This window comes from Garra rufa, chromosome 2, assembly GCF_049309525.1.
Source record: "Garra rufa chromosome 2, GarRuf1.0, whole genome shotgun sequence".
In the NCBI taxonomy this organism is placed as follows: domain Eukaryota; kingdom Metazoa; phylum Chordata; class Actinopteri; order Cypriniformes; family Cyprinidae; genus Garra; species Garra rufa.
Genome location: NC_133362.1, coordinates 45,186,007 through 45,330,185, shown reverse-complemented (window position 1 = coordinate 45,330,185; position 144,179 = coordinate 45,186,007). Strand labels below are relative to the sequence as shown.

The 144,179-nt window shown below is 36.3% G+C and overlaps 5 protein-coding genes across 5 annotated transcripts in view; 3 read left to right on the top strand and 2 right to left on the bottom strand.

Annotated features, from left to right (window-relative positions):
• Positions 1 to 25,911: 25,911 nt before the first annotated feature.
• Positions 25,912 to 89,846, bottom strand: lrrc1 (leucine rich repeat containing 1). The gene is made up of 14 exons (XM_073835228.1): positions 89,324 to 89,846; positions 71,462 to 71,579; positions 69,186 to 69,264; positions 64,588 to 64,677; positions 53,731 to 53,787; positions 53,555 to 53,618; positions 51,146 to 51,220; positions 50,445 to 50,589; positions 50,072 to 50,190; positions 49,541 to 49,624; positions 37,936 to 38,051; positions 32,940 to 33,112; positions 28,177 to 28,319; positions 25,912 to 26,450 (listed from the first exon to the last, which is right to left on the bottom strand). Exons 1-14 carry the CDS (start codon positions 89,480 to 89,482, stop codon positions 26,292 to 26,294), a joined length of 1,581 nt encoding a protein of 526 aa, XP_073691329.1. The 5' UTR covers positions 89,483 to 89,846; the 3' UTR covers positions 25,912 to 26,291.
• A 3,254-nt stretch (positions 89,847 to 93,100) lies between these two features.
• eloal (elongin A, like) lies at positions 93,101 to 104,706 on the bottom strand. Its single transcript, XM_073834679.1, has 11 exons — positions 104,635 to 104,706; positions 102,126 to 102,182; positions 101,928 to 102,040; positions 100,838 to 101,525; positions 100,419 to 100,521; positions 100,184 to 100,345; positions 100,011 to 100,108; positions 98,749 to 98,929; positions 95,688 to 95,811; positions 93,676 to 93,779; positions 93,101 to 93,398 (listed from the first exon to the last, which is right to left on the bottom strand). The coding sequence occupies exons 1-11, from the start codon at positions 104,704 to 104,706 to the stop codon at positions 93,337 to 93,339; spliced, it is 1,764 nt and encodes a 587-aa protein (XP_073690780.1). The 3' UTR covers positions 93,101 to 93,336.
• A 1,389-nt stretch (positions 104,707 to 106,095) lies between these two features.
• Positions 106,096 to 110,737, top strand: klhl31 (kelch-like family member 31). Its single transcript, XM_073834272.1, has 3 exons — positions 106,096 to 106,227; positions 107,483 to 108,685; positions 108,764 to 110,737. The coding sequence occupies exons 2-3, from the start codon at positions 107,511 to 107,513 to the stop codon at positions 109,494 to 109,496; spliced, it is 1,908 nt and encodes a 635-aa protein (XP_073690373.1). The 5' UTR covers positions 106,096 to 106,227; positions 107,483 to 107,510; the 3' UTR covers positions 109,497 to 110,737.
• A 4,015-nt stretch (positions 110,738 to 114,752) lies between these two features.
• On the top strand, positions 114,753 to 138,061 carry gclc (glutamate-cysteine ligase, catalytic subunit). Its single transcript, XM_073834271.1, has 16 exons — positions 114,753 to 115,220; positions 116,832 to 116,944; positions 118,568 to 118,750; positions 122,303 to 122,416; positions 126,270 to 126,328; positions 127,279 to 127,415; positions 127,534 to 127,608; positions 129,502 to 129,618; positions 132,208 to 132,346; positions 132,634 to 132,746; positions 132,877 to 132,969; positions 134,850 to 134,954; positions 135,138 to 135,219; positions 135,361 to 135,473; positions 135,605 to 135,725; positions 137,138 to 138,061. Exons 1-16 carry the CDS (start codon positions 115,071 to 115,073, stop codon positions 137,317 to 137,319), a joined length of 1,896 nt encoding a protein of 631 aa, XP_073690372.1. The 5' UTR covers positions 114,753 to 115,070; the 3' UTR covers positions 137,320 to 138,061.
• A 3,396-nt stretch (positions 138,062 to 141,457) lies between these two features.
• Positions 141,458 to 144,179, top strand: part of elovl5 (ELOVL fatty acid elongase 5) — a 17,329-nt gene continuing 14,607 nt past the window's right edge. Inside the window, exons 1-3 of the mRNA XM_073834270.1 lie at positions 141,458 to 141,780; positions 143,007 to 143,071; positions 143,447 to 143,634. Of these exons, the coding sequence (XP_073690371.1) occupies positions 143,014 to 143,071; positions 143,447 to 143,634 (246 nt within the window). The 5' untranslated portion in view covers positions 141,458 to 141,780; positions 143,007 to 143,013. The remainder of the gene's footprint in view (positions 141,781 to 143,006; positions 143,072 to 143,446; positions 143,635 to 144,179) is intronic.

Here is a 144,179-nt window from a genome sequence, read left to right as displayed (position 1 = left end):
CTGGGAAAAAAGTCAAGGTTTTACAAGTTTTGTACGAGAGGAAAACTTATATTTAAATGCTTTTGCAGTCTCTAACAAAAGTATTGAAGCATTTTGAAATACAAGTTTTTCCTCATACATTATCTCCACCACCAGTTTTGTAAGTTTCTCAGAGGAATACTAAAGTTTTGTGAGTGAACACAAAAGCATTGAAATATATTTTTCTATAAAAATAGATTCAAGTTATCTGCAAAAAAAAAAAAAAGTCATAATAAGCATAATAATTTTGTAATTCATTTTGATCCATAAAAGAACTAAATATCCTTAAAATCACCATGAAATCAAAATGGACACTTCTGATTGTATACATTGCATTATTATAAATGGTTGACCTGTGCTCATCATTATTTTCATGTGGCCTTCCCTCCAGCAACCTGTCACTTGCATCTCAGCAAATGACAACAGTCCAGCAATCCAATCAATTCCCAATGGACAAAATCAAGTCCTGCCCTACATTTTTCTTATTTGAGAAGCCGTATCACTTGGCTATATGCCATGATGGGGGAAAAAAAATAAATCTGTTTAATGCCAACTTTTAAACAATATAAAATCAGAAAAGCACAACTGCAATTGTTCTGGAAAACAAGATGAAATCTCACCTCTTACCAGGGAAATACTCAAATTAATTTCCTCTCTGTATACATAACTGTAGATAACACATTTAGCTCATTGTTAGGTAGGACAACGTTTGTTTAGAATTCTGTTTCTGTATTGATATTTTTTTTCTTTCTGAGAGAGTCTATTGTAACACGCTTTAGAGGTACATTTCTTCACCAAGACTTAGAAAAGGACAACAGGAGAGGAATGTTTTCCAGGAATGTTTTGTAAAGAGGTATGCATTGCCTTAGAATGAAGGACAGAACACTGATTAAAGCATTCCTGAGATTTCATTGTTAAAACACACACATTCACACAGAAACACATTCTATCCTCCACACGTACCGCCATGGTATTTTTAACAAGCTGTAGGGCATTGTTTTTGAAGATCTCTGTGTCTTTCCTCGGCCGTAAGTCCTGTACTGGATCATTCTGACAAAATAACATGAAAAGTGAAAAATAAATATACTAAAATGCATTTGAAAAACATTTACTTCATGCTAAGTATACTTCAAATACATTTACATATTTATGTACTTAATAAAATGTATATTCAGTATACTAAACTGGTATACTTAAAGTCTGCTAAATTGGAACTTATTTTGTACTTAAGGGGAGACACTGCAGGCAAAAACACATTTTTTTCATGCACCTGTCAAGTTTGAGATTTTGGGCTTTTTGGTTTTTCATAAAGTGATTTTTCAGACTAAGAAAACATCCAAAAGACACTGCTAAGTGTTTCTTTTTTGGCACTTTATCTATTTGTGTCAATAGATTTCAATTGCAATACATATTTTTAAAGGCTGTTTTCTCAAAATGAGTTTTTTCTCCTACACTGAGCCATACACACACCAGACTTTACATTTTTATTCCTGTCTATATCCTGAAGGTTTTTACAGAGGTTTATATATATATATTGTTTTCTCTGTTTATTCTGAATTATGGGGTGACAATATGAGATACCCAAAATTCCCTCTGTAAAGATACATTTGACTCTAATGTCAAAAAAATTAAACAAGAATTTTGAAATTGACATTTCATCCAGTTTTTAGATTTTTGTGCTAGAAATGTATGCAAATAAGCACAAATTTAATTAAATAATGCCTCATTTGAATATTTAAACCTAACATTTTAGAAAACTTGTAATACAAAATTACAATTATCAATGTAATCCATTAGCTAAGTAAGGTCATAGCTATTAGTTTTTTTTTTTTTTTTTTACCTTATTCACCTGCAGTGTCTCGCAAAGTAGTGCTGAAGTCCAACTAATGATATACTAAAGTATATGTGATGTGCAAAAGTGGAACTATTGCAAGTATATTTCAGGTTCACTTTTAATATCTTGCATTTAAAAACCAATATTATTCAAATGTCATACAATCCTCATCAAAAGTGACATTATATTACATTTTAGGTTTAATATTAAGAAATGTACATTGTGCACAAGTAGTACTCCAAATCAATTTTAATTCTAATTTGGTAAAACTTTATTTTAAGGATCAGGAATTAGACAGTAATTAATGACTAATAACTGCATTTGTAAGTGACTAGTTATGGACTTGTATGCCATTACAAGCTATTTATAAGGCCTTTATTGGTTGTTGTCTTATTTTTGTCTTATAGACCCTTTATACTTGTTTCTGTCCTAACAGTGTATTAATTAGATAAACATAAAATAAACTAATAAGCTTGTATTGTGCGAATTACACACTTTATAAGTTCTCAATACACTATGTGAATGTGTAGCTTATAAGTATAAAATAAATACAGAATAGGCATTTCATCACAGACATTTCAATTAACAGAAAAACACTTTTACACAAAAGCAGTCTTTCTAGCAGTTGTTCCATACTAACAAATGATTTATAAATTAAATATTCTCCATTCCCTGATTTTATTAATAGCTAACAAGCAAATTTCTCACTAATACATTCAATATTACTTCAGATTATGTTCCCTATTCTAAAGTAGAAAAGCGACATGAAAGTGTGTCTCATCTGTAGTTTGTTCTCTTGTTGAACCATCAAACAATAAAGACAGAATTCTTCACTGTAATCTTTCATGTCTCTTTTCTACTTTAGAATAGGGAACATAATCTGAAGTAATACAGCATGTATTAGTGAGAAATGTGCTTGTTAGCTGTTAATAAATTAAGAGAATGGGGAATATTTTGTTTATTAATCATTTATTAGTATGGAACAACTCCTAGAAGACTGCTTTTGTGTAACTGTTTTTCAGCTAATTTAAATGTCTGATGAAATGCCTATTCTATATTTATTTCATAGTTATAAGCTACACATTCGCATAGTGTACTGAGAACTTATAAAGTTTGTAATTCGCACAATACAAGCTATTAGTTTGTTTCATGTTTAGATAATTAGTACACTGTTTGGACAGAAACAAATATAAAGGGTCTTTAAGACCAACATAAGACAACAGCCAATAAAGGCCTTATAAATAGCTTATAATGGCATACAAGTCCATAACTAGTCATTTACAAATGCAGTTATTAGTGATTAATTACTGTCTAATTACTGATCCTTAAAATAAAGTGTTACCTATCATTTTTATATCAGTAAGTCTTGAGCGATATCAAAGTCCCTTTAATGTAAGTCATTTCACTCGGCGGCCATCTTTGAAACGCCTCTCGGGCATGCAAGTGCAGCTTCTATCTCTTTGAATGGGGAAACTTAAAACAATCCAACGCTCTCTATAGGCCTATGTCACGCAACAATTGAACGTCTCTGAGTGGGGTGACGGCAGTTCCGGTTAGCTTTTTAGGGACGTTCTAAAACGCCTAACGTGGCTTAATGTACGTAAAAAACTACCAGGAAACCCCACATTTCTGTCAAACCTTACTTGGAACAAACAGTAACTACTATCTAAAGAACGAGTCCTTATTCGACAGGTAAAGTGAATAATATCACGTTAAGCGTTTTCTCCCTCATAGAAGCCCGTTATACGGAAACAGCGTAACGTGGTTTAACGTATCTCAACGACTAGGGAAAACAAACTTCTGTTAAATTTCAGTTATAATAAATACTTGCTGCTGTCAAACGAATGAAATATCATTCAGCATATAAAGTGAATAATATCACGTTAATCGTTTTATCCCTATATAACTCCATTAAGGAAAAAGCATAACATGGTTTGTTATAATGGACTTCTATGGGGGGCGATCACTTTATATGCTGAATAAGAGCTCGTTCTTTTGACAGCAGCAAGAATTTATTATAAGTAAAATTGAACAGAAGTTCGGTCTTTCCTGATCGCTGTTGAGGTACGTTAAACCACGTTAAGTTGTTTCCTTATTATGGGCTTCTATGAGGGAGAAAACGCTTAACGTGATATTATTGAATGTCAAAGTCAAGTGTATTTATATAGCAGAGATAAGAGTAATTCATGTGTCAGATAAAACATCCTTTTTAATTAATCGAATTTTGTTTTATTTACAATCATTGGTGGGAATACATAGATGGGGTGTAGTATTTTAAGTTTCTTCCGACCACTTTGCGAGACGTAGATGCTCTCCTTGTTGAAATGCAAACTGCAAACGAAAGTGCTGCCCCGGAGAATATTAAAAGAAGGCCCCTCATCTCTCTTTATTAATCTCACCCAAGACTTGCGTAGTGTTTCGTCGTAAAGCAACCTGGTACGCTTCAAGAACAACTGCTGCCATTGTTTTTATCGTTGCAGTAGCGTTACTAGCAATGACCGGAAGTTCTATTACCCTACTCCGCGTTCCGGAAGCAGGAAGTGAGACATAGGCCTATTGACTTTGTATTGTGGGAAGCTGACTCCTGGTCATTTCTGACTTGAAACAAAATTCAGAACAATGTCTAAAAGCTGCTATAAGGTGTAGAGTAAACAAGCTAAAAAAACACAGAACTATGTTTTTATAAGCTGTCGACCCAAAAAAACGAGTGCTTAAGGACACAAATAGTTGTAGATGTCAGGTTATTTCACTTTGGGCCATTCAGTTGGATCATTTCTCCAACAAAAGGAAGGTAAGGAAAATGTGCACTGATATAGACCAATACAATTCAGTTTCTCAATATATCTCCTCCTTTCAGGGTGGTGAAATAATTAGGGCCGGGACTTTAACGCGTTAATTTAGATTAATTAATTACACAAAATTAACGCGTTAAATTTTTTTAACGCATTTTAATCGCACTTAATTTTGCACCGCGGAACGTTTCTCACTGGATGAGTTTCAGCGGATCGATTATACTGGAGCACCAACTAGCGTTTAGACCAAAGCGACCAAATGAATGCGCATATCACCGCAGCACATCGAGCCTCAAGTATCACCTCAATGCTTTTACAGAAGGTCTACCTACCTATAGGGTACCTGAATTTCTGAAATGTAGGCTACTATATTTCTAAATATCCCAGTGTTTCCCCTACCATTATCTTAGGGGGGCGCGTTTACAATGTCTCCTCCAAGAAAACACGGACTGGATCGCGGACTCCATTCATAAAAACCGAATTTACTATAGCGTGGAATGCCACGTAAATTCGTCGATTTTTGGATTGATAAATCAAAAGTTCGTCTGTCACTTAATTCAAATCGCGATATGGACTAGTGTCTGTGAAAACTGAAATGCAAAAAGACCGTTTTAATATGAATCCTGCATGTCCCGTTTGCCTCTGTATGTTAGAATGGCAGAGACGCCTTTTTTTTTTTTTTTTACTGCACGCGTGATGCTCCCGTTAATTTTTTGCATTTGCATCTCACATGAACAGATAGACTCAATCTCCAAAGCTACTGTCAGTGTCACATTTACCGTTTCATTTGAGAAAACTAGCATCATATCATACTTTACACACAGAAACTTCACGGCAACCTGTCAAAATAAAAGTACGGTTTAACATGAAACAGAACAATATTCCTATTTAAATAATAATTGACAAAAAACAATATATATGATAAAAAATAAATATAACAACAAGATTAACCACTTAATTGTAGAAAAAAATACTACGATTATTATTTAAATGTTAAATTATTATTATTTATTGATTTTAAAAGCAAACCTCTGTTTGTTTGCCAAAAATTAAAAAGGTTTATTTTTTCGTTTGATTAAAAATAAATAAATGTTTATGCTTTCATTTGATTATGAGAAAAATTAAAACACAAGAATTTCTTAAAAAAAAAAAAAAAGCAAAAGATTGTAAAGCCCTATTGTTCAAAATGTTAAAATAGAGAGTTTTGGGTTTATTTTTTCACTGAAATAAATGTTTTCGTTATTACACAAAGTAGGGTAAAGTACAGAGAAAAAAAGAATGGAAACCTAGGGGAAACACTGTATCCTATTGCTACACTTAATGGCAATATTGCACTGGTCTGTTGGACTTGGTTGAACAAAAATAAACAATATTTTGTTGCTTAAGTTTATGTATTCAGTCATTATTCAATGGTATACTAAAAATCCATATGAAAAAACTTACTTCTCACTGTTCTCAGGTCAAATATTTATATGTGATTAAAATGCGATTAATTTCGATTAATTAATTACAAAGCCTCTAATTAATTAGATTAATTTTTTTAATCGAGTCCCGGCCCTAGAAATAATCCTTTGACATGGTTAAATAATGAATGTTTACTGTTGCCGTTAAATTTCCCTCCAGCGGGCGTAGTTCTCAGAGTAATATGGCACGCTGCGTTCTACTTTTGTGTCCTTAAACACTCGTTTTTTGGGTCGACAACTTATAAAAATGTAGTTTTGTGTTTTTTAGCTTGTTTACTGGACGCCTTGTCACATAGCAGCTTTTAGGCATTGTTCTGATTTTTTTTATAAGTCAGAAATGACAAGGAAGCAGCTTCCCACAATACAAAGTAAATGGAGAGCATTGGATTGTTTTTCCCCCTGGTGGGCGTGGTTTTTAGATTATGACGCATGTCGCTTTGTCTCTATTCATAAGTCTTTGGTGATATGTCAGTAAATATGTATAAAATAAGCAATTACAAAATTGTTTGCATTGATTGTAATAATTAAAAGTAATGCATTAAAATGGGTGTAGCAGATTCTGTCATTTCTGATCATTTCATTACCATCTCATATAATAGAACCACCTTTTTTGTCTCTCTCTCTCTCTTTATAATCTCAACACTCTTGAACCAGAGCCTACCGGTCCATTTCCATTGCAGATGGCAGCTTCTATCCTGTTGGTCATTGGGCTGCAGTCCAGCGTGGGATCAATGGAGGATTGTGGACCACTTGATCTGTTATTGCTCATGGTAACATCCCACTCTTGGCTAACCTGGGGGTCTGCTGTCTCCATGGTGTCAGACCTCTCATGCACCCTCGGCTCCATGGGCACACATCTCTCCCGTAGCACTTTCATTTTTATGCAGCTCCCAGCATTCCTCAGGACGCTGACAGCATCATGGTGGCTGACCTCTAGCATGTCTTGGCCATTGACCTGGTGGCACAAATAAAAAATGAGCTGCGGTGATTTGAGGGAAAGAGGCAGAAAGGTGACAACAAGACCACGAAACCCAATGAGAAAATTCTAACCATTTTTATGAGGAAATGACCTGGGATCTCCAGGGGGAAAGATGTCATTTCCACACCATGAGTGTAACCAAACAAAATTGCAGAGAAAATTACTGTTTTCAAACAGGTTTTCCAAAGATTCGTTCATCTGACATTTGTAGAAAAAAAACAGGCTGTCCTAGTGGGTCAAGGGTTTGCTGGTTAGTCTGCCAGTGACATATAAATTCCCCCCAAAAACTCCTTCTATTATACTAGGTGTTCTACCAGTGCTTCATTTTTAGTGAGCCCTAAACAGCATGAAATAGACTTATGCCTATTTTCATTTCCTTGTCTGGTGCCTTTGATGTCACAGCTCAGGATAGTCACTAGACTCACCGCTGAATGGTTTGGGATTGTGTGTTGAAAGCACCACAGAGCCACAGCTTAACACTTTTATGGGAAATAAACCTATGAATGGCTTTTGACTTATAGCTGTCACTGCATATAAACAGGATAAACAGAAATACCTCAAACTGACACATAACAAACTTCTTTTGTGAAACATTTTGTTTGAAAAAATGCGCTTGTGCTGTCTTTCTTTAATGCAATAACATCAATACAATTGTAAGTGTGACTTGCATGTCCAAGTCCAAGGCTGCCTGTTGCTTTAAGGCTCATGGGGTCACAATAAACTCTTCATCAGCATCTGTGTGATGACGCCCTCCAATGGCCGTCAGAGAAACAACTACATCCAATCATGATAAGGTCAAACAGTAGGAGGAATACATCTGCGATACATTGCTTAAATTCATGTGTAATTTGGTAGAATCTAACCAAATAATGTACATAACAGCTCTGTCTACAGTGATTAACATGGTCTTCTTTCACATTTTATTGCACTTGAATAAATAAAAGTCTCTCCATGCCATAAAAATGCATGAAAAGACAAATCTTCACGATGGAGATACCAAAAATTTTGGTAACACTTTCTATGAAGCCCCTGTTTATAATACATTAAGGGTATTTCTAAGGCATTATAATGAATGCATGAATTATAATACTTCAGTATTTGAGGTTATAACTTTTAAGATTATGATTATTTATAACACACAAAGGTCACCATATTAAATCTACTTCATTTATAATGGACTATATCATATTACATTTATTTTTTACATTATATTACATTTTATTTTGATGTCTATAGTCTATCAACTATAAGCAACTTTCCAACTACATGTCAACTAACACTCCTTAAAGTAGACTTAGGTTAGGGTTAGGCTAGGTAGAAGGTTCACTTACTTGCAAAATTACTTACAATCAGTTTGTCTTTTGGGAAACCATCAAAACACAGCATATATTTAGCATCCTACTAATAATAATTACTGCTAGTTGACATGCAGTTGCAGAATTACTTATCAAAAGCTGTCTAAAGCTGATCAAAATAATGAAACTGATAATACAAATGTTACACATTCATCTGATACCTGATCTTATCGCTCTTTGAGAAAAAATATATTATTAAGTAGTAGTATTATTACTTATAAGTGGTCTTTTTATGCTTTAAGTAAAGAGACATGAATAACTTGGCAAGATATGGGACTTATACGTTATAACTATGAGGAGGTAATAAGTAAAAAATTATAATACATTAAAACTGTTCTTATGAATACTCATGAGATGATACAACATATTATTTTATATGCAAGCTTTTTTATAATGCATTATGCATTCATTATAATGCCTTAAGAATACCCTTATAATGTATTATAAATATGGGCTTCATAGAAAGTGTTACCAAATTTCTACCACCTGTTAAAGAAACTACTGAAATTCAAGAGAGATTTAAAAACCAAATAAACATTTATTTTCAAAATGTCATTTTCTATGTACATTTTGTCTTCATAACATGGGGAATAACAGGACACACAGGCAAACACACACAAAATCAACAGTTATTAATTGTATCTCCGAAGACAAGTATTCCCAAGTTGTACCCAATTAGTCATTAAATCAATGTATTGATAAACAGCACATGTACATTACGATCCCTGATATTACCTCCAACACTCTGTCCCCAACGTGAACCCCGGCCTTCTCCGCCGGTCCGCCTTTAGACACTCTGGAGATGAAAATACCCTGACATGAAGAAAACAAATCAATCAGTGCCCAGGAGGAAATTACTAGTTATGGGGGAAGGAAATCAGGCACACTCATATCATCAGTCGAATTGCTGGCTGGATGCATGTTAGTATTCCAGTCCATGTGTATATTTTATTGTAAATAGACCCACAGGAGTATGATAGTAATAGTGTGTAATGAGATTCAGGCGGTGGAGCTACAGGGAAGATAAGGCCTACCTCATCATTCTCTTTGTATGGCAAGGAGCCTTTCCCTCCTGCAATACAAATTCCCAGTCCTCCTCTCTGGCCGTTTACTTTGATCTGTAGCTGGAGGGACAGAAAACACCTTCACACAAAGAGTCAAACTCCAGTATGACTGTTTTACAGAATGACTTGGGGCAGAATCACCTACCTCACCTTATACTAATACAATAACAAATACAGTCCAGTGTAAATCAGACAAAGTTTAAGGGGAGACACTGCAGGCAAAAACATTGTTTTTTCATGAACCTGTCAATTTTGAGATTTTGGCCTTTTTTATATGTTTTTATATGTTTTTCATAAAGTGTTTTCAGACTAGCTGAAAGAAAACATCCAAAAGACATTTTTGGGTGTTTCTTTTATAGCACTTTATCTATTTGTGTCAATAGATTTCAATTGCAATTCATATTTTTAAAGGCCGTTTTCTCAAAATGAGTTTTTTCTCCAACACTGAGCCATAAATCTCCACTTCAGTAGCACTTACACACACCGAACTTGACATTTTTTATTCCTGTCTATATCCTGAAGGTTTTTACAGAGGGATTTGTTCATATATAATTTGCTTGATTTGATACATTTTATTATTATATATATATATATATTGTTTTCTGTCTGTTTATTCTGTATTATGGAGTGATAAAATGAGATACCCACAATCCCCTCTTTAAAACCGTTTGGGGAACACTTTATAATAACTACACACTATGAATCATTAAGTATTGGTAAATAGTTAATTAATCATTTATAAAGTAGACATTTGTAAGCAGTTCATAAATACAGCAATAAATGCTTTATTCTTGTTTTATAAGTATCTGTATAATATGCTTAATAATTGTATTTTCAGGATCAGTTAATCATTTCTAAATTAAGCATTACATTATTTACAAACCGGTTAGTTAGTAGTTGTAAGTGGTTCAGGAGATAATTTAGAAAGTGTTAGTAAATGATTAATAAACTATATGAATGCACATGTATACATCTTATTATTCAGACATATAGCAACAGTTAGTCAGTGTGTTAATAAATGCTTTAATAACACACATTCCTACTGTAACTCATAATTAATTCAGGCAGTTATAAAACGTTTACTATCTGTCAGTTAATGGTTTTTGTGAGCTCATCTAAAGTGAGGACTATTTATGCCTTGTAAAGCATTTACAAATGAGATTTAAAGGCTCATTTATCTTCTAAACAGAAAAAGGAAAACACAACTTATGTTATGATTTCTGGAGGTGTGCAGGAATTATATTTTTTATGGCACTGCAGATATTTTATATCAGTTCTTTTTATTTTCATTTATATGTTCAGTTGTAGCGTTTCATTTTTGCAGAGGTTTATTTTTCATATTATATCAAATTGTTTTATATCCATGTACAGTTTTCACTACGACTTTTCCCTCAATAAATTCCTAATTTGCTGCTTATTAATAGTTAGTAAAGTAGTTGTTAGGTTTAGGTATTGGGTAGGATTAGGGATGTAGAATAAGGTCATGTAGAATAAAGCATTAATATGTGCTTAATTAGTACTAATAAATGGCCAATATTCTAGTAATATGCATGCTAATTGTCACGTATCTGGTCTATCCTGTCATCATGAACTCTTGCACCACACTTCATGGACTTCATTCCCCACAAGCCACTGCTCTAATCACTGCATTCACCTGCTCTCACTTTACTGATTACTGCTCACAGCTGCACCTCATCACACTGTCTGCATTTAAGCCACTCACACACACAACCTTGCGAAGTCTTATTGTTCCTATGGTCGTAATTCTAAGCGTTTATCTCTGTGTTGGATTCTCTGTGTATGACTCTGGACTGTGTACCCCGTTGACGATTCCTGCTACCTGCCATTGCGACCATTGCCTGAGTATCGAACTGTTTACTGGATTATCCTCGTTGTTATTGTTTGCTGGTGTTTGACCCTGTCTGCTTGACCACGTCTTCAAATAAATACTGCAAATGGATCCGCACGTCTCTGACCCCTCTTTGTGACACTAATAAGTCGTAGTTAATAGGTGTTACCTATTCTAAAGTGTTACCATATATTTCTATGGTCTGTTTCCCTCTGTGTTGTGTGTTGTGTTTTCCCTTTTCTCTTTAGAAGATAAATGAGCCTTTAAATCTCATTTGTAAATGCTTTACAAGGCATAAATAGTCCTCACTTTAGATGAGCTCACAAAACAGTTAACTGACAGCTAGTAAATGTTTTATAACTGCCTGAATTAATTATGAGTTACAGTAGGAATATGTGTGTTATTACAGCATTTATTACCACACTGACTAACTGTTAATATATGTCTGAATAATAAGATGTATAAATGTGCATTCAAATGCATTCTAGAAAACTTGTAATACAAAAAATGTTTGCATTTATCAATGTAATCAATCAACTGGGTAAGTAAGGTGATAACTATTACTTGATTTTTTTACTGTATTAACCTCCAGTGTCTCGCCTTAAAAGTTCATTAATTAGCAAGAACCTCAGAACTCTTAAATACATTATGTGCAATTTGAAGCTGCTCTTTCTGCTTGCTTTTAGAAGAGATAAGAGACAAAGGACACTAAATTAACAGCCAGGCAAGCATTTCAGTCAAATATTTTGAGTATAATATGAGTTTTTAATATTTATGAATTCATACAAATTAAATATGCTACTCTGTAACAAAAAGTTTGAAAGTTAAGTTCAGGAGGAGTCTAATAATTCAGTCCTGTCAATCCCGCCGCCTCCCCGTCTGCATCTCTCTCCCATTCTTTCTCATTCTTTTGTGATACTGTCATCTGGGGGGGTTAGCCTAATATCCAGCCAAGTCTTGGGATTCTGATCCTATCTTTATTATTAATGCAGAGCAGACAGAAATAGTTGGAATGTCAAATGAAACCATTGTGTTAAATTTAACAGCATACATATTTAATCCATCCACCAAGTTGATATTAACTTGTTGCTCACATTCACCACAAAGTCTTTGGAGTGACATTTTAATGTAAATTATACTTCTGTGTGTGCAGAACAGATAAAAAGCATGTCTGTTCAGTAGAATACAGGAGAAATTAGGTAAGCAGCTTGTTAAGGTAAGAGACTGACTGTCAGAAAACAAACCTTGGATGTTTGATTAATCTTGAATATGAATGATAATGCTACTAAAATCTCTAAATGAATAAAACGGGTTTAGGGATTCATCGTTTTATTTATGTGGATGATACCCATTTCAACATCTTGTTTGGTTGCCAAAATGCTTCAGATGCCACATAGGATAATTAATAATAAGAGCTAATTTAATACTTATTTTTCAGGGGTTAATGTAAGACATTGTTTTAATATTAGACAGAGTATTATAGATTTTACACTTTTAATAGAGGTCTTTCGAATAGCATGAGTGGAATAAGTTGCCTCTCGATATCAAGTTTTCTAACAAATATTACTGGCTTTAGGTAAAAGATTGCTCTTAGACAAGCCACTCTTTAAAATTATTAGTTCTCCAATGTTGTCACCTTTTGGTGAAATCTGAAGCCAAGTCTTGTCATTTAGCCTTTGTGATTCATAAAGAGTTTGAGCACAGTGGATGGAGATCTTCATCCAAAATGTTACAATATATTAATGTCAACACAACCCTAGTAAAAAACTAATCGATTTTAAAAAATGCATTAATTTTATACTAAGTATAGTTCAAGTCTATTAACATATTAACTGACATATCGTTTGAGACTTACTGATATAAACATTTTATTTAAACTTGTGCACAATGCACATTTCTTAAAATTAAGCCTAAAATAGGTTTTAATGTCACTATTGATGATGATTGTATGATTTTTAAATAATATCAGTCTTTAAATGCAAAATATTTAAAGTGTACTTGCAATAGTTTCACTTAAGCACAATAAAATATATTTAAGTATATCTTTAGTGGGACTTCAGCAGTTCTTTCGTACAATTAAAGTGCATAAAGTACAAAATTATTTGTTCCAATTTAGCAAACTTTAAATATACCAGCTTAGTATACTAAAAGTAAAACTGCAGTATATTTTTATTAATACATAATATGTAAATGTATTGGTAGTATACTTAGTATGAAATAAATGTATTTTAAATACATTTTAGTACATTTATTTTTTACTAGGGAACACTGAAGGGTTTTGGCATTTAATATGTCTTAATATGTGAACATACAGCCATTATTGTAAAAATAGCTGGCAACAAAAGTGAGTACACTAAGTGATAACAGCAGTATGTTGTTTAACCATGCAAAGCCACATGTCCTATCCATCATGTTTATGTTTTTGTCTGCTTGACAGGACCATACAAAGTTGTGTATCTTGTATTAGAGCAGTTAAAATTAGGTGCTTTAAGTACAATTCTCTCATCCTGACCACTGGATGTTCAACATTGCATCTCATGGCAAAGAACTCTCTGAGGATTTGAGAATTTGAATTGTTGCTCTCCACAAAGATGGCCAAGACTATTAGAGCTTCAGGGTTTCATTTGGAACCTTGTTTCAAAAAACAGATGCATGAGTGCTGCCAGCATTGCTTTAAAGGTTGCAGAAGTAGGTCAGCTTGTCAGTGCTCAGACCATACGCTGCACACTGCAACAAGTCAGTTTGCATAGGCGTCGTCCCAGAAGGAAGCCTCATCTGAAGCTGGCTCACAAGAAAGCCCACAAACAGTTTGCTGAAGACAACCTGTCCAAGAGCATGAACTACTGGAAGCATGTCCTGTGGTCTGATGAGACTAGAAGATAAACTTGTTTGGCTCAGATGGTGTCCAGAATGTGTGGTGATGCACTGGTGAGGAGTACCAAGAAAATTGTGTCTTGTCTACAGTCAAGTATGGTGGTGGTAGCATCATGGTCTGGGGCTGCATGAGTGCTGCTGGTTCTGGGGAGCTGCAGTTCATTGAGGGAAACATGGATTCCATTATGTACTGTACAATTTGAAGCAAAACATGATGCCTTCCCTCCAGAAACTAGGCAGAATGGCAGTTTTCCAACATGATAACGATTCCAAACACACCACCAAGATGACAACTGCCTTGCTGAGGAAGCTGAAGGTGAAGGTGATGGGGTGACCAAGTATGTCTCCAGACCTGAGCCCTATTAAGCACCTGTGGGGCATCCTCAAGTGGAACGTGGAGAAGCACCATGTGTCTAACGTCCAGAGGATCCCAGCAACAACCTGTGCAGCTTTGGTCAGTTTCATGCCCAGGATGATTAAGGCAGTGCCAGATAACAATGGTGCTAACACAATATATTGACACTTTGGACAAGTTCACTTAGGGTGTACTCACTTTTGTTGCCAGCTATTTTAACAATAATGGCAGTATGCTGAGTAATTTTCAGAGGACAGTAAATCTATGCTGCTATACTAGCTGCACATTGACTACTCTAAAATATATCCAAGTTTCATTTCTATAGTATTGTCTCTTGAGAAGATATACTAAAATGGTTGCTGAAATGTGAGGGATGTACTCATTTTTGTGAGATACTGTATATTCATTTAAATGTCTGTTTTTTGTGAAAATTATGCACTGTAAAATCTGTTTCAAAGATACAGTGCGTTAAGGTGCAGCTGAGCTTTTTGTTGTGTCCAAGTATGTTATATTTATGATTATTAGATACAAAATATGTGCCAGACTGATTTGATGCAGGATTCATTCTTAAGAATCTAGAATTGGCTTTAATAATGTATGCGCTAACTTTGGTTCAAATTTATGTAATTGGTTTTGATGACACTGCAGTAAATTAAAGTCACTATTCTATAAATTAATGCGGGGTGATTCAGTGGTTCATTATAAACCGTCTTATATCAGGATTTGAACTCGGCCCTATGCGTACTATACAATTACATCACTATCATGACTCACAAAAGAAGTGACAACTGTCTCTGATGCCACCTCAAAATCTGTAGATGCATGATGCCTTTGCGGCTGATTAGCTGTCTGGACTCTTACTCTTAATGGCACATGTGAAATGACCGGTTTGTGGGGACAGGGCCGTTCGGTAACAGGCGGATGGCTGAGCCTCTCTGAGGTGGTGTGGCACTCTGGGTCGTGGGCAGTGTCTCGGTGGAAATGGGTCACCAGGCGCTGAGTTTTGTATCTCTGAAGCTTTCTGTCATGGCCGTTTTCTCCCCACTGAGGTTTAGGTCTGCGTCCTGCTCCCTCACTCCCTGAGAAATGACCTACGCTGTACTGATGGAAAAACAGTGTTTTCAAGTTATATGTTATTGCAACATTTTTTCGTTGATACCATGTGAATACCATTGTAAATGAACATGGTATTCACCCAGTATCATTATATATATCAAAGTACCATGGCATTACTGTAAGACGCCACTGTGCTTGTTTGTGAGAGCGGTGTCTAGCCAGTGTCTATTGTACCCATTATATTTTTTGGGAAAATGTCAGAGATAGAGAAAATAACAGCGTAATGGCGTGTAATGACATGAGGAGGAGTGAATAATGATACAATTTTCATTTGCTGAAGCCAAAGATGGTAGAGCATATCTCTGAAACAGATATAAACATGTTGGTCTTACATCACCAGACGGCTTTTCCATCTCTTCAGCGTCTTTCTCCGGGTTGGAGCTGTGGCCATATCCACCAGCAGTGAGAGGAAACAAGTTGAGTCCTGACAGACGGTCCTTTCCTGTGACCCAGCGCAGTCCGGGAATAGGCCAGCCGTGGCTGCTGTTATTCGCTGAGGTTTTAGCAGCTCTGCACCCCTATAGATGAGGCAGGAACAGAAGTGATGAAATACACTCAGCTGTTTGCTCTTCAAATATGTCACCTTTACACAAACTGTAAGATTGAAACTGAAGGGTACATATCTCATTAACGCAAAAACTGAAGGGTTTTTTTTTTTTTTTTTTTTTTTTTCTCCACAACACAAAGCTGAGTTTGCTTTTACAATATGCTAAACAACACCAATGTTTAACTAGATGTGTAAAGTTTAAGGACAAACTTTTGGCATGCTGGCTTGACAAAGACTGACCGGAAAGTATGATAGAAAGTGACCTCAATAAACAATGAAGACCCAAGAGATCATAATATCTGAGAGCAATGATGGCTTTCTTTAGCCTGTTGCTAATATGTTTCTAGCATGTTTTAACACTTTGCTAACACAGATAGACAGATAGATTGGTAATTGCTGTATACACTGTATTAAACCTCTGGTATTGTTCATTTGGGGGTCACACTTGTGTTGTTCGCGGTCCAAAGTGACTGAACACCTGATTTTCAGTAAAATCAATTTAATATATTTTTGTTCCATAATATTTGTTCCTTTTTATTTTGTAATTTGAGAGAATTTCATGGTACTAATTGATATTTATGCAATAATTATGATGCATTTTTTACCATTAATACAAAAAAATGATTTTTATATTATTTCTTTTATTTTGGCAGCATTTCATGTTAAAATAGAGAAAATACCTTTAAAATCAAATTTTTGAAGTCCAATTAGTGCCATCTGGTGGGAGTAAAAAAAAAAAAAAAGAAAAACATCTTCAATTTCATTCAATTCTCTAGTGGTTTTTAGACATAAAGATATTTCTGTTAAGTTGTGGATTTAGATATATATTTAGACATTCTCAAAAACAACTTTTTGAAAAGGTTTAGATTTAGATTTTTTTTGTTGTTGTTTAAAATTTTGGTTTGAAATGTTAGTTCTTGCATTAATTTTACTACAGTCATTTTGTTACACATTACAAAATTCAACAAAAATGTAACAGAAATGAACAGGAATGCTTTATCAGAGGTTAATCAATCTGATTTCAATCTCTTAGTTGAGTCTTCTGGCTCAATTTTACCATATTGTTACAGCCACACCAGTTCATTTATGTCTATACAAAGTGTGTTGTGTGTTTAAGTTTGTGTGTGAGTTTTGTACTCTTGATGTTTTAGTGTGTCTGTGTTATTACTGCTTTGTAACACTAGTTGATATATGTGTGTCTATGGGAGGCTGGGGGGTGGGTGAAGTGTGTCTAGTTCGCACTCTTGATATTTTAGTGTCACCCCTTCATTGCTGTGCACCTTTTTTCTACATCGTGAAAGATTTGTAGATTGTACACACAAAAAATTCTCTGTATTTTAGTATTTTTGCTGTCATTTTTGACCACGAACAACACAAGTGTGACTTTTTTTTTACGACCATTTAACTTTTTCGAAACAAGTCCACATTTATATATATAAGTCACTGGATTTCATTACTATTCCGATGAAGTATCGTTTTTTTTTTTTATTCTAAACATTTTTTCTTTATTAAATGACCAAACAATACCAGAAGCTTTACAGTTTACAGGTTTACAGCCAATTCTGATTAATAACTTGTTTCTTATTTGCATGCATATTAGGATAGTGGCTGTTTATTACAGTTTTTCTCAATTGCTTAAACACATTTCTTGAAATTATGCCTCTTATTTGCGAAACTCTAAACACAAATCCACAACTCCTAACTCATTTCCCCAAACTTCCTATATTGAGGTCAAAATGAAGCTCTCCACTCAAAACAATTCAATCTTGCTGAAAAACCAAACTTTGCTTTCAGACATGACACACAAATCCTCAAAAACAAACACACTACAACACAGTTTTACACACTGATGAGATAAATTCAAAACAATACTACAAAAACAATACAAATAAAAAACTTTTCACATGATGAACACAACAAATCTATGCCTTTGCAAGTGTTTTATTCCTTAATTTAATGTACTGTAGAGTACAGTACAAAACAGCAAAAAACAACAAAATAATTATTCTGCCCAGCATCCTGTCTTTGGTCTGGGACAGGCCAAAGAACCTCTTCAGCATCACAGGCTAAATTAGCCCTGGCCAGGCAGCAGGGGTAATATCCTATTGCATGCCTGATCCAACCCTGGCACTCATCAACTAAAATATACGAGACTGCTTGTCTTCTTGCCCTTGCCCTTCCTCTGTCTCTTCCATGTTGTTGTCGTCATCGTCCTCCTTCTCCTCCTCCTCTTCCTCTTTCACCTCCTACTCTTCCTCTTCAAAATTACACATTACTGTGTGTAGGATATTGATTGAAAACTGGATAGGATTCACAGTTACACTTGTACTAGTGGTCTGACAAAAAATAAATAAATAAATAAAAGCACACAGCGTCATTGTGAAACAGAAAAAAAAAGAAAAGAAATATGGGCACAAAGGTGAAAATAAAAATAAGAAAGTCCACTGTCAGAATTTGTAACTCCTGTGTTGTCCTCTGTCTATATGCTTTCCAATGGAAGGTTCATGAGATGTACCTTTGATCTATTTCAGAGAACTGCTTTATCATTGGTTGATCTATATTATCTTCATTAGTGAAAGTCAAGATTCACTTGAATAATTCATGGCAAATTTACAAAAAGTCTAATAGAAATGTGTAGAATATATGATTGACAGTTAAGGACAACTAGATCCAAAATTTTGCATTTAGGTGATTTATACGATGAGCTAATGACTTGATGTTTTGAGGGGTAAGACTATTGAACAGAGAACTACAGTATATAATACATTTTGAGCAACATGACAATAGCAACTGATAATATAGGAAACTGCAGACAAATGTATATTTCATTTCTGATCTGAGAAATGCACCAAAGTGACTGAGAAAAACTTTTATCCTTTTATCTCCATCGAAGGTTCTGATGGGTGTGTGCTAAATTTTGACTCCTAGTGTTTCCAGTTGGGTAATTGTGTGCTAATTGAGCTCAAACTTCGCAGACTTGAGTGAACAATATTGAATGCTTGTGCTTTCTAAATGACCTCATGGTGTAAGCACTGAGAAATGTAGGGATTTGTGTGTAGAGTTTTGAAGTAACAGTTCACCAAATATAACTCATGTGTCAAAGCAGGAAATAGTGTTTATAGTTTAGGGAAATGGGTGTGCTTTTTCAAAAATGGCGTTATAGTTTTGAAATTTTAGTTCAAAAGACTGGTTATAGTGTTTTAGCAATTGAGAAAAACTGTAGTATAATGCACGTATTATGCCTTATTCTGCATGACCTAAACTTAACAACTACTTTGTAATGTGTCTCTGTAAAGTCATATATTGTTAATTCTGACATTTTAACAGTCAATTTTGACCATTTAGACCTGTTTACTGTTTTTTAATTTTTTAACTAGTCATTTGTACCTGCAAACATGTAGGTGTAATTAATTATTAGTTGAGAATATATGGAACCTGCAACAGTTAAAAACCAACATTCTGCTAGTATGTTTTTAGTACATATCTAGTACAGCATGCTGCTAGCATAAAAAGTTTCAGCACATTGCGAGCATGTCATAAGGCAGTAGAAGAATAACCAACATATTGAACAGTTAAATGTTTCAGTAATAGCAATTCAGTTTGAATTCAGTTCACTACAGAGACCTTTCTGAGTCCCTCTGCTTTTGAATATATGTGACCCAGGACCACAAAACCAGTCATAAGGTTAAATTTTACAAAACAGGGGTGTATACGTCATATGAACGCTCAATAAATAAGCTTTTTTATTGATGTATGGTTTGTTAGGATAGGACAATATTTGGCCGAGATACATCTATTTGAAAATCTGGAATCTGAGGGGGCAAAAAAATCAAAATACTGAGAAAATCACCTTTAAAGTTCTCCAAATTAAGTTCTTAACAATGCATATTACTAATAAAAAACTACATTTTGATATATTTATAGTAGGAATTTTACAAAAAAAATCTTCATGGAACATGATCTTTACTTAATTTCCTAATGATTTTTGGCATAAAAGAAAAATCAATAATTTTGACCCATACAATGTATTTTTGGCTATTGCTACAAATATACCCCAGCGACTGAAGACTGGTTTTGTGGTCCAGGGTCACATATTTCAGATCATTATCATTCATAAACAAAACTAATTAAATGTGGTGTCTTTTATCATATTGCCATTGCCTTAAAATCACCATAGGCTAATGTCCAGTCTTGAGGGGCCTTTTGATTTATTTAATTTCCTTTCTAAGAAACATCACTCGTTTCTGTCTACAGTCCAAATGATCAGGTTACCTTAGTGACCAGAAAGCACTCAATCTCCATCATTACTTGCCAATTAAGCTCTATTGAGACCGCAGCTGCCTCACTAATTAAGTGGATGAAGAAGCATGACAAGCACAATTGTCTGAGCACTCAAACAGGCTCGCTAGGTTTTGTGCTTTTGTGAAATTTCTAATTGAGTGCATGTAGCTAGGATACATGTTTTGGTACATGTTACAGTTGAGTCTTTAGCATGTTCATGCATTTCTGAAAGGTCTCATAAACAGAATGATTAATTTCTTAAAATATATCAGGCATCCAATTGCAACAATAGTAATTAGTTTTAAAAAAGATATCCATAGCCAATTTAACACTTTGTACCTTTAGTTCGTTTTTACGTTCTTGTTTGTTTCCAGATAGGTAGTGTAGGATTGATTTCAAATACAGTGGTTCTGCAGGGGTGCAAAAAAGGCAGCAGACTACTATCATCTGGTATGGGATGCTGAAACTTTAGACTGACTTCACCACTAAGATCCAGACACCTGTATTATTAGAGAAAAAAAAATTGAATGCCCCATTATGACACTCTTCTCCATCGTTTGTTCAGTGCTGAGTGATTGTGATTTTGTAGAAATTGCAGTCTCAACTTGTCTTTAGAGGCCAAACTGCTCAATGCTAAATAAAACACTTTTATGCTGATATGCCTGGGGTCTTAAAGATTTTCAAAATCCTCCATTTTTAGTTTTCTTCCTGACCATAGATGACTAAATGTAATCTCAATCTCATTTATCTTAAACATTCATCTCTAAACTATTTTAATGTAATAATTATTATAATTCAGAGATTCAAATATATTCATTCATTATAATGTCAACTGGAATCTTTTAATCATATTATGACATCCCATCAATTCAGGAAAAGTTAAATCAATTCATAGAGCAATTCATTAGTGTAATTCAGACCAGATTTTTGTTATTTAATATGGCTGTATTTATCTAATTATTAACAAAAGTGTCTATACTCCTGGCAAAAATGATGGAATCGCTACTCTTAGAAGATTTACTTCATAACAAAAAAAAAAAAAAAAAACAATCACAGATATGGCACAAAAATGTTTTGTTAATTATTCAATACTCTGGTTATGTGAAACATACCTCAAACTAATAAAATTAAAATAGTTGAATTAATGGAAAATTATTTTCCATATCAAGTACAGCAAAAAAAATATGGAATCATTCAATGTTGAGGGGAAAAAAAACACAGAATCAGCTTGTAATTTTTATTTCTAAAAACAAATATCTAAACATATCTAAAATGCTAATTAGCCAGCAGTTAAAAGAGAGTACTTTCAGACCTTAACAAGCTGTTGAACGTGGCCAATTGTAAGGAAACATGGCCCCAACAAGAAATCTGTCAGTTGAAATGATGGAAAGGATTATAAAACTCAGTCAAGATGGAAATCCATCATGGAGTGTGGCAAAAAAAAAGTTGGGTTTTCCCAATCAATTCCGAAAACATACAGGCAGACCAAGGAAGACATCTAAGCATCAAGATAGAAAATGCACAACAAAACAAATGAATAACAAATGAGTCGATGTGTGAGACAGAACTGTAAGAAACCGGCTGAATGAAATGAGATTTGCATATAGAAAAATTAAATGAAAACCAGCTAAACAAAAGAAAACAAGATTAGTGGGCTGAAGAGAAGTCATGGAGTGTGGATGATTGGATGAAAGTGATATTCAGTGATGAATCACAAATCTGCAATGGACAAGGAGATGATGCTGGAACTTTTGTCTTGTGCCATTCTAATGAAATGTATAAAGATGACTGCCTGAAGAAAACGATCAAATTTTCCAACTCATTTCTAATATGGGGTTGTCATGCATGTCAGGTAAAAGACCAGGAGAAATGGCTATACTTACAGCAACAGTCAATTCACAGGTTTACACTGAAACTTTGGACACTTTTCTCATTCCATCAATAGAAAAGAAGTTAAATTAAGAGTTTAATTTCATTTGTTTGAGGTATGTTTCACATTACCAGAGTGTTGGATTATTAAACAAAAATAGTTTTGTGTCATATCTGTGCTTCTTTTGTTTGCTATGAAGTAAAAAATTTAGGTGAACAACAAAGTGTGGTGATTCTATAATTTTTGCCAGGGGTTGTAGAATATTTTATATTATTTAAAAAAATAAATAAAGACTTAAAGGGATAGTTCAACCAAAAATTTAAATTTGATGTTAATGTGCTTAACCCCAGGGCATACAAGATGTAGGTGACTTTGTTTCTGCAGTAGAACACAAACGAAGATTTTTAACTCAAACTGCTGCAGTCTGTCAGTCATATAATGGCAGTCAATGGTTACCAAATCTTTAAGACTAAAAAAACATACACAGACAAAACCAAATTAAACCCTGCAGCTCGTGACGATACATTGAGGACGCATAACGATCGGTCTGCGCAAGAAACTGAACAGTATTTATATCATTATTCGCCTTTGATCCACTGGAACGTTCAACTGTTCTGAGCGCGTTTCACAACAGGCGGCACATGATGCATCAACGTGATCTGCCATAGTAGATGCACACACGGAAGCGATTTGTCGCACGCATACGTCACTCATTGTTTACACATTGGCCTCTCAAAATTGTAATTACTTGTGCTTACCCTGATTCTGGCAACAGATTAAAAAAAACCTAAAAAATATGTTTCCATGTGCGAACTTATCTGGGAGCGTTGACTTTTTACAGACTACATTGCCAAAGCACGTTGAAGCATCACGCGCCACATGGTTTTGTCGGTGTATGTTTTTATATCGTTTAAGTCTTAAAGATTTGGTAACCATTGACTGCCATTATATGACTGACAGACTGCAACGGTTTGAGTTAAAAATCTTTGTTTGTGTTCTACTGAAGAAACAAAGTCACCTACATCTCGGATGCCCTGGGGGTAAGCAGATAAACATCAAATTTTCATTTTCAGGTGAATGATCCCTTTAATTAAAATAACATTAAATATTCATATTGTTTCCATTCATTTCTTATTTTATTAATTACCCTCTACCTTCTAAAGTTGATCTGTAAATACATAATTAAGCAGTAAATTCAAATGGTTCTGAAAGAGGGCATCTTATTCTATTTGTGTGACTATTTGGTTTTTTTTTTTCTAGAAATTCATCAGTCAGTGTTTTTTTTTTTTAGAGAGAGAGAGAGAGACACAGAGAGAGAATTATTACCTATTCCATGCAGTTCTGTTTTGGAAAAAGTCAAATAAAATCATGCACCCTACTGCACATCAAGAGGACAAGCACATCACAGTCTCTACAGACTGTAGCTCAGCTAGAACTGAGCAGTAAACACCAGTTTCAACTCTAATGGTGAAGAGAAAACTGCATTTGGCTTTTAGACAGTTTCAAAGAATTGCTGCTACGCTGTTAAATAAGATGACAAGAGTAGAATGGGCAAAAGAACTTGGACATCAGACAACAAATGATTATCAAAACAGTATTACGGATGGATGAATCTTCAGCTGTGAGAAATGTCCTGCAATCGCACCTTTGGACGGAGTTACACAAAAGATGTGATGAAACCTCTCCTGAATATCATTATTATAGTAATTGTAAGTTCGACACAACTGTCATTGTGTGTGTGTGTGTGTGTGTGTGTGTGTGTGTGTGTGTGTGTGTGTGTGTGTGTGTGTGTGTGTGTGTGTGTGAGGTTTCTAGCATGGACTAGAACAGATCATTTATTTGAAAGAGAAGTAATCTGTAACATTCTCAATGTCCTAATAGTAAATTGAATGCATCCTTCTGAACAGAAGTTTCCATTAATATGGAAATGTGGATATGGAATCACAAAATGAGCACCAGTAACCAATGTCATTTTCAATGGGTAAAATTATAGACCAACTTCCAAATCTTGTTCCATACACTCTTAAAAATAAAGGTGCTTCACGATAGAAGAACCTTTTCTGTCTAAATGGTTTCATAAAGAACCTTTAACATCTGAGGAACCTTTCCGTTTCACTAAAGTGTGCTTTTCTTTGTGTCAAAGAAGGTTCTTCAGATTATAAAAAAGAAAGAACCCTTTAAAGCACCTTTATTTTTAAGAGTGTATGTAGTGCTATTAATCTCTATTTATATACAGTAATGTCTCATGAAATAATACAGAAAAAAAGCAGATGCAAGCAGAGGAAATAGTGAGGCAACTGGGAGAAAACAAGCAAGGGTGGACAAACAGCAGACTGAAGCTTCAGATAATAAATCGATGATTAAAAAAAGACTAAGAATCATATAAAAATAAAATAAAAAGATAACAGCATAAAGGTTAGAAATTGCACGAGGGTGATTAAATAATGACAGAACTTTCATTTTAGGCCGAGTTATTCTTTTAACATTAATCCAAAAAGAACAAAAGCAGTGGCAGGACATCTGTAGGCTTTCTGTTTAATATTAAATCTATGTATAAATAATGAATCATAACCTTTGCTTTCATGTAATCATTTTATTTCAGTGGTTAAAGTCATAAACGTACTGGCCCAGAAACAGCGCCTGCTTAAGATTGTTTTCTGTGCAGCTTCATTTACAAGAAATAATTACAAGATAAAAATCAACATTAAAAACCAAGTCTTTCTTAGAATACAAATGAAAACATACAATGTAAAATGAAGTCCATAGTGTACCATATATATATATATATATATATATAGTTAAAAAAAAAAAAAAAAAAAAAGCATTGATAGCATTTCTTGTAAAAGTGCTTTCTGGCACTTGGAGGGAAAACTGCTCACCTAAACCAAAGCAAAATATAAAAACTAACTACCCTTACCTTAATTACAAACGAGTTTTATTGTACCTGCTTTTAACAAAAAGCTGGAAGCACATTAGAACTGCAGCAGAAGTTGGCTTACTAAAGTAATATTAGCGTGGTAAAGCACAGTGCTGGTCTGTCGGACAGCCTTCGCCCTCTTCGGTCCACACGTCGGAGTGTTTCAGGTCACGTTCCTGAACAGCATTAGCCCTTTCATTAACTTCTAGTACAAAAAAACGGTCTTTACACACATGGGTTATGAAGGAAAAACCTGACAAAGAAATACAAAGCTGCCCCCTCATGTTCAGATAAGAATTAATGACATAAAAAATTTGCCACTTTGTTCGAATGCTTTTGAATTCTGCAATTAAGTCCAAGCGATGGGAAAGTTCATTGATTAAGAAACTGGCTACACACTTTTTTTGTGTTTCTAAAATTTACACCACCTGAGCTGCCACACGTATATAAAAGTTTCAATATTCACAAGCAACTATACAATAATTTTTAAAATCAGTAGGTCCAAAAATGCCTGGGCTCCATGTGTCACCAAAAGAAAGAAAGAAAAAAAAAAAAAAAAAGAAATGCACCCAGTGTTCGAAAATTAAAAAAATAGAGCATATATATATATATATATAAATTTCATATTTCTATATTAAAGATTCTGACATATTTATTCTAAGACTTGTAGTGCAACTACCTATTTTGTACGTCAAAGAAAACCAAAAGAAAAGCACTGGATTTGAAGAGTAAAAATGTGCATTCCTTTGCAGGTTATTGCTCTGGAGGTCTTTAGAAAAGAAGGCACCTTGTTGTGAGACTCATCCCTGACACGGGGCGGGAGCGGATGCAGTTATTAGCAGGGCTGGAAAAAGGGCTCTGGTGGTCCCAGGAGAGCAAAGGGGTGGTCAGCCCCTGGGAGAAAACAGTGAGGAATGGCTCTGCGGGGGCTTCGGGGAGAGACACATTGGGTAAGAGACATCTCGGAGTTAAAGCGGTCACACAGACGTGGTCACTCGGTCCACAGCATTATTGACCTCGTTTTTGTTGGAATCCAGGCCTTTGGCGGCGTTCATGTCCTTTCGGATGCTCTCAGCCACCTTCTTCATGTTCTTCAGCTCGCCGGGGTGTGGCGTAGCTCGGCGCAACAGTGTTCTCTGAGAAACAGAAAGAAAAAGAACAATGGAGTAGGCCATTTAATGCACCTTTTCATGTTATGACACTCTTCAAAGCATTTTAAGACCTCACGAAATGTACTTTTGATTGAAAAGATGGTTGAGGTGGGACACACTAAAGAGCTTTACCTTCGCCTGGTGGTGAGAAGGCAACATACTACCATAAACTCTTGCTATTTCTAAAGTTTGCTTACATGTTCTTGACTCATTTGATCAAGCTTCCAACAGTTGTTTAATTTTCAAGATGATGGAAAGCATGATGAGCTCACGCCACACAACACAGCATACTGTGTTTGAAATGTGGGCCTGTCCCAATACAGGAAGTAAACATGCGAAACAGAAAAATGCCAACGCACACTAGTGTATTCAGGAAGTCAAGGAAAACTTTACAGTGCAAGTTAAATATTACAGATAATTTGGTAGTATCATTTTTGTCCACATTGTAAATGTTTGCAAAAAATGTCAATGTCTGTTTTTTAATCACTTAATTAGCCCATTTAATCCCACCGGTCACAATTTTGACCGTAAAAAAAGATCAGCTCTAAGCACTTTACTGACTGATGTTTTAGTGCACTTCCTACAAATATGAAAAAAATAAAGGGACTCAATTAAATATATGCAGTTTCACATGGTTAGTGCACATTGTCACATGAGCAGAGCGGTTTATTTCCTGTTTGCAACATGAGATGATGATGCATCAAAGCTCCAAAACATCAAGGCTAGAAAAGTATGTTAACAAAGATTTTTGGTACACATTATCTCTAAGGTGTCTAGTATTAATATATAAATTCACATATATTCAGTTGTGTTGAGTGTGGTCATAGGATGAGTAGACATGTTGACGGTCACAATTGTGAGCGGTGGGATAACAGTGAACTTAGGCATACAATATAAATACAATGCAGTTGTTAGTGAAGATTGCACTAAAATGTTGCAATAAAATCTTGTACTAAATCAAAAGTTCTAATGTTACAAATTAGTTACAATATTGATGTTGCAATACTAATATAACAATTTGATGATATATGTTACAATAAAGTAACAATTTTGAAATACATTGATGATTATATTTTTTGTCTTTTATGCATAATAGTAACCCCTAGAATGTGATCAAACAGTTTAAAATAGCTGGGCCAAGATATATAACCTTTTTTTTCATGACTGCAGAAATATGTTAATTTAGTATACACCTTATTCCACCGGTCACAATAGTGACCGACTATAATACGCCATTTTTCCAAAACAATTTTCAAAAAAGAATTATTGATAATTTACTAATAAGTTTGATAAGTTACTAATGGCACATGATTTGGATATTTTCATGTCTGGGAAAAATTTGGGATTAAACGGTAGAAGCACCACAGTTGTATCGCGTTACATACAGACTACTGTACAGACATTTAGAAGTTTATTTTTTAACAACAAAGTACTGAACTAATTCAAGAACTAATTGAACTATGGCCTAGTCCTGGCTTAGTCTAAGCCCTATTATTTAAAGACAGCATGTTAATTCCAGTTCTAATTTTATTAGGGAGAAAAAATGTACATGCCCCTGCAAACAAGGTGTATATCTGTTAAAGGTCAGTTTGAGGTCATCTATAGATCTACAGATGTGGAATATAAACCAAAACACCACTAAAAAGGCACCCAGTACATCACTTTTACAAAACTCATATAATACACTTAGCAGAGCCTCCTTCTTCCTCACCTCTTCGTCATCCTCATCATCATCGTCCTCCAAGAAACGAATGGTGCTCATTCTGTTTGTGGCTTTGTCATCCCAGGTGTCATCCAGCATGCCGCCCTCCACCAGACTCTCCAGAGCACCACAGCGGGCAAGGTTATCGGAACCTAAACAGCATAAATATACATTCATTTTTTACATACGTGCGTTAAACATATTCCCTTATCTATTAGCAGTTCAGAAAAAAAATTATTGCATTTACTGTAGTTTCCATAGAAGCACACTGGGGAGTTAAGTAAAAGAGTGCTGTGAGATCACACTTTCAAATCCAGTCTTAGTCACGGGATTACTGAGAAACAATCTCCCCTCTGTCTCTCCCTCCCTTATCCACCCTGTCCCGCCCAGCATGACCTGACCTCCAACACATCCAAACACATCAGCTCTGTGAAGTGATGACTAAACAAAGACTTCAAGAGTCCAAATAAGTAATGTTACAATATATGCTGATTTAGTGCTCAATTATTTATTACTAATGCTCAGTAATGGTTGTTATTATCATCAATGTTAAAACAGTTCTACTGCATAATATTTTTGTGGAAACAATATCTTGAATAGAATGTAGGGCTGCCCCTAAATAGTCGATGAGAAGAGGCTTGGTCAACCAAAATTGTATTAGCCGCTTAGTCGCAGAAAAAAAAACATCTGTGACGAACAGATGTCACTTGCACTGAAAATACTCTTTCATTTTTAGTCATACAGATAAAGAAAAAGACATCTCTCGAATCTGTAAAGACTCTATGGTTATTTATGTGAACTCAAAACAACAACGAAACGTTGTGCTTTTGTAAAATAATTAGAGCAAACAGGATGCGCTTTCTACCGTCTCGGTCTCAGTGAACTTGAGTGCGAAACGTTGAAACTCTGTGTATAGTTGCCTTACAGACATGAGAAATATATTTATAGAGAGCGAAATATCTACTTTCAAATGAACCAATTCAAATAGAAAATAAATACTCTCAGGTTATGTAATCTGCATGAAACATAGTTTCCTTGCTGTTTTCCCCTGACACATTCATAATTATATCTGCCGGCAAGCTGTTTTTGAGTGCGCTTAAGTGCTTATTAGGCTATGCAGGCAATTAAAGACTTAAAGACAATTATTTAGATTTATATGGTTTATTAACAAACTTGCGACTAATAGTCGACTAATGCTCAAAACGAACGACTACTAGTCGACCAGAAACATCTTTAGTCAAGGGCAGCCCTAATAGAATGTTCAACGAACAGCATTTATTTGAAATAGAATTTTTGTTGTTGTTTTTTTAAATAAATGTCTTCACTGTCACTTTTGATCAATTTAATAAATCCTTGCTGTATATTATTTTCATTAATTTGTTTAGAATCTTAATAATCTAGTAGTGTATCACAATGTCCTGTTTTCAGTCAACACTGATAATAATAATTATGAAATAAGGTTTTTCTTAATATAAATCTTGATAAATGTTTCTGATGATATAAATGTTTCTTAAGCAGCAAATCAGCATATTAGAATGATTTTTGAAGGATCATGTGACACTAAAGGCTGGCATAAGGATGCAGAAAATTCAGCAATTCCACTGCATGAATAAATGCTATCACTAAAATAGAAAACTGTTTTTCATCAAAAATGTGCATAGAAGACTCTCTCTCACACATACATATATAGTAAAACAAGTTTAACAAAGAAACTGAACTGTAACTCCTGTCATGGAATATGGCACATACAAAACTTCACAGTGACCCCTAGTTACATCAATGAAAGAGAAATTCAAGACTTCACAAAATAAAAGCTTCAATTGCTTTTAGGATAAGACACGGCTGTGGGAGGAGGCCGTGTGTGGCAACATCTAAGGCCGAGCTGAGCTCAGAGGAGATAAGCCTCTTTAGCCGTCCAATCCGCTGGCGGTATGTAGAAAGCAGCACATGAGTGTGAAGAAAGGCCAGAGGAAGCTCAGTGATATCAAGACCTCATCTGTACAGATGCCCTGCTACACCTATACGTTCTCTCAACTCAATATACACATCAGAGTCTGATCGAATCATACGGGCGTGTTGAGCCGCAGATAAATCCCACAGGACCGCCGCAAGATTAAGGCAGAGCAGATACCGGATGTTATCAGAATATTACACTAAAAAAAAAAAGTCTGATTATGCCCAGAATCTCCTTGCAGATAAACTCTGCAGAATCATGACACAAGTGTGCACTGCCTATCCATGCCTCGAAAGTGATATAGCGCTGGTTAGGACGGGAAAAAATCCATTTAGTTCTTAAAACCTTGATCTCCCTATAATACAGTTAAAATTGTATGTGCTATCATATTACGATTAGCTAACCTCTGCATGCATACTAAGTTCACACTATTATTTACTAGACTGATAAAAATGATTTTGTGGTGCAGTAAATAATACAGAAAAACATGTCATTTCTACATTAAATAATTGAGTTCAGGCAAGAATAAAAAAAAAGAAATAAAAAAAGAGTTAATATTAGTACTCAATTTAAGCTTGTAGAATTTAAAATTTGAACTTAAGTATATTTTAGTTGGAATTGTTTGTTATTTTTACAAAGATTGTTTAAGTAAATATCAAAGTCATGATCCCATTGTTCCCTTCATGCACTTGGGCATTACTAATTAATCTTGTTTTTTTTTTTTGTTTTTTTGCTGTTTTCAAGATGTATTTACACTGTTTTATGGTTGCTTTTGTTGTTAGGTTAAGTAACTTGCTGATTAGTAACATCTAGAGTTCATTTTCTACTTAAAATGACCCATTCATACTCAAAAACTATTCACTGATTGTTAACGTCATTGTGTATCATGTGCAAAGTCTTTGTGTTAATTTGGTTAGTAACTACACTCAGTCTACTTATAACCTTAAAAAAAATAAGGAGCTGTCTACTTGCTTACGTACATGTTTGTAAGTGAACCACATGCCTTAATGGCATTTTTTTTCGTGCTATGATGTTTGAGTAAAGTTTACAAACCGTGGCTGAGTGAATTGTACTTGAGGACTGCAGAGTAAACTTAAAATAATTAAGTAAAAATAACTCTAACTACACGTTAAATTTACTTATTTCATTTGCTAATTTTACTTAACCTAGTTAAGCAGACTTTACTTTTAAAAAAATGTGCGTGCAAAAACTTGCCAAAAAAAAATTAAGGAAATGTACTTGTTTTTTTTCAGCGTATAGCCGATATGATCTCTCAAGCATCATGTGACAATGTCAAGTCAAGTCTACTGTAATGACTACTGAAAATTCAGCTTTGCATCACAGGAATAACATACACTGCCACTCAAGTTGGGGATCAGTAAGACTTGTAATGTTAAAAGAAGTCTCTTATGCTCATCAAGGCTGTATTTATTTGATCAAAAATACAGAAAAAAAAAAAGCTTTAAAATATAATTTATTCCTAACTTATTATCAGCTATTACTCTAGTCGTAAGTGTCACATGATCGTTCAGAAATCATTCTAATATGCTGATTTATTACTAGAATTATCAATGTTGGATATAGTTGTGCTGCCAAATATTTTTTTTAGAACCTGTGATTCTTTTATTCAAGACTCTTTGATGAATAAAAAGTTAAAAAGAACAGCATTTATTCAAAATATAACTCTTTTCCAACAATGTAAATCTATGGTAACACTCTCTTTAAACAGTACTGTATATTGTTAGAAAACCGTTCTATCTTAAATAAATGCTGTTCTTTTTAACCTTTTATTGATCAAAGAATTCTGAAAAAAAATTATCACAGGTTCCAAAAAATTTTTTAATTACCAGCACTAATAATAAATCAGCAATTTGGAATGATTTTAAGGATTAGTGTAGTAGTGATTCTGAAAGTTCAACTTTAATTACAAATATAAATTAAATTACACAATAATTTTTTTGATCAAATGAACACAGCCTTGATAAGCATAAGAAACTTCTTTAAATAACAGTAAAAATCTTACTGATCCCAAACTTTTGAGCAGCAGTGTAAATAATGTAGACGTTATTAAAAGCATTTAAAAGCGTTCTTTTTCATGCTGACAAGTACACACTGCAAATTTTTAAGTGTGACAACCATACTAAAATGTGGGACTGAATCTGAAATTGTGATGTTTGACATTGTGATAACATTAAATCTTGCAGTATAAGCGCACCTGTCACTTGTTTTGTTACCCGCAATGTGTTTCTTTGGTTTTTTATTATTTTCATTAGATTTTTTTTAATGCAATGTTTACATAATTGAAAAATATTTGAAGGATACATGCTAATGTTTTAACATATTATTTACTTATAATCCCCCCCCCATAGTTCAATAAAAACATATATAATAATAATAATAATAAATAAATAAATAAAATGATGATATTAAATAATAAAATAACAATTTTACTGGTACTACTTTTGGTTTTGTGACAACACTAGTACACAACATATCAAATTCTTTTATCCCCCCCAAAAAATATTCTTAAGCTTATCCTACATTGGTCTAGAAGCAGTTTTATGCTAAACTTCTGCCACATTTGACCCTCTCTACCGAACCCCCACTCGCCAAAAACAGAAACCCCAAAGCCCAGAACGTCTGACAGGAAGAGAGCACCAGGTCCTCTGATGTCCTGAAATCAGATTCGTCAGGCTGCCACAGAGACTGTTTGCTCTCTCAGCACACATTCACATATTTCAGGTAGAAGTGACATTTCCTGAACACTATTTCATGAAAAACAGCTAACAGGATCTTTTAAGTGTCATCAGAGCTTTACCTTTGTTTTCTGATTCACAGGGCTGCTGAGGCAACAGTACACAGGTCAGAACCTTTTCTCCAGACTCGGGGTCCACGTCCGTCTGGAAGGTGAGCAGAGGTTGAGACTGGTTCTCTGACAGCCAGAGAGCTTTGAGTCGTAGAGTGGTCAGGGTCATGGGCAAGTACAGCAGCCTTCACAGAAACAGACAGAATATCATTTACAAGACGGCCTTCTGCCTCTCTTTAATGTTGTTACTGTACACTCTCAAAGCAGGACTTTTTTTGCATGTTCTCCCACTAGTACTAAAATATGGCAACTTTGTGTGTTTGACAGGCTTAATAAATAACAGGTTTACTAAATAATTTAAATAAAATTTGTTTATCATCTACCATTCTGACAATTTCCAAGTGAAAAAGTGTATTCAACAAAAAAAGGGGGGCATTGATGATTTTTATCAATCTAAAATTCACCAGTTTTTGAAAAAGAGTGTTACATGCCATAATGGAGACTGGTAGTTCAAAAGTAAGTGTGATTTGTGAAACTACTGACAAATGAGCATTATATAAGAGAAAGACAAAATACGATCACAATATGGCATTTTTTCCATATAAAAAAACTATATAATAATATATATATACAGTAGTCAACATTCGAAGTGGATCAAAACCTTTCATCAAACTTGTCCTGAAACCAAAAAGAATACCCGTTCTTATCTTAGAACAACTTTTGATAAACTTTTTCGATCCACTTCGAATGTTGACTACTGTATATATATATATATATATATATTTTATGGTCATGCACATGAATTATGCACAATACAATGTGATTAGTTGAGACATTGTTGTATTAAAATAATAATAATAATAATAATAATAATAATAATAATAATAATAATAATAATAATAATAATAATTAGTTCAGTACAGTGGTTTTGTTCTGCAAATCACATTCACACTAATTCAGATATAATTAAAGTCTATGGAGCAAGTGCACTAGAGAATTTTAAACCAGAAATACAGTATCTCACAAAAGTGAGTACACCCCTCACATTTCAGCAACCATTTTAGTATATCTTCTCAAGGGACAATACTATAGAAATGAAACTTGGATATATTTTAGAGTAGTCAATGTGCAGCTAGTATAGCAGTATAGATTTACTGTCCTCTGAAAATTACTCAACATACAGCCATTATTGTCAACATAGCTGGCAACAAAACAGAGTAAGTGATAACAGCAGTACGTCGTTTAACCATGCAAAGCCACATGTCCTATTCATCATGTTTATGTTTTTGTCTGCTTGACAGCAACATACAAAGTTGTGTATCTTGTATTACAGCAGTTCAGATTTGGTGCTTTGAGTACAATTCTCTCATACTGACCACTGGATGTTCAACATGGCATCTCATGGCAAAGAACTCTCTGAGGATTTGAGAATTACAATTGTTGCTCTCCACAAAGATGGCCAAGGCTATTAGAGGTTCAGTAACACCCTGAAACCCAGTTACACTACAGTGGTCAGGGTCATACAGAGGTTTTACAAGATGGGTTCCATTCAGAACAGGCCTTGCAAGAGTCAATCAACAAAGTCGAGCACTCATTCTGTGCGTCAGGTGCAGAACCTAGCTTCAAAAAACAGATGCATGAGTGCTGCCAGCATTGCTTTAAAAGTTGCAGAAGTAGAAGGTCAGCTCGTCAGTGCTCAGACCATACGCCACACACTGCTACAAGTTAGTGTTGGGCGATATGCTCAATTTTCATATCATCCTATCGTCAGCCTGTGAGATCGCCGATACACGATACTATCGTGCTAATTTATTTAATAATATGTAAATGTGTCAATATGTAATAAATTCCTTATTCGTTTTGTAAGGGTAGTGCATGTGACTTGTGAAACAGTTGTGCGTGTACAGAGACGGTAGTTCTGTCGGAGAGGATCAAGTTTACTTTCGGTTTCATTCTCTGCTATCTTCAGGGAGCGGTAAATGTGCTTGAATGCAAATGAATGTATCTTTCTTTACTCGTCATATTGCGATAATGTTACCGCTGTATGTCTGATCTTTGTCATCAGTTCATGTTATAGTTCAGTTCATATTGAATGTGGAGAAGCTATGTGCGTGTAATTCACGTGCTTATGTTTAGCGCCATTTTATCGCATCGTAAATCTAATGAACACATACAGATGTTACTGAGGTGAATGTTTATGTTTACTACATACAGACGGATTCTGATATATCGTATTTAACTCAGCCTAAACCACATTTTACTACCTCTGTTATCCTAATGACTGTCTACACTTAATCTATGTACACTGTATGATGAATAAATCTACACATTTTCACTGCACACATCTGCGGCGCGGCGCAGCCACTCTATGCTTGTGTTTATGCCGCGGCAACTTTCTGAAGCATCCTAGAACTGACTCTCCGCGCTGCATCGCTAAAGTTAGGTGCCTTTTTGACGGATAATAATAATAATCGTTTTACTATCGCCAAAGGCATCAGCAACAGGCGATATCGCTGACTATCGTCGATACAGGACATGGGCGTCGGAACCATTGAACGTGGGTGGGACAGGACCCACCCACTTTTGAAGACCAATGATATTGGACCCACCCACTTTTACCGTCTCTATTATTCAGAGAGTATGTCTTTGCACTTTTCGTCAGACACAGTCAAATCCATTGTATGAAGTTTGCCTTAATAAATTAAACTCCATTTAGATAAAGACTTAAATTACATGCTGTGGTTTCCTCAAATTTATTCCACTTGGCTTTCAGAGTCCATATCAATTAAACTCATTCCGGGTTTTCACTAGTTGGTCACTCCCGAGACACAGCAAAGTAAAACAGTTGCTCAGAAACACGGTACACCTAACCCTAGTTGATACTTTATTTCAACTTATCAATTATTTAATTAATTTACAAATAAACAAATGCCTCTCTGATGTGATAAGTGAAAAGGGAGACTATTTAAAAAATGATTTCACCAAAAGGCGGACGCGAACTCGGGTCTCCCGTGTCAAAAACGATATGTTACTGGTTTTATCACTTGCGCCACTGAAAATGTTGCTCATTAGCCGTCTTTTGTAATATTTGTAAATATGGCCTATTTGTATTGTGTAAAAATACATTAAATAAAAGGCACCAGACTACAGAAAATGGCATATACTAGGCTATAGTATTTCTGTATACTGTATAGTATTTTTTTCTGGGGGAGGACCCACCCACATTTATTTTGCTTCCGACGCCCATGATACAGGATAGTAACGTATATCGGCACAACCCTACTACAAGTTGGTTTGCATAGGCGTCATCCCAGTAGGAAGCCTCATCTGAAGCTGGCTCACAAGAAAGCCTGCAAACAGTTTGCTGAAGACAACCTGTCCAAGAGCATTAATTACTGGAAGCATGTCCTGTGGTCTGATGAGACTAGAAGATAAACTTGTTTGGCTCTGATGATGTTCAGCATGTGTGGTGATGCACTGGTGAGGAGTACCAAGAAAATTGTGTCTTGTCTACAGTCAAGTATGGTGGTGGTAGCATCATGGTCTGGGGCTGCATGAGTGCTGCTGGTTCTGGGGAGCTGCAGTTCATTGAGGGAAACATGGATTCCATTATGTACTGTACAATTTGAAGCAGAACATGATGCCTTCTCTCTAGACACTAGGCCAAACGGTAGTTTACCAACATTATAACAACCCCACACACACACCACAAAGATGCTGAGAAAGCTGAAAGTGAAGGTGATGGGGTGGCCAAGTATGTCTCCAGACCTGAATCCTATTAAGCACCTGTGGGGCATCCTCAAGTGAAAGGTGGAGAAGCACCATGTGTCTAACATCCAGCAGCTCCGTGATGTCATTATAGTGGGGTGGAAGAGGATCCCAGCAATAACCTGTGCAGCTCTGGTCAATTCCATTCCCAGGATGATTAAGGCAGTGCCAGATAACAAAGGTGCTAACACGATATATTGACACTTTGGACAAGTTCACTTAGGGTGTACTCACGTTTGTTGCCAGCTATTTTAACAATAATGGCTGTATGTTGAGTTATTTTCAGAGGACAGTAAATCTATACTGCTATACAAGCTGCACATTGACTACTCTAAAATATATCAAAGTTTCATTTCTATAGTATTGTCCCTTGAGAAGATATACTAAAATGGTTGCTGAAATGTGAGGGGTGTACTCACATACTGTATATTAATACTACATTCAACAGCATAATATTTGAGCTGTAAAGTTCTGTGTACAAGGTGAATTAATTTCTGTATGCACTACTGACTGTGGGTAGAATTAAGCCCATCCCTCTCTTTTATCACTGTATGTACTATGCAAAAGTCCTACGGAGCTGATGTATTAAACATTGCAAACAAAGCTAGCAAATTAGCAAGTAAATGTTAAAGGGATTTCACATAAATAAAAATTCTATTCACACAAATGAATATTATAGGATGATTTGTGTGTGTGTGTCTTTTTAACTGAAAATGATTTTGCATGGAAAAAGGAAAGCAATGAAAACAAATCCTTTTCACCAAAACACTGACCCTTCAGTTAGTTCATAATGCGCAATTATATTTAATCCAAATCTCAAACATACTTTTGCAAAACCTCAATGGTGCTAATTGTAGTTTGAGCTTGTTTACCATACTTGATGTGCTCTATGTTTGCTGATCAATGTTTAAAGTTAAATCGGTTCATCATATAAAGCAATGATGTCTCTTTTGAAAATTTAAATTAAACCGCTGTAAACATACAACAACAACCAAAAAAAACTTGTTTTGAAGATGAATGAAAGTCTTATAAATTTAGAATGACATGAGGAAGGTTTGCAAACTGAGGGAGGAAGTTGTTTTCTGTTGTAATTGACAGATGTATTGAAGCAGGATCACTCCTTTACCCCATCAATGAGGCTGACTGTCACAAAAATTTGAGTGATAAACACTCACTGATGTGTTTGATGTCTCATTCTACATCACAAATCCCCTGATGAGAAAACCTGGTTCAGACAAACCTGTTTCCAGACACGTCGAGCACGTGCAGCTCCGTAGCCTGCGAGAGCTCAGGAGGGATGCGTGTCAGACGGTTCTCTCTCACACACAGAACATTTAGACTGCAGCAGCCGCCGATCTGAGAAAAATGATAAAACAACATGAGCAAATTCCCCTGTGACCACTCCGGAAATCAGCACATTACCCTGCCACAGGAGAGCACAACATTAGTTCCACCAGCATATGAATATTTGCAAGAAAATTAATGAGAAGACAGAAAGTACTGAACAAAATGAACTGAACGCAGCTGCACTAAACAGCAAGTCAACCTTTCCTAAATAAGCAGTTTCAGGCCAACAGGGCTAAAATTAGAAGCAATTAGAGGTGGTCTAAAGTAGAGTTAATGGGCAGCTAAAAGGCAATGAAAGCTCTCAAATGTAAGGGACTTTGGATTCCCATGGAGCGGACACAAAATATTTTACTTCAAGGTCTATCAATTTTATAAAATACTAATGAAGAGGTATTAAACTGACTCCAGAGAGCAATTATTATTTTTATTTTGTTAAAAATAAGGCTGTACAGTAAATCACATTTTAATCACTTTTGCTTCTCTTGATTAATTACGCATAATCATCTGCAGTTTTGGCCAGCTGGTTATTCATCCTGATTATCGTTATTATTTTTGGGCACTTCTGTTGCAACGGGGTTATATTTTCCTATTAAAGGATATATTTTCTGCCCAGTGTTTTACTTAATTTTCCCAACTTGGGAAAACCATACACACACGCAGGTGCAATGAAAACCAGCAACAACATACTTGATAATGATGCTCAAACGAAAGCAAATACAGCCAGATTGTACTCCTTTACAAGGCCAATGTGCTACACTCTTAAAAATAAAGGAGCTTCACAATGCCATGGAAGAACCTTTTTTGTCTAAATGGTTCCATAAGGAACCTTTAACATCTGAAGAACCTTTCTGTTTCAAAGAAGGTTCTTTGTGGTGAAGGAAGGTTTTTCAGATTATAAAAAGATAAGAATGAGATGGTTCTTTAAAGAACCTTTGAAAGAATTGTTATTTGTGGAAGTAAAAATGGTTCTTCTATGGCATCGCTGTGAAGAACCTTTTAAGCACCTTTATTTTTAAGAGTGTATTTGCTGCAAATAAATCTACGAAGAAACCTTCCCAGGTGATAAACTGTAATAAATCCAAACATTAATCTGGGCTATATTGTTTGTGGCCACTAAAAAAAAATAACCAAGTGATTCCACTGTTGTCAAAATTAATTCTTGTCAGCATATTACACTTTATAGATTTACAATTTACAAAAATGACACTTGTTCACACACACAAATTCCTTGTGTGTGTGAACACACTTGGCAATAAAGCTCTTTCTGATTCTGATTCTGAGTTTTAAACGCTTTGGTTGAACATGCTCACTTATTGATCAAAAATTTGTTTTAATTAATAATTTTCAGTAAGGTGTACTCATTTTTGGAACACAACATGATATAACCACACATGCTGATGCACTTAAGACCAGCAAAAACATATTTGCTATTAATATTATGCTCAAATGAAAGTGGCTTCATTGTTTGTGGTCGCTAAATAAATACACCTATGCAAACTCTGCTACAGTACAGTAGTCTTATAGAAAGACTTGTATAGAAAATCTAAAAACGTTTCCATTACTTGTAACTATTGGAATTAATATTAGAAACCTTCACTGTTTTAACATCTAGTACAGTGGAGAGCAGACAGGAAGTGGATTGGGACAGAGGGTGTTTTCACACTTGGTCCTTTTCAGGGGTCTGGGTGTGGTTCGCGTGAATTTTGGCCCATATGTGAACACTCCAAATGACTCAGACCCCTCAGAAGCAAACCATACCGAGACCATCTCGGGAGGTGGTTTGAGTATGGTTTGCTTTTGGCTAAAGGTATGGTTCTCTAAAAACGTGAATTGTGAACACAAATCGGCCTGGGCTCACTTGGTTTTTCCATTCGCAAATATCAATGTTTGGTCATCAGATGTCTCCGTACAAATCAGCTGTTCAGAAGGCTGAAAAGTCATTTTATTTTTTTTATTTATTTTATTTTTTTTGAAAACCTGTAGATCTATCTGAGCTGTAAATCATGCTTTTACAGTCATTTTACAGTTTGATATGTTACCATAAATATTGTCCTTCACCACTCATACAGCATTAATTTTATCTGTGCAGTTCCTAAAAAGTAAAATTACATAATCAAAGAAAACAATTCAAACTAAATATTGCAAAGGTCTACAAAACTTATATTTTTGTGCAAAAGATAAAAACATCAACACTGAACTGGACTAGATCCAAAAAGTAACAGTCTGAACACAAAGAGGTCTGAGACACAATTACTGCTTAAGTGGACCAAAAAAGGATCAGAGTCCTCTTTCAGGAACAGCGACAGTGTGAACAAAGAAAACTGGGTCGTTTTCACTTGGTCCACTTTCACCACTGGTCTGGGTTTGGTTATTTTAAAGAGGACTCAAATTTGGGTCACCTGAGGTGCTAATGCACTATATGTTGAAGTGCTACCCTTAGGCTATCAGCTTCGACTTGAGAAAAGTTTACCAGTTTTTACCTGTATAAAAATGTGTTAATTAAAAATGATGACTGTAATAAATTGTGATTAATAATGGTGATTATAACTAATAAGCATAATTATTTTGCTCAGTTTGTCATATCATTCAGCCCTACACTCGAAGAACTCAAGATGGCGGCGCGTGCACACGCAGCGGCTTCTCTCTCTCCCGACCAAACAGTGTTTTCGTGTTTTTCGTCCTGTAAGTCGCAGTGTTTTTGTACGTCTTCGTCGCGTTTATCTGCCCTTAAGCGCGTTTATAGCCGAACATTTTTGCTCGATATCGGCAGAAACAAAGTTTTTAAGTTGAACTCTGTGGACGCTGAAGAGCTGAATGATCTGGGTCTGCTCCGGAGGCCTACTCAATCACCAACCCCCACCCCTGCACCTCGCCCACAATGGAGGCGCCTCAAGCGTTGTGAGAGGAAGCAGAAGAGGGGTAAGCGCGGAGGTATCCGAGCTAGGCTAGCGGCTAGCCCACACAAACCCGCTATCCCTTCCATCGTTCTGGCGAACGTACGCTCATTAGACAACAAACTGGACTACATCCGACTACTACGTTCATCTCAAAGGAATGTAAAGGACTGTTGTGTTTTTGTGTTCACGGAAACATGGCTCAGCGACAGTGTCCCGGACCGCGCCATTCAGCTCGACCAGCTGACATGCTATCGTGCCGACAGGGTTGTCGTCACGGGGGGTAAGACCTGCGGTGGCGGACTTTGTGTTTATATCAGTGACGCTTGGTGCCGCGATGCTGTTGTAGTCTGCAAATACTGCTCACCAGTGCTGGAATTTATGGTTATTAAGTGCCGGCCGTTCTACCTACCGAGGGAATATACAGCTATACTGCTGTGTGCTGTGTACATCCCTCCCACCTCCAACAACTACAGGAGCGAGGCACTATATGAACTATATCAGCACATCAGTGAGCAGCAAACAGCTCACCCCGATGCTTTTCTCATCGTGGCTGGGGATTTCAATCATGCAGACTTAAAGAGTGTGTTTCCAAAAATACAGCAACACATTGACTTTCCAACACGGGGAAATAACACACTGGACCTTGTTTACACCACCCAGAGAGGAGCTTACAAAGCTTTTCCCCTCCCCCACCTCGGCGCCTCTGATCACATCACTGTTATGCTAATGCCCTCTTACAGACCGCTTGTTAAAGTCACCAAACCGGTTCGTAAGCAGATACAAGTGTGGCCAGAGGGGTCTTCAGAGGTTTTACAGGACTGCTTTAACACCACAGACTGGAATATGTTTAAACAGGCTGCCACTTACAACAACACCACTGACCTCCAGGAGTACACAGAGACTGTTACAGCCTACATTAACAAATGCACTGAGGATGTAACAGTCACCAAAACCATTACTGTCCGTGCCAACCAAAAGCCATGGATGACAGGGGAGGTCTACAGGCTGCTGAAAGCTCGGAACGCTCTCCCTGCTGAACGAGCTGAACACCTTCTTCGCTCGCTTTGAAGTGCAAAATAGCACCACAGCACAGAAGACCTCACCCCCTCCTGGTGACCAGGTGATGACTTTGTCCCCGGACAGTGTGAGGAGATCCCTCAGCAGGATCAACGCTCGCAAAGCTCCGGGTCCTGACAACATTCCTGGTCGTGTACTGAGAGACTGTGCAGTGGAACTCACTGATGTCTTCACAGACATCTTTAACATCTCACTCTCCCAGGCTGTCGTCCCCACCTGTTTCAAAGCAACCACGATCATTCCGGTGCCAAAAAAGTCATCTCCTTCCTGCTTTAATGACTACCGTCCAGTTGCACTTACTCCCATCCTTATGAAGTGCTTTGAACGGCTAGTCATGCAGCACATTAAGCCTGTCCTTCCCCCCTCACTGGACCCCTTCCAGTTTGCATATCGGCCCAACCGCTCGACCGATGATGCCATCTCCACTGCACTCCACTCAGCACTCACACACCTGGACAAAAAAGACTCATATGTCCGAATGCTGTTCATAGACTTCAGTTCAGCATTTAACACTATAATCCCACAACAGCTCACACAAAAACTGATCCAGCTGGGGCTCAACACCTCACTGTGTAACTGGCTGTTGGATTTCCTCACAGGAAGACCACAAGCAGCACGGGTCGGCAGTAACACATCCAGCACTATCATTCTGAACACAGGGGCACCTCAGGGATGTGTGCTGAGCCCCCTCCTCTTCACTCTGCTGACCCACGACTGCACTCCGTCACACAGCTCCAACCTCTTCATCAAGTTTGCGGATGACACGACTGTGGTGGGTCTCATTAGCAACAAGGATGAGACAAACTACAGAAGCGAGGTGAGCCGCCTGGCCACGTGGTGCGGAGACAACAATCTCTCTCTGAATGAGGAGAAGACGAAAGAGATTGTTGTTGACTTCAGGAGAGCGCACACTCAGCATGCTCCTCTGACCATCAACGGTGCATCTGTGGAGAGAGTGAGCAGCACCAAGTTCCTGGGTGTGCACATCACTGAGTATCTCTCCTGGACAAACAACACCACTGCACTGGCCAAGAAAGCACAGCAGCGTCTCTACGTCCTCCGCAAACTAAGAAGAGCGAGAGCACCAGCCCCCATCATGTACACATTTTACTGAGGAACCATCGAGAGCATCCTGTCTAGCTGCATCACTGTGTGGTTTGGAGCCTGCAATGCGTCCTGCCATAAAATTCTCCAACGCATAGTCAGAGCAGCTGAGAGAATCATTGGTGTCCCTCTCCCCTCCCTCCAAGACATCTACAGCACACATCTCACCAAAAAATCCCTCTGCATTGCAGCCGATCCCACCCACCCAATGCAAAGCTTCTTCAGCCTGCTGCCATCAGGGAGGAGACTGCGGAGTCTCCAGGCCAGGACCAGCAGACTGAAGGACGGCTTCACCCTTCAGGCTGTCAGGAAGCTCAACTCTCTCCCGGCTCTGCCCCCACTCCCCTCACTCCCCTCTTCTGCCCCACAACTTTCTGAACTCTAACACACACACACACACACACACACACACACACACACACACACACACACACACACACACACACACACACACACACACACACACACACACACACACACACACACACACACTGACCTGCACCAGTCACTTTGTGCAGCATTGGTCTGCCAACTACCTCACACTTATTCATAGACTGTAACAAGACTGCTCTGACACTTTTACACTTTACAAGCTCTGTTGTACTACATTGTTTACGTGGTTTGCACTCTCTACCATGTGCCCTTACTTGTATATTGTGTTTTTAATTTTATATATTATGTTTATTTGTATTTATTCATGTTTTTTTAAATTCCACCTTTGTATTTAATGTTACTGTTTGTATTTAATGTTACTTGTATGCACCATGGGTCTGAGAGTAACGCAATTTCAATTCTCTGTATGTCCTGTACATGTGGCAGAATTGACAATAAAGTTGACTTTGACTACACTCTGACATAGCTTGAAGATGAAATGATATGAGAAGATGACATTTTGCTGGATTTTGCGTTGCCTTGTGTCCATTGAGTGAGGTCAGAGAGGTCACAGCTGAGCAAACGTTCTCAGAGAACAAGCTGCCTCATACAAAGCCATTGTTTAAACAAGACAATAGCATTCCTCAAATCTCGTTCAGCTGTCACCAGCGCCCGTCCTCACCCCACATACAGGAGAGTATGGAAGAGAAAAACCTTTAAGAATGAGAGAGAGGGTTTCTCAAGAACATAAAGCACTTGAGGGCTGTTGAAGATGACACAAGAGACAGAACAGTAACACAACAGGCTATGTGTTGGTTCGGGCATGCGTGCCACGGGCGACCCTACGCCAAGTACTGTAGTCATGTCACAGAAACACTCAGTATGCGGTTTGCACAGGTTGGCAAAGTCATGTGACGGGTGATGGCAGGTTATCCTGGGCCACCGACTGACCTAAGGTGCGGTTTCACCGAACTCAAACTGGATTTGCTGGTTGGGAAGTGTAAGGATTACCTTTCATTAGACCAATTATAGCAGCAGCAAGGCCACTATCAGATGAGTCAGCATGTAAACCAAAGCACTCATGACAGACACGCTCACACAGGAGGGAGATTTACTCGAGCCAACGCAAGTTTGAGCTGTTGCTCCAAGCAAGAAGCACAACAAAACGCTTTGAAAGCGTTTTAACAAATGAGGCAAAGTCTTACTGATTTAGCGCTCTGAATGCGAACATCTTAATTAAGCAAAGTGCTGTTCCTTAAAAGTCTTTTTAATCTAAAGGACACCACACTGTAAACTCTATAAAGCTGCACGCTTAAGGCTGTTCAAACTAGGGATGCACTGAAATAAAAAAATTCTTGGCTGAAATGAAGCAAATTACACACTGGGTCGAAGGCTGATTACCAAACATGTTTGTGTTGTTTTTTTTCCCATATGTGGCCCTGGACCACAAAACCAGTCTTAAGTCGCTGGGGTACATTTGTAGCAATAGCCAAAAATACATTGTATGGGTCAAAATTATTGATTTTTCTTTTATGCCAAAAATCATTAGGCAATTAAGTAAAGATTTTTTTGTAAAATTCCTACTATAAATATGTCAAAATATAATGTTTGATTAGTAATATGCATTGTTAAGAACTTAATTTGGAGAACTTTAAAGGTGATTTTCTCAGTATTTTGATTTTTTGCATCCTCAGATTCCAGATTTTCAAATAGATGTACTGTATCTCGGCCAAATATTGTCCTAACAAACCATATATCAATAGAAAGCTTATTTATTGAGCTTTCATATGATGTATACATCTCAGTTTTGTAAAATGTAACCTTATGACTGGTTTTGTGGTCCAGGATCACATATATTTTGCCAATTTTTTTCACCATTGCATAAATTAAATAGCCAAAATGTACTTTACAGTTTTATCTTGCTTTTCAAAAAATAAATAAACAAATAAAACAATTACAAAACAACAATTTAAAAATATTTACTGAACATTTTTAACATTCTAATAGGCATTACAGCCTAGCAACAAAGCACAATTTAACTTCAAATGAATAAGTTAGTAAAATCATATTCTTTGGCCATTTTTAAGACCTTGTTTTTGAATCAGGCATGTGTTTTTGTAAATCTACAAATAAATACAGCCTTGCTGAGCAAAGGAGAATGTTACAATAAATGTATTAATAGAGCTGTTGTAATGATTGATATCATTTTTGTCTTACTTTTTTATTTTATTTTACAGAACAACAGTAAAATTACAATACTAACATTTATGAATGTTGCCTTATATTGTGGCAGAAACCTGCAGGAGGACTTCAGTACTACTTTTTTGTTGACAGCAGCAGATTTATGAATGATTCTCATTACACAGATTTTCCTCACGCTTTGGAATCTGAACCCTGGCTAAGAAGCTTGTGCAGCGCTGTCAGAATAAATACAGTTGGTGCGTGTATTATACAACATAATGTTCTGTAGTTTATTTACTAATGGTTTAAGGCTACTTCATGATTTCAGTCATCATACAACCAGCAACAACCAGCCCTTTCTCTTCTCATGGAAGACATGCGATGCAGTACTGTCGGTGCTTGTAATGATTTTTGCGTCTTTCTCTGACAGTTATAAATGCTTCCACACTGCCGACATGTTTGCTGCATTAGAGTGCTCCTCTATTTGATCACATCACGTCATTGTTCGGTATAATTTATTCTGCCTTTTCGCTTATATTATTAATTTCGGTTGCTAAACATTTGGTGCATCCCTAGTTCAAACTGCACTTGATTCCGATATCAAAAATGTGACATCTAGGAATAACATTCTGGATTGTGTTTTTGCAAGTAATGATCTGTTTAGACATTGTAGTCAATATACCAGCATCAGTTGCATAGTAGTGAGTAAAAGCATCAACATGACAACAAGAGAAATTAATGTAGAATCACTGTGGAAAACAATGAGTCAAAAACAGAAATTTATATCCACCGTGACTTGCAATTTAACTAATTGGACTTAATAAGGGGTAAGGTGTGATTTGGGGTTAGTACATTATACATGCATTTAAGTATAATCATTTCTAACTTAATTTAATATATTTACTATTTATTAGCCAACTCTCAGCACAAAATAAGTAAATAAATAAATAAAAATAATTAAATATTTACAGTACTCAGCATAACAACCTCTAAACGAATACAAATTATTTAATTACCCCCCTACTAAGCACTACTACACTTCATGGAAAGATGGCAAAATATATATGTAGTAAACATGTTCTTAGTAAAAACTGAGAAATATATGTCATTAATATCTGTAACATAAGTTAGCCAAGTTTGTTTAAATGAAGTGTTGCAGAAATGAGCACACCCTTGATTAAACTGAACGAACATGTGCTATTCCAGTACTTCATACATACTCCATAACCATCCCCCCTCCATTAAGTACACTGCTCTGACCCTTCTTGACATTGAGAGTACAAGTTCATGACAACTGTCACATCTATCGCGATTAACTAAGGGAGCATGACCTCCTTAAACACCCTGATCCTAAATGGAAAGTGTTGCTCAATTTGTCTCTACAAAATCCCCCCGCCCAAAAAAAGATGGAAAAAGGATTATTGTGCTTTGGTTACAGTAGGTAGTTCCAATGTGGACAATAACCATGCATGTCACTTCTGCAGGCTGCATGTCTCTGTGAGATAAACAATCACTCTTTTCAAAACTTTTGCCGGCTCTCATGCACTTACGTACTTCTCCTGCTTTTTCTAGCAAAAAAAAAAAAAAACACTCATCCCTAAATAAAAGCTTAAAGTGAAAGCCTGGTTATTTCTTTTGCTGTTCTTTTGGTATATTTTCAAATTTAAAACAAAAGTTTGGTATTCCTCTTGTACCCCTGCCCTCTTTTGTGCTAAGAAATAAGTCTTCTGACTTGATAACTCTCTCCCAAGTGGTTCCACTGTTGTCAGCATTAATTCTTGTCAGAATAATTTTCAAAGTTACACTTTACAGATTTACAATTTACAGAAATTACATTACATTACATTTCATGTAGGTGAACTCAGTTTTGGAACACAAAATTATATTACTTTGACAATACAAACCTTATTCTAATCTAATTTTGACGTGCTTCTTTTCCCTAGCGAAAAAAAAAAAAAAAAAACTCAAATGCATTTGAAATACATTTATTTTGTGCTACGTATTCTATAAATGTAAATACATTTACATATTTATGTGCTTAATAAAAATACCCTGCAATTGTACTTTTGGTATACTTAAAGTCTGCTAAACTGGAGCAACTAATTTTGTGCTGAGATCCAACTAAAGGTTGTGGTAAAGTGGAACTATTCTGAGTATTCTTCAGGTACATTTTAAATATCTTGCGTTTAAAAATACATTAAACAATCCCAATTATTAGTGATTTTAAAACAATTAAAACATTTAAGAAATGTGCATTGTGCAATAAAAAAATACTTTAAATAAAGTTTAATTATATATTTTTTTTTCTTTAGGGTGGTAATTGATCAAGCAGTCTTGCTGGTCCCTAATAACCCTAACACATCTTCTAAGTAAAGAATAATAAGTAAAATTTGTTAAGTTTTAGTCCTGTATATCCATGGCCATGCGAATATGGTTAAACAGCTTCCACAAAACTATTAGATGCTGGATACCATTTTCTCAACATAAAGGAGATTTTGCAGCACTAGATGCTGTATCTGCCATGCAGCTCACTTTTTGCAACAGTTGTATTATAACCTTATAATCATCTAACCGTAAAAGTTTCTTGTATTTCATGTCAAACAGGACAAGATTATTCCAGAAATAGCATCACAATCTTCAAGGACTTGTTCTAATCATAAACAACTCAACGTCCTTCAGTGAATGTCCTTCAGACATTAAAAAGTAGGATACTGACTTTTTAACTGAACGTAAGAGTAGTTTAGCACTTCAGTTCAAAAACACCCACAGGATGACCTTGAGCTAATAGAAAAGACTTTTTCCACTTAAATGTTTTGTTACCCAAGTAATTACCGTGTGCAATAAAACACAATAAAAATGTCCATTCTTAATACTGGTAAAGTTGCTGAACTTTGTGTACTTAGACTTCACTTTGCATATGAGTTTACAGTGTATGGGTAAAGTAGCAACAGCAAGAAAAACTAGTTCCAAGTATCAGAACAGTTGCTGAGAACTTGCCATAAGCACCACTGTATTTACTACAATGTACAACTTTCTTCAGTCGGAAAGAAATTATGTTGTTTGAGGAAAACATTTCAAGATTTCTCTCCATATAATGGATATGTATGGAGTTTGAACTACCAAAATGCAGTTTAAATGCAGCTTCAAAGGGCTCTAAACGTTCCCAGCTGAGGAAGAAGTTTGGTTACTTTCTAAACAAATTAACAATTGATATACTTTTTAACCTCAAATGCTCGTCTTGTCTCGTCTCTGCGATGCGCGTCTGTGTGATCCGGGTCAATACAGTTAGGGTGTCGAAAAACTCCCAAAACTCCCAGACGAGACAAGACAAGCATTTGAGGTTAAAAAGTATAGAAATTGTCAATTTGTTTTAAAAATAACCAATCGTTTCTCTAGATAAGACCCTTATTCCTCAGCTGGGATCCTTTAGAGCTCTTTGAAGCTGCATTTAAACTGCATTTTGGAAGTTCAAACTTGGGGGCACCATACATATCCATTATATGGAGAGAAATCCTAAAATGTTTTTTTATCTGCAAATTTTTGTTCTGAAAGTGAACTAATTCTTTAAGTGAGCTTTTAAAGAATTTGTTATTGCTGCTGCCAAGAGCCCCCAAGGTCCTCCTAAGGGCTTTCCATTAAACTAAAAAGTCATAACTACAATTTGATGTGTTCAAGTGACTTTGGTTCGAAAAAAAATATGTAAAGGTTGGGCAATTTTAAGGATTTTAACACCAAAAATGAGGAGAACATTAAAGGTTTACATGAGGTGTGTAGTTTATGGGTTTTAGCATTCTTATATTATCACAGAGAATGATGGGAAATGTGGTTATGTTTTGTGAATAAGGCCCTATGACTAGGATAGCATACCTCTTTTGGTAAAGATGTTAGTCGATTTCTATCACAGTTGAAGTTGGACAGTTTCTTTAGTTTTCCAATACTTCTTGGCAAATTCTGGAAAAAAAAATATATAAATAAAAATCACTTGCACCTACTATAAGAGAAAAATTACCAATAATCAGACCACATAAGACTACAACTCTTTATTTAAAAAAAACAAACAAAAAAAAAACACTACACTTATTTTTAAATTTCTGGGTTGTTTCATCCCATGTTTGGGTCAAATATGGACAAACCCAACTGCTGGATTAAACAAACATAAATTCTAGATTAAACTTATATCTAGGTTCATTATTCTATGTCCATATTTGGCCCAAACACAGGATTCTTGTAATAAGCATGTTTTGTACTGCATGATTTTTCCCATTACCAAAAAAAAGCAAGTAAAGAAAAATAAATAAATACTAAAATAATTGTTGCTAAATGCATTTCCCAGGTTTTCCTCTTGCCAATTAAAAGTAAGTATGAAGAGTATTAGTAGGCTCAGGTGCTGTAACTTACCACCAGCTGGTTTTCTGTCAGCACTAGTTCTGTCAGGCTTTCACAGTTGCCTATGCTCTCCGGCAGTTGGACTAATCGGTTTTGATCTGCTTTCAATATTGAAAGCCGTCTTAATTTACCTAAAGAAAAACATATGTAACAGTACTGTTACTGCATGAAAACAAAATCAAACATTACAGCTCACTATTATAACAACAAGGCAGCTACCCAAGAACAGTGGATCAGCAGATTAACCACAAGTACAACAAATTGTCTCATTTGTTCCATTAAAATAAACTCTCCTTTTTTCTAAATTAAAAACTCCATCCATCACTAAGAACACATGAACAAACACACAGGCACTGCAGTTAGCGGTCGAGTCCTAAACACTGACCTAAGCCCTCCGGCAGCACGTCTATGAGGTTCTGGGACACCAGGAGGTCAGTGAGGAAGAGGAGGTTTCCCATCTCCTCTGGGAGGCGCTCTAACTTGTTCTCCGATACATCCAGACAAGTAAGGCTTCGCATACTACCCAGGTCCTGAGGGCAGAGAGAGCAGGTGCGCACAAACACACACAAATGTTAATATGTATGCAAACGCAGGCATGCAAACACAACCACACACATACAAAAAACCTCTAGGATTTTAAGGAAGTCGAGTAGCTTGTGCTTGGTTAATAAAAAATAATAATGTTAAAATTATGTTATAATATAAGGTAGTAGAATACAATATTGATGAAGCAATACATTCAATTCAATTCAATTCAAGTTTATTTGTATAGCGCTTTTCACAATACAAATCGTTGCAAAGCAGCTGTACAAAAAAAATGTAGGCTACTACAATATATTTAGTAGCTTATTAGTGGTGACTACTGTATGTTAAGTCGATGTACATATGGTATAAATATTAAAAACAGTAATGGTGTAATCAAAAACAGATGATGAACACTAATAGTAATGATTATGTGTTGCAATCAAACTCAAAATGCATGTTTACATAATATGCAAAAGAACTAGTGTTGTTACAGATTCGACAGTCTGATAGACTGACAGTTTTTGAAAATGACATCAACAGGACATGTCAGAAATACTTTACCGGTGGTATGTCAGACAGCTGGTTTGCGTCCAGCCACAGGTCTTTTAGACTGACAAGACAGCCTATTGTCTCAGGCTGCAAGAAAACAAGTTTGACAGAGTTCAGACAGAGCAACGAACACAGCAGGTTACCGACGGCACAAGAATGCAGGCCAATGTGAAACATTTGTGAAATAGCATTCCGATGTAGCCTGTATTAAGTCCAGCCTCTGTCAAACAGGGGTCACATTCATAAAAACAAGGGTTTTAAACTTGGATAAACAGCAGGGTCATTCCGTATCAACTCAACCAGAGGTCCCCGGCTCAAATTTTCCATTTTGCTAATATTTATTCTGAAGAAAGATTGAAATGTATAGTGATGAAAGCCAAAATATTAAATGTCATGGATGAATATTTCCTGAGTAATCCACTATTTTGTAGAGGGAGGTCAAAATGGCAATTTTCACCTTAGATTCAGAGTCAAGTTAGAGGGGGTTAAAATTACTTCAGTGCATCATCTTAATTTTACAGAGAGATTGGTGTTATATTAGTAAAAAAATGTTGACTTTAGCAATCTTTGTTGCATTATGTGCCAATGGTGACCATTCAAAAATGGGGAAACAGCACTTTCAAGTTTTTTTTTTACCAAAGTTTGCATGCCTTTAACTCAAGAAGTATTAAATATATTTTAATGTTCTTTTAGATATTGGGTCTTAACAAACTTTCCTTTTGGCATCTTTATGTTTAATGCCCTATTAGATTCGGTTCCACAGATATTGGAACTTCAATATGGCTCCAGGGAGTAAATCGTTAAAATGTACACATTTTCAGTGGTCAAAAACCAAATGTGGATCAGTTTAAAAAATACTATACTTCTTTTATTTTAAAGAGGAATGTCTGAAGAACAAATAATATTAAAACAGGAGATGTATCTTAATACGATTTTCGATTCTAGTTTTTAATAATCTTTTCTTTTGGAATATTAATTTTCAAGGCCCTACATCATTCAGTCCCTGTGATTTAAGGATCTCAATGAGGATTACCCATTTTCAGTGGTCGAAATCCAAATGTTGGTCACTTTGTATATAGCTGATACTTATTTTGTTTAAAGAACAAAATCTGAAGAAGAAATAATGTTGAAATTAGAATTGTATCTTGCTTCCCTCTATCAAAACAATTGTATAGAACATAGCTGTCTGAGTGCTAAAAGTGCACTGAAATGGTCAAGTTGAGGCACATTACCTTGCTTTCTGTAGACTATTTATAAGATTCTATATTTGAATCAGTTCCAGGCATATTTTGGAAGAAGGGATTTTGTTCATTTTTACAGCTTCTGAAGCTACCAAGAGTTTCAACACGGAAAAAATAATATTTATGGCACTCAGACTGGTATGTTTAATGCAGTTGTCTTAACAGAAAGAAACAAGATACATCTCTAGGTTTAAGATTATTTTTTCTTCAGACATTCCTTTTTAAAAGAAAATAAGTATCAATTTTTTTTTCAATAGACATTTGGTTTTTAATGATTTACTCCTGGAGCCATATTGAAATTCCAATATCTCTAAAACCAAATCTCATAGGGCAATAAAAATGTTTATTAAGACCAATATCTAAAAGGGCATTCAAAAGGCATTAAAAGGGCATAATACAGCTTGAGTTGCATGCAAACTTTTAGTGCCGATTCACCAATTTTTGAATGGTCACCACTGGCACATAATACAACAAAGATCGCTAAAGTCAACAGATTTTCCTAATGTAACTACCAATCTCTGTGGTACGAGCCGCAGGGTTTAATTTGGTTTTGTCTGTGCATGTTTTTTTACTCTTAAAGATTTGGTAACCATTGACTGCCATTATATGAGTGACAGACTGCATCGCTTTGAATTAAAAATCTTCGTTTGTGTTCTACTGAAGAAACAAAGTCACCTACATCTTTGATGCCCTGGGGGTAAGCAGATAAACATCAAATTTTCATTTTAGGGTGAACTATCCCTTTAAGGCTAACATATTCATACTAAAAGACAAAAAAAAAAAAACTCAATTTTGATTTCATGGGGATTTTAAATTATGTTAAATTATGCTGGTGGAGTAGGATATTTAATTTGCATTTCAGGAGCACCACCACGTATTTCCATTAAGATAATTACAGATTGTTATCAACATTTAGAACATTGTGACATTCCCACTGCGAATTTACTTGTACATTTATAAAAGTTTCACAAGGCCCAATGTCTTTAAGCAAAATAAAGTCTTTTTTCTTTTGATTTTAGGATTAGAAGTGATGTGGACATGTCGATCATATTCAGCCTAATAATTAGACGAGGTTCCAGAGAAGGTGTGACAGCTAACATATTCCAAGCCTTGTGCAATTAAAGTCGTTATTACTGTTATTAGTCCATTTAGAGCATGTCGTGAAAATCTGAACACTTACCAAATTATACAGTTCATTGCTTCCTACGTCCAGTTCTTCAAGTTTCTGAAGCTGAGACAGAGACCTGATTGAAACAAAAACAAATAAACATTTAATTTGCTATTGCCTTATGTACACATACATACACACAAACTTACAAACAAACACATACATAGCAAAGTAAGGTGTACACTTACTCTGGTAAATAAGTCAGCAAGTTCTCTCGGAGTTCCAGTGATACCAAGTTACTGAGGCTAGATGAAAGACAGAAACATTGCACAATATATAAATTTAAACTTTTACACATTTTAAGCAGTAGATTATTTTGTCCTGATGTGTTTTCTAAATTTAATTTGTATTTCAGGGCGACCATACATTTTACCATTAGGATAATTACAGATGTAATGTTTACAAGACAAAGCTTGTTTACAAGACAAAGCTTCCCAAGTCTACATAAAAGCCATTGAAGGATATCAAGATGCAGCCAACACAGTAATGATTTCTCAACCATAAGCATATACACAGTGAAAAGAGTTTGAATGTTTTGAAAACAGTCTTTTCTCCTCACCAAAGCTGCATTTCGTCTTCAAGAATAAACTAAAAAAAGTAACATTTTATGATTTTTTACAATAGAAAATAACCATTTTCTATTTGAATATTTTGTAAAAATGTAATTTATTGCTGTGATCAAAACTACAAGTCACATGATCCTTTAGAAATCGTTAAAATGTTCTGCTTTGCTGTGCAAGAAACATTTTTGATTATTATCGGTGTTGTGCTGCTGAACACTTTTGTAGAAAGTTTTGAGTAAGATGCAAACTCTACACAGAAATGGCTAGTCATCTTCTGTTAAAAAATAATAAGCACTGAGATAAGGTCTATCCACTGACAGAGAGAAGGGTGAGGCGCTGTGGGAAGCACGCTTAACACATCCTGAGATATCAATCACAGTCTTCCAGCGCACACTCATTGCTCTGAGCCTCACAGATGGGGCAGTGGCATTTCAGCTCATTTATTTCAGGCCTTCCAGGGACTTTCTGCTGTTTAAAACCTGATATGCTTTTAAAAACAATAACTACAGCAAATTAAGTAACAGGAGGTCAAGATGACTTCCCTGTTAACACTAAACAAACACCAATAATTCAGAGATAAAACCACTCACATTTCTAGAAAAACAACTTTCAGCAATCAAGGGTTTAATTTTTCAGTAAACAGATTCAAAACAAAAATGAAAACGCTAAGATGAAAGAAGCAATGTGTGGCCAAATGACCTCTTCACTCAGTCACACGGACAGCTTGATTTCGAGGACAGGAAATGCTGCTATTTGTTACCGTGAAAATTTAATCAACCCAGAGAACGGACAAGAGTTCAACATGCTTTCAAATGTCTGGAGCTCAAGGCTATAGATACAGCTAAAGTCACACAGACATTAATCAGGTTTGTCTACTGAAATGAAAACGGAGAGAAAAAAAAAAAAGAGGATTATTGTTCGAGGCTGTAGCGAATGGAGTATTTCAATTCCACAAACTAAAGCCTTTGAATACTGCAGTAATAACTGTCTGCCATCAATCAGGGGGAAAATAGTGTCACTGATGCACATTAATGATTTTGTTTGTCAATAAAGGTGATGGATATACATACGTGTGGTGTGACTAGGGATGGGTATCGTTAAGGTTTTAACGCTATTACTACTTCTATCGATACCACTTATCGATTCGGTACTTTAACGGTACTCTTATCGGTACTTTTTGTTGTGTTTTTAATTAAAAAACTGAAACAAATTGAGAACAGAAATAACACTTAGCAAACACTAATGTTCGAGCAAATATCTGTTACACAAACAAAACCAATGATTGTACAACAAATAAATAAACACAATTTTCTTTGTAAATTAATTTACAATGATTTAACCTCAAATTAATTTTTAGGTAAGCTCTGCTCTATAATTTCTTAGCATAATTTATTATTATTTATGTATTTGTAAAAGCAGTACTATAAAGGCATTTTAATGTTTAATATTTATTTAGGCTACTGCATACAAATATTCTAAATATTTAGCCTATATGTAGGCTATATGTATCTGAATGTAGGGTTGTGCCGATAGACGATAGTATCGTGTATCGACGATAGTCAGAGATATCGCCTGTTGCTGATGCCTTTGACGATAGTAAGACGATTATTATTATTATTATTATGCGTCAAAAAGGCACCTAACTTTAGCGATGCAGCGCGGAGAGTCGGTTCTAGGATGCTTCAGAAACTTGCCGCGGTGCAGTGAAAATGGGTAAGAGATTTATTCATCATACAGTGTACATAGATTAAGTGTAGACAGTCATTAGGATAACAGAGGTAGTAAAATGTGGTTTAGGCTGAATTAAATACGATATATCAGAATCCGTCTGTATGTAGTAAACATAAACATTCTCCTCAGTAACATCTGTATGCGTTAACTAGAATTACGATGCGATAAAATGGCGCTAAACATAAGCACGTGAATTACACGGGCACCATTTCCCCACAATCAATATGAACTGAAGTACAACATGAACTGATGACAAAGATCACACATACAGCGGTAACATCATCACAACATGACGAGTAAAGAAAGATACATTCATTTACATTCACGCACGCACATTTACCGCTCCGTGAAGATAGCAGAGAATGAAACCGAAAGTAAACTTAAACCTATCCAACAGAACTACCGTCAGCGCACTGTACACGCACAACTTAGTCACATGCACTACCCTTACAAAACGAATAAGGAATTTATTACATATTGACATATTTACATGTCATTAAATAAATTAGCAGGATAGTATGGTGTATCGGCGATCTCACAGGTAGACGATATGAAAATTGTGCACATCGCCCAACACTATCTGAATGTGTGTTTATTCAAATATTAACATTATAATACTGATTTAGAGAGATCTTATGTGATGTTTATGTCGTTATTTTAACATAGCATGCATACCTGAGGAGATGGATGATGAAGTAGAAGCTAGGCAGTCGAAAACTTTGCATTTCTGCACATATGCACTTTGGCTAGATGTTTTGATAAATTGCTTGTGTTTACAAGCAAAAATCTTGTTGCAACGAGCATTGTCCGTGTTCACACGGGTGAAGTGTAACCATACTTTGGATCGTTCGGTGCTCTCCGCCATTGTCACTCCATAAGCGCAAGCTCTGTGTACTGCAGAACAGATTACATTTCATGCGTGAGATTAGCAAATAACGAATATTATCGCAAATTACAAAAGGCTGGTCAGGTAAAATATGCTAGGTAATGTTTATTTAGCAATAATAAATAGGACATTTGTTTTTTAAATTTCTCCATTGCCGACAACAGAACCGTTAACATCAGAGCTAATCGATACTTCGGTCTTTTATAATTTGGCACCGGGACCGATAAAGTACCGGGTTTCGGTACCCATCCCTAGGTGTGACTATAGTGTATGTTGACTGAGAGGATGACAATGAGGAGAAATGTCAGCTAAAAGATTACAAGGCAGTATTAATCACTCTGGGATTGATCTCTATTAAAATATCTGCTCACTGAAAAAGATCATCTTACTGGCCAAGCCATTCTGCCCTTTCTCCTCTCCACAGAGCCTCACTGGGCCAGATTAAACAATCAACAAGAAAAAAAGAAATTATTTTTTTCCTGTTTCAGGCATTATGCTTGTGTTTGAGGTAAGACAAGCACAAATTTATCCAAAATCTCAAAAATCCTTCATTTCCAATTTCAATGCGAAATGTAATATTTCTTTCTTTGTATATATATATATACACACACACACACACACACACACATGACATTTTCACTGCCCCACAAGATAAAAATTAATTGTTATTTAAAATGCAGTAAACTGTAGGGCTGTGCAATTAATTGAAATTCAGTTTTGATTTCGGCTTCAAACATCATGAAAATACAGTAATGGAGATGAAACGATTATTGCGCCCCATTCAGCCCCCTTTCCAGTGGTGCGCTTTCGTTCCTCCTTAAAAGCCTAATTTCACATGCAAATCAGCAAAATCATGTAACAGGACTTTCATAAAATGGGACATGATTGATTTATGTTTCTTTGATGTTGTGTTTTTAAAAGTGAGAATGTCCGCTGTCCTGTGTATGCGCTCAGAGACGGAGCAAAACACGTAAAGTTATCTTTTAACTCAAGGTACGCGCCTAAATGGTCAAATGCACACAAAAATATTATTTATTAAATTATTATTGATGTAAACCTGTGTCAGTTATGTCTTAAATGATCATAAACGGTATAATATTCCTTCTGCCGTCTCTGTGCTTAATATTAATAAAACGTGAAAATACAAAGAGAGAAATCACTCACTGCTCTTGAATAAAGGACTTTTGTAGTTTTAATAAGAAACAAAGCATGTTTAATTCTTACAGTGAAGGCACCGTTTTATTTTACATTCAAATAATTACATTCAATTTCTGTAGTATTGTTAGACTACTTTAGACTTGCAATAAAAGTATTAAGTATTTTTTTTAAACACTTTTTTTTTTCCATTTATATCTTTCTTTAAATTAATCACTAATATAAAGTTTTGGACCCAGTCATAATCATGTTAAATAATCAAGATCACAATATTGACCAAAATAATTGTGATTATGATTTTTGCCAAAATCGAGCTAGTAAACTGTTAAACATTATTATTAAGGCTGCAGTGTTATTTGATTTTTTTAATTTTTGAGTCAAATCTCAAAATTGTCCTTTGGTGTGACTGTCTCAAGCAAAACTCAATAAATTACAACTTTTATAAATTAAAAAGAAAACCATAAAAATGTTAATACATACCCCTGGCATAATTGTAGAAGTGTCTATTTTAGTAAATGGCAATCATTTCATCATCCATATATTTCTGAAAGCAAAGGAACTTGATACACTTTGTCTCTGAAAAACATGTCCTCTGGTGTGACACCATTTCTTGATTTTAAATCGGCCAATTCCAGAAAAAAAACTCATGATCATGTTACTGAAGCCCCCTGTCAAGGCCATGACATGTGCGCTTGGTAAATGTTCGTCTTAGAACTGTTCAAAAATATAACTTTTTGGAACCACCACAAAATGTCCTTTGGTGTGACACCCTTAAATTATATTTTTTAATTAAAAACTGTATGTTAAGCTACATAATCAAGGACAATTATGCAAATGTGTCTTGCTAACCACTAATGACAGGTTAAATCAGAGTAGCAAGGTAATTAAATTTACACAAAAAGCTGAAACGTCCTATAGTGTGACAGAAAAAGTGTACTGTCACACAGGACAAAGATGTCACGCCTGTGGACAAGGTCTCTTTAAGAAGCATTTTAAATAATAAAATAAGATTTGTTTAAATATTTTTTATTCTTTTTTAATCATTTTCAGTATTCTTAAATGCAACAATTACATTAATTAAACTATCTTCTGATGTTTTTGCAGGAAACTTGTACTGTTATAAAATATGAAAATAATCAAAAATAATTGTGGGAGAGAAATTAGTGGAAGAGAGAGGACACAGAAATATAGATAGAAAATGAAGAGGGATCCACCAGAAGGGACGAGATACTAAGAAAGCGATGCAGAAAGTAAATAGGATCAAAATGATGCCTTGCAAAGAGTATCCATAAAGTTGAAAAATAAATGAATATAGTTTGTTTTGTTATAAAAAAAAGTTGATATTGTTTCTCCTTCGGCATGTTCAAAATTAAGTAGAAATACTTTAATAACTACCATTTCTGTCCTTTGTGTGACATAATGTCCTTTGGTGTAACACATAAAAGAACCACATATTTATTTTTATCTCAAAATATCTAGGGGAGATATATATATATCACTAATTTTAAAATGTTTTAATTTTCATCAGTTTTGAATGGATGATAGCAAAGTTTGTCTTGAAATTGTCCAACAAGTCAAGGGGAAAAATTGTTAATTATAATTTCCTATTAAAGGAGTAGTTCACTTTCAAAGCAAAAATGTACAGATAATGTACTCACCCCCTTGTCATCCAAGATGTTCATGTTTTTCTTTCTTCGGTCGTAAAGAAATTGTGTTTTTTGAGGAAAACATTTCAGGACTTCTCCCCATATAGTGGACTTCTAGGGTGCCCTGAGTTTGAACTTCCAAAATGCAGTTTAAATGCAGCTTCAAAGGGTTCTAAATGATCCCAGCCGAGGAAGAAGGGTCTTATCTAGCAAAACGATGGGTTATTTTCTAAAAACATTTACTTATTTACATTAACTTATATACTTTTTCTCAAACCCTCATCTTGCTGAGCTAGACAAGATGAGCATTTGATTTAAAAAGTATATAAATTGTAATTTTGTTTTGGAAAATAACCCATCGTTTTGCTAGATAAGACCCTTCTTTCATCGGCTGGGATCATTTAGAGCCCTTTGAAGCTGCATTTTGGAAGTTTAAACTTGGGCGCACCATAGAAGTCCATTATATGGAGAGAAATCCTGAAATGTTTTACTCAAAAAACATCATTTCCTTACGACTGAAGAAAGACATGAACATCTTGGATGACAAGGGGGTGAGTACATATTCTGTAAAAAAAAATTCTGAAAGTGAACTACTCCTTTAAATAGTAAAAGTCAGTAAGCATTTCATGTAATGTGCATGTGACTAGTAAGGGTTAGTGGCAAACAACACTTAAATATTGTCTAGATATTTAACAGTAGTGATACTAGCTCTGTTAGTCTCACAGTTGATTAACGTCTATAGTAAATCAACTAACTGCTCATAAAAGGACTAGCCTGGCCATATGAATGAATTTCCATTATTTTTCTAGGCACTTTCTGAAGGTTCAGACTGCAGGAGACTGCCACTGAGCTGTGAGATAGAGAGACGACAGGCACGGAAGAGGAAATTACACAGGAAATGAAGAGAGCCGTGGAATCACAAAACAGAGGGAAAAAAAGTTGCCCAGACGTTTCCCAGATTTACTACAGAGACAATGGTGATACGAATGATATTCCACTGGAATAACAGGCTGAGCCACTCGCATGCCCACTAGACTGTTTTTGGGAAACAATTTGTCGTCCTGGAGATAGACTGTGTCATACTCACCAGCTAAAGAAATACAGCCAAAAATCACCCACCAATAGACTAAACTACAGAAACCACGAACTCAGTCTCAGTCTCATTGCACATGTCAAAATGTCCCTGAGGGTAGATGCTTTTAACTCAATTTGAAAATGTGGAAACAATTGTCTGAAATTAGACAGTTTTAGCCGTTTAGTCTAATTTCTGATATCATATCAGCAATAGTCATCAAGTAATGGGATATTATTATTACTGTAGCCATCTCAGATGCTGATAAATATAACAGCAACAGAGATGGATATAGCAAATTAAGTCAGTCCATCCCAAAGATCAAATGTCTATTAGGGGTGCTCGGATTGATCAGCTACTGATCACTATCGAACGATAATCGCTTTGGGATGTTTGATCGGCGGTCTTTAAAAACGATCTAAAGCACATGCTACTGGACTGCTACTGGATCTTAGTGCTGCATTTGATACTATTGACCACAACATTCTTTTAAATAGACTTGAAAATTATGTAGGCATTAGTGGTAGTGCACTGGCATGGTTCGAATCGTACTTATCAGACCGTCATCAGTTTGTGGCAATAAATGAAGAGGTATCATTTAGATCGCAAGTGCAGTATGGAGTACCTCAAGGCTCAGTGCTAGGGCCATTACTTTTTACGCTTTACATGTTACCCTTGGGAGATATCATCAGGAAACATGGTGTTAGCTTTCATTGTTACGCTGATGATACTCAGCTCTATATTTCTTCGCAGCCCGGCAAAACATATCCATTCGAAAAACTAACAGAATGCATAGCTGATATTAAAAACTGGATGGCGAATAACTTCTTACTGTTAAATTCTGAAAAAAACAGAGGTACTAATTATTGGACCTAAAACCTCCACAAGTAATGACCTAAAACACAGTCTAATACTAGATGGCTGCTCTGTAAATTCGTCGTCATCAGTTAGGAACCTAGGCGTCCTATTCGATAGCAATCTCTCCTTTGAAAGCCACATTTCTAGCATCTGCAAAACCGCATTTTTCCATCTTAAAAATATATCGAAATTACGACCTATGCTATCAATGTCAAATGCTGAAACATTAATTCATGCGTTCATGACCTCAAGGATAGATTATTGTAATGCTTTATTGGGTGGTTGTTCTGCACGCTTAATAAACAAACTCCAGCTGGTCCAAAATGCAGCAGCTAGAGTTCTTACTAGAACCATATTACCATATGACCATATTAGCCCGGTTCTGTCAGCACTGCATTGGCTCCCTATAAAACATCGTATAGATTTTAAAATCTTGCTAATTACTTATAAAGCCCTCAATGGTTTAGCTCCTCAGTACTTGAACGAGCTCCTATCGTATTATAGTCCTTCACGTCCGCTGCGTTATCAAAATTCTCAAAATTCTGGCAATTTGATAATACCTAGAATATCAAAATCAACTGCGGGCGGCAGATCATTTTCTTATCTAGCGCCTAAACTCTGGAACAATCTACCTAACACTGTTCGGGAGGCAGACACACTCTGTCAGTTTAAATCTAGATTAAAGACACATCTCTTTAACCTGGCTTACACATAAAATCATTAACACATTTCTATAATTCAAATCCGTTAAAGGATTGTTAGGCTGCATTAATTAGGTCAACCGGAACCGAAAACACCTCCCATAACACCTGATGCACTCGTTGCATCGTAAAAAGAATGGCATCTACGCTAATATTAGTCTGTTTCATTCTTATTCCGAGGTCACCGTAGCCTCCAGACCCAGCCTGTATCCAGATCAGATGGTCACTCCAGTCCCCCGGATCCAGTCCGTACCCAGCTTAGATCATGGATCACCACCTAGAGATGACTTCAATAGCCGTGGATGTCAACCAGATGAGCTCCAAGGCGGATCATCAATAAAGACCTCGCCAACCTTGACGGCCATCGGCGCTACACCACAGGATCCTGATGAGTTCTCTACAATCAGACATTGGTACAAACTGTTGTTTGGTCTGGCCAGAGGAGAACTGGTCCCCCGACTGAGCCTGGTTTCTCCCAAGGTTTTTTTCTCCATCTGTCACCTGTGGAGTTTTGGTTCCTTGCCGCGGTCGCCTCTGGCTTGCTTAGTTGGGGACATTTTCCAGCGATATCGTATACTATTTGAACTGAACTGACGATGATATCACTGAATTCATTGATGAACTGCCTTTAACTGAAAATTGATTGTTACAATAATGCGTTACTTACACACTATTGTGCTGTTTAAATACTGTGCAGTTGCTTTGACACAATCTGTATTGTAAAAGGCGCTATATAAATAAAGGTGACTTGACTTGACATGCCGTGAGAGGTTTGGCACGAAATGCAGAGTTACCGTCTCAGTCTCTGTCCAACGCAGGTAAAACAATTATAATGCTGAAGGTGAGGTACAATTCATATTTCTTAGTTAAATAACTTAAAGTAATTTGAAAACCTTATATGAGAAGTAATTTCACAAACAGCGCGAGTGAATGACGGCACTTTCTCTATCTCTTTCAAAGTGCACAAATGACTTCCAATCACCACATCACATCTGACTATAAGTGAGCTGCACGCTGCACAGTTGACAGGGATTGTTAATTGCACAATAGAGGCAGTGTTGCATCGTCATTAAAGTTCATAAATTGCATTCCTTTTTAATTCTTTCTAGCATATAACCATTCAGTACTCGCAGGCTCTCCTGGAGACAAGGCGCTCGTGCACACTCGAGGCACACACACATAAGGCCAGGTTTACATATATAACTCCATTTGCAGTATGTATTTTTTTCCACGCTCATGTGCACGGTTGCGGTCCAGGAGAGGTGCGTCTGCAGCAGTGCAGAGATTGTTTCTGCACTGTGTCTGTGCTGCACGCACAGAATTAAAGTGACAGCGCATTGTTTGCTGAAAACATGAACAAGGATTGACACAAAAATGTCATAATTAGACCATAAATGCAATTAATTAAAGTCTACTGTGTTTCAGTCAATGCATATTGGTACAGAAATTGAAATCTAAATATTTAATATTGTTTAATATTTTATTTTAAATTTATAAAAGTATTTTATAAAAATTTATAACATTTATTCTTTAATTAACATAATGACAGGCGGCACGTTTATTAGACAGCTGTCTCTTTAACACCGAACAAAGATCTAAAAATACTGTTACACATGCGTTTTCTTTTTCATCGGTTTACGTTTACTCAAGACAAAAAACCGCTGTGTTTGAGGATATGCTGACATATTTCATGCATAAGGGTCAATAAATGTGAAAGAGTAGTCAGTTCTGGGCTGGAACAAACTCTTCTGCAGTGAAAATGCAAACTGTTCGAGAACGGACACAGGTCGGGAACCCGCACTGCTCCGTGCTCACTGCATGCAAACAGTGCGCAAGTTCTTTTCCTTTCTGCACTTAAATAGTTTAAAAATCACATTCAAATGCAAACGCAGGAATCGTTAAGCAGAATCGAAATGCACGTGTCTTATTGAATACCTGGTTATTGGAAATTTGAAACCTGTTCTAGATACCCAACTCTAGTGATAACATAAGCAGTTTAAATGTTTTGCCACTTGCTTGAGCAACTTTATATATAAATCTAGATGTAAATGCAGAAGTAAAAAGCACTGAATTAAAAACTGATTAAATGCCTAAAAATCCTGGAGTTTCACTATAAATAATTCTACATGATAAAAAGGCGGCTTTAAAAATGTCGGTATAGGTGATTGGATCGGCAGATACTGCTTCCTGTGATCGGCCACGAAAATCCTAATTGGAGCACCCCTAATGTCTATATCAGTTTTCAACAGTGTTCATATTTCAGATCATATGAGAATGTCATCGTGGATCAAACCCTGCTAATATCATAAGACACAAAATCCCTCTAAAAATTGCAAACAGAGCCAGATTATCCGGTCTAATAAAAGGAGAGTACATAGAAACAAACTGGACTGCAGCTGAATGATGCACAACAGAGGAGCAAAACACACTTACTTTCCAATGTTGTCTGGAAGTGCTTGTAAAGAAATGTCATTGATGGAAAGGCATGTTAAATTCCGTAATTCCGTAAAACTTTCTGGCAATCTGAAACAAAAACAAACATATAAAGGGAATGACAGCAGAGAGTAACTGATAAAGTGCATCTGCTCTGGTAGACAGGTGAAAGAACAGATGGAGGACTCAAATCATGAATATGATCACGCCAGCAAAAATGAACAAAACAAATAATTGCTAACAAGAAAGTTCTGCCAGTAAACTAAAATTTAACCATATGGTTATCAGTGTTGGGGAAAGTTACTTTTAAAAGTAATGCACTACAATATTAAAGTTTCTCCCTAAAGAAGTAACTAATTACGTTACTTAGTTACTTTTTATGGAAAGTAATGTGTTAGTTACAGAAACATCTTCTGATGCACGACCTTGGACAAATCATCAGTGTTGTTTTCTGGACTCACGGGGTGTTTCGGGTCTTGCAACAGACACCCTCCTCTAGGCGACCCGACCGAGGCTGATCAGACCCCGGCCTGTGTCCAAGTGGCATGCTACCGCCCCCACCGCTCTCCCCTCTTCCACCAGAGCCATCTGGATGCTTTCTCCGCTGCCTCCACGTTGTTGCTTATGGCTCTTCTTCGGTTGGCGCCTGTTATGCCCAGTGCACCATAGGCCTTGTTCAGGGTGTGGCTGGCAAATCCCCGACTGCCCACTTCCATTGGCATACACCTGGTCCTCCACCCATTTGTCTGACACTGCTCCACCAGCTCCTGATATTTTTCCCTCTTTCTCTCCTGAGCCTCCTCCATCCTCTCCTCCCAGGGCACTGTTGTGGAATCTTCAGTTGCTTCTCTAGGTCAACTGACATCACCCAGTCTCGGGCCGTGGAGAGCAACCCAGCAGAGCAGCTCTTTGATGTTTTCTCTAGCCTTTGTCCTTCCTTGATGAAGTGAATGGCCTTGGCTGTGGCTTGGCGGTATCGGCTGTCTTTGATCCCCTTGCTGATTGCCTCAGCAATTGATTTAAGGACCTGATCGTGTCTCCACCGATACCGGCCCTCGCCTAGTGCCTTGGAGCAGCTGCTCAAGAAGTGTCCTAGTGTCCCTGGCTTGCAACACAGCGGGCATTGCAGGTGTCTCTACTCTGCCCCATGTGTACAGGTTAGATGGGCTGGGAAGAATGTTGTAGACCCCTTGTATCAAGAACCTGATTCTCTGGGGGTTCCACGTCCAGATGTCCTTCCAGGTGACATTCCGCTCCATCGCCTGCCCCCACTTCATCCAGGCACCTTGCTGCCGCATGGCCACTGCTCTGCTGGTTCTCTCCTCCTCAACTGAAGCACGCACCTCCTCCTGCACCAGCCTCTGCCTCTTCCTCCTGCTGGCCAAGTCGTACCAGGTTGCTGTTAGGCTCCCAAGTCCGGCTCTGCCTTGCACTACTGTCCCAAGGATGGCTTTGTGCTTCAACCGAGTTTCAAGCTTATTGGACTGCCTCTGCTGCCCTCCACTTACTCCCTGTCCTGACGACAATCCCTGCCCCGGACACTTTCGCATCTCTGGATCCAGATGTTCTCGTGCCACAATGAACTCCTCCCTGACTGATCCAAAAGGAAGTCTGAGCTTGTTGGTGTTCCCATACAGAGCAATGTTGCTTAAGCTGCGTGGCAATCCCAGCCATCTGCGTAGATAGCTGCTCACCTTTTGCTCAAAACCTTCAACCAGTCATGGGGACCTCATAGATGAGCAGGGGCCAGAGGAGTCTTGGGAGGATCCCATATTGGTAGACCCAAGCCTTGAATCTTCCAGGGAGCCTTGATCTATCCACTGCTCTCAACCATGTCAGTGCTGGTTTCCCTGATGGAGTCTCTGTCATTGAGGCTACAGTTAAAGGCCTTCCCGAGGCTCTTTACTGGTTTCTCAGTGACTGATGGGATTTGATGTTGTCCCAGCCTGAAGCGGAACTCATCTGTGACTTTCCCCTTCTTTAGCACCAAGGGTCTGGATTTTGCAGGTTTGAAGCTCATGCGTGCCCATGCCATGAGCCTCTCCAACCCTTGGAGGATCCATCTTGCTCCTGGTACCGCGGTTGTTGTCACTGTGAGATCGTCCATGAAGGCTCTGATGGGAGGTTGCCTTACTCCGGACTTGCTGAGGGGGCCTCTGCACTCTGTCTCGGCTTCCTTGACCATCATGTTCATTGCAAGCGCAAAGAGGGTCACCGAGATGGTGCAACCAGTGATTATCCCTACCTCAAGCTGGTGCCAATCTGATGTTAACTGGCCAGAGGAGACTCTCAAGCTGAACTTGCTGTAATAGTCCAGGGTGAGGCCTTTCACCTTCTGGGGTACGTGATGTTTCTCCAGTGCGACCTCCACCAGCTTGTGGGGTATTGAGCCGTAGGCATTGGTGAGATCTAGCCACAGCACAGCCAGGTCCCCCCTGCCTTCTCTTGCATCCCTGATGAGCTGGGTTACCACGCCTGTGTGTTCCAGGCAACCTGGGACTCCTGGTATACCTCCCTTCTGCACAGACGTGTCGATGTATTTATTGCTCAACATGAAGTTGGAGAGTCTCTTGGCCACAATGCTGAAGAATATTTTGCTCTCCACGCTGAGCAAGGAGATGACCCGAAACTGGTCGATGTTCTCAGACTTCTCCTCTTTTGGGATGTACACTCCCTCAGCAAACCTCCATGGCTGGGCGATCTTCCCTCTTCTCCAGATAACTTTCAGGGCCTTCCAGAGCCTGTGTAGAAGCTTTAGGCAGTTCTTATATACCTTGTAAGGCACTCCACTCGGGCCTGGTGCTGAGCTTGACCTCGCTCTCCTCACCACTTCCTCCACTTCACTCTGACAGGGCTCCTTCAGGTTTAACTCTGATGTGGGCTCTGGTGGTGTCAGCAGTGCATCGCATGGCCCCAGCGGTCGTTCTCTGTTTGGGTCAGAATAAGTGGCCTTGAGGTGGTTGTTGATAGCGTCCTTGGAGCAGGTGAGTTGGCCAGTCCTCTTTTGGCCAAGGAGCTGCTTGGTCAACTTGAAAGGGTTGGCCAAAAATGCTGCCCTCTTCCTTGCTCTCTCTTTCCGCCTCCTCCTGTGGGACTCTGCCCTACAAAGGGTCAAGAGTTGTTTCCTCAGGATTCCTCTCAGATCTACTAGGCCAGCTCTCTCTACTTCCCCTGCTGCCTTGTACAGCTTGAGTTCTTCCCTGAGACGTTTGATTTTCCTCACTCTGTGGCTTGGAGTGTATGCAGATGGAGTGGGTTTGGATGTCACAGTTCCGAATCGCTCAGCTGCAATGTTCACTATGAGTGTGGTTATTGTTAACAGTCGATGGTCCACATCCCCCTTGCCTGTCACTTCCAGGATCTGGTTCACGCCCTCATCGAACTGGTGCCACTCAGCTTTCTTTGAGGATTGGTGCCACTGGATCCTGGATGTTACATTACTTTTGCATTACTTTTTAAATCTGTGCAGGGCTTGCTTGTTTGTTTTTAATATAAAAAGTTATATTTTTGCCAAATGTAAAAGCCTTTTCACACCAAATGCCTCAGGCTTAGGGAAAAAAAAACTCTTCAGCAATAAAAAAAAAAAAAAAGGAAATGTTAAATTATCTTGAGTAATTTTTAATTTTGACATTGGTTAATATAATGGGATTAAATACATAGAGGATATTTGTATTATTTCACATATTTAATTATTGCAGGTTTGCGTTGAATTTCACTGTTGTTGTTCATTTTGAGGAATACTGTATGTTTTTTAGTGAGTGAGATGAATTAATGAATGTTTACATTTATTCTAGAACTAAAGTAACATCCTACTCACAATTTCTCTCACCATGGGGACAGGACAGCTTTTAATCAATAAATGGGTGGAAAAAGTAACTCATATTTTCTTGTCAATTAAAAAGTAATGTGTTTCTTTACTAGTTATTAGGAAAAAGTAATATAATTACGTAACTTGCATTACTTGTAATGTGTTACCCCCAACACTGATGGTTATTTGTTACAAAATAACCAGAGAATACAGAAGCAGTCAAGCATTGTAACATCCAGCAAAATAGGGGAACAAATTGGCAAACTGGGCCAAAGTGGATCCAGTGCTAATGCGTAACGGATGACCTGTCAAGCACAACACAGCTATTAGGTTATCGTCAATAAACCGCGGAGACGCCATCGACGCATTTGTGGTATATTAGACATGCAATTAAGACTTGTTTAAAGAACCAACTATCCCCAATGTACACACCATAATAAGCACAAAGAAAAATTAATGGATCTGTATTTCTGACCTGATGAAGTGTACAGATTTCAGCAGTGTTTCAGGAGCTACTCTACAGAGTACTACAGAGGCAATTTAATGGGGGAACATCTTTTTAATTATAGAATTATAGAAACTAGAATTATTTATCTGGCACAATGACACACAAATCGAAAACTGAATAAAACTGTACTCTAATTTAGATAACTTGAAATCTTGTGATAAACAGCATTTCTGTTTACCAAACTGTTTTTCAGCATTTCTTTATGAACTGACACCACATATTGAGCTTTTTAAAACATATGCCATACAGGATCAGAATATCAAAGCTGAAATGCACAATTACCTTGTCAAAGGGTTTCCACTAAAATCTGCTACTTGGAGGGTTTTACAATATGAAATGCTTTCAGGGAGTTCCATAATGTCTGTGAGAAAAAGAGGAAACAGATTTAATCCACTTAGAACAATAAAACTCTATAGTCAAAACAATGGCTTTCTACCAAAAACCTAGAGAGGCAGCATTTAACATTCAAGTCACCACAAAATGCATCCTTCATTGAAACTTTGCATTAAAACATGCAAAATGGCATTAAAACATTATTTATAATTTATTAAATAATGAAAATCATTTTACGGGGAGCCACTGCAGGCAAAAACTGTTTTTTCATGCACCTGTCAAGTTTGAGATTTTGGGCTTTTTGGCGTTTCATAAAGTGTTTTTTTTTTTAGACTAGTGGAAAGAAAACATCCAAAAAACACTGGTAAGTGTTTCTTTCATATCATTTTATTTATTTGTGTCAACAGATTTAAATTACAATGCATATTTTTAAAGGCAGTTTTCTCAAAATGAGTTGTTGTTTTTTTCTACACTGAGCCATAAATCTCCACTTCAGTAGCACTTACACACACCAAACTTGACATTTTTATTCCTGTCTATATTCTGAAGGTTTTTACAGAGGGATTTGTTCATATATAATTTGCTTGATTTTATACAACATTTATTCCCCCAAAAATGATTAAAAAAAACATTGTTTTCTGTCTGTTCTGTTTTTTTCTGAATTACGTCATGACAAAATGAGATACTCAAAATCCCCTCTGTAAAAACATTTGAAAAAAAAAAATTAAATAAGAATTTTGAAATGGACTTCATCCAGTGGTTAGATTTTTGTACTAGAAATGCATGCAAATTAGCGCATATATCTTTAAATAATGCCTCATTTGCATATTTAAACCTAACAGAAAACTTGTAATAAAAAAAATGAACACGCTAATGTAAAACTACTGGAATCTGGATTAAAAGTGTGCTTTAAGTGAGGAGCGCTACGGAGTGCAACAGTATTCACCCACTTTTTCAGAGGCCTTGGTTCTGGAAGAATTTTTCCCATTCATTTCCCCTCTAGTGATTTTCAGAAAGTCTTCAAGAGTTTCAAGCCAGTAACTTGTAACTTGCAAGTACAAGACTGTGCACAATATTACAGGATGGTTTGAAAGCATAGAGAAATTCGCAGTGCTTTAGTGGAGTGGTAAGTGTTCTTTTAGAGCAATTTCCTTATCACGATTCTCTGATTGGTGAACATTTCTGGGTAATGTAGTTTTCCACCAGGAATTCCGCTGTTAAACATGATTAATTTATAAATTAGTTGAAGTTATGCAGGCTGATGGCTTCAACGAAAGCACATTCCATTGATTAACAGCCTCAAAGCGCATAATCGGTTAGTTTTTAGAAGTAATTTTCAAAACCAATCCCCTATGGAGAAATTTAATTCGATTTTTACTTCTAGAACGTTTGCTGCATTTGTTGCGGTCTAATTAGAGCCTTGCATCTTGGTCCCTTATGGGTTCTATTTTAGATGCTTCCTTACAAGATATCAAGCTATGTGGGCAGCATACAACAAGGTTTAAAACAACTCCTGTGTTATATTTCAATCATTATGTGCCTGCCATAAAAATGGTGCTATAAATAAAAGAGATCAAAGTTCAACTAGAATATGATGTGAATTTATAAGGGAGGAACTTCCTCTAAGACGCTGTGTAAACACACAAAGAGCATAAACCATTCTTACAAAGGGATCACCCAAAACTGAAAATTCTATCATCATTTATTCACGCTCATGGCTTTACAAATGCTTTTCAAGCATTTCTTTCTTCTGTATAATAAAAATATTTAAAAGAATGTTTAATCCAACTGACTTTATATGCAATTTATGGACAAAAAAAAAAAAAAAAAAAATCACAAAATATATATAGTCATACAGGTTTAGAAAGACATTCAGGGGAGTGATATATTTCTTAATCAAGTATCCTTTTAAGAAAGACACTGGTTGTTTAAAACAACCCACAAACCATGAAGTCTAGTTTTAAAGATGCCGCTTGACCAAAAATAGTAAAAACAGCTGAAAGGAAAACTGAATTTTGGGTGTGGATACGCTGCAATCCAGGCTGGGAATTACTGAGAATGATGCCGAAACGTTGTATGTAATTGCTGAGCATAGAAACCCAGCTGCTGATATATCTTGGGCGTAGCTGGAAGCGTGTGGGAAGGGCAAGACACAGGAGGCCAAAGTTTCTCACAGACACTTAGAGTCATTAAACAGTGGTCTGATAAAGCAAAGGGCTTCTTACCATTTCGAGAGATGTCTAGCTCTACGAGCTGGTTGAAGTTAGCTACATCCCCCGGCAGCCGCTGGATCTCATTGTCACTTAGGCCAAGTTTTCTCAGCTTGGTCAAATTGAAAAATGGCTGAAACAGAGCAAAAAACGCCATTTTATTTTTATTGCACAATTAGCAAAACAATGTTCAATATTGTTGTATTATATATCACATGTATTTTTTTTTTAAGCCTCGTTTTTCCAAGTTATTGTTGCTGATTGTGTGCCCCCTCGTTAGATGTCGCGTGTCCCCCTGTTAGTTATGGTCTGGCACCGGCTCTGTCCAGGGATTTCCTGAACTTTATGATTTGTCAAGCCCCCATTATTTTGACGCTAATAGAAGAAACAATGCATGGAGACGCATAGGCTTGGAGCTAGAGCGCAGCTGATGGTTGCTTAGAAACGGCAGACGCTTCCGGAGCGCAAGCGCCCGAGCGCTTTGTTGATAAGGAAGAAAGTGGCGCGCCTCGCGTTTTCCACGAGTTTTTAGGCGCGACATGTGAACGGCCCCTTATGGATTAGGCCTATAGCTAATGAAAGAGTTTTGTTTTCGATTTGAATTATTTCGTTTTATAGTAGTGAAGTAATAATTTAAAGTCAATGTATTACTCATTTATGAGCAAAAATGAAGTTTCACATAGCGCTGGCGGCACCATGTCCTGCAAAGCTTTCACTCTCCGCACAAACGATTGGATATGCGCCTATTAGTACACATTTATTTAGGTTAAACGATTAAACTAATATTGTGATATGCTTTAAGTTTTTTTTATATCTAAGGATTTTAATTTAAGTCGTGATGACTTGAGAAGGCTAAATTGATCTGTTTGCCGCTGGCCGCTTGGTCGTTACTTTAAAAAACGAAAACTTAAATTTCACAAACAAGACGTGTTCCAAATATATTTCTAAATTAACTTTATAAACTAAAGAAACGAAAATAAATGTAATTACTTTGCTATTAAAAACAGCAGCTGTGCAATGGGGAAGAGAAAGAGAACTCGGCCAGTAATTTTGATCAGCTGTCGAGGTTGTTAGGAATTTTTGCAAAGAATGTTTGTTTAATAGCCTATTTAACACTTATTTAGGCTACTTTCATATTTAAATGTATCATTTCGTTTATTTTATGTATTGTAATTTTAGCGATTTGTAGGCTGCTTGTTCACCGACGGAATTGCTCAAATAATGTTTGAGCCTCATTTATATATCTATAAAACACCGCACCACCGGCGGAGGTAAAACTCTGCCACCATCAAAGCCCTACTTTCCAGTTCCTACCCTCCATAAATACTGCCCTACAAAGGCAAAGTGCAGTAACTACAACACTGAAACTGAGAAAAATGCCTTTAAAGTTTTTACGCCAGCTAGTCAAACATGTTGATACTTTTATTTCTCTGAAACACTCTCGTTTCTCTGGGACAAAATTGAACCAGGAGACTTTGCCACAAGACAAAACAGTTGTCACAAAGTCCATTTTAAGCCTTAACTCAATTTTGACCAAATGAGTAGTTACTGCGCTTTGCCTTTGGAGGGCAGAATAGGTATGTGCACTACATGTTGTATTTAAATATAAATTTAACATTCAACGACATATGTTTCAGCACAATTAATGTTTTTGCGCTGAGTATTAATTGTCTCCTTGTCTGTGTTCCTGTCTGACGCTCATTCAGTAAAGATTTAAACTTAACACAGACTGCCAGAATGGACTTTTATGCATAAATGGAAATGCTCCTGTGAATTTGTGACATTTACAGATAAGGATATGACCGTAAACTGAAAGCTTTCATGCTGAGGATGCAAACGGATCTCAAAGCGCCTCACAGGGCAAGCCATTACGCTATAAGCTTCAAGTTTAAAATAAGGAATTCTGATGTTTTGTGCAGCTTTGATCACGTAACTCTCCTGCAGCATCTCAGTCTGGTTCCTCCACTATTTTTAGATGCATTGTGTCTATAGAAGTTCGTAATTTGACGTGATCCTCTGAAGTTTTACGTGCACTGTGGGCGGACCCGATTAATCCCGATTAATTATGAGAATCATTGTCGACGAATTTCATTATCAATAATAATCGATTTTATCGATTAGTTGTTCCCGGTGAGATCAGTCTGAAGATCTGGGCTGAGACTGAAGTTTGTACGCTGCACAAAATGCTTTTCTAGCTTAGATTTTTTTGTCTTGTTTCCAGCCAAAATATCTAAAAATTCTTAAATCAAGAAGGATTTGGTAGATGAGTAAAAATTATTGTCTTGTTTTCAGAAAACAAAAGTCAAAATTAAGTGCATTTGCAACAAGTGCAACAAGCAAAATAATCTGCCAATGGGGCAAGCAAAATAATCTTGTTTTCTGTTTGAAATAAGATTTGAAGTTTGAATTTTTTTTTGCTTACCCCATTGGCAGATTATTTTGCTTGTTCTAAGCAAAAACTCACTTAATTTTGACTTGTTTTTTTCTGAAAACAAGAAAATAATTTTTACTTGTCTAGAAAATCCTTCTTGATTTAGGAATTTTTAGACATTTGGGCTGGAAACAAGACAAAAAAAATCTAAGCTAGAAAAGCATTTTTTGCAGTGTAGAGTTAAAGCTCTAGGAGGAGAAAGAGTTGATAAATTTAGTCTGAGAAAAATAATAACTAAGTTTAAATATCATTTCTTTCTGATGCCAAATTAATTACAGAAATTAAATGAATGCTTAAATGCGGCCGAAATCATAAAACGTGCATTAAAAACTTTATACACTTAACTGAGGCAAAGTTTTTATTCTATAGGAAAGCATATAGAGCAACTGTGACAGAAGCACACTTATAGAATACATTTCTGAAAGAAAAAAAGTATATGACTTTGCCTCAACAGAATAAATCGCATTTTAATCATGATCACAACTCCAGCTTCTTCTGAATTATTAAATTTGTCTGCGTGAAATTTACCTGCTGGTTATTTATTCTGAAATGTATTTATTTATTCTGTGTTATCTTGCATTGGTAATAAGCCTCCAGCACAAACTTTTATGGTTGCGGTTGCCAGAATATAAAGAATATTAAACCCCCCAGTCAGAACTTTTCCTCTAAATCAGGGTTCCTCAAATCTTGCCCTGGATGGCCAGTGCGCTGCAGAGTTTAGCTCCAACCCTGATCAAACTCACCTACCTGTGATTTTCTAATGATCCTGAAGACACTGAGGTGTGTTAGAGCTAAACTCTGCAGGAAAGTGGATCTCGTGGGCCAGATATGAAGATCCCTGTCCTAAATCAATACATTTCCCAGTGGTTTAATCAGTCTTCCCAACCTGGCAACCATGTGCATCTTCATATTACATTAAAAACGCTGATGATCTGAAAACACCGGCAAACCTGTAACAGGGTTCTTATACATTTTCCAAAGTAAAATTCAAGCACTTCCAAGGTGCATTTTCAAGATATAACAGCACTGTGGTAAATTACATGTTCACATACATGAGTTCTTCATTTAAAATCATATGTTATTGTGCTATTAAAAACAACTGTCTGGATTGCATATAACATTGCCTAACATAAATAGCCAACATACAGTATACAAATTATGTAATTGAAAATATTTATCTGCAGTATTTTAAAAATAAAATTTAAATGCACAAAAGAAAGTAATACTGCATGAGAAAGGATAGGGCAATGTCATGGTAATATATTGATGACTGTTTTAAAATGACTGTAAAAAAAAAACATGACGCTAAACTAAAATTCTAACTCTTGCAGTTAAAAAACAAGTTTTTCACAAATACATTTCAGTCTAAACGTACTAAAAGGTAGTCAAAAAGAAACTATACAATTAATAATAAAATTAATTTAACTAGCCTAAATAAAAAAAACAAAAAACATTTTTTTAAATATAAAAATTTAGTCAATCAATCAAAAATATTTTCAATACACAAATATCAAGGAATGAATTTTTTTTCACTATTTACAGTGTATCTGCAGAATGTTTAAATATCAATTTAAGGCAATTTATGACCCTTTTTAAGAGCTGCACAAGTAATATTAACAGCATGAGAGGGTTGGACAATATACAGTAACATATTAAGACATAAAATGACATGATTCAAATTCAGATTTTCACAAAAACAAAACATCTTATACAATGGCATTTCAGCCTTTATACCATTAAAAGGGATAAATCAAGTATATAATTTATTATATTTATTTAAAACATAAATATTACTGTCTTTATTATTTAGATTTTTAGAAAGCACATTAACTTCTTTCACATTTACAACCCTATGTGTTTGCTGCATAAAAACATGGGTCGATATCAGCAATAATCTGACTATAAACAGCTGAAAATTTGCAAATTCATTCTCTGACTACATAACTACATCTGCGAAAAAACATGTTTTGGCAAGTTGATCTTTTAAAGTAAAATAATCATGATTAACCATTTAACCATTATTTTGCAGCTCCTAATAGATCATGTGAAGTCATGAAAGTGATTTGGTATAATTACCTTCCTGAATTGTTAAAAAAAGTAATTAATTATTTGGGATTTATTCGTAAATGTTTTATGCAATATTCCAATTTTCACAGCAGTTTAATGCAGGCCTTTTGATGAAACATAGCTCATGATGGAATAGAATACTGCATTAGCAAATATTTTATGTTATAATAAAATATTTCCATCATAAAACATGGAATTGTTTTTTTTTTCTTTTGGAATGCAATATGGTATGGAAGCAGTCAAGTCTAGCATTGTGGGAATCCATGCTATAATGCATATTTTGCCAATGCAGTGGATTATTCCTTACATACAAAAAAGTGTGTACAGTAAAAACTGCAGAAACAGAAATAGTGCACTACTATACTATTCCAAACATAGCCTATGCAAATCAGGAGGGTGTTTAGAGAGGATTATGGGTCATTCTGATGCTCCACTGACTCACATTTGAGTATTATTGATGTGTTGGTCTAGAAGTGCAAGCCACACAAGAAACGCCCCACACAAACAGAACCATATTCAGATGTTCCACAATCAATTCACGCAGAAAAACAAAACCAGTTTATTAGGTTAGTAATTACTAATGTCCAGTGGCCTGGCAAAAGCAACTGAGTGTATGGTTCTCTGTGATGTAATCAGCTATTCATGTCTATCAGCCTGACCTACTTGTTCAATTCCTCCCACCTCTCACTGGCACCACGACTGACACCAGGAAAAAAATGGAAATTTGAAGCAGTCCATAAAACCTGCACAGTCAGCTGGAGAGCAGGGCCCATTACAAACAAACAACGTCCCTGCCGTCTCTCATGAGCAGTGCTTATATTGGACCTCCTGCATGTTCAACTCAATACTCTAAAACAGGGTTCCTCAAATCTTACCCTGGAGGGCCAATGCGCTGCAGAGTTTAGCGCCAACCCTGATCAAACTCAGGGTGTTTGATTAGGAAAATGCAGGAAAATGGATCTGGTGAGCCAGAATCCCTGCTCTAAAGCATGTTTGGCCCTAGACACAATTTCAGAAAAACTTTATCATTATCATCAGTTCTGCATTTTATGTAGGACCACATTGCTTTCTCTCTCATTTCTACAGTTTAGAGTCCACAAGTTAGGGCTGCACGATTTTGGCAAAAATCATAATCACGATTATTTTGGTCAATATTGTAATCATGATTATTTAATAGCAGTACAGCAGAAAAAAAAAGATACAAAAAATGTTTTTACAAAAATAAAAATACTGAATACTTTTATGCAAGTCTAAAGTAGTCTAACAATACTGCAGAAATTGAATGCAATAATTTGAATGTAATATAAAACAGTGTCTTCAGTGTAATAGTTAAACATGCTTTGTTTCTTATTAAAACTACAAAAGTCCTTCATTCAAGAGCAGTGAGGGATTTTTCTTTTTATATTTTTATGTTATATTAATATTAAGCACAGAGACGGCAGAAGGAATATTATTTGTTGCCGCTTTAAGTGCCACATGGATCCAATATACTGTTACACACATATTTTCATTCTCAACTGTTTATGATCATTTAAGACATAACCTGACAAGGGTTTACACGAGTAATCACCAAGCGCCTCATGTAAGGGATAATCAACGGTTTGCCGTGCATTAAAGGATTTTAAATGCACGACGTGGAGGCTAATAACCGCCCGACGCGAATTATTATTAGACACAGAGATGAAAGTGCGGTAAGATCACATTTATTTGAATGAATTATAGCATTTATTTCAGTAAATTATCGATCGACCGAGAGAGAGCGAGAAGGCGAGGTAGAGATGACAGTTGTGTGTGTGTGTGTGTGTGTGTGTGTGTGTGTGTGTGTGTGTGTGTGTGTGTGTGTTTGTGTGTATGTGCCTACCTGCCTGCATTGCTGTGCGTCTGCGCGACTCTCTCTACAAACAACGAATTCATTCAAAAACAGCAGTTTTACCACTTCGCTGATGAGGAATATAATGTAGCGATCTAGTATCTAGGATATTTTAACAATAAAAATCGCGGGGAAGTGCTGACAAGAAGTTTATGTATGTGCACAGCACAATCCGATCTCCGATCTCTCTCTCTCTGCGTTTGTGTGCGTCAATTAAAGCAGCGCATTAATATAGAACGGTGATTAAACTGACTTGAAACTACCTGTGCATTAAACGGTTTTACTGCACACCTGCCAGCCAATCAGAATCCAGTATCCAGACATTCCATGGAATAATTTGAAATATATTTGCGTGTATTTGACTATTTAGGCGCGTACCTTGAGCTAAAAGATAACTTTACATGTCTATGTTCTGCTCCGTCTCTGAGCGCATACACAGAACAGTGCAATTTTTCTTACGCGCTATTAAAAACACAACGTTAAAGAAACATTAACAAATCAAGCACGTCCCGTTTTATGAAAGTCCTGTTACATGACTTTGCTGATTTGCATGTGAAATTAGGCTTTTATGGAAGAGCGAAATCGCACCACTGCAAAAGGGGCGGAATGGGGCGCAATAATCGTTTCATCTTGATTACTGCATTTTCATGATCGTTTGAAGCAGTAATCGAAACCGGGAAAAAAAGGGATTTCTGATAAACTACAGGTTATCTATAGAAGATTATTTCCACCACTGTTTAAAAAAATAAATAAATGTAATTGCGACTTTTTCCTCTGTAAACTCACAATTCAGAATTGTAGAATATAAACTTGCAAATCTGACTTTTTTTTCTCAGAGTTGTGTGATATTAACTCTATATCAATTGCGAGTTATAAAGTCTGAATTGTGAGACAAACTCGCAATTCTGAGAAATAAACTCGCAAATTCGGACTTTTTTGGAAGTTGGGAGTTCATATCTCACAACGGCGACTTTCTTTGCTCAGTATTGTGAGTCTATTTCTCGCAATTCTGATATTATAACATTTGAGATATAAACTCGCAATTCTGAGAACATCAGTCTTTCCCCCTCAAAATTGGACTTTTTAAACTCACAATTGTGAGCTTATATATCACTATTTTGAAAAAAATCATCTGAATTGCAATAAGTCAGAACTGAGTGATTATTCAGTACGAGAGTGTCTTCTAGAGGTGGAACCACTGACCTCTTAAGCTGTTTATTTTGACACGTGAACGGGACAATTCAGATGAGGATTTAAAACTTTGACAACAAAACCATACATATACAGTACAACACAGTACATGTTTTCATGTCACTAATGGTTAGGGCTGCAGGATTAATCGCATGCGATTGTCATGCGCATCTTGTCAGTAAAGCCGGTTCTGTAAATAGTTGTAAATCTCCATCACGTGCTTGCTTTCAGATGGAGCAGCATTTACTACACAGAGACGTAGTTCACTGACAAGCTATGCAAAAAATGCATTCATAATCACAGACGATATATTGGCGCGATTAAGAAATTGTTCTGTGGTAATGAAAGTTGTTAAGTGTTTGCAATAAATCCTTCTGTGAGATGATGTGGCCTCTTGCAAAGAATAAGGCATGCAACATAGTATTAAACAGTGATAAAAGCTGTCATTTAGCATTGCATTATTATAATGAACATTATAATATGTTTATTAGTCACGTTGAATCAATTAAAGTAGTGAAATCTTCTGTTTATTTAGCTACCACCATAGGGTAGCTGTATTGTTATTGTCAGTGTGTTCATTTCAACTTTTAATAATAGATTTTCAAATTGTCAAGTTAACATGTAGTTAATGCACTATGAATTAGCATTAATGATAAATGCATAATTAATAATAATAATAATATTTACATTTTTATTCCATAATGGTTTAGTACCTCCACTCTACTTTGATACTAAATCAAAAGGAAGCCATCTTTCGCCATTTCTGCTCTGCAGGAAATGTCTGTCCTCCCTGAACTTGCCTTAGAACAGGGTGTTGCTTTACTTTCTATGATTGTGTTTGCACTTTAAGACAGTGACCATTTCAGTTATGGATTTTGTAACATATCTTATTCACATGTTTATTTAAATGTTTGTTTAATTTCTTAGTGTCCATTCATTACATCTATAGAGTTCTTCTGAGCCTCAGAAAAATCCAAACAAACACCAACTAAGCTAAGACTGAAGAGAAAAACTTGAAAAGAAATGCTTATCGAGGTAAGCTGAATAAACTCTGTTGGACAACCAGCAGAGAATGGCGTGAAACTGACTTCAAAAACTGTGTGTCTGCTCTTTGAGTTCCATGAAATAAATGAATAATGCATTGCTTTTGACAGAGCTTTTCAAACACAGTCTGCAAAAGCATCTGAAGACCTTCATGGTAATTTAAAGCCACCACAACAAAGCGGAGCGATTTTGGACATCATAGTGTCAAAAAATTGTATGAAAGTATAATAATTTCATATTCCTACACTAGCATGCACAGTTAAAACTGTTAAAAAGGTGAAATAAAAATATCTTACTTCTCATTCAGTTTTGATATTTACCATTTTCAAGAATGTTCAAGCTGCTCTTCTCTACTTAAAAAAAAAAAAAGTATAAATGATACTGCAAAGCCCTTAGAAGTCATACAATAGCTTTGTTTGAGGAACAGAACTTGACTTGATGGCAAACAAACATTATACAAACAAATTAAATAAAGCAATTATAAAACAAAGTGTACATAAAATTCTATAAAAGATTCTTTAAATTCATTTTTGAAAGAAATGGTAAAAGTTTTTCTGGGTCTTTGAGAGGAACCAAACAGAGTAAAAGCTTTGTCTATGGATTGGATAGACTATGATTTTCATCAGTGCCTTACAGTTCAATTAATCAGAGAGAAGTTTGCTCCATCCCTGTACAAGCTGGCTTTAGGTTCGCATCGCAACGCTTCAGAGAAGACATGAACACAAAGGACTGGCTCTTCCTGTCAAACAGCACAACTGAATGGAGCAGAACCCAGGTTTGAAAAAGATAATTACAGCAGGAATAGCAGAAACACATTGTTCCTCTCATTGATTGGCCAGCGAGTCTAAAGAGTGGTTTTTGTATGCTAATAATCAAACATAATAATGCAATAATGCAATAATGCAACTGCCATCTGACATAGGGGTGTGCGATATCACTGGAGAGAGAAAACCGGATGCATGCCTGTTTATCAGATGTGTTCAGCCCTTAAAAGATTATGAACCCCTGGACTACTTTTTCTAAGATTTTACTTTGATGACGCGTTGTTGTCTGATAAATATTCATGAGGCTGCGTGTTCTTATCCTATGAGAAGATGCTTTGCTTAATTATTCAGCGTGTGCTAATTTGCTGTGATAGACGCTTTGGACTGTGAGATTGCGTACATTAACAGAGAAATGTTCATGGATCGAATAAGCCTTAAAAGTTATTATAGGTGCAACAGCGTGTTCATATTTATGTCTTCGATGCATAGTGCAAATGGCTGTGCATTTATTTGTGGTTTTGATGAAGATCACTGAAAAAAATGCTTGGATTTGATTCTGTTCCTCGCAGTCATATGGATTCTGAAGACTTGGATTACAGTGCGCAAATAAAATTAATCTTTTTGTAATTATGTTGCCTTTGTGGTGTATTTAGCTCTATTGTCAGTCACAGCATGTCGGAGTAAAGTAAATATTACATGGTAAGGAATGGTTAAACAATTGCATGATGTACTTTTGATTCATTTAATAATGCAATTCAAAACCACATTTAACGAAAAAATTAAAATAAAAAAACCATATGAATACATGGACACAGGCATCCTCCAATAGAAAAAATAAATTGTAAAATATTATCCTATGGCCTTAAGAAATATTTTATTTTTCCCTAAATTTTGTTTTCATATTGTCCTTCTGATTGTTACAATTACATTTTATTAATCAAAAAGCATGTCTAATTAGTTGCTATCATGGAATATTTTATTAACAGCTTAACAAAAATGTAATTTTCACGTTTAAATGTCTTTTTTTTTCTTCTTAATTTTTCTAATATAAAAATTATTTTCAGAAATTCTGTGTCTGTTTTATTTTTTTCTGAATGTTATTTTAATAGAAAATTAACAAAAACTGAGATTCTCAAATCAAGGCATAAAACATTAGCAGTTGAATTAATCTTTTGTTAAAGATTTATTGCTCAATTATGGGTACAAGTCAAAACTAGCGAGTCATTCACACATATCGCTTTACTTTCAATAGCAGTGTTTATGCACAGACACTAGTCCATCCATATAACAATGTGTTTAAGTATGCAGCCCTGCTTTTGATTTATTTTTTGTTTTGTGTTTGATTTATGTTTTTTGACTGGATTCTGTGATTCGGTCCGTTATTTCCACATAGCACTGGGTCCTATTATCCCCACTCTGAACTATTCAACTGCACTTGACCTCCTACACTGACCTTTAGGAACCCACCTAACCAAGTTATGAATGAAATTAAACAATATGCAAACTATGCCAGAAGAATAAATGGGCCATTATCAAAAAGAGAAGAACAGAAACGCTACTCTTCTTGTTTTCAGTCCCTCTTCTCACTCTGTAATCAAAACGTTAGTGTTTCACAGGAAGAGAAAACTGTCCAGACAAAAGCCACGCAGAAACCTCCCAGACTGCAACAGGTATGGCACACAATAGAGCTCTTCAGACTCGGAAGTTCACGGCACATTCATCTCAATACTTCCTTTGCGATGGCTGCCATTGTTTATAAAAGGTGATGGATGAAATCAGCAATCTATGAAAGGACAAACCATCAAGTGGTATTGGCGTGTTATCGGGCGACGCATCGCTGAGGCGGAACACCGAACCTGTTCTTCCTGTTAATGAGGCTGGGCGGCTGTCACTCCTCCTCCACCCTTCAGCCGGCAAACACTAGGTTACATTAAACTTTTTAACCTCTCTGTCAATATTTGAAGCCTGATTGGATTCAAATACAGTTAGACACAAAGCTAACACAAAAGATCCACTGCAAACTGCAAAAATCACATTGACATTTTTGAATAATCACATTTCCTTAAATTGCAAAACATTAAATGTTGAATCTGTAATGTAGACAGTTGGTTATTCAAGTAAATGCAGACTTAAACTAAATGAAACTAAAAGTAAAAAGTAAATACATAGACCTACACTTTATTGGCTGAATAATATTTACCTTTTGAATGTTGAGCGTTATTAACTGTTGAATAAATGCTGACGCGGGACAAAATGCCCGATTTCCCAACACGTTGAACTGAGCAATGCCATTGTACCATTTTAATAGACTACTTTTCAATGCATATAGCTCAGCAATGTCAGCTTTATGTATTTTCTGAGAGGGGGTGGGATTTTTGTTGGGAAAGTCGGGGGAGAGACGCACACTTCGATTAGACTGGATAAACACATGCAGCATCTTAATTGTTAAGAAAATGGTATTCCTAATAAATGTCTCGAATATTTTGATTATGTCCAATGCTTCTCTTTCTTTTTGGAATTATTAGACATTTCACTATGTCTCTTCAAATGCCTAGGTCTGTTTAATTTCCTTAATTATAAAATTTCTAGCACTATTTTAAACGTTTATTCAAGCAATAATATATAAATTATCTCATGTATATGCTTGTTTAAAACCAGGGATTAAAAACAAATACCAAGTAAAAACGGTATTTTTTCTTTACATTTCCAGAGAGCGAAACGAACAAAATTAAGCATTACTTAATAAATTCAAGGCACTATAATTTCCTTATTCATTTGATACAACTATTATAGCTATACAATTAATATATATATATATATATATAATATTATTTTGTCATATTCGTGATTCCTGAATTTATATATGAAAACTTCGTTTTGAAGTGCATTCGTTATGTTTGTATAAGACAATTCGTTAACCTAGCCAATTAAGTTGATTTAATATTCTTGATAATTTTTAGAAGAAGTTAAAAGTTAAGAAAAAAGGAATTAGCTTGTAGTCTATATATATTTAGGGCTATAGGCTAATCTTTTTCTTAACTCTTATTACACTGTAGATCGAAATAAAATAATTCTTGATCATATTTATCATCGGAGAATCACTGACATAATTTAGAGTACTTCGAAACCGAAACTATTTAAATCTGTATAAAGGAAAGACAAAATAAATCACAACAAGAACAATCTTTATTTTTCTTGTAATCAAGAACATTTCTTTTGACAAAATTACCTAATTAATGACGAATAATGTTTGACAGTGAACGCATCTCCACCGCATATAACCGCATATAATCGCTGGTATAAGTCGCAAATATTAAAAATTTGGGTCAGGTACAATATTTTTTATTTTATTTTTTTGCAGTCCGAGTTGCGGGCGGGTTAGTTGAAAACGTCGGTTGGGTTCGGGTTGTTTGTACATTGACCCGTGCATCACTGATTTACATTAGTTAACAACATTTATTGCGATCTTAAAATTATATTTAAAGGAAAATAAAATTTCACTCCTCAGGGGCCCTCCCCCCCACTTGGGGCCCTGGTAATTTAGTCCCCCTTTTCACGCAACTACGACGCCCCTGGGCGGACTGAACCATTTTATGATACTCGAGAGGGGGAGAGGGGCCCACGGACGTTTGTGTTTCCTAAACAAATACATTTTTTTGACATCAGGAAACAGCAAATAGAATAATTTAAAGTTAATAATTTTTACTATCAAATATTTTTTTTTAGCACCACAATTTTATTGGGGGCTTCTCTGGGCCCCCTCTCAGTCATGGGCCCTGAGAATCGTTACCCCCCCTTTACAGCATTAAATAATGTGTTGCTTATATTTATTGCATTTTAACATCTATGAAAGGTTACTGTACTGTATTATTGTACTGTGTAAAAGAATCAATGCTGAAAAAGCATTTTCAATAATGTTTGGATTTGAAATCAAAATAATGGATAAATGTGTTTGTGGAAATCAGGCTTGTGCTGTGTGTAAGCTATTGTGCAATAATTGCACAATTCTAAAAACAAAAAAATGCACTGCATGATTAAACACTTGAGATAAATATATATTTTTGAAAAATGTCTAAAAATGCTTCCTTCCACCCATCAAAAAAAAGAGCCAACTAACAGGCGAACTCGCCCATTTAAAAACAAACCAAAAAAATCAGGCCTTGAATAAATGCCTAAAAATCCTGATTGGAGTATCACTATAAATAATTCTACATGATAAAAGAAGGCTTTAAAAAGATCGGTATCGGTGATCGGATCGGCAGATACTGCTTCCTGTGATCGGCGATTGGCAATCGGCCTCAAAAATCCTGATCGGAGCACCCCTAAGAAATATAACTGGATATAGCAGTTAAAGAAACAATATTACATTTGTGATAGTGCTGATATTCTAGAACAGCACTCAGATTTTCAGAAGTGAGTGACAATACTTTTAGCTCACAAGTCGTTAAACTCAATTACATTATTATCGCAGATGATACATATCACACACTCCTATACTCCAACCCTTTATTTGACATAATAAAGAATTAGCCAAGCTTGCTGAGAGAGCAGTGACGCAGACTAGTATCAGGTCTAAAAGATCCAAGCTGACTCTGACCAGCAGGCATTGGTTCCCCCCACACATATCTTTCATCACGATTAACTCTCCTCACAGCATTCCTCACATTTTAGGCCAAACAAGAAGACTCAGATTCCAGGAAATCTTACTCATGATAAGAGTTTTCACATACAAACCAACAAGAAACAGGCTTTAAGATAGGGCTGGGCGATTAATCGAAAAGTAATCGAAATCGACATTCAGAACCTATAATCCAGGTCATTTATTTCATAATGTCCAGGTCAATTATTTCAATTACTTTCCCTTAAAAACACTACTGCGTGTGGAGTCACGTGACCCCGCTCCGTTACGTTGCGTTATTTCGCCGGCATGTCGATGGAGAGCTTAAACAGTATTTATACAGTAAAAAGTATTTACAGGATATACAAGAGTAATTTTATTTAGAAGAGATACTGCTTATTTTCTACTTTTAATATTTATTATTATTTTATAAATAATTTATTTTGTTTCCAAAAGTGCAAGTTATTTATTTTCACTAATTTAAGAAAAATGTGACTTTTCATTTTAAGCAATGTGTGCTTTAATTTCAGTTGTTCAACACTGATGTTCAATAAATAATCATAGATAGTAGATAGTGTGTGCACCCTTCATTCAAAAATCTCTCACTTGTAATATGTGCGCATATTTACTGTACAAAACTTGACAGTGAACTATGAGGGCAAAAAAATAAATATTATTTAAATATAATTAAATATAATTTTATTAATGAATAAAATAATCGTTCATAAATCGTAATCGGGTTAAAATGTTCAATTAATCGAGATTTTGATTTTAGGCCAAATCGCCCAGCCCTACTTTAAGATATGTGTTTTCACGCTCATCTTTAAGCACAGTCTGAAGTACACACTTTTGACTTGGGTATGGGCTCTTGACTATATGCCCTGCGGACACACTGGGCACACATGGTACAAAGGAGAGTGAAAAGTTCAACCATTAACTAAATTCACTCTCAATATACACTTCTGAGAGGTTTATATTTGTCTCCAGAGACTTAAAAACACACTCAAGCTATGCTAGAGGATCCTATTGGTTGCTCTGCTTGCTCTCAAAACAAATGCCCTACTTCACTGACTTTACCAAACAAACAGCAGCAGTCTGGGTACCACAAACTGAGACATCAAGCAGCACATTTTACAGGAATTGCAATCATTCAGAGAACTCAGAGAGGTTTTGTTTTGGTCTGAAATACACACTCAGATTAGGGCTGTGCAATATATCGCATGCGATTGTCATGCGTATCTCATCAGTAAAGCCGGTTCTGTGATTAGTAGTACATCTCCATCACCTGCTGGGTTGAACTCTAGTAATTTTCATGAAGCAGATAAACTGATTTATAATAAAGAGCCAACTCTGAAGTGAATGATTCATTAACCAGTTGGATATTGCTAAAGGAATACTTGCCTAAATGGTCTTCTCTTAGGTTTTATCATCTTGTAGGGCCTTTTTTTAAATAGGCGACATTCGTTCTGCTGTACTGCTCAGTAACTTACAAAATTCTCGTACAAAAGACTGTGATAAGATAATGATTCTGAATGCAAAAATTAAACAAAAACAAACAAACAAAAACTATTTTTTGTCCCCATATTGCCCAACCAATCACTACTTTTCTTAGGAACTGGATAACTTCAATTTCCATCTGTTTCTCACACAAACTGTGAGTCAGAAGACTTGGGATACAGCACATGCGTTGTGTGGACAACTCTTGAAACTTACTGCTTCAGTGAAAGATCAATTTATTATATGCCCCGGAAACGAGCAGCTAGAACATTATTCAAAGTTCCTCCTTTTCTGAACAACATGAAAGCAAGTAAACATAAAGAATTTTTATGAGCTGTGCACAACTAAAGTTAAGCTAAACGTAGTTTCCGTTAAAAGCGTTAATTAGACAATAGATTTCTAAGCCAGTGAAAAATCAAGAACATGCTCGGACACGAATAACTGAATTCAATAGTTAACGCAGCTTCTTACAATAAATGGTTAAAAACCGGAATGCTCTCAGTTCAACCACTCAGCTCTTAAAGGGAAAGCCTGATACGTGGCCAATTTACTGGCGTTTCATGTTTCCACATGTCCATAATAAAACACAGCTTTAACTTTTTTTTTTATATACAAAAACTGTGGAGACCAATACTATTAATAGAACAAAAACTTTTGACAAGTTATCTATTTTGATATGTATTTCTTAGGGTGGAAAAAACTTAACTGGTCACCTTCAGGCCTTAAACTCACAACACTGAGGTTTTATTTTATGAAGTATGTATAATTTTTAATTTTATATTCACCCTCTCCACTGTGGTTATTAACAAAATCGATAAAATAGTCTATGACTATGCAAAAGTTATATTTCTTTGTCTATTTTCTCCTTTGGCTTCTTATGTGAATGAGCATTTATAATGTTAACACCTGATGTTATTTTTCAATCGATTTTTTGGATGAAACCATCTCAACGACTTCTTGTCTGATTTCAAAGACACTTTTGATTAAAACACCCTGAAAACAGGATTCATTACAAGATAAGCTCAAACAGGTGTAAGATATGATAGCCCTGAATGTTTTATTGTGCTGCGGTTGTTGGGCACAGCACTTTAATCTATCATTGATCTGGAAGATTTAATTCATTACAAGCCAAAGAATCGCTGCAGGCAATGCTGCCGGTCAGTCTATCAGCAATGCGCATGCAGGATTTACTGCTGTGGTAGCATAGGCATAGGGAGCAAAGCAAATGTGTGTCCTTTCCAAACTCGCTGACAGAGTTATAAAGGCCATCCACTGCTCTGTTCTGACAGAGTTTTTCAATGTTATTGCGGTAAAGATCACACAAGGACAACTGTAATTGCATACAAAGTGGGATTCAAGCAAATTAGAGGGAAAAGACTGTTTAAATTGATGCACTGCAACAAGAGGTGGAGAAAGTTGTCCTGTGTGTCAGTAAAGCATCACTGTTAGGAGCCTTTAAATCAGGATTAGCCTGAAAAGTTTTCTCGTAGTCATCTCCACCAATCAGACATTCTTCTGAAGATGCTCTTTGTTGCTTCATGCATGAGTCTGCGCTCCGAAAGGTCACATTACAGTTAAAAATCATGCCCTTTCATGGCACACTGCATACTAATGCAGTACACAATTAGTCAGTACTATTGAGAAGTTACTTTGCAGCATTGTTTTGTTCAATATGTCAGTTCAGAAATAATTTCTGGGCTTTCCGCCCAGATGTTCAACCACTGTGTACATCACTGTCACATTTTGCAAGTTCTAGAGTTCTCCGCCATCTGGACAATGACAGTGGCTGCGTTTCAAATTCTACTAAGCTACCTAACTACTGCATTTTTGGGCATCACATTTTCATAAAACAGAAATTTTGGCATCGTAGGAGTGTTGCTGGTACAGCCTAGTCTATGAAGTCCAAAAATGATTCCAACAATGCTGACTGCCACCCAATGGGGTAAAGATGGCCAAAACTGCTGATAAATCTGAACACGTCTATCATGCTCAGAATTGCAGCTTCGTATTATGCCTATGATGCCCAAAAATGCTGCTGACTGGCAGCAAGTCTATGATTTCAGCAATGCTGTCTGTGGTTACGAGGGCCAAAACGGCTGCTGATTTGCAGCACACCTGATGCTCAAAACTACTGCTGACTCAAGAGTACGTCTATTCATGCTGAATGACTTCCAGCGAGGCCCCACAGTGCACCACTAAAGCCCAAAACTGCTGTCGACTCGCAACTCACCTGCCTCAAACTGCTGCTGACTCGGAGCGCGCCTACGCGCAAATGCTGTACAAATAGAACGCGCATTATGTTTTGAGACGCGGCCCACAAACGCGTCTCATTCATCCATTCGAGAAGAGGCTTTCCTAGCAACAATGGTCCCAGTACAGGCTGGCGTCGTCTTACCTTGGGCAAATCCCGGAGCTGGTTGGCGTCCAGTAAAAGCTCTTCCAAACTCCCTCTGTAGCGATAGATCTCATCCGGGACGAAGAGGAGCGAGCAGTGGCGCTTATCGATCGACTCAATGTGACGGTTGCACCGCCACAGGGGGATACAGTGAAACATCACGGGATGGTGATCCTAGCCCTAGACAAATCCGTACTGCTGGAAAAGTTGCCACAACAATCAAAACTAAAACAAGTTGGAGAAACTAGGAACGGCGAGAGAGCGCCGAAGCAACTAGTGTCGCGCACAAATCTATCGATCTCCAACGCAAATGTATCGCGCACTGAAACATGGAATAAAAACGTCGCGCTCCACTTCTGCTTTGATCCCTGGAGTTTTCTTTCCGCCTTTTCACCTTTCTCGCAACATCTTTACTGAGAGGCTGAGAAGTGTCCCGTATCTGTCTTTGTAAGCGGTTACATGTCTGTTTGGTTGCGTTTATTTCGTGTTTTTCTTATCCCGGAGTTTATTTCCTCTTAGTCCAGTTTCTGACCCGGAACATTCACTCCCTCATTCCAGGTTGACGTCACGAATCCCAGCGGCTCCTCCCTTTTTTTCTCTCGCTCCCTCCCTCCCAGTGCGTAAACAACAACACACTGAACTACATAAACTACACTTCCCCGAACACACCTTGTTGCCCTTCAAAAAGATGACATTCAACAGGTTTATTCTTGTTCATATTTATCCTCCATCACATCTATCTTTCTATCACCAATCCATTTTATCCAGTATGATTTGTGTGCGTCTGGAAATGCAAGGAAAGTCAATTTTATTTGAATATTTCTTATTCAATTACATCAAGGCTTTTATTTTATTTTTTTACATTTTTCAAAATGATTATTTAAATTATTTTCACCAATTCAAGTTTAAATGAAAAATACAGCTGCAACAGGTTGTATTGTTTGTGCTTTCATCATATTCTGACTTTTTGTTATGTTTTCAAAACAACAGAATATTTTTATTACATCTTTTATTGGATGTTCATCATTGATAATAATGCATGCATGGCCTATAATGACATTTGAAATGGATTTCTACAGGAAAATACTTGTTGGCTGTACCACTCCCTTCAAGACTTTTTTTTTTTTTTTTAAAGGTTATCAGGACAGTGATTCAACAAGGTTGTACTTCACATGTGAGGTCATTACTTGACCTGAGGCTTTTAACATTATTGATAACAGAATATAAACAGCATATATGCAATATAGGATGTCATAAAGTATCTTTATCTCAGGTTTAAACTGGCACACATTTATGTTGTTCCCTTAGAGGACAGTAACATAGCAACTGCTAAGATTAATGAAAAGCAATCCACAATTTTGCTTATGCACAAAGATTGGAAAGATGCTTTTCAGTGTATGTTTATTTTTAGAAGTGACTTTCATAAAACCTAAAGCACTTACTATTAAAAAGAAGAAGAAAAGTTTGTCCAACAACAAGCACCAACAGCTGGTTACATGCTTTTTGGCACAATTTAAACAGTGCAATAATTATAACCCACAAAACTATTTCTAAAATGGCAAAATGTTTTTACCCAACAGCCATTTTAAAAAAAATTTAATTTTTAATTTTAAATACATTTTTAAACTAGATGTTTGAAAAATGGCCCGTGTGGCAACTTCCCCATGTATCTAGAACCATATTGCCTAACTGAGGCATTATTTCTCACCCAGCAATGGATATGATTGAAATCCACATTAACAAGTAACACTTCCTGAGGCAATACACACAGCCATTAATGGCATCACAGAAAAGATCTGTCATTCAAACAATATCAGCTGAAATTATGTGGTCACATCCAAATGATCCACTGCAAAACACCTGATCCCTCGGCGCTTCCATCTACTGCGTGACCCAATCATTTCCTGGATTTATCGAGTTTGTAAGGTACATCTTATATTTTCTGCCTGTAGCTTGTAAGTTATTTACTTGGGTATTCAAACATTTCCCTCCAAAAGAGTTAACCGATTTGACAAAATGATCTTTAGCTACAGCGTTTACATTGCTGTGGATAGTGTTTTGTGAGAGCTGTGTGTGCAGATACTGAGTTTTGGCCTTTGTATTTAAGATTTTGAGATTTGTGTTAAATTACAGTTGACCAATAGTGTACTCCTGGAAAGTGCAAGAGCTGATATGTTCACTGCAAACAAAAGGTTCTAATTAGCATCTACACTCTTAAAAATAAAGGTGCTTTAAAAGGTTTTTCACAGCGATGCCATAGAAGAACCATTTTTGCTTCCACAAAGATCCATTCAGTCAAAGGTTCTTTAAAGAACATCTCTTTCTTACCTTTTTATAATCTGAAGAACCTTCTTTCGCCACATGCTTTCTTCAGATGTTAAAGATTCTTCATGGAACAATTTAGACAAAAAAGTTCTTTTAAGTATATGGTTCCATGAAGAATATCCATTATACTTTGTGCAAAGGAAAAAGTTTTTATAGCACATTTTGTTTATCATTAAAATGTTCTTCACACCATTGCTGTGAAAACCCCCTTGTTAAAAGTAAAGCTTAATTTCCTTAAAAAAAAAAAAAAAAAAGAGCAGTTATTTCTCTAAAATTTAATCCAATGCAGTTAAATTAACTAACCAGTTAATTTTTAAAAAGACAGTTTTGACAGTGTGACTCTTGAACCTTGAAGATTTTCTAAACAAAACTCTTCCAAATGTAACCTCAACTGTTTTGCTTTAACACACAGATTTTACATAAAACTGAGACTAAAACTTTCCCACAAGAAAGGTACATGCAGCAAAATAATGCTTAACCATTCTAGCACATTATGCAAACAGCTGGACTAAATTGTATTAGGCATATTACCAATTGACAGATGAATTAGCACTTAAATACTGCAGAATTTGATCGGATGCCTTTTACTTTAACAATAAAAGGTTTTTCTGCTTTTAAAATGATATGCTTATTTACACTATGAGTCAAAGGTTTTTGCACAGTAAGATTTTTAATGTTTTTTTTTTTTAAAGTCTCTTCTGCTCACCAAGCCTGCATTTATTTGACCCAAAAAAAACAGTACAATTTAGAAATATTTTTCTATTTAAAATAACCATTTTCTATTTGAATATATTTTAAAATGTAATTTATTCCTGTGATTTCAAAGCTGAATTTTTAGCATCATTACTCCAGTCACACGATCCTTCAGAAATCATTCTAATATTCTGATTTGCTGCACAAAAAACTATTTATTATTATTATTATTATTATTGAAAACAGCGGAGTAGAATTTCAGGTTTCTAAATAAAAAGGTTCAGAAGAACAGCATTTATCTGAAATGGAAATCTTTTGCAACATTATAAATGTCTTTTTCATCACTTTTGATCAATTTAAAGCTTCCTTGCTAAAGAAAAAATAACTTAATCAAAAAAAAAATATTATTTTTTCCCCCTAGATAAACGCTGATCTTTGGATTTTTCTATTCAAAGAATCCTGAAAAAAAAAAAAAAAAAAAAAAAAAAAAAGGTACTCAACTGTTGATATTGATAATAATAATAAAAGTTTCAGCATATTAGAATGATTTCCGATGGATCATGTGAGCCTAAAGATGATTAATGATGCTGAAAAGTTAGCTTTGATCTTGTTACTTGCAATCTGCAACTATCAGAACAGATAGGACAAAACTCGATTAAAATAGTCTCCCATTTCCACTAGATGGAGACAAACACATTTGAGTTCGATAGCACACATGGCAGAGAAGCACCACAGCAAACGACAGATTTTGTGGTTATTTATAGTTTTAATTGCAGAATTCAAACGGTGTCTGTCATGATAGAAAAAAAAATATAATACAAAGAGACTTGATTTCAAAGTGCAATTATTGTTCATACAAACAAGTGCTAAGTTGATCAAATGTCATTTATCCTGTAAGCAACTTGTGGAATTACAAATTACATTTGGGGGGTCCAAACTATTTAGACAATAAAGGTGGGAGAGGGATGGTATACTTTCAGTACTATCTTCTACATTCATCTGCGGCTAAGCTGCTTTTTAAAAGCCTTGAGGGACTTTGCCATCATGGGTGCCACTCCTGTGAACATACAAGACATAACATTCAAAACAACATCAAAACAAGAAAAATCACCAAGTAAAACAATAAGAGCATTTGGAAGGAATTCTTACAAAACCACTCTTGTTTAAACTGGATTTTTTTGCTTATGTGTGATAAAGGTCTCTGTTATACCAATATTGTGGTGCTTTCAGCTGCTATTACAATAACAAATATGATCATTATTGCAGTATGGATTGGCTACAGTTGAATAAAATGTGGTCTTTAGAGGCACAATTGAATCCATGTGAAAACTCACTTTTCATCTTCCGGGGGTCTTGGGCTTGGCCAGAGTTGTTGGTGGAGGGTTTTGAAGGCTCAGTGAAGCTAGATCTTCCCCAATTCTCACTGGGTTTCCCACAACTGTGGGGTGAAATGATAGATTTGGTGTGAAGTTATAGAATTATATTTATCTGCACAGCAATATCACTAATTTTCTACTCTCTATAAAGAAAAGAAAATGTAGGGTTCCATAGGAGTTTTTCATACTTTTTTTTTTTTTTAGAGGTGTTATATTATTGAATTACGCATCACATTGTCAAGTTTTAAAGGGTTAAAAGGAAATGTCTGTAAACAATGGAATAGCTCACCCAAAAATGAACATTTGCTGAAAATGCACTGCAAAAAATGCTTTTCTTACTTAGATTTTTTGTTGTTTCCAGTCAAAATATCTAAAAACTCTTAAATCAACAAGGATTTTCTAGTAAGTAAAAAGTTTTTTTCTGAAAACAAGAAAATAAACAAGTCAAAATTAATTGAGTTTTTGCTTAGAACAAGCAAAATAATCTACCAATGGGATAAGCAAATATAAAATCTCATTTCAAACAGAAAACCCCACTGGCAGATTATTTTGCTTTTTTTTCTGAAAACAAGACACTTTTTACTTGTCTAGAAAATCCTCTTTGATTTAAGAATTTTTAGATATTTTGACTGGAAACAAGACAAAAATCAGTAAGAAAAGCATTTTTTGCAGTGTGTACTCGCCCTTGAGCGATTAAAAATGCTTGTTTCATCATCAAAACTAAAAATAAAATAAAATTTGCATTACATCCCTTAACAGAGGATCCTCTGGGTGCTGTTGGAATCAAGTAATCATACAACTCCAGTCAATAATCATCTTGTGAAGTGAAAAGGTGAGTGTTTATAAGAAACAAATTCATCATTAAGGTATAACTTTAAACTCATGTTTCTGGCCAAAATATTAATCCATGATCCATTACATTTCTTTCAGTGAAGAAAAAAAAAAATCCATCCCTTTGTGATCCTCTCACATCAAAATCCACTGACATATTTATCTGGAACTCTTTAAAACTTTGCTTGCAAACTGTGCTTTTTACCGGGGAAAGCATAAAACACCTTAATTTGTTTCTTAGAACCAGTTAATTTTTAAAAAGACAGTGTTTTAACAGTGTGACTCTTGAACCTTTTGATTTTCTAAACAAAACTCGTCCAAATGTAGCCTCAACTGTTTTGCTATAGCACACCGTTTTTACATAAAACTAGACTAAAACGGTTTCAAAAGAAAGGTACATGCAGCAAAATAACGCTTAACCATTCTAGCTCATTATGCAAACAACTGAACTAAATTGTATTAGAATTAGGCGTATTACCAATTGACAGATGCAGAATTTGATCGGATGCTTTTTACTTCAATAATAAAAGGTTTTTCTGCTTTTAAGATGATATGCTTATTTACATTTTTTTTTTAAAAGAAGTCTCTTCTGCTCGCCAAGCCTGCATTTATTTGACCTAAAGTCCAGCAAAAACAGTACAATTTAGAAATATTTTTAACATATATAATTTTTTATTTAAAACATGTTTTTTTTTTCTCCAGATAATCTTTGGATTTTTCTATTCATCAAAGAATCCTGAAAAAAAAAAAAGCAAGCAAGCATAAAACACCTTAACCCACATTTTTTTATTCAGAAGAGCTTAATTGGAGGACTGGAGTGGTGTGGATTACTTCTGCATTATTGTGCATTTTTATTAGCTGTTTGGACTCTCATTCTGACGGCACCCATTCACTGCTGAGGATCCACTGGTGAACAAGTGATGGAATGCTACATTACTACAAATCTGTTCTGATGAAGAAACAAAATCTTCGATGGCCTGAGTAAATTTTAAACTGATTTCTTTTTTTTCTTAGACGGCATGATAATATTTACACAGTTGTTTTATTAATTCTATAACTGTGATGCAAGTACACACAGCTGCCTCTTTCACCAAAAGGGTTGATTGTGGCCCTTCCAGCCTGATCTGGTCTGAACTGACCTGGCTCTGTCTGTTGGCTGAGGTAGTGTCACAGGGCCGGCTGTGCCATGAATCTCCTGTTGGATCCTCACATTTCTAGGTGGCTTAGCAGCTGAGTGAATAAACGCCATCTTCACCTGCCGGCCTAAAAGAGAAAAACAAAAGCACAAAAAAAAAGTGTGTGTGACATTAGGAGTCAACGGGTTCAAAGTAAAGTGTTAAAGCACAGTTAAAACTCAAAGGGTGGTGGGAGAATATCAAAACACTGACATACTGGATTTGAATTGCAAAAACTAGTCCCTTTACATGTTGAAATCTCCTTACAGGCCCATGAGAAACAACTACAGTCTAAATAGGGCTATATATTATATAGGGTAATATGTACTTCCAGAAACATTGTTATATCAACTCCACTGCCTGGTCTTGTAATGAACAGTGTTGGGGAAAGTTACTTTTAAAAGTAATGCATTACAATATTGAGTTACTTCCAAAAAAAAGTAACCAATTATGTTACTTGGTTACTTATGGAAAATAATGCATTACTTTTTAAATCTGGGCAGGGTTTGCTTGTTTGTTTTTAATATAAAAAGTTCTATTTTTGGCAAATGTAAAAGCCTTTTTACACCAAAAGCCTCAGGCTTAGAGAAAAGCAAATTCACGTCTGTACAGTAGACCGCAGAAGAAAAATGCCAACTTTTTACCAATAAAATACAAAAACAAAATGTTAGATTATCTTGAGTAATTTTTGCTTATTAGCATGGATGAATTGGATCATCGAAGGTCGGCAGCAAAGACATTGGTTAATAAAATGGGATTAAATACATAAAGGATATTTGTATTTAACATTTAATTATTGCAGGTTTGATTTTCACAGTTTTTATTCATTTTGAGAAATATTGTATCTGGTTTTTTTTGTGAGTGAGATGAATTAATGTTCGTTCACATTTATTCTAGAACTAAAGTAACATCACAATCTCTCTCAATACGGTTACAGGAGAGCTTTTAATCAATAAATGGGGGGAAAAGTAACTCAGATATTTTCTCGTCAATTAAAAAGTAATGTGTTACTTTACTAGTTACTTAATATCCATATTTTATACTTTACTGAATATCTGCTATACACCTCTGTGTGAGGAGAAACTGTGAAATAGTATCACCATATATTTGAGACACTGCTTTCTAATATCAAATTAAAGCTTAATGTTCCATTGATTTTTGGGGAACTATCATCAAAAACACAAAAACAAAAACTAACCACAATTTTAAAAGAAAAAATACTTGAGTTGGACGTGTATATATAGATCAAGAATAAAACCGATACACAGCTCTGAAATTTGCGTATGAGTACAGTACACTCCACTTCCTGTCATTCCAATAAAATGTGCCAAAATTCCAACCCAGAATATTAAAACAGAGCCTTAAATTAAAAGGGATTCTTAAATTTAGCATTTTGCTCAATAGGATATGGATAACCAACTGTAAATAAGAGTGTTTTACAAAATTGGTCAAATTTGGTAAAAATTACATCAAAAATAAGTCAAAATGCTAAGATCAGTTGCAACAACTGCTGTTCTAAAATCATTTAGAAGATTAAAGCAGAGAAACAAACGAGTCTCTTGTTGGTAAATAAAGATCAAAAAAGGCATCTATCCATTTACTCCACAGTTCTGCCATTAACCCCGAAGTCACAGTTGCGCTCCAAATCTATTCATAGTCTGAGCAGACAGATGGTTAGAGCCATATTACCACAGAGGCCAACTGCATTTATGAGCCTTCAAGCTCAGCTCACCAACAAACAACTGCTCCCCGTTCCGGAGAAACACAAAGATAAGGCTTACAGATTAGATTTACAAATCATCTCCCAATAGTCGGTCAACGTCTGTCTAAGGTACTGGCTTAGACAGAAGAATTGGACATCAGCTGACAATCCACGGTAGGTGGAAACAACTTTGAAGTTGGAAACCAAATGAACCGAATCTGTACTACAAGCTGGTACAAGACATCATGACATTATTGAAGAGCAGGATGTATTATCACAATAATCCACACCACTCCAGTACATCAATTAACATCCTGTGAAGTAAAAACTCCATGTTTTTAACTTCAAAACCATTGCTTTCAGCTAAATTATGAGTCACCTATCCATAATGAGACCAAAAGCAATGGTTTATAGTTAAAATGCCTTAAGGATAGATTTGTTTCTTGTAAACACATAGCTTTTGGCTTCACAAGATGTTAACTGATGGATTGGAGTGGGTTCGAGTACTTGTGAAATGTTACTTACGCAGTTGATTGATTACATTGATAAATCGCAAACATTTTTGTATTACAAGTTTTCTAAAATGTTATGTTTAAATATGCAAATGAGGCATTATTTACTAAAATATGCACTAATTTGCATGCATTTCTAGTACAAAAATCTAAACACTGGATGAAGTCAGTTTCAAAATTTAAGAGTCAAATTTTTACAGAGGGAATTTTGGGTATCTCATTTTGTCAAGCCATAATTCAGAAAAAAAAACAAAAAACACAAGAAACAATTTAAAATTTTTGGGAAATAAAATGTATAAAAATCAAGCAAATCATATATGAAACAAATCCCTCTGTAAAAGCTTTCAGGATATAGACAGGAACAAAAATGTCAAGTTTGGTGTGTGTAAGAGCTGCTGAAGTGGAGATTTATGGCTCAGTGTAGGAGAAAAAAACTAATTTTGAGAAAACGGCATTTAAAAATATGCATTGTAATTGAAATCTATTGACACAAACAAAGTGCTATAAAAGAAACACTTAACAGTGGTTTTTGGAAAAAACACTTTATGAAAAACCAAAAAGCCCAAAATCTCAAACTTGATAGGTGCGTGAAAAAGAGAAAAAAAAAAAAAAAAAAAGTTTTTGCCTGCAGCGTCTCCCCTTAAATCAGCCGTTTGGACTCCAATTCTGACGGCACACATTCACTGCAAAGGATTTATTATTGACTCAGTGATGCAATGCTACATTTCTGCTACTCCTGTATTTTTTGCAAAGACATAGTACTGAACAAGAAGTACTAAGAAAATGCAGAGCATAATTAAAATCCAATTACCTTTGGGCTTCCCAGAGTGAGCAGAAACGATGCTTTTTGTGAGTAGCTTGAGTTTTCTCTCCCTCTCCTCGGACATGCGGAGGTACATCTCTCTCCAGGATTCATACTCCTCCAGCTGGGCATTTCTGAAGTCCTTCTGGCAGTGCCTCTCCCACAGGTGGTCTGTCACCCCAATGTACACCTGTGTCAGAAATATACAATGTACATTTGCAAATCATTAAAAAAAAAAAAAAAAAAAAAAATACCATTTAGATTTCTCATACACTTTCTGAACTAAAGACTTGTTTAAAAGCTTAAAATTTGTTTTGTAGACCCAGACAAATGTCTTTACAAAAATAAGTGCTCACAAAAATAAAGTGCACACAAAGTTGTTTGCAGTGTTGGGGGTAACGCATTACAAGAAACCCCCCTTTATTGATTGAAAACTTTCCTGTCCCCATGCTGCGAGAAATTGTAAGATGTTACTTTAGTTCTAGAATAAATGTGAACATGCATTAATTCATCTCACTCACTAAAAAAAAAAAAAGATACAGTAATCCTCAAAATGAATAAAAACTGTAAAAATCAAACCTGCAATAATTAAATATGTTAAATACAAATATCCTTTATGTATTTAATCCCATTTTATTAACCAATGTCTTTGCTGCCCACCTTCGATGATCCAGTTCATCCATACTAATAAACAGAAATTACTCAAGATAATCTAACATTTGTTTTCCTTTTTTTATTGCTAAAGAGTTGACATTTTTTCTTCTGCGGTCTACTGTACAGACATGACTTTACTTTTGGTGTAAAAAGACTTTTACATTTGCCAAAAATAGAACTTTTTATATTAAAAACAAACAAGCAAGCCCTGCCCAGATTTAAAAAGTAACACAAAAGTAATGTAACGCATTACATTCTATAAAAAGTAACGTTAATTAGTTACTTTTTCATGGAGATAGTCAATATTGTAATTTTTTTTTCCCAACTCTGGTTGTCTGAAAGAAACCCCAGAATGTGTAGAGCAGGAATCTAGACAAAGGGTGGCTACTTCTAAGATAAAATATTTAATTTAAACTTTTTAATGACTTTGCCATTAGACAATTCTAATATATTTCAGTGCCATAATTTTAAAGTTTTGATGACTTTACTATCATTTAAAATGTTCAAATGGTAGTAAGCGGTGTCCAAACGCTTGGTAGAGCAAATCCACATCTACGGTATATGGCACACACCATTTCAAGCATTCTCACTAAGAAAGACTACTGCTAACTTCTTACTGGATTATACTCCTCAATCCGGATGAGCTGTTCAGGCGTGCAGCGCTCTAGTACTGGTTCCAAAATCTCAAATGGCACCCCTCCAATTTCATAGAGAGCTGCAAAAGAGGCAACATCTTTAAAAACCCAGCTCACCTCACGCAATTACAATATCATAATGCGAAGTAACGTACAGTCAATGTTGTTTTGCAGCGCTCGAATGCACTGCTGGTACAGCGACATCATGGTGGGCAGGTACGCAATCTTACTACCAGAGTACACTTGCATCTTATTCTTCAGCCTCTGTCCAATAAAGAGTGGGGCCTCTTCACAGTCATCAGTTATCTTTTTATCAGCTAGGGATGAATGAACACATAAATTGTGGCATTTAAGAACAGACATGAAAACAGATGCAAAGCTTTGACTTACCTTTCTTTTCACTCAAGTACTGATACTGAGAAATGTCCTCGCATTCGGGAAAACTGGTTGGCAAAGGAACGTTTAGCAAGTCCATCACCGAGTGCTCAGGGACCTGGATTTCACTCAAAAACAAAAATTATGTTATTCCTCACTCAATCTCACATAGTTTTAAACCTGTGTGACTTTGAAACACAACTGGGCTATAAAGCCGTAAACCTCAAATAAAATAAAACAACATTCAGTGTATGTGTCAGGCTTGAATCCATTTCATCAAACGCCATTGGTGCTCTGCACACTTGATTAGAAAGCTACAGCAGAGTATAAGACTTTCAATGAATAAGGACTTGCATCATATAGGCTTTAAACTACATTTTCATTTTGGGAGAATCATTGTTTTAAAGGAACACAATGCAGGTTCTTTGTAGTACCGTTGTCTTTGGGTCTTCGATCACTGCCTTGCTTGACTTTACAAGAGACACACAAGAGCTGTCTTTGTGGGCAGTTTTAAGCCTCTTCGGATTCTTAGCAACACTGAAAGATTTTTTGCGTTTGGGAGGCTCGAGGTCATAGCTCAGGTAGGCCTCAAAGGACATGGAAGGTGTTTCACAGCCATCTTCAGCATGTTTGTCAGTCTCCATTGCTACTAATATGTCTTTGGCCTTCTCCCTCTTTTCTTTCCTGCGTGCATCTCCAGTCTTCTTTCTATGCTTCTGAGTTGCTTCAGGTCTTTTCAAAGATTTTTCAAGTTTCATATTCTCCTGTTTTTTTGTTATGCCAGAAACCTTCTCAGTCTTTTTGCTTTCGTGTTTCGTGTGCTCACCGCTTGTCTTTTCCTTGGCGCGACTCCATGAGCCTTCGTTTAAACATGACTCGTTTTCCGGCTCATTCTTTTTTTCACCATTCAAGTAGATTTTGGATTTACTGGGCTTGATTTTGCATTTAATGTCAACATTCTGTGACATTTTCTTTTCAGTACTGGAATTCTCAATTTTAGGCTTCTTTCTAGAATTGGTAGTCTCTGACAACTGGCTGTTTTCATGTTTAGTCTTTTCTTGCACTTCTTTATTAGGCTGTTCATTTTGGGTTGGGCAGTCATCAGGCTTTTCCCCACTCAAACTGCAATAACAAAAACAACAAAAAGTTATACTAAAGGTGCTTAATGATTCCATAGAATAACCTTTTTGTCTAAATGGTTCCATAAAGTACCTTTAACAATTGAAAAACCTTTCGGTTTCACAAAAGGTTCTTTGTGGCGAAAGAAGGTTCTTCAGATTATCAAAAGGTAAGAAAAAGAGGGGGTTCTTTGAAGAACTTTTGACTGAATGATTCTTTGTGGAACCAAAAATGGTTCTTTGTGGAACCAAAAATGGTTCTTCTATGGCATCGCTGTGAAGAACCTTTTAAAGCACCTTTATTTTTAAGAGTGTAGTTGTACAGTATTTTACACAGAAAAAGTAATATCTCAAATGCAATAAATACATTTGTTTTCAATTACAGATTTGTAGGGCCAGACGATACCTTTTAGAGTCTTTTGGAACAAGCGTTTTCCATCTGTTAACCAGTATTTTAGCCACTCTTCCTGCCTCATCATGTTTCCGAAAGGAGTTGACAACTTTTCCAATTCCGGTTTCCTATAAACAAAAGACAAATATTTAAGTCTCAAGTAGTAAACAGTTCACTAAAAAAATACATGAACGAAATACATGAATCTCTTACAGCGAGAATTTCAAGTGTAATGTCCAATACTTCAAGTTTCTTCAAGATTTTCAGCAACTGAAACAGAACAGGTTCAATTAAATAATCTAAGCCAGAGAAATAATTTTAGACCAGTGTGTCCCACCCATCTGTTTAAAAATGTGAATTTGCTGAGCGAGCTCTATGGTCAGGCTCTATGTATAGGGAAACCTAAGCTAAGGTACTATAAATGGGCAATGAAATAACACCCACCCACCAGTTGTAAAATACATTTTACAAAACACTGCACATGCGCAGTAGAGGGGTTACTGCATTGTGCAGTCACAACAAACAAAATAGCACATTAACAATACACTACAAATGTCACCAACATGTTAAATGTTAAGTTTAACTAAATAATTACTGCAACATTGCCCCTTCACGGCCTAAATGACAGACAGCCAACATGAGAGACAACTGCAGTGTTATTTTTAGAAAGACCCCCTCTCAAGTGCCTACCCCCCAACACCTCCTGCCTTCCTGTCAACAGCTGCTGACATACTACAATTTCTATTCACATTTCACCATCATTTAGTGCAAAGAGTATGAATGAATGAATATATGAGATACTATTATTTCAAATCAAACTTTAGGTTTAAGTAGAGGAGGCCTAGTTGTCATACTGATCTTATAGGTTATTTAATGGCTTTTCAGTAAAATTTAAACAGTTAAACAACCAGAGGAGAAAAAAAAAACATTCAAGAAACAGTAAACATGGAAAAGGTGACATATAAGATGCATATGATTACAAAGTTCAACCTAAATTAAAATGTGTATTACTTAGTTTACTTTTGTTTAAATGCATCCCAGTGTGGTTAAGTTATTAAAAAAACATGCATTAAGTTTTGTCTGGATGACAGAATTTACAAAGAAAGTCTTATTTTAAGATGTTTATTAACCTCCTAGGGCTTAGTGGCCACATACGGGGACAGCACATTTTAGCTCTTATCATGTCCACAATTGTCTTCACTGCTGGTGTTATGGACACGTATGGGGGTACTTACACTGCCATCTGGTGGTGTCAGAAGAGAAAAAAACTTTACATAGAAATTTCAAGATGGCGGCAAACACATCTGAAAAGTCAAGCAGCCACACCAGACCAAAACGTCCACATAGCAAAAAATCTAATAAAATGTAATTGTTGATTCTTGTTGAGTTACACATAATAGTGTTGTATGATTAATATGGCATGCTAATTTGACAATTTTTTGTAACAGTAAAGATTTACTATGCTGCTAAACTTGATGTACACATATGTGGACAATGGGACTAAACTTTGTTGAAAATGTAAAAATGTTAACAAAAAATATAACTGTAAAAACGTAGTTTGAAAAGAATTTTTTAGAAAACATCAATTTACAGTAGTTTACAACAGTGTAAATTGACATTGCATGTGTGATAAATAACTTAACATTGATTTTTATTTGTTGAAAATGTAAAAAATGTTTGCAAAAAATGTAGTTTGGGAAGAATTTGTTAGAAAACATCAATGTACAATAGCTTTTAACAGTATAAATTGACATTGCATGTGTGATAAAATAACTTAACATTAATTTGTATTACTTTAAAATGTAAAACAGTTAACAAAAAATATAGTTTGGGAAGAATTTGTTAAAAAAAACATGAATTTTCTTTTGTTTACAACAGTGTAAATTGATATTGCATGAGTGAAAAATAACTTTGCATTGATTTGAATTTGTTGAAAATGTAAAAATGTTAGTAACATACGTAGTTTGGGAAGAATTTAATAGAAAGCATCAATTTACTATAGATTACAACAGTATAATCTCTCTTTGCGTGCATGATAAATAACTTTACATTGATTTTTGTTTGATAAAATGTAACAAAAAAGTAACTGTAAAAGCCTATTTCGGGAAGAATTTGTTAGAAAACATCAATTTACAGTAGTTTACAACAGTATAAATTGACACTGCATGTGTGCTAAATAAATTTACACTGATTTTTATTTGTTGAAAATGTAAAAATGTTAGCAAAAAAATAAACAGTGAAAACGTAGTTTGGGAAGAATTTGAAGAAGTTGAGTTATATATGCAACAGTAACAATAAAAATATTCAGGCACATTTCTCAGGCTGTAAATAGAGATTAGCACTTTGTTACACAATGGTGTCTTGACTTTTTTTCTGTGGATACAGGCCATAGCCTACGTGGACATCGTTTTTTTTTTTTTCAAAAAGAGCATCATGTTCAAAGATAATATCTGGTTATTATCTTAATTGGATCCTCCTAACCCCAAATAGCTAGAAGAAATCTAAAATGCAAGCCAAAACAAAGCTCGGGCCTTAGGAGGTTAAGGTGCTTGCTAAAAAGTTTGTGCAACTGGACGTTTGACTTAAAAGCTTCATGTTAATTGTGTTAGTCCTTGTGTTGTCTTGCCCTTGCGGCTTTATCTTTTATCCCGCTTACATTTTTTAAGTTAAACGATTCAAAACTTTTTTGTTGATGATTGCACATCGATAGACAGCATCCTACCGTGTGTCCTTCGCAGGATTCTTTCAGCTGATGTTTTAATTGCAAAACCTTTTTCACATCAGCTGCGGCCATGTCACCTCCTCACATGCGCCTGACCTGCACTTATTGAAGTCTCGCCATATTTTTTCGTCACCTTTATATGGGCGGAGACGAAATAATGCATTTTACCTTTTTGGAAAGGCTGGAGTCATTGCACACAGGCTATCTGACAAAAACAGACCCATCCCAAAATACTCCACAAACACAAGCAATCACACTTTTGAACACCGATCACTGAATGTAAGCAACTAGTTGCAACGTTGATCAAATAACACTGCAAAGACAAAACGCATATGCTTCTTTATGAATTGAATTGGTGTGTAGCCTACTAGCCTACACAAACGCCAGATGCTGGTCAGATGCTTGGCAGTTGAGTAGAGCCGTCTTGGCTGCTAAATCCTTTAGCCTATATCTGACCCCTCAAAACCCCAGTTGAATATGTTGCTTTTTATCACCAGTGCTGGGGAGTTACTTAAAAATATTATTTTTTTCCAAGTAACTACTAAAGTAACGCATTTTTAATTAACAAGAAAATATCTTACTTTTCAAATAAGTAAAAACTAATAGTATTCCTCATAATGAATAAAAACAGTGAAATTCAACTCAGAATATGTCGCAAACCTGCAATAATTAAATATGTTAAATAATACTTGTTCTTTATGTATTTAATCCCATTTTATTAACTAATGTCTTTGCTGCAGTCCTTCGATGATCCAATTCATCCATACTAATAAGCAAAACTTCCTCAAAATAATATTTGTTTTCCTTTTTTTTATTGCTGAAGAGTTGACATTTTTTCATCTGCGGTCTACTTTTCTCTAAGCCTGAGGCTTTTGGTGTGAAAAGGTTTTTACATCTGCCAAAAATAGAACTTTTTTATATTAAAAACAAACAAGCAAGCCCTGCACAGAAGTAATGCAAAAGTAACGTAACGCATTACTTTCTATAAAGTAACTAAGTAATGCAATTAGTTATTTTTTTAGAAAGTAACTCAATATTGTAATGCATTACTTGCAACTTTCCCCAACAATGTTTATCACGTAATTTATAACGTAATATTAAAATTAGTTTAGGTTTTGTTAATATAAAATGGAAGGGAAAAGAGGTTCTTTATAGACATTCCATGAAGAACCATCAACACACGGAACCCTTTAAGATTCTATAGTAGGTTTATATTTTTAAATGTTCTTCACAAAAAAAAAAAAACATAAAATAAAATAAAATGTTCAGTTGCGCTGTTTTTTAACCATAAGTATATGCGTCCTGTGTGTAACCCTAACCTTGTTTTTTTCTTCTTCTCGTAAAACCTGCCTGACAGAATCAAACTACATCAAAAGCATTTCAAGTCAATAAGGTAGTTTAATTACCTATTGGTGAAATAACGGACCACCAAACCCTTCGCACTTTTTGCGCAATCACGTCTTCTGTTTGAGCAGGAGAGGAGGAGTTAATCAGCTGTCTATTCGGACCTCTGACGGAACGTCTCTCTCTCCTGCACACCAACTTGGAGGTGCAAGTCTGTCCAACTCCTCCATCTACTTAATCTCGACATCGGTAAGTGCGTTATACATGTCTTTATACAAAAAGATCTTGGTGATTCATTACAGCTTCTGTGTTTAAACAAACAAAGACCTTCTTATCAATTTTGGCTCAAGGGGGTTCTTGAGTTGATTGTATGAATCTTTGGAGTTGCGTTAGGTTCTTCAGGTCAGTGTATTGAGTTCTGTTTTTTTAAAGCCACAGTAAGGGTGTTTTTTAATGAAAAAAAAATCATAGTAAATGTGTGTGTGTGTGTGTGTGTGTGTGTGTGTGTGTGTGTGTGTGTGTGTGTGTGTGTGTGCATGTGCATGTGCATGTGCGTATGTGTAAACCTGGTACAAATACAACACTCATAGACTCTTGTAGTAATATTTTACTTTAACATAATAACAGTTCCTTATAAGTAAAGCTATATGTTTTAGTACTGAAAAGGCAGATGGGTTTAAATGACTTAGAGTCTATAAAAGGAACCTTAGAGCAATGGTACACTGCCTTTCTATTTTTGGCCATAGTTGTGATAACTTGTGACAGATGCAAAGAGAGGAATGTCGAGGTGATATGCTGCGATAACAACTCTTAAGAGTTAATTTTGGTATTTTAAAGAGCATTAGTATAAAGCTTTACACTTCTGAGATAACTTTTTGTTTTTGAATGTTTTTCCCCCCTTCTTGTTAGAGTGACCCTAATAGTTAAGCAACACTGCACGTGGTTTTGAAATATGAGAAAAGTCTGTGTCACTACACTACAGACTTAAGAGCTGGTTCACTCTGAGAATGTGTTGTTATGTTGCTGAAAACATGTGAAATGTTTTGCAAAATTGATGAATAAATGATGCATAGAGCATTGTAAAAATGAAATATCTCTTGTGCAGGGTGTTTGAGAGCCCTACTGCAACCACTGTACATTTTTATATAAACATTTAATATGTGTTTATGTAATTTATTTATTTATTTTTTCAAAAACTGATTTTTGGCCTATTAATATTGGTACACTCAGTCTGGAATATTTGTTGACTGGTTGGTAATAGATATACATCATTATAGTCCTATGCTGAAGTGTAAGTTTCAAGATATTTCAGTTGATGTATATTTTGTCAGAATTTAATAAGTTGGTTAAATGATGCTGTAAACAGTTGTAAACACAGAAAGTCAGCAGTGCCTGCATGTTAACAGGTTTAGGAGTAAAACAGTAGATTTGTTTAGATTTATCTGTGCACACTTGTATGTTTTTCCACTCATAATGTGTTCTTATTTGTCAAAAATCCTTTTAGGTCTTGGCTGTGACCCATCACTACAGTCATGGCACCCAAAAAGAACAAGGCCGCTAAGAAGAACAAAGCTGACATCAATGAGATGACAATTATGGTAGAAGACAGTCCCACCAACAAAATCAATGGGCTCAACACTCTCCTAGAAGGTGGAAATGGCTTTAGTTGCATCTCAACAGAGGTCACTGACCCCGTCTATGCACCGAACCTCTTGGAGGGTCTCAGCCAAATGAGGCAAGACAGCTTCCTCTGTGACCTGACTGTAGCAACCAAGTCCAAATCCTTTGACGTTCACAAGATCGTGATGGCTTCCTGCAGTGAGTACATCCAAAACGTGCTCAGGAAGGATCCATCTCTCAAGAAGATTGAACTAAACGATTTGTCCCCAGTTGGACTGGCTACAGTCATCACATATGCCTATTCTGGAAAGCTGACCTTGTCTTTGTACACCATTGGTAGCACAATATCAGCAGCCATGCTGTTGCAGATCCATTCTCTGGTGAAGATGTGCAGCGATTTCTTGATTCGGGAGATCAGTGTGGAGAACTGCATGTATGTTGTCAACATCGCCGACACGTACAATCTGAAAGAGACAAAAGAGGCGGCTCAGAAGTTCATGCGGGAGAACTTCATCGAGTTCTCCGAAATGGAGCAGTTCCTGAAACTCACCTACGAGCAGATCAGTGAATTTCTCACGGACGACTCGCTTCAGCTGCCCTCTGAGCTCACGGCTTTCCAGATCGCAATGAAGTGGTTAGACTTCGATGAGAAGAGGCTGAAGTACGCTCCTGATCTTCTGTCCAACATCCGCTTTGGAACCATCTCACCACAGGACCTTGTTAGTCACGTGCAGATCATTCCCAGGATGATGCAAGATGCTGAGTGCCACCGTCTGCTGGTCGATGCCATGAATTACCACCTGCTGCCATTCCAGCAAAACATCCTGCAGTCCAGAAGAACCAAGGTCCGTGGCGGCCAACGAGTGCTGCTCACAGTGGGTGGGCGGCCTGCCCTAACCGAAAAATCTCTCAGCAAGGACATTCTCTACAGAGATGAGGACAGTGTCTGGAACAAGCTGACGGAGATGCCTGCGAAGAGCTTCAACCAGTGTGTGGCTGTTTTGGATGGCTTCCTATACGTGGCTGGTGGTGAAGACCAGAATGATGCTAGGAACCAAGCCAAACATGCCGTCAGCAATTTCATCAGGTAAGATCCAATGTCCTTTTCTTTACGAAGGCTTTACTGTCATGTATTTTTTTGACTTACGAGCATTTCCCTCATCAGATACGACCCCCGATTCAACACTTGGATCCACCTGACAAACATGATTCAAAAGCGCACTCATTTCAGCCTCAACACCTTCAATGGTCTCCTGTTTGCCGTAGGGGGGCGTAATTCTGACGGATGCCAGGCATCTGTAGAGTGCTACGTTCCATCCTCTAACCAATGGCAGATGAAAGCACCAATGGAAGTCCCTAGATGTTGCCATGCCAGCACAGTAATTGATGGCAAGATCTTGGTTAGCGGCGGTTACATTAACAACGCCTACTCTCGCTCTGTATGTTCTTACGACCCATCCACCGATAGCTGGCAGGATAAGAACAGCCTGAGCACCCCGAGAGGATGGCACAGTTCGGTGACCGTCGGAGATCGCGCCTACGTTCTCGGCGGCAGCCAACTAGGCGGACGTGGCGAGAGGGTAGACGTCTTGCCAGTTGAATCTTACAATTCTCACTCCGGCCAGTGGAGCTACGCCGGCCCCTTGCTCACAGGAGTGAGCACAGCCGGTGCTGCCACCTTGAATAACAAGATTTACCTCCTGGGTGGCTGGAATGAGGTTGAGAAGAAGTATAAAAAATGTATTCAAGTGTATAACCCTGATCTTAACGAATGGACTGAGGATGACGAATTGCCAGAGGCAACGGTTGGTATCTCATGTTGTGTCGTCACCATCCCCACACGCAAAACACGAGAGTCGAGGGCCAGCTCTGTATCGTCCGCGCCAGTTAGCATATAGGCAGAGAGAGAGTTGTTAAATGTACCAATTTTTATCTTACTATTAGTTCAAGGTCAACTTTTCTCACAGATGCCAAGATTAATTGTCATTTCATGGCAATCTCAGAAATGTTGAATCTCAAATCACAACAGAAAATGAAAGTTCAGGTATGCATACAAAAGAACAATTATTTATAGAAGCCACTATTTAAAATTGAAGCATTTTGAAAACAACTAAAAATAGATGCATTTCGAAGATGGTTCATAGGTTGTGGGAACTGGAAAGGTGAGAGAGATTTGTTTTGTAGGTAGATTTATTGTTTGTTTATGGAAAAGGAATGCATATGAACTACACATATTTGTCGAATCAAGAGTTTGCAGTCATCATTTTCTTTGGGAAATTATTTCCCAAGTGGGGCCAATTCTTCAGATATGATTTGATTAGTCCCTTAATGTGCAAAATTAGGTAAATGCAACATTGCAAACTGTCCAGATATATTACACAATTTCCTTTTATCAACAAACAATGAAATAGCCTTTACTGCAGATACTTATTACATCATTATTTTCCATTGATGCCAATTTATTGCACTGTACACATGTGAGCTTGTAGTTCATATTTATTTCACAATGGAGCAGAGATTGTATAGATAAAGCTTAATAAAGTCCGGTTTTAACCGTTCACCTACTACAGCCAGGCGGTTTATTTTATCATGAAATACGACTATAAAGTGCTGCTGGCTCTTGGAAAATCAAGCAAGTTAATTATAAGCAGGGTTGCTGGCAGGAAGGATAACTGAGAGCATTGTCCTTAGTTCTTAAGCATTTGGCCTCAGGGAGAAGGAGCACATGTCCTTGGCCCTGTAGCATTTTAGCGGTAACCCTGTTTTTAACCCAGTTTACACTGAAAAAACAAACAAACACTATGATGGTGTGGGTGATGATGTGAGGAACACTGAAAAGGACATTAAAGGATTTACAGGGGTGGCATATTTTCTAAACCGAATAAGTAATTGTGAAAAAATGTTTTGGCCTGAACCATCTAAAGGACAAGTATAACATCTGCTTTGTTTCCTGATGGTTCATGATTTTTAATATTCTGGTTAGAAAACATTGTATGAAAAAAATGTGACAACTGGACACACTACTGATTTATTACTTTAATAAGGTATTGCTTATTTAGGGTACTTCAATGGATTGTATTCACAATATACATACTGTAATACATGTTGTCAGATAATAAAGCTCTGCATATTTATTAAAGCTTCTTAAGTCTTCTTAAATGTTGCTGTTGACATTTTTGTTGGAATCTATTTTGAACAATGACTAAAGAGAGAGAGAAACAATGACTGTGTAAAGCACTACTAAAGCTTTAAGGCATAGTTCACCCAAATGAAAATCAAGTTACCGTTTATTCACCGTCAGTGTGTTCCAAACTGATATGCATTTCTTTCTTCTGCCAAACACAAAAGAAGATATTTTGTAGAATATGGGTAACCAAAAAGTTGACACTCCCCATTAATTTCAATAGCCAAAAAGTCAATGGGGTCCAACAATATTCTTCTAAATATTTTTTTTTTGTGTCCAGCAAAAGAAAGACATTCATAGAGGTTTGGATAGAACAACTTAAAACAACTTGAAGGTGAGCAAATGATGACAGATTCTTAACCCAAACCCTTTAACTTTAGAGTTCACAAAGCTAACATAATGGGCGTTGGAGCTAATGGCAGCTAATAGACAGTATGACAATGCAAAATTACAGTTACCACGATGACAAGTTCATATATAATAAGTGACTTCTGACCTAATAGTGACAACATTTTCCCAAAGAGAGAAAACAAGAAAGTTCTATAAATGTGACAAAAACAACTGCAATGCAGATTAAAAAGGTTATTTTGCAATGTAAATAAAAAATAAAAGCAGGCTACTCAGTAGTTATAAAATGGAACCATAATGGTTGTAAATATAAACCTTCAAAATAACAAATGTTAAGTTATTTAATGGTTATTAAAAAAAATATATGGTTGTAAAAAAATATTATTATTTATTATATAAAATATGATTTGATTCCTCTAATGTTAAAGACGTTTCTGTGTTTGCTGACTTCGGTGTTGCCCTAACCTTAACCATTACTGACGGCAGATACCTTTATCTTGCCAAGGGTAATTTCAAGGCCAGCGTATCCTAAATACAAGCAATTAAATAATATTTACACTGTTTGGTCAAACTGTAAACATTACCTTCATGTAAGAGAAGAAAAAGAAAAAAACGCATTTAATTAAAAAACCAAACGCTGACCGAAAGCTCGCAGTTAAACAAACACTTTATCACACCTCTTAAATTTTGCAAATGATGACAGACTCTTAACCCTAACCCTTTAACTTTAGACTTTAAAGTTTATAAAGTTAACATAATGGGCGTTGGAGCTAGTGGCAGCTAATAGACAGTATGACAATGCAAAACTATAGTTACCACGATGACTAAGTGAATGTATAAGAAGTGACTTCTGACCTAATAGCAACAACTCTATTTTCGTTTTCCCCCTTTGCATTATTGATGTCCTTAATTTAATATTCAAAGAGAGAAAAAGAGAAAGTTCTATAAATGTGTGACACAAAATCAACTGCAATGTTTTAATTTAAAGGTTACTTTGCAAGGTAAATAAATAAATAAATAAAAGTGGATGTTCTGTGTAATCTACTTAATGGTTATAAAATGGGACCATTATGGTTGTAAAAACAAATCTTCAAAATAACAAATGTTAAGTTATTTGTTATTTAAAAAAATATATGGTTGTAAAATAACATTATTTATTATATAAAATATGATTTGAATGTTAAAGATCTTTCTGTGTTTGCTGACTTCAGTGTTGCCCTAACCTTAACCATTACTGAAATACATCGGCAGATACCTTTATCTTGCCAAGGTTAATTTCAAGGCCAGCGTATCCTAAATACAAGCAATTAAATAATATTTACACTGTTTGGTCAAACTGTAAACGTTACCTTCATGTAAGAGAAGAAAAAGAAAAAAACGCATTTAATTAAAAAACCAAACGCTGACCGAAAGCTCGCAGTTAAACAAACACCTTTTCACACCTCTTAAATTTTGCAAATGATGACAGATTCTTAACCCTAACCCTTTAACTTTAGACTTTAAAGTTTATAAAGTTAACATAATGGGCGTTGGAGCTAGTGGCAGCTAATAGACAGTATGACAATGCAAAACTATAGTTACCACGATGACTAAGTGAATGTATAAGAAGTGACTTCTGACCTAATAGCACACTGATTCTTGAAAATTTGGCAAAAACATGTCCCAACAAGAAAAGTGCTCATTCTGTTGGAAATGAAGAACATTTTCATAAATCAAAAGAATCAAGATTATAATCAGAGGGTCAGTTGCACATATGTAAGGTTCTTTTATAGTTTTCTTTTAATTTTGTATGAATTTAATTATCAAATCTGGCCCATTGCCTAAAAAATCACTTGTCCTCAGATAGGAGATAATCATTTCAGCTTGATTAAAAAAGCAAAAAGTAATCATTTAATTGAATAATAATTTTACTATATGAAAGAGTACATTGTAATATGTATCAAAAGTTACAAACACTGTGTTTTGAATAATATTTACAATTATTTTTGGTTGCACAAAATGTGTCCCACATATGCGTCACCACCGTCAGATATTTATAAAAAGCAATAAAATCAGGCAACTACAAGGTCAACTGCATTCCTGAGGACCACATTATCAAATCTTCAGCTCTACTGCATGCTTCAAGATCAGCCAAGCTCCTGTAAATTTGCTATTTTCTCTTAAACTTGTTCATATTTTTGGACACTGCTACTGTGGCAACCATAACATGTCAACACCGTCTCTTTTGTATAAATAATATTAGATTTGATTATGACATAAATGTATACTTTTTAAAAACTAGTCTGAAGTAGCTAGCAACAGAGTGGAAACAAGATGGCTAATGTGAACAACTAATGCATATCATGGGAAATAGTAGGTTTTTGTCACCACCGTCAGGTTTTCTGTCTGACGATGTTGAAATATTTGAAAAATATTTTATCACAGTGCTCAGGATTGTTATTTGTTGGACCAAATAGTTAAATAACGTTGTTAAACAAGAAGCCGTTGACTTGAGTGGTATACATTTTGGAATTTTATGTTGTAATGAGGCCACTGTCACCACCGTCAGATTAGTGTCACCACCGTCAGAGGGAGTTTTAATTTTTTTAAATAAATATGCATAGGGGCCTACAATATATTTTGTCAGTGCTGCTGAGTTATTAAAGTAATAGTCTCTTTTAATACAAAAATACATTTGTTAAATAAAAAACATTTTTTGTTTGATTTAAGCAAAAAGTAAACGTTGTAAAACGCTAAAAAGTAAAACGCCTATTTTATGAAAAAAATACAAAATGGGGAGGTGACACCAGTACATTGCTGAAAAGCTAAGACCTTGGTCTATAATAATATACATTCAGATGGTGTAATTAAACACTTTTTTTTTTGAAAATTAAAACCTGTTTTATCCAAATTCCCAAGAATCACTGAGCAACAACTCTATTTTCGTTTCCCCCCTTTGTATTATTGATGTCCTTAATTTAATATTCAAAGAGAGAAAAAGAGATATAAATGTGTGACACAAAATCAACTGCAATGTTTTAATTTAAAGGTTACTTTGCAAGGTAAATAAATAAAAGTGGATGTTCTGTGTAATCTACTTAATGGTTATAAAATGGTTGTAAAAACAAACTTTCAAAACAACAAATGTTAAGTTATTCAATGGTTATTTAAAAAAATATATGGTTGTAAAATAACATTATTTATTATATAAAATATGATTTGAATGTTAAAGATATTTCTGTGTTTGCTGACTTCAGTGTTGCCCTAACCTTAACCATTACTGAAACACAACGGCAGACACCTTTGTTTTTCCGAGGTTAATTTCAAGCGTATCCCAAATACAAGCAATTAAATAATATTTACACTGTTTGGTCAAACTTTCAAAGTTACCTACGTATGAGAGAAGCAAAAGGAAAAAACGCATTTAATAAAAACTCAACGCTAAACGAAAGCTCGCAGTTAAACACTTCATCTTAAATTTTGCATTGTCATGATTACAAAAGCACATTCAAAGCGATAGGCTACAGCTCGCTGTTACCTTAGCCACACAGCATCAACAGCGGCACAATACTAGGAAAGGATTGCTGAGTCATAACATGACGTCACCGCCTCGACACAGTCACGTGTACTCAGTACAAGCAAAGTGTCTGTGCGCGAGGAAGGGATTGACATAGCTCGCGCACTCCGATCAAATATCAGCAGCTCGCAATTCGACACTGCTTTATTCCGTGATAGTCGAGGTGGCGTGAAACCGTAGCCCGTACTTGACTCGGAACCGCAAGGAAGCAAAGAGCGATTATATCCGCGTCTAAAACGAATCATATAAGGCCTAGCGTGTACGGTCGCGAGCATTAAATTGTCGTTTAGTTTAGCACGTGAAGAGAGATACGCGGTGCGCGCGGTGGAGGAGAAGCTGAAGTCGAAGTCCATAACAATAAGCGAGGGTTCGTAGGTTTGTGCTATGGGCTTACTGTCACAAGGGTCACCGCTTAACTGGGAAGAGACCAAGAAACATGCTGACCACGTTAGAAAGCACGGCATCCTTCAGTTCCTCAACATCTACAATAAGGTCAAAGATCGACAGAAGGATGTGCTCAAATGGGGAGACGAGGTGAGGCTCTTTCATTTTCATGAATGCATGTTACACTTCAGAGGCAGCATGCAATGATGCAATGGACCACATTTGGATGCTGCTTTTGAGCAGGTGCACCGGTTCAGCTCACTTTGTGTTATGCATGCTCTCAACTTGACACGCGTTATTGGACATGTATGATTTCTAAAATCCTTGTGATCTAAAGACTAATGCTTGCAATTTTAAAATTCGATTTGTCTTATTCTTATGCATGCATTTATTTACCAAACTAAAACGAGTGTCCAGCCTACACAGGACCTCCTTCAGTGATATTTGAAGATGATCCCAGGGTGAACTTGGTTGAGACAATGATCAGTGGAAGCTCAAATAAAAAATGCTGTGAATTGACTTCACATTCTTCCATTTGTAAAAAATAAATAAATATCATAAATAATTAAATACATTCTTCGATTTGTAAAAAAAATAAATGTACATTTTTCTCTAATTTACAGAAGACACCCACTAACATGTCATTCAGTGTGACAATATTGTCAGGTATATTTACAACAAACATCAATTTATGACATAATAAAAGTTGAATTACTTTCACCCCAAATACTAATTAGTTGTAATTCTACATTTTAAAACTTTTACCTCTATCCCAGATTTTGCCCATTTGTCAGTAAGAATTGTTTTACCCATTTAAAATTGAATATGCTCCCTTATTTAAAAAAAGTACAAGTCAGAATAAGCATGTAGTTAGGATTTTTACATACATATTTTTAACATTATTTCAACCAAATTTTGACATTTTATTTTTCAAAAACCTTGCATGCATTTATTTACCAAACTAAAACGAGTGTCCAGCCCACACAGGACGTCCTTCAGTAATGTTGAACTTGGTTGAGACAATGATCAGTGAAAGCTCAAATAAAAAATACTGTGATTTGACTTCACATTCTTCCATTTGTATTTCATAGTTTTGATGAGTTGGTTATTTTCTAAAATGTGGAAAATCACAGTAATAAGGTCTGAGTGGGTGTGTCCAAACTTTTCCAGACATGTAAAGATCTGCCCTCCGCCAGGGGTTGTAGTTCACGGATTTTGTGATGATAGTCACAAAATCCCATTTCTTTTGAATGGATTTGTGTTTAGTCATCTTGGTGAGCTCTTGCTCTTTAAAAAAATGTTTTTTCTACTCTGTTCTTACACAAACAACTGTGCCTAAACTTGCAGTTCACTAGGATCAACAGGCTAATGTCAATTTCTAAACCTCCTTTTGAAATGGCTTTTCATTTCATTACCTTTGTTCGGCCACAAGACGTCAGTGGATTAATGATAAAAACCTGCTGGAATGTTGTTGGTTTAGGTAAATCCCTGTTCCGCATTAGTGGGTTTAAAAGGCAAAAAGAATGGAATGGCATCGGTCTAGAAACGTCTCTCGATGCAATTTTACTTTCATAATGAGTGTGTTATGAATGTTTGAAGTAAAAAGAATACTGTGCATTGTCATTGTTTGCTTTGCAAGGCAAATCCAGTCACGCATAATATGCATAATACCTCCGTGAATGCAACAGTGCTGACAGAAACTATTTTTACCTGTGGGTAATGTTTTGGAACATGACAGACTGTGTCTGAAACATCTTGCAGGTGGAGTACATGTTGGTGGAAATGGATGACAAAAATGAGAAGGTCCGCCTAGTTCTGAAGGGAAAGGATGTTTTGGAAACCCTTCAGGAAAGGGGTGAAAACATCAACCCCAAGTGAGTAACCAAATAGTTGGGACTTATTGTGCATCACAAGAAATGGTTTAAAAGGTTGAAAACCAGCTCTAATTTATCCATTTATCCATGTCCATTTTTTGTTAACGTTTTCAGAGTTTTGCTACTGGGTTGCTGAAAACCTTAAATGACTTAAATGACTACAACGGTGTTTAAAAAGTCTTTTGCAATACATTCAGAAATGGATTTTGAAACTTCTGACCCATTGTTGATTTATTTGAAAACTGGGTGACCTGAACATAGCTGGTTTGCCCTTTTGTACACTTTAACCTCCTACAGGGCTGTATTGTCTTGCAGCCAATCCCTCTTTTATGCATGTGTCTAATCTTTCAACTAGATTGGTCGTATCTTTTGTAGTTGTACTTATTGTATTTTTAAACGACTGTGTCATAAGAATCAATTGAAGCTGTTAGCTTGGACAGCATAAGTTCGATATAGGAGGAAGGAAATGGCCTTTTGTAATCTACTTTTTTTTTTTTTCTTCTAAACCTTTTTACAAAACTAATCTGAAGGCCAAATGCAACTGATGTTGTATAGCTGTTGAAGCTCAGGGCAAATAGCAGCATGCAGTGGGAAATGAGAGAGCCGTGGCATTCCTCATTACTGCCTCTCTACTGCACATACTGAAGAGCGCAGCGCAGCGCCCCGTCCCAGCACAGCATTTTTGACACCACGTGGATGATCTGAGATGCCATCTATTAAAACTATTGCATCAGCAGTAGACTGATACATTGGCCAGACAGATACTTCCTCATTTAAAGGTGCTTTTTGGCACCTTTCAAACTTTACAATCCAAAGTCTAAGAAAAATACAAAAATTTGAGTGATTTTCATTCAGTGTATATTCTGTCTGCTTAAACCGTTAGTTTAAAAAAAGCTGACAAAGTCTCTAAGACATGCTCATTTGTCTATCAATGCTTATGCTAGTATTCACATGTATATGGGTCAAAGATGAAAAATGGTTTAAGCATAAAAAAGTAATACTGCTTTAAATGGTTGTTGTTTTTCCAAAACAAATATTAAAAAGTTTTCTGTTTAATTTAATTGCATTTTTGTTTTTGTTTTTCTGAGCAAAAAATAAATATCGTACATGTTTCCCTTATTTACAGAATGAGATTGTCATTCGGTGTAACAATCTTGTCAGGCATATTTACAACAAATCAATTTATCCTAAGTCATATTTGAAGACAAATTACTTTCACTCCAAATACAAATTTGTTGTAATTCAAAAAAATTTTTCAAGTTGGGTTTTTCCCATTTGTCAGTAAGAATTGTTAAACACAATAAAATGTAATATGCTCTTTTATTCTTTTATATATTTTAGTATGTACAAGTCAGAATAAGCATGTTGTTTGAATATTACTGAATGACAATGTAACACTATTTCAACCATTTTATAGTCCAAAAACTAATTTAAAACCTCGAAAGTAGACCCTTTACTTGCATTTAATTTGCTTTCTATGGACATAAAATCAATTTTGTAAGTTTCTTTTGACGTGGACATTGGATGAAGAGATAAAATGTTGATCACTTGCCTTGCAATACTTTTTTTTTTTTTTTTCTTGAGTTTTCTCACTAGTTGATTGTCAACCTTGCACATTTGCAGCCACCCCACGCTGTGGAGGCCGGAGTACGGCAGCTACATGATCGAAGGAACCCCTGGGCAGCCGTACGGAGGGACTATGTCAGAGTTTAACACGGTAGAAGACAACATGGGAAAGCGGAGGAGAGAAGCCGCATCTGTGCTTAACATGAATGAGACTCTCCTCACAGTTACATCATTTCCCAGGTAGTTATAATATCATTCAATAAATCCATATCAACCTAAAATTGTGTAAGCATTGTAAACAAATGTCCATTAAGGGTGTCTTTGCATTTAGACTCAGGGTTTTACATTTTGCAGAGACCAGATTATAACAATTCTTCTTATAACAATAACAAATCTTCCTGATGATATTGTCTTAGTGGGTGACCATTTGCACTTTAATAAAGTATTTAATTTACAGAAAACATCTGCCAGTCACGTAACAGTTTACAGTAGTGAATGATGCGTTTCTGTGGACAAAACACTTCTGAAATATAGCAGAGTACACAGAGTGAGCTGCTGCAGGAAATGACCCAAGTTATCCAAAACACGAGAGGGCTTCAAACAAACACGTAAGCATGTAGTTGAACGTGGTTTACCCTGTCAGGTGCTGTGGGCAGATGTGTGTGCGCTTCTTCAGTGCGTAACTTAGATTTTAGGGTTGTACATTTATCTGTACATTAGTGCTGCACAATGAATCAAATTTGTGACCCTGGACCACAAAACCAGTCATAAGGTTAAATTTTACAAAACTGAGTTGTATACATCATATGAAAGCTCAATAGATAAGCTTTCTGTTGATGTATGGTTTGTTAGGATAGGACAATATTTGGCCGAGATACATCTGTTTGAAATCTGAGGGGGAAAAAAATCTAAATACTGAGAAAATCACCTTTAAAGTTGTCCAAATTAAGTTCTAAACAATGCATATTACTAATCAAAAATTACATTTTGATATATTTATAGTAGGAATTTTACAAAAAATCTTCATGGAACATAATCTTTACTTAATTTCCTAATGATTTTTGGCATAAAAGAAAAATCAATAATTTTGACCCATACAATGTATTTTTGGCTATTATTACAAATATACCCCAGCGACTTAAGACTGGTTTTGTGCTCCAGGGTCACATTTCTAATTGCGATCACGGTTACAGATGCCACGATTATGTAATCACCCAAAACAAAAAAAAAAAGGTACGTTATTCCGCGTGCTTAAGAGGCGAATCTATGTTGTTATCGTGGGCACATCAAAATACAGAGAATAATTATTTATAACATATTATTCAGAATTGTGAATGCATTTTAAGAGCGGAGCATGTGAGAGGCATCTGGATGAAGGCGCACTTTCATTCTCTGACAGCAAACATAATGCAACCATTAAAAACCCGAAAACCCAGTACACAAAACAGCTTTCTGTTTCTGAAAAGTGTTTAAATGATTTAAATAGCCATTCAGATTTGTGTATTTGCTGCAGCGTTCATCACAGCGCCAAATACTTTTCGACAAATATTTATTTTCAAACATTTTTACATTTTAATCTGGAGTACAACATGCACTAGATATTGTTTGAAAGTGTTTTGATTCTTTATTGTTCGGTCAAACTTTATATTAGGGCTTCATTAGTTACATTAGTTAATTCATTAGGTAACATAACCTGCCATTGAAACATTCTTCTAAACATTTATTAATCTTAGGTAATTCCAATATTTAATAACAAATTGTTAAAATCAAAAGTTATAACTGTGTTACTTAATGATCTAACATGCACTAAGAGTTGTATTTTTTTTTAACAAAGATTAATAACTTAAGTATTTATTAAACTTAAAATGTTTTTTTGTGTATTGCTTTATTGTATTTAAATGTTCAGTTATTTTTGTTATAAGAAAATAGTTATTAAACCTGTTTTACTCTATTATGGCACCGCTTTTTTGCAAATAAATTTCAATATCGTGATAATACTGTATACCGTGATAAAAGCATTATCAATTAATCGCAACGTGAAAACTTGCCAGCATATCCCTATGCATATTGCATATTTTTTACTTTTCTTATTTAAAGAAACCAAACCAATGTATCGTTGACATTTTTGACAACGAGAAAAGCAATAAAAGTTTTTCAGGAGAGGTATTTTCAGCTTGTTTAAAGTGATGGCATGCAGTTGCATCAAACAATGGCATAAAGCTATTTAAAACATAAATTGTGGTAATCGTAATTCATAATCGCAATTACAATTTCAAGGGAAAAATGGGTAATTATGATTTTTGTCATAATCGTGCAGCCCTACTGTACAGGTACATGCTAGAAAATTCTGCAAGTATCTCCGTTTTACAAGGTTTATCCCGAAAGCCAGAAAGTCTCCGTTAAACGTTATAGACGTCATCGAGCATGCGGCGGCATGCAAATGCACTTCAAACAGACGTATTAAAAAGGGAGTGTGATAAAATTATTTTATTTATTTATTTTTTTACCTTCAGGTAATTGAATTTGGATAACAGAAGTAACTGTAAAATGACTATTGTAATACGGTATAAATATAATTATAACACACAGGTAAGACCTCTTTTACAAATTTATGTATATATATATTTTTAATGATTGTTTCACCTTTTAAAATACAGTATTTATGTATTTATTTATTTTTGCACTTCCTGTCTGTAATTTTATCAAAATAATAATTACTTACGGACCTAAGTTTTTGCTGTATTATTACATATAATGTAATATAAAAGACTTTGAAAGTGGTGTAAGTGGTTATAATGCCCACTTCTAGTATCTAGATGGCATGCTTGGCATGTTTGTTTATTTTTCCTGTGTAAATGGAGACGTTTGTAGCTGTTCACCCACACAGTGAGTGAACAACACCAACCAGTGTTAGGACTACATCTGAAGAAGTTCTTATTTAAGTGACTTTGTTACTTGAGTCAAAGTACAGCCCCCGATATAGTCATGGCACAGTTTTTCTTTTTTTGTCCTTTGCTCTGGGGCAAAAAGTAGTTTCTAATGCATTATTCTGATCTAGAGGTGAAATTAACGATTTTGCTAGAACTATATCATGCTTTTAAAGTTAAAGTTAGTATGCCAGAGATTTTAAACTAAGACCAATTTGATGTTTGTTTCAGTCATAAGAACTATCTTATACACATTAATTGTTACAAAAAAGATCAAACATTTGCTTTTATGCATGCATGAGGTGTGCTGTATGTGTGTAGATAACATTCACCCTTTACCTCCAAACACTTTAATGACCCTGTTAAAAGATGCAGGCTTATATTTGCCTTTCCGTGCTATTAAGTCATTTGTAGAGTTCGCAGTGTAATATGCAAGTGTGTGCAGTTCTGAATTGTAGTGCGTGGTTATCATTTCCTTTTGTGTTTTGGGTCACACTTTATATTAGGTGGCCTTAACTATTATGTACTTACATAAAAAAAAAATAAGTACAATGTACTTAATGTGGTCATATTGCATTGCAAAACACTTTTGCTTCTATTAAGGTGGGATATGGGTAAGGTTAGGGACAGGTTTGGTGGTATGGGTAGGTTTAAGGGTGGGTTAGGGTGTAAGGGATGGGTCAACAGTGCTAATTACAGAAATTAATTAATGTATTTACATGTAGGTTTGTAACAAAATATAAGTACATTGTAAAAACATGTATGTACACAATAAGTGCATTGTACTAAATGATTAATTTAAATGTAAGTACATAGTAGTTAAGGCCACCTAATGTAAAGTGGGACCGTGTTTTGTGTGCTCTAGGTTAGGCTGCCCAGGCTTCACTCAGCCAGAGTACAAACCCACACCTGTTGAAAAAGGGGTGTCCAAATCGCTTTTCTTCCCTGATGAGGCCATCAACAGACACCCTAGATTCAGGTAAGAGATCATGTGTCCCATGCCACTGGCAGTTGTTAAGCGGTGACCTGTCCAGATTAGTTTCAGGTCATGAATCGAACTAAATTGTCTCTGATTTCATGTCGAAATGGGACATTGTGAGTTTAGAAGTTTTTTACGTTGCTACTGAAACTGTTTGAAGTGGCATCAGAAAAATGTGAAGTTGTTTGCGTAAGCTAGAGCTTAAAGGCATTACAAGGGGATTATGGCGAGCCCAGTTCAACAGACGGTGATCATTCACATACCAGTAGCCAAGAGCATTTTACAAAGTGCTGTTCATCTGTAGGGTTATTGGTGGCTCCATTATGGTCAATCATATTTATAGTAAGTTAAGGATTTCAGCAAACTATAAGCATGCAATTCATGGGAAAGGAAAGGGGGGTGAGTGAGGCCAAGTATGGTGACCCATACAAGGAATTTGTGCTCTGCATTTAACCCATCCAAGTGCACACACACAGTAGTGAACACACACACACCGTGAACACACACCCGGAGCAGTGGGCAGCCATTGCTGCGGCGCCCGGGGAGCAGTTGGGGGATCGGTGCCTTGCTCAAGGGACTCACCTCAGTCGTGGTATTGAGGGTGGAGAGAGTGCTGTACATTCACTCCCCCCACCTACAATCCCTGCCGGACCTGAGACTCGAACCTGCAACCTTTGGGTTACAAGTCCGAATCTCTAACCATTAGGCCACGGCTGCCCCACGGCTGCATTCATTCTGCATTGTTCATTAAAGGTCCCATATCGTACACATTTCTGGAGGTTTATTTTATTTGTTGATGTCCTTAAGAATATATATTTGCGGTATAAGTGCCAAAATCCATCTCAATATATTTTTACAGCTCCTTTTTTAGGAGCTCTGTCAAAAACAGGTCGATTTTGGCCCATCTAATTAATATTCATGAGCCTCTCTTCTGATTGGCCTGTTGTTTTCTGAGTGACGCACAACCAGGCCAATCACAGGTAACTACGGTCATGTATGCTGTAAGCGTAAGCGAGCTCAGAGCAATAGAGAGAGCTGATACTCAACACGATATTTCAGAATGATCATTAATGTTTTTTCTTTTTCAAACACCGAATGCAGTAGGCTACATAACTGTTGCTTTAGTAAAGCCCCTTTCACAATGCGCGCTGATTCTGGAAAATTACGGGAACTGTGCGAACCAAAGCCAGAACCTAAAGGCAGTGTTGTAGTAATGATGCACGTTATCAAGCGACTCTTCACAACGAAAAATAACGTTACGTGCAAAGTGGAATGAAGCAGCGATCATCAGGCAGAGCCAGCTCCTCACTATCAGCGCTGAAGCACAGTTTGTTCAGGTTAGTTTCAGTTTAGTGAAACGTACGCGTCACATTACATCTCACATCCAAACGTCACATGTCTTTATGGTTTGTGTGTAAAGCAAGCACAGATTCCGGAAAACAACTGTGAATGAACCAAATTAAACAATTCCGGAACAAATCGTGGGACACATTATCCGTGTATTTACCGGAATCGCTGTGTGAAAGAGGCTGAAGTTGACGTGCCGCTGGTCTCTTATATTAACGTTGTTCTGAAGCCTCTGTAATGATCGTAGCTTGACATCTATCGACTGAACAGGGTTTTCTCAACTTGTTTTCCTGTTGTTGTTGCTCAATGGAATGGATGCGTTGTTGTCTGGTGGTTTGACAAAAGGAGGGTGGGACGTTGGTTTGTGACTGAAGGCGGTGACTTGAGTCGATCGGACGTCACATCGTTACGGAAGTCACAGCGGCTCGTGAAAATGAACAGCTACTTTAAGCAGGCTGTGTGCAGTTTACTGTGGATTGACTGTTTTGAAACTCATATGGTAGTTAGATAGCCCCTAGACCTTAGTTATCATGAAAAAAGCCAGGAAATTTTGATTTTGACGATATGGGACCTTTAAGCACTCAAATTATTATTTCTAAATACAGTTTCTCACAAAAGTGAGTACACCCTCACATTTCAGCAACCATTTTAGTATATCTTCTCAAGGGACAATACTAGAAAAATTGAACTTGGATATATTTTAGAGTAGTCAATGTGCAGCTTGTATAGCAGTATAGATTTACTGTCCTCTGAAAATAACTCAACAGACAGCCATTATTTTAAAAATAGCTGGCAAAAAAAAAGTGAGTACACCCCAAGTGATAACAGCAGTATGTTGTTTAACCATGCAAATCCACATGTCTTGTTCATGTTTGTTTTTGTCTGCTTGACAGGACCATACAAAGTTGTGTATCTTGTATTAGAGAAAGTAAAATTTGGTGCTTTAAGTACAATTCTCTCATACTGACCACTGGATGTTCAACATTGCATCTCATGGCAAAGAACTCTCTAAAGATTTGAGAATTAGAATTGTTGCTCTCCACAAAGATGGCCAAGGCTATTAGAGGTTCAGCAACACCCTGAAACCGAGTTACACTACAGTGGTCAGGGTCATACAGAAGGTTTTCCAAGATGGGTTTCTAAGATGGGTCGGAACAGACCTTGCAAGGGCCGATCAACGAAGTTGAGCACTTGTTCTGTGTGTCAGGTGTAGAACCTGGCTTCAAAAAACAGATGCACGTCTGCGCCAAATAGCCTTGTGGGCAGTGCTCCGCCATATGGTGCAGTTGCGCCTTGGGTGTCCCGAGATTAAATCCCGCCTTGTGGACCTTTCCCGATCCCACCCCCCCTCTCTGTCTCCTAATCATTTCCTGTCTTATCTCCAATGTCCTATCAAAGAAAAAAAAAACAGATGCATGAGTGCTGCCAGCATTGCTTTAAAGGTTGCAGAAGTAGAAGGTCAGCTTGTCAGTGCTCAGACCATACGCCGCACACTGCAACAAGTCAGTTTGCATAGGCGTCATCCCAGAAGGAAGCCTCATCTGAAGCTGGCTCACAAGAAAGCCTGCAAACAGTTTGCTGAAGACAACCTGTCCAAGAGCATGAATTACTGGAAGCATGTCCTGTGGTCTGATGAGACTAGAAGATAAACTTGTTTGGCTCAGATGGTGTCCAGCATGTGTGGCGATGCCCTGGTGAGGAGTACCAAGAAAATTGTGTCTTGTCTACAGTCAAGTATGGTGGTGGTAGCATCATGGTCTGGGGCTGCAAGAGTGCTGCTGGTTCTGGGGAGCTGCAGTTCATTGAGGGAAAAATGGATTTCATTATGTACTGTACATTCTGAAGCAGAACATGATGCCTTCCCTCCAGAAACTAGGCCAAACGGCAGTTTTCCAACACGATAACGATCCCAAACACACCACCAAATGACAACTGCCTTGCTGAGGAAGCTGAAGGTGAAGGTGATGGGGTGACCAAGTATGTCTCCAGACCTGAACACTTGAACACATTAAGCACCTGTGGGGCATCCACAAGCGGAAGGTGGAGAAGCACCATGTGTCTAACATCCAGCAGCTCCGTGAGGAATGGAAGACGATCTCCGCAATAACCTGTGCAGCTCTGGTCAATTCCATGCCCAGGATGATTAAGGCAGTGCCAGATAACAATGGTGATAACACAATATATTGACATTTTGGACAAGTTCACTTAGGGTGTACTCACTTTTGTTGCCAGCTATTTTGACAATAATGGCTGTATGTTGAGTAATTTTCAGGGGACAGTAAATCTATACTGCTATACTAGCTGCACATTGACTGCTCTAAAATATCCAAGTTTCATTTCTATAGTATTGTCCCTTAAGAAGATATACTAAAATGGTTGCTGAAATGTTAGGGGTGTACTCACTTTTGTGACATACTGTATTTAATGCATGGTTATTGTAGCTGAATAAGGTATGGATCCTTCAGATAATGCATTACTAACAGATCTCATTTGTTGTTTGTTACAGCACTCTGACCAGAAACATACGCCACCGGAGGGGAGAAAAGGTAGTGATAAATGTACCAAGTAAGTGTTTTGCTTTGTTTCTTTGTAAGTAATAGAGTTCTGTTTCTGTAGTTGAAAGTCAATCTTGCTCTGGGAATAAAATAAACAGAGTTTGTTGTTTCATTCGATCTACTCCTAATGTGAGTAAATTAGTTTATATTATGACCCAGAAATTCAAGCAGAAGCTAGTGGATGCACTAGAGATGTTCCCAACATAAAATTCAGTAATTCTACATATTTCCTAACCAGGTGCAACACTGTGAGACTCTAAACACAAAGCTGTTTTGTGATGTGATGCAATCACAGTCAATGAGAACATGATGTTTATGTATTGATTTTTTGAAAAAAGCTCTGCAGCCACAGCCATTAAAGGTTGTGGAGGTTTATCAATCCAAGATAATGAAAATGGTAAAGTAAAATGAAACATTTTCAGGGTAATTAACCAGTAGGTAAACATTGCAAACCATTATGCTTTTTGTATCAAGATAAGCAGAGATTGTGATCACTATTAAAATATGATTCATCGGACAGCCCTATCTGTTCAAACATTGAACTGACTTGAGCTGAATAATGACACTCTTGTCTTTTGGAGCTGCTTTACAGCAGAATCTGAACTGTTTCCACAGTCAAGTTTCTGTATTTGATTCTGGTGTTTTCTTGTTTAATAACATGAGAAGCTTTGACAGATTTCAGTTCCTGTAGAACAGAATTTTGGACTAATAACATTTGACAGTGAGTGGTGCTGCCCAGTGATATGTCTTAAAAGTAAAATTAAATGACATGGAGAATGCAGCTGTTTACCATGCAGCAAGATGTTTTTATTGCTTGGTAGCACATTCTGAAAAATGTCAGGTTTGTTTTGTTTTAACAGGTGATTATTAATAACAAAATTAAGATGCGTTTATTGTTTTTCTGCATGAATTGTGCTGTGTTTTTAATATCTTCTTTTATGACTGCCATGTCATTAACAGTTTTTCCAGATAAAAACACCCCATCTCCTTTTGTGGAGGCATTCCCAGAGGATGATGGAGAAGCTGCCCGGGGAGCTCTGCCTGATCACATCTACATGGATGCCATGGGCTTTGGCATGGGAAACTGTTGCCTGCAGGTAAAATGCTTTTTACTCCCAGAAACCTGATCATTGTTGCCTCTTACTGATTTGCTTTGAGGATATTTGAGACAAGTGGTTGACATTGGATCGATGTTGTCCACCTCTGCCATTGCAGGTGACCTTCCAGGCTTGCAGCATCAGTGAGGCGCGCTACCTTTACGACCAACTGGCCACTTTCTGTCCCATAGTGGTAAGAGAACACGAGTTAGAGGAGTTGTTACAAGACCCATGTAAAAAGGGTCTAAAAAAAAAAAGAGGAAAACTTTACCTCTCAGAACAAGTGATAAATATAGCTGTTATTATTTAATTAATTATCAGGGTTTGAGCATTTAAGGCCTTTATGGCTTCTATGCTGTTAGGATGTAGGCCAACATGAAATAAATGGCTGACATCAGAACACATCCATGATGGAGAATATGATTTGAGTCAATATGATGAGTTTGAGTTTAAACCTAGGACTAGTTCACTAAATTATGTTTTTTAAATAATCTCAAATATTAAAAGAACAGTTTGATTGACAACAGTGGTCCTAGAGGCAGAGTTGTTCAGAATGAGGAGATCTATCATATAATATGAAAATATAGTGTATATGTGAATATATGGATGTTTTATTGCAATTTTAGTTCTTTTACAATAGAAATATCAGCTCTGACACCTTTTTAACTGTTATAGCGCCACCTATGGTCCGATCTTCATGAAACTTTGCACACTTGTTAAGAGTCATCTGGTGCATGTTTTCACCAATTTTTGTGAAAAATTCATAAAGTTTTGAGTTTTTGTTTAGGTTCTGTAGGCTTTTGGGTATATGTGGCCATTGTGTAAATATGTGAAACACCATGTGATTACAGAACCATAAACTAGTTAGCGATAACTAGTGGCTGATTTCTTTCAAAATTCTTACAGACATTTAGGTCCATGAGTCGAACATGCCCACCAAGTTTTGTTCCAATCGACCTCCGTTAACCCTGTCAAATAGGTGTTTAAACTTCATACGCCAATATCCTCACAAACGCTTGTGCCACTTTGGACCAAGACACTGCATACCAATTTTCAAGATGATCGGACCAACGGTTGCACATTTATAGGCGTTTATGTTTTTTTTCCGTCTTATAGTGTTGGCAGAGCTGCTCAATTTTTTTTTTTTTTTTTTTTTGTTTGACCAAAGATTGAGCTTGTACACATGTGTACCGAGTTTGGTGAAGATATCTCATTTTGTTCAAGAGTTATAGCTAAATGTAGCAATTGGCTAACATTAACATAGAACGTTTTGGCGTGCCTATTCGACCGTAAGTCGAAATTTCAACTTTTTTTTTGATAATTATTGATATTCAGTTTCCAGAGAATATGTCTGCATTGGTTTGGTTCCGATCAGGCGAAAAACCTAAAAAAAAATTCGGACTCCACTTTTGTTCGTGCTGACCCAAGGAATGCAACAGTGCAAAGTTTTTGAGTCTACAACAAACGGTGTAGGAGCTATGGCCAAAAATGTCTAAAATTTTAGTTTTTTGCACTGTAGCACCACCCTTAGGCCGATTGGTGGGAGCCTTTGGATCTGAGTAGCGAGCAATACTACTATGATCTGACCAAGTTTTAGCTCTCTAGGCCTTACGGTTTGGGCTACACGATCAGTTTTACCAGAGAAAAATAATAATAAAAAAAATCCAACTACAATAGGGTTTCAGCATTACATGCTCGAACCCCTAATTAATCACTGTATGTTTATACTGTTAAATAAATTGTATATAAATGTGGGCCGATGATTGATGCAGGCATGCAGCAAACTTTCATGCATGATGTGACTGCCTGTAAGAGGGAGATGTGTGGTACACTACCGCATACAAGAAAATCGAATTGACAAAATAAGAATTAAATTAGATTTTAAAATCCCAAACTAAGAGAAATGTCTAAGCAATTCTAAGACCTTAGTTGAAAATTGACCAGCTTTACCACACATGAAGTAATATATAACCCATCGTCCTCTTTTCACATTCCTGTGTGGTTCACAGTTGTACAACCTTTTGCTTTTAGATGTTTCCAGAAATGCAGGCAAATGTTCTTAGTATTGTTGTTTATGTTTGTGCAGATGGCTCTCAGCGCTGCCTCACCGTTCTATCGGGGGTACGTATCGGACATTGATTGCCGTTGGGGTGTGATCTCTGCATCTGTGGATGACAGAACCCGAGAGGAGAGGGGTCTGGAGGTGAGAACAGGATCCTATCTTAGAGTAAAATAGTAATAGTTTTCCTTGAAGACAAGATATATTTTTACTCATCTTCAAATGGACCTAGCTTGGGTTCTTGTATCTTGGTCAATGTATGGGGCACATTATTAAGTAAAAATAATGCAGTGTTTTTGGCGTCAATTCCCTCCCTTAATTATATTTTTTTAAAAAAGTATAATTATATGCTACATGATGTTCTATAACGCCCACATCCAAACAATAGACACTCCTAATTCAGTAATGATTAAAGACATCCCAGACTTGTGTGAATCATACATGGAGTAACAGACAGCCTCTGTTAATCATTTTAAATGAAAACTAATCCCATCTGATTAGTGTTTTTGAGAACGTTTTTATACCACTACACTTTAGATAATGTCTGATGTTTTTTTTTTTCTCTTTTAAATATGTAAAAGAAAAAATAGGGTTGGGTTGATAAATGGGTAATTATACTGTATATAAATTGCGGGCATCCAGGAGCCACTATTAAAGGGTTAGTTCACCCAAAAATGAAAAATAGCCCAGTATTCTCACACCCTCCAGGCATCCTAGGTGTGTATGACTTCATTCTTTCGGTCGAATCCAATCAGATTATATTAAATCGTACCCGAGCATTATAATGGTGGTGGGTGTTTCTCTTCATCAGTCCAAAACAAGTTCAATAAAGGGCATCCATCCATAATAAGAAATGCCTCACATGGCTCCGGGGGGTGAATAAAGGCCTCCTGTAGTGAATGGATGCATTTTTGTAAGATTAATATTAGGGATGCACCAAATATTCAGCAACCGAAATTAAGCAAATAAGCAAAAAGGCAGAATAAATTATACCTAACAATGACGTGACGCGATCAAAAAGAGGCGCGCTCTAACGTAGCAAACATGTCGGCAGTGTGGAAGCATTTAAAACTGTCTTTGTACATTAAAAAACACATGCCTGATTTAAGAAGGGGGTCTTTAAAAAATGGCCAAAGAATATTATTTTACTAACCTATTCATTTTAAGTTAAATTGTGTTTTGTTGGTAGGCTATAATGTCTACTAGAATGTTAAAAATGTTCAGTGTTAAGTAAATATTTTTTAATTGTTTTGTAATTGATATATATATATATTTTTAAAGCAAGACAAAACAGCACATTTTGGCTATTTAATTTATGCAATGGTGAAAAAAATGGGCAAAACACATGGGGGAAAAACACGAAAAACCGTGTTCGGTAATTGGCCTTCAGCCCAGTGTTTAATTTTGTTCAGCTTCGGCCAAGAATTTTCATTTTGGTGCATCCCTAATAAATATCTATATTTAAAGCGTAATAATCACTTTAATCTAGCTTGTGCTAACAGTTGCACACGGAGCGGCTCCAGGCAGATGACGTCGGATGTTGGTGTTGCGCATGCACCCGTGAGTCTCGCAAAAACCAGTGTTTGTTTACAGGAGCAAAGAAAGCAAAGTTTCCTTACTTTAGCAAAGGAGAACCAGTCTCCTCTTGGCTAATATCGAAATCCTCCTACATTTTACTTTACTAGTCTTCGTTTTGTACTTCTAATTTGTGACCGTTGTTTTGTTTCTGTTTCTCTGCTACACGTCTGCGTTTGTCAGTTCTGTTCGACTGTTAATGCAAGCTGGATTAAAGTGATTATTACGTTTTAAATATGGATATTTTTCTTATAAAAATGCATCGATTCGCTACAGGAGGCCTTTATTCACTCCCCTGGAACCACGTAAGACACTTTTTATTATGGATATATGCACTTTATTGGACTTGTTTACACTGTTGTAGAGAAATACCCACCTGTTGCCATGATAATGCTTGGTAGAGCCAGAACAATTTTTAATATAACTCTGATTGGATTTGTCTGAAAGAAAGTCATACAAACCTAGGATGCCTGGAGGGTGAGTAAATAATAGGCTAATTTTCATTTTTGGGTGAACCCTTTGACTTTTGAGATTCATTGTCCATCACAATGTTTCCCTGCAGACATCGTCTGATACCAATTTGATTTTGCCCAACACAGTTTGTGAATAAATATTCTCATCTTTAAGTTGTTGTTGTTTTTAGATGAGGACAATGTTTAAGTACAAATGTTTACTGTCAAATGACAATAAAATCTGTGTGTATATTAGTTAATAAGGCTGTGGGTAGATCTGAATACTGATGTCAAGAATTATCACCCAAGGCCATTACTTTTAGACCAATATATCTGCTGAGCTGATTAATCTGCTAATGCAGGAGTTCTCATCTCTGGCCCTCGAGGTGCATTTTCCTGCAGAGTTTAGCTCCAACCCTAATCAAACACACCTGAACAAGCTAATCAAGCTCTTCATCATTACTAGAAAGTTACAGGCAGGTGAGTTTGATCAAGGTTGGAGGTAAACTCTGCAGGAAAGTGGACCTCGAGGGCCAGAGTTGAGAACCTCTGTGCTAATGTTTGGTTATCACTAGTTTTAGAAGTTGGGCATGTCATACTGCATGGCATTTGTCACATCATGTCAACTGCAAAGGCTTGTGTGTTTCTGTTTTTCGTAGACATTGTTAAAAATAAATGATCTTGTGGTGTTTGTGTGTCTCTGTAGCCATTGAAGAACAACAAATTCAGGATCCATAAATCACGGTACGATTCGATTGACAGCTACCTCTCCTGCTGTGGTGACAAATACAATGACATTGAGCTGACCATAGATGAAGATATCAACAAACAGCTCCTAGATGCAGGTAAAGAAACTCGCATTGACACCCTGTCTACAGAGGCTCGAGGCTGACATGTCAAAACCAACGGTTCAAACAGATCACCTCAAATGTTAAGTCTTGATCATTCCTCAGTTCTCGTCACTGTAGACAGCAACGTCGCTCATAATGGGTTCTGTTTGCTTTTGATGCGACACAGCACTCGCATCCGGTGTAGACTGGGTGTGAAAATCATTGAAGCAGGCCGCTGCAGTCAATGCGCTTGTCGGCTCTGTTTGCAGTATTTTCAAGTGCGCTGTATTGCATTGTTGCAGGCATTGACAAACTGCTGGCACAGCACATCGCACATCTCTTCATCCGCGACCCGCTGTCGCTCTTCCAGGAGAAGATTCATTTGGATGATGAGAACGAATCGGACCACTTTGAGGTAAAGTAAATTTTTTATTTTATTGTTCTAGCTAATTAAAAATCGTTCAGCAGCAACAAAAAAGAAATGCCAAGGATTTTTGTTCAAACTCCATGTGAAAATGAACCCTAGTTTATTTTGCATGTTGCAGAACATTCAGTCAACCAACTGGCAGACAATGAGGTTCAAGCCCCCTCCTCCAAACTCTGAAATCGGATGGAGAGTCGAGTTCCGTCCAATGGAGGTATTAAACAAACAGCTGTCTGTGTGCCAAATGATGCAAGCAGACGTGGCTTGACTGGCTGTGTGCTTAGCAAAGCAAACGACAGTTCTCGGCCACCTACAGTTTATTTAAGAACAACCTGCAAAACTAATAATTCTCTACTGACAGAATACACACACACACTTTTAGGGGTGGGGGAAAAAAAATCAATTCTCCGATGCATGACGAATCTCTCCTCAACAATTTCTGAATCGATTCCGAACTTGTTTTTTTCCCCCGCATGTGGCACGTGTGCGCGCTAGAGACTCGGCGGGCTTCATTGCACAGAATTTGGACTGTGAGACACATGCACATTGCTTGACACTGTGTGCTTCCACTCGCTGTGTTTTACTTTAGATACGCTTTTATTTATGCCATTTGGAATGCAGTACTATTAGATGCAAAAAACTCACGGACTGACAGACTTTCACATGCGCTTTGTGTTTGTTCGTCCTAAAGCTTGATTGCAGCTGCGGTTAAATGCACTTGCATTTGCAAATGCTTTTATACAAAATTGATGTACACACAGTTATGTTTTCAGAGCAGGACAAAACATCTGATATATCGAAATAGATCTATGCATTAGTTCGAATCCCTCTGGGCCTCTTCGGTCATTTTTTACCGAAAAATTTTATGTTTTGAATTTTTAAAAATCGTAGCTTCATCAGAATGAGATGACACTTGGTGACTTTCGTTGCATTAGCTATGTGAGTACACAAAAAAAATCAGTGACATGATTCGGATATGTTAAAGGGTCAAAAGAAAAATAGTCACACTTGGCTCCTTCGCGGTCAAAAATGACCGACATAGGAAATGAATGGGAAATATGAAAAAATGCGATAATTCAGAGAATCTTTTGGTAGTACAAGCTACAAATCAGCCACTGTGCTGAAAAGAAGTGTTCAGCAAGCAAGGACTTTTCACTTAAAAAATGGATTTGAAATGCTTTTACTCTATTTTAATGTGAAATGTTGTATTTATTGAAAAATAATAAATACATAATTAAATTAAAAAATATAATATAAAATATAATTCTAGTGGGAAAAAATTGTTCATTAAAACTGTCTAAATATTGCATAGATTCATAAATGCTCAAAATTCTAAATAATAATCACAAAATATTATTGAACAGAAATGTATTTAATTGATTTTCCTTAAGAAAAAAAAAAAGTTACTTTTTAAGGCTTCGGTCACTTTTGACCGCGAGGGAGCCAAGTGTGACCCCTAAATGAGGAGGCCCAGAGGGTTAAAGCTGCCACTGTCTGATCTCATCAGTAATAATCAAACGCCAAAAATGCTAAGGAAAAAAGGAAAAACAATAACTATTGTCTGCAAACTTTCGGATACTTAAAGAATGCTTTTACTTTTATAAAGTAGCCTGCTCATATAATAAAAAATAAAGTATATTTTGCTCAAAATACATTTGATATAAAATGTATATGAAAATGTAGCCATGTGCAGTAATATTGAAAACTGAGAATGTGACGCATGGTGATATGTAGTTGATAATGGAAATCATAATCATAAATCGTGAAACCAGTGAAGATTCACAGCCCTACTTTTAAGATGGCAGTACTGACATACAGAGATTACAACTATAAACAAAAAGCATAGAAACTGCATTTGTAAAGATGTATTTGCACAGCAGAAGAATTAATTGGAGGAAAAATGTAGATCAAGAATTGTTTTGGAATCGGATCGTGAAGTACCTGAAGTTTCCCACCCCTACACACTATATAATATAATATAATATATAACTTTTGGACAAGTTTGATTTGATTTTCATATATGCAGTCATTTGACTTGTGCTTCATGTTTCTTCATATCTGATCATCATCTGTGTTTGTTTTTCTTTTTAACAGGTTCAACTGACAGATTTTGAAAACTCAGCTTACGTCGTATTTATCGTTCTCCTCACCCGTGTCATCTTGTCCTATAAGTTGGATTTCCTCATTCCATTGTCAAAGGTTGGTTTCTCTTTGTGTGTGTTTTGACGCACAGCATTTTAACTCTTCGTTACACGGCTGAAAAACGGGAAGAAAATAAATGGCAAAAAACTGAGCATCCTTAACCAAGAATTGTACATGTGCATTCATGACATTTGTGTTCCTGCTTGTTAAAGCACTGCATGCAACTTTATTTTGGCTTAGGTTGATGAAAACATGAAAGTAGCCCAGAAGCGAAATGCAGTGCAGGAAGGAATGTTTTATTTTCGGAAGGACGTCTTTAAAGGTTAGTTGACATTTGAGATAAATTGAGGTCATTATCGTTGATATCAACAATGAGCTGTGATACATTTGTATGAAGGCACAACTAAAATATATTTTAAAATAATAAAATATTATAATATATTTTATGCTTTTAAAATTTCAGGCTGCAACCCAGTGTTAGATCCGCCCTCCACAGCTCAGAACGGAGTGGAGAGTGAAGCTAATGACGGTGAAGAGTTCACACTGATGAGTATTGACACCATCATCAATGGGAAGGTGTGTGTTTCTTTTAACTTTACATCCCATGCTTCAATAATAAGCTTACTGGGTTAATGATACTTAGATCTTGCCATTTTATTTTGTGGTGGTGAGTGATAGTGTTAGTTCTTTTCTTTCTTTCTTTTTAGGAAGGGGTATTTCACGGCTTAATACCAATGTTGAACTGCTATCTTGAGAACATGGAGGTGGATGTCGACACGCGGTGCACTATTCTCAACTACCTGAAACTCATTAAGAAGCGTGCTTCTGGTATGCAAATGGTTTTAGTTTTATTTCTGCAGCAGTGCTGTGTTTCTGTTGTTTAAGGCCAGACACACCAGGCCAATAGAGGAGTCTCAAGACTGTCCACCTATATATAGCATATAAAACGAGCTTCAGTGAACGTTTATGAGGTGGCTTACCATTATGCGGAAGTTCTAAGGAACGCTCCATTAGCAAAAAAAAAAAAAAAAAAAACAGCAGAACTTGAATTGTTTCATGGGTGTTGGCGTATAACACTCATTGGAATGTGTCATTTGCAAATGCTTTTTTAAAGTAAAAGGAGAGTAATAGCTTTGAATAATTGTTAAGGGTGTTTGCAAATACAACATTGATATAATACACCAGTTTAATAAACAAGAAGTAAATATTAAGTGACTTACGTTGTCTGACTATAACACTACTGCCTGATTTTACTCTCATCAACGAAAATAGTTCCAAATAAAGTAACAGCTCAGCCACTGCGCATCTCTAAAAGCAAACACAGCGGTGTTGCATTCATAAATGAAAGTGCATTTCTGAGAATCTAGTGAGTCAGTGATTCATAATTAGTGATACTTATTGCACCTGCTGGCGGATTTAGTTCTTTTTAACAATAATTTCAGTTATTTAATTAATTTAATATTTATATATATATATACAAAAATGTATATTTAAAACAGTAATCTCAACATGAATAAATTAGTTTTCACTAATGCCACCTCTGAGCCTCATGAAAATGCACCTAAAAGTCACTTTGTGTTCCACCTCTGTAGTACAAATAATTTTTTTATTGATACTAATTTCATATGATTAGTAACTAATTTGTCTTATTCTGCTTATTATATTGTTTTAGTTAGATATTTTAAAAAGCGTATAAATCACTTTTGTTTTTTAATATACATTTTAGAATTTGACATAGATGATGACATACTTATAATAAAATTTGAAAAATGCTATTACAAAGGTAAAAAGAAAACGCCCCTCACTTTAAGGAGATAAATATCACCTCATATTAGGAAGGCAAATTTTTGTATCAGTATTTTTGATTATTGATCAGAAGATGGTCCTAAAATTTTTCAATTAGGAGGAAAATCGTTCCAATTATATGAGAAAAAAAAAAAAAAGGTCTTAAACTGGGTGTGTGACACGTATGTCTGTGGAATTGTGTTTCAGTCAAGTTTTTTTTTTTTTTTTTTTTTTTTTTTTTTAAACCCTGTATTTTAGTTTCATTTAATTTCCCTGGATAATTATAATACACATGCAAACATGTTACACATGTTGTTATGAAATTATATTCTTTAATAGTTTATTTTTCTCCTCTGTTAACAACTGCTATACTGTAGACAGACTGGTTCAATCACTATTGGACTGTGCTATTTTTTTTATTTCTTCTAATGTTCTCACTACTGTGTTGTTCTCAGGTGAGCTGATGACCATGGCAAAGTGGATGAGGGAGTTTGTTGCCAAACATCCTCAGTACAAGCAGGACAGCATCATTACAGACAAAATAAACTACGACCTGCTGCACAAGTGCGACAGAATCGCAAAGGGGGAAGAGAAATGTCCAGAACTTATCGGAGACCCGGTTAACAGAGGAAAATAAAGCCTGCTCGAAACAAAAGCGAATCGCTCTTATGCATGAGAACGGAAGATCACAGCAGTCCAGAAAAAAAGTTTGAATATTTTAAATGGCATGTGTTGATTTGCTGAGGTCAGCCAAAGGTTTGTTGAATTTGTAAATAGCAGATTTTTATTATTCGCAAATTATTTTAATAGCTTCAAACAGATCCATGATGTAATTGTACTCTGATGTGTACATATTTCACGTCGGCCCGAGTTTGTGAGAGATTATGTAAATGTAGCAAACACTAAATTGTACATTAGTAATATTTTCATTGTTGAACTGTAAATACTGTACTTCATTGGGCATTAACAAGTGTACTTTCTTTTTTATGGATGAAACTGTTGACTTGCTTTGCAGATTCTTATTCTTTTGGCATTTAATATTGGACCAATTAAGGCAAAGATTTTAAGACACTGGTCTTGATGCAGTGCTGACTAAACTGATGTAGGGGATAAATAGTAGAGCAGCGTAGTGGTATGCAGTGCGTTTGTGTTTTTCCACTAACAAATTATATTTGGTAATTTTAGTGTTTGAAAGACAGCTAAATTTATACCATCTACAGTTTCTTAGTTGTTTTGTTAAGCTTCACATAGCAGGTCCACCACTAGAGGGTGCAGATTATCTTTTTTATTAAAATAATGCAAAGATGAATTGGGTTAAGCTATAGTTTGTTAGCTTTAATATCTGTATATGGCTTCAAATAAAGTGATTCCTGTACATACTCAGCTTATTGAGTGAAACACTTGCACTGGCAAACAATGCCTTTTATAGAGCACTGTAATTTCTTTTCAATTAATGCCTTCTTTAAATGCTGTTTGCATGGACTGTTTGTTCTATCAGATTCAATTCATTAAATCATTTAATCAGCATCAGTCCGTCGTTGCAGACGGTATCTACGAGCTGTCGCAGGCAATAAAAGCTGTTACACAAGCACAGGCCCACTGACAGTTGAAGTTTGCTGACTGTCAGACACAAAATGTTTTTGTTTGCTTTGTTTTATTGGACAGAGGACCGAATGCGCTTGGTGACTACAGTTGTTAGAATTACTATCAGTTCTTAATTTGACCTGATTTTCATTAAGCAGATAACACTTTTAATGATCATATGCTTAGTCCATGCTTTAAAAATAAGACCAGATCATATTCATTTCAGTCAAACAGGAATCACGGCTTACAGCAGAAATTAGATCTCAGGCTTTGCAGTTAAACTAATTCTCGCAGTTAAACTAAACTAAGTTCTTCATCAAAAAAAAAAAAAAAAACATTAAACATTACATGTCAATCGCATCCAGTTATTGGTGTCATTAATTTACCGTTTTTCATTCTTTAAACCCGGAGCCATTACTGAAATGTGCAGGCCCCAGAACAAAATCTTTACGGACGGGCCTCCTGCGGGTCCAAAATAAAGGCTATACAGTTCATTGCAGTGTTTTGGGGAAAGTTACTATTAAAAGTAATGCATTACAATATTGAGTTACTCTCTAAAAATGTAACTAATTACATTAGTTACTTTTTATGGAAAGTAATGCGTTACGTTATTTTTGCGTTACTTTTTAAAGTAAAAGTTGCTTGTTAGTTTTTAATATAAAAAGTTCTATTTTTGGCAAATGTAAAAACCTTTTCACACCAAAAGCCTCAGGCTTAGAGAAAAGTGGACCGCAGATGAAAAAATGTCAACTCTTCAGCAATAAAAAAAAAGAAAAAGGAAAACAAATGTTAGATTATTCTGAGTAAGTTTTGCTTATTAGTATGGATGAATTGGATCATCAAAGGTCGGCAGCAGAGACATCAGTTAATAAAATGAGATTAAATACATAAAGGACATTTGTATTATTTAACATATTTCATTATTGCAGGTTTGCGTTTGAATTTCACTGGTTTGAATTTCACTGTTTTTATTCATTTTGAAGAATACTGTAACTTTTTTTAAGTGAGTGAGGTAAATTAATGCATGTTCACATTTATTGTAGAACTAAAGTAACATCTTACTCACAATTTCTCTTAACATGGGGACAGGAGAGCTTTTAATCAATAAATGGGGGGAAAGTAACTAGTGTTACTTATTTGATTTGAAAACGTAACTCAGATATTTTCTTGTCAATTAAAAAGTAATGCGTTACTTTACTAGTTACTTGTGAAAAGTAATATTATTATGTAACTCGCGTTACTTGTAATGCGTTACCCCAACACTGGTTAACTGTGTGTGTATTGACTGTGGGACGTTCTAAAACGCTTAACGTGAAAAACGCTTAACGTGGCTTAACGTACAAAAAACGACCAGGAAACCCCAAATTTCTGTCAAACCTTACTTGTAACAAACATTAACTACTGTCAAAAGAACGAGCCCTTATTCCACAGATAAAGTGAATAATATCACGTTAAGCGTTTTCTCCCCCATAGAAGCCCATTATAAGGAAACAGCTTAACGTGGTTTAACTTACCTTAAGCGCCCCCCGTAGATAAGGAAATAACTTAACGTGGCTTAACGTATATAACATATAAAGTTGGTCCAAATTCATGACTTCTTTATTATAAGTAAAATTTGACAAAAGTCGTTGTTAAGATACGTTAAACCACGTTAAGTTTCCTTATGGATTTCTATGGGGGGCGCTTAACGTGTTATTATTCACTTTATATGCTGAATGAGATCTCATTCTTTTGACAGCAGCAAGTGTTTATTATAAGTAAAATTTGACAGGAGTTTGGTCTTCCCTGGTCGCTGTTGAGGTAAGTTAAACCACGTTAAGCTGTTTCCTTATAATGGGCTTCTATGGGGGAGAAAACGCTTAACGTGATATTGATAACTGTTGTAGGTTTGTAGTAGAGGGCTGCACTGGGATTGCAACGCGGGACCCAACGCAAATCTCGCGGGAGCGGGCGGTTTGAACTTTGCTGCGGGCGGGAATGGGCGGCTAAAAAAACACTGCGTATGTAGTTTATCACTGGTTTTTTTTTTGCAAAGCAGTCTATTTTATGTGCCGTGTGATGGTGCAACGTTTTTGATAAAAACGAAATTATATTCGAATGTATTATGTGTTTTGTCTTTCTGTGATCTCATAAGCTAGCTGCTTTCAGACATGCTTTCTGCACATTTACACCAGGACCAATCAAGCCTACGGAATACTTCAATAGCCCAAATCAAAGTACATGAAGTAGAAACGCGCGGTAGCCTAAGCGTTTTAGATGTCCCTGATAGCCCAGGCTACTATTCATCTTCCCTACCAGTGCGTCAGAATACATGCAGGCCAGGGAAAGAAACAAACATGAATCTCTTTAATAATAGCAATACCAATTGCCTACGTTTTTTTCCCTGCGGGACGGGAGAAGACACAAAATCAATGCATCTCTATCATCGTGCGGGAATAAATTATCAGAGTTTTGCGGGTGCGGGCGGGAGTGTAACACACACGTAGCGGGAGAGGGCGGTAATGGTCAGAAGTTCGGCGGGCGCGGGCGAGATGAAGAAAACAGTCCCGCGCAGGGCTCTAGTTTGTAGCAATGAATGCACATTTGCAAGTGTGATTCTAAAGTGTGCTTGACATATAATGCACAATAATGGGACTTTGTATTACCCTGTATCAAAAAATCAGCCCATTGACTGAACTATGGCCAGATACACCAGAGAGCTTTATGACTTTTTATGCAATTTTACAAGAGCTACAAACTAAAAACTGCAGTATGTATATAAAAAGATTACCTATTAACCACTGCTTTACATGAGCAGTCGTTACATGATTGTTGTATAAGCCACGTGAATACGCCTGGTGGAGCTTATGAGACTTTTCCTGTGATTGTGCCCTTGATGCGCTCTGTGCATCAGAGCAACGATGTGATTGGACCGATCTGGTTCCACATCAGAGCAGCTCTGTGATTGGTCTGTTTTGGCTCCACATCATAACAGCGCTGTGATTGGTCTGTTCTAACTTCAGTTGAATGGGGTGACTTTTAGTTCGCGAAATAGTACACGCCTTGTAAGTCGTGTAGCACAATTCTCAAAACGATTCTCTTAGAACGTCAAAACGGATACGTTTACGTTCCAAATCTAGTTGAAGCACAATAGTTGGTCACGCAGTGTCACAAACCTTGAATGTTAATAAATCACCACTTTAAAAAGTTTGTTTTAAGCTACACCTCCATTCATGACTCTGGCGTTATAATCGTTCCAAATGCATACTTTCGTTCTTAGTAGGAAGCATCTGAAATTTTAAATCTGCATGGCAGTGAAAGTGCAGCTGGGGACGCAGTGCGCTCGCAGACTTTGCCCTAGAGCGGCAGTATAAGGAGAGTTATTCGAACACGTCCCGTTATACGCATCAGTTTAAGGTGGACTACAGACACTCATGACGCTCATTAGTTCACCAGCTTTTTCCACTCTTTCACATTGACGACATCGTCCGTACAAGACTGAACGCTGAAGAAAAGATCTGCCTGAAGATTAAAGGTAAGATGCATTAAAATAGTCTTGCTGCTGACCATGACGCTAAAAAAGATTTAACCCTCCAAAAAATGTCATCGGAAACTGCGCTGTCTAGGGCAGAATGATACGCCTGCGACCTCTCGAATGCGGATGATACTGTACTGTTCGCGGAGTGTCTAGCATCATATGACTTTTATCAATCATTAGGAGCGTTAGGTTTATGTTATGTCACGCGAAGCCGTTCTTTATTTGTTCTGATGCAGAAGACTTGGCAAAACGTTTCTGAATCGTTTCTAAAACGTTTTTGATCTGTTGTTTAAAGGCAACACGATGCTATCGAGTAGTTGACAGGACATGCAAAGCAGTGACAGCAGTGTCCTGCTGTGAAACATGCTATAAGTTAATTAATCTGATTTTATTTTTTAACCAGTTGTTGTATAATCAACATCGAGGTTTTATGCCTTATTGTTATACATTTTTACTTTTTATCACTTTATTTGTTTATTTAGTTAGTTTTAGTATGATGGGTTATGTCTCCAAATTGCAATCTTTGTCATGCACATTTGCAATTTGAATCATTTTCATATCATGATATTTAGATGAATACCTCTCAAGAGCATGTAACATTTCACTCCAAAAACAAATTAAGAAAATGAAGCCTATTTGTAGGGCATTATTATGATTATTATTAATAACAATGAAGCAATTAAACTTACTTCAACTTAATTTTCTTTACACTAAATATCATTTTTGTAAGTGTGCCTGAGCCATTATACAGTATGCTTTATGTGTTTGAGCCACTGCTTTTTACTAGGAGTTCTTGTAACATTCATTGTTTGCATATCTGATGGCAACCGCAGTGACACTTGACAGGCTCCTTTAATAAACACGTCCACCAGGCCTCCTCAGACCGCTTGGGTGTGTGGTGAAACAATGTCTCATAATAATCTAACATTTTCTGTGTTTATATATTGTCATCTTTAGTACTGCTAACAAAAAACGTTTTCAGGATTATAAGCACCATGTTTTGACCTTTACTGAGCTCCAAACAGGTGATTTTTCACCTGGTGGCTGGTAGTCCTTGCTGTAACCAGCCATTGTTATTGCTGTAATCAATCAGTGTTCCGACAAGGATTTATAAGGTTAACTTCTGTTGCCCTTTTTAAACAGTTTTATGTATATTGTAATGTATAGTTGTGCTGAATCTTGTTTAAACAGCTGAACTAATCTTCATACAATTTCTCTCGAAGATTGAAGATGGAGGCCTTAAATTTCAGAATGAACACTTACATTGACTCTTGGATGGGACCCAGGGGTAAGACCTATTTTTTTATTTATTTTTTTCAGCTAAACTTTTCTTTATGTTGTGTTCCTATATAGCAGACCTCTGAACAGACTTTGCAGGTTTAGCAAAGAGAACATATTCTTAGTTTATTTTCAGAACTAAAACAATACTATTGCATTTGTCATGCAGCCATGCAAATGGTTTAAACAAAGAATCTATCTGGCAAACTGTGACAAAACCAATGAGTATATGCTTGTATGTATATGCATTAAGTATAGGCGAAGAAGTCTCACTCAGACTTCTGATTGGATGAGCTGCATTTAAAGCCGAGGAACAACTGTGACTATTGAACATCCTAATGCCATTGCATATGTGTGAAGGTGATTCTTCTTTTATCATTTACAGATCCTCGGGTTAGAGGATGGCTTCTACTGGACAACTACATCCCCACTTTTGCCTTAAGTGTTATGTACCTTCTGATTGTGTGGATGGGACCAAAATACATGAAGAATAGACAGCCATACTCCTGCAGAGCACTGCTAGTGCCATATAACATCTGCCTGACGCTTCTGTCTCTCTACATGTTCTATGAGGTGAGTTTGTCATAACCAAGACACGTGTTTGTTCCAAGAGGTCATATCATTAGGAATTAAATTGGTTTCATTTTAATGTATTGTGAAATGTGATCAACTGCGAGAACATACTCAGAATTCAAATCTTCCGACCTAGTCCAAAAAGAGCATCAGTTACATAATCTTGATCAGATATGTCTGGCCCTGCTCCTGGAGAGCTACTGTTCTGCAGATTTCAGCTCCAGCCCCAATCAAACACACCTTAACCAGCTATCAGTCTGGGTTACTTGATAATTACAGACAGTATGCCTGCAGGAGACCTCTGATCTAGATATTTTTAATGTGACTTGGACCTTTGAAATTGGTATTGGAATGACATGCACTTTGATACTGATGGTTTGACTTTTTGGAAATTGAGCAGGGCAAACCAATTGATGAGTCACAGCCCATGTGCTCCTTAAAGTTCAGAGTCCTTTCTTGCCTAATTTGCTCTTTCCACACTAACTGCATTGCACAAGCGACACATTGCCTGGCTTTCCAAATATAATTTACTCTAAATTCAGGAT

Excerpts from the sequence above, each read along its gene's own strand:
- eloal (XM_073834679.1), bottom strand. The coding sequence starts at position 104,706 with ATGGCCGCAGCTGATGTGAAAAAGGTTTTGCAATTAAAACATCAGCTG. Across the intron at positions 100,522-100,837 it reads TCGAAGACCCAAAGACAACG|GTCCCTGAGCACTCGGTGAT; the intron begins GTACTACAAAGA and ends AGTGAAATCCAG. Across the intron at positions 95,812-98,748 it reads TCACTCTGGGAAGCCCAAAG|GCCGGCAGGTGAAGATGGCG; the intron begins GTAATTGGATTT and ends TTTCTCTTTTAG.
- lrrc1 (XM_073835228.1), bottom strand. The coding sequence starts at position 89,482 with ATGTTTCACTGTATCCCCCTGTGGCGGTGCAACCGTCACATTGAGTCG. Across the intron at positions 71,580-89,323 it reads AGCTCCGGGATTTGCCCAAG|CCATTTTTCAATTTGACCAA; the intron begins GTAAGACGACGC and ends GCTCTGTTTCAG. Across the intron at positions 33,113-37,935 it reads CTCGACGTGTCTGGAAACAG|GCTGCTGTACTTGCCCATGA; the intron begins GTTTGTCTGAAC and ends GTTTCTGTGAAG.
- gclc (XM_073834271.1), top strand. The coding sequence starts at position 115,071 with ATGGGCTTACTGTCACAAGGGTCACCGCTTAACTGGGAAGAGACCAAG. Across the intron at positions 127,416-127,533 it reads TGGGAAACTGTTGCCTGCAG|GTGACCTTCCAGGCTTGCAG; the intron begins GTAAAATGCTTT and ends CTGCCATTGCAG. Across the intron at positions 129,619-132,207 it reads GAGAGGAGAGGGGTCTGGAG|CCATTGAAGAACAACAAATT; the intron begins GTGAGAACAGGA and ends GTGTCTCTGTAG.
- klhl31 (XM_073834272.1), top strand. The coding sequence starts at position 107,511 with ATGGCACCCAAAAAGAACAAGGCCGCTAAGAAGAACAAAGCTGACATC. Across the intron at positions 108,686-108,763 it reads GCCGTCAGCAATTTCATCAG|ATACGACCCCCGATTCAACA; the intron begins GTAAGATCCAAT and ends TTCCCTCATCAG.